Source organism: Mesoplodon mirus (assembly GCF_964341445.2).
Source record: "Mesoplodon mirus genome assembly, chromosome: 14".
NCBI lineage: Eukaryota > Metazoa > Chordata > Mammalia > Artiodactyla > Ziphiidae > Mesoplodon > Mesoplodon mirus.
The window spans coordinates 49,741,138-49,873,527 of record NC_138990.1 but is presented as its reverse complement, the minus strand read 5'-3'; the positions used below and the strand labels follow the sequence as shown (position 1 = coordinate 49,873,527).

General features: G+C 39.4%; 1 protein-coding gene across 1 annotated transcript; it reads left to right on the top strand.

The window, feature by feature from the left end:
- Positions 1-30,627: 30,627 nt before the first annotated feature.
- Positions 30,628-90,366, top strand: SRD5A2 (steroid 5 alpha-reductase 2; the record flags this gene model as incomplete). Its single annotated transcript, XM_082642797.1, has 5 exons — positions 30,628-30,908; positions 80,302-80,465; positions 84,684-84,785; positions 87,167-87,317; positions 90,300-90,366. 5 exons carry the CDS (start codon positions 30,628-30,630, stop codon positions 90,364-90,366), a joined length of 765 nt encoding a protein of 254 aa, XP_082498923.1.
- Between the last annotated feature and the right edge of the window lie 42,024 nt (positions 90,367-132,390).

The window sequence follows — 132,390 nt, the reverse complement described above, 5'->3', positions numbered from 1 at the left end:
CTTCTTCCTCAGTTCTATCCTGCCCTGAGGCTTTGAGTTCTGTCTTACTTGGGGTCAAACTGTTGTGGACAGTCCTTTAAGCAGTGGAGCAGTCATTCAGAGGGACTTACTATGACCTTGTGGCCACCCCTATGACCCATTAGGGAGGTTCAGCTGGGCTCAATTATTTGTCTGTTACCTTCACGTCTGAGAATCATTTATCCACACATACTTGTGCCTCTGGCCCAGTAGAAACTTGGGGTTAAGGAGAAAGCATGAAGCTCCTCTCAGACCTAAGTCATTCTATCTTTTCCTGAAAACACCAGATTTCAGGGAAATAGAGACTTTGGTATTTAAATAGTTGATATTCTAGTTTTTTTTTTAATTTATTCATTCATTTTATTATTTATTTTTGGCTGCGTTGGGTCTCCGCTGCTGCACGGGCCTTCTCTAGTTGGGCGAGCGGGGCCACTCCTCGTTGCGGTGTGCGGTCTTCTCACTGTGGTGGCCTCCCCTGTTGCGGAGCACGGGCTCTAGGCACGCAGGCTCAGTAGTTGTGGCTCGCAGGCTCCAGGGCGCAGGCTCGGTAGCTGTGGCACACGGGCCTAGTTGCTCCGCAGCATGTGGGATCTTCCCAGACCAGGGCTTGAACCCATGTCCCCTGCACTGGCAGGCGGGCTCCCAATGACTGCGCCACCAGGGAAGTCCCGATATTCTAGTTTTTAACCTCAGTGGATTAAATACAGATTCACTGTAGTATATACCTAAAAATTCTAGGTGATTCTAATGAGGTTCAGGCAAAGTACTGAGTTTTCCTAACACCCTACAGTTTGTTAGTGGTAGAGCTGGGACTAGAGCCCAGGTTTCATCATTCCGAGCTCATATTCTTTTCTTTTTACTTTTGTTATTTAATTTAATTTATTTTTTAATTTGATAAATTTGACATGTTATATTTTGTACATTTAAGGTGTATAGTGTGTTACTTTGATATATTTAGATATTATAATATGATTGCCATTGAAGCAATATCACATCATTATAGAATAATGTTATTGTCTATATTCATTATACTGTGCTATGGTTTATTTACTATTTGTTACAAGTTTGTACCCTTAAACACCATCAGTCTTATCCCCCACACCCCCATCCCCAGGTAACCACCATTTTACTCAGTTTTTGTTTTTTGACAGGTTTGATAGTGATATCAAACAGTACTTGTCTCTCTCTGTCTGACTTATCTCACTTAGCATAATGTGCTCAAGTCCATGTATGTTGCTGCATATGGCAGAATATTCTCCTTTGAGATGGCTGAATAATATTTCATTACATATATAATCTATAATCTATTTTATCTGTTCATCCATTGATGGACATTTGGGTTGTTTCCATATCTTGGCTATTGTGAATAATGCTGCTATGAACATGGATGTGTATACGTATCTCGTCGAAATCCTGTTTTCATTTCCTTTGGATGTATACCCAGAAGTGGAATTGCTGGATTGTGTGTTACATCTATTTTTAATGTTTTGAGGAATCTCTGTATTGTTTTCCATAGTGGTTGAACTAATTTATATTCCCATCAACAGTGTATAAGTGTTCCCTTTTCACCACATCCTCACCAGCACTTGTTGTCTCTTATTTTCTTGCTGATAGCCATTCTAATAGGTGTGAGGTGATACCTCATTGTGGTTTCGATTTGCATTTTCATGACGATTAGTGATGTTGAGCATCTTTTCATGTGCCTGTTGGCCATTTTGATGTCCTCTTTGGAGAAATGTCTATTTAGTTCTTCTGCCCACTTTTTAATTGGATTGCTTGTTTTTTGTTGTTGTGTTCTTTGTATATGTTGGATATTAACCCTTTATCTAATATATGATTTGCAAAAATGTTCTTTCATTCTGCAGGCTGCCATTTTGTTTTGCTGATTGCTTCTTTTGCTATGCAGAGCTTTTGTGTTTGATATAGTTCCACTTGTTGATTTTTGCTTTTGTTGTTTGTGCTTTTAGCACCATGTCCAAAAAATCCTTGCCGAGACCGATATCAATGAGCTTCTTCCCTCTGTTTCTTTCTAGGAATTTTATGGTATCTGGTCTTATGTTTAAGTCTTTGATCTATTTCATAAACTCTATTTTAACTTATCATACTTCCTATTCAGTTGCTACAAATTCTTTGCCTCTATCCAGACCCTTCCCTGGTGCAACGATAAATTTTTTAGATGTCCCTACTCTATGCATACTCTATGCACTGTGCAACCTACTTCAATTAAAGGACCAGTTTGTTCTTTACTTGGAAAGTCAGGGTTGTTACAGCATTAAGCAGTAACACAGGGCAGCATATGCAGAGAGCAAATGGTCATGACTGCTGATATGAGAGGATGCTTCTGGAAAAAGACGAGGCTGGTTGAGCCTTCAGGTAGTTTTTTGGTGGGATCCTCAAATTGTAGTCAGTATTTTGGTGCAAGAAGCTGATTTTGTCTGTGTTTCCAGAGAGCACAAGACTTCCTAGGCCTAATCCACCCAAGTGAAATTCACAAGAGATTTCTATGTAAACCAGAAAGCCAATTTTTTTAGTTTTAGAGGAGGACATGCTTGTCCAGAGGCCTAAATATTTGTGTCTGTATTGAGGGCATGCTCTTCCTGAGGGACAGAGAATCAAAACCATCCCAGCATTTTGCCTGGTGAATTTTGAATCAGAGCAAAGGATGTTGGGTATGGGAGGGAAGATTACCTTAACGTGACCAAAGCATCAACCCATCCATTTCAGTGTCTTCACTCTATCTCCTTTGGACCAGGTGGGATTAACATTTGCCAAAGCTTGTTCTTTGATTCCTTTTGTTCACATATGTTATTACAATCAATTAGATAACAGGTTTTTCTCCCCCTTAAGTTTATTCATACCTTGATTTGATTCCTAGGTCATTCTTCCTACTTCGATCAAGCAATCATCATGCCCCTTTAGGTAAAGATATCATTCATTTCATGAGACTTTTCCTAGTTCAACTTCTAGATGGTAACTTTGTTCAAAGTCCCAAGGGCATTCCACTGTAGTTACCAGCTGGGAGCCAAACAAATGGGAAGGGCTCTAGGCCAGTGGTTCCTAGACAGGGAACACAACTGGAGCTATAACTGTAAGAAAGTTTTCCCTGGTCAGAAGTCACATAGGAAGCTCTGCTTAAGGCTATGTTTCTCCATAGCATTGCCAGTGCCTCTATCTCTGAAAGACCATTTTGAATAGGATTCCTATGTCACGCATCATCTTGGTGTTGTCTTCTTTCTAGGAAACTATGTGGAGTAAAACATCCATAAAAGGCACATATAATGGCACGCACACTTGGAGCAATGGCTACACCACAAGTGGGCTTCTAGGGTTATTACTCCTATCTCCCAGACAGCAAACTTGAGGCACATGATGTGAGGTGAGGTGAGATGATGGGAGGTGATAATACCCAAATATATCACAAATCAGTGGAAGAGCTTACACTAGAATTCAGAAACATATGCTAGCAGGTTTTCAGCTCCAAATCACATTCCCAGCAGCTGGAAATAGGTTAGAACTTCTTGTGGTTATGTTATATTCAGGACAACCAAGTTGAGGGCCAAAGGAGACCCATGTGAATTCAACTAAATAAACACCTGGGGAAGAGGTAAAACACCTTGACTGTGGCTCTACAATGGGTCCCCCTTGTCTTTCCCATCCTGGTACCCAGTACCATGGTCCACCTGGCCTTTCAGAGGTATGCTGAAACCTCTGTTGGCCTGACCAGCTCTCAAGCAGGTACAATGAGATGCCTAAGTGTGTTTGAAACCCAGCAACAGCTTGTGGCCTCCATAGATGCTCTCCCTGACTTGTCTCTCCCACCAGTCCACTGGCTACAGTTTGAAATCTTGTTTCCTGAGAGAAATACTCACACTATGAAACAGTAGCTGCCTTTGTGCTTTGTACATACATTTCCCCTGGGTCTAAGCCAGAATCTGTCTTTGGGGATAGGAGGAGAGTGTGAGTTACTTTCTAGGTAAGAACCATCTGATGTCAAGCCCTTCTCTGTCAGGTTCTGCTTGAGGTTTGAACTCACCTTGGCACCACAAGTTCTGATTAACATCAAAGGTAGGAGGGAGGTTTAAGGAAAGGTTTATTAGAGAAACAATGAGGCTCACTGTTGAGGTCCAAAATAGCCACAGGCTTTTGTTGAGGAGTCATAAAGACCTCATCTGATGAGAAAGCTCATCCAGATTTCCTATGTCTAACATGGCCCTGGGGCACTGAGCCCAGAGTTGAACTTGGTTCTGGAACAGAGGTTCCAGCCGTTTACTCCCAGGACTGTGCTGCCAGCCCATGGCAATGTTTTCACTGGGGTTCATGTGGTGTCAGTGTCAGGTCATCAACTGTTGTTTACAGAATGGAAAAGACTTGCTTTTATTCTGTAATTATATTTTTCTACTATTTTGATATCAAAATATTTTCTTGTATGAAATTAATATAATGGCACATACTAGTTTAAAACATTGTATTCAATCAGAAAAGTAAAAGGTTGGCAGTTCTTGGGTCCCAGTTTTTAGAAATTAAGTGTAGTCTGTGAAATTTCAAAGTGTAGGAACCACTGTTTTCGGTGTTCCAAGGAAAAATAGGTTTCCCAGAGGCATGGGACTGGGAAGGAGTATTTTTTTAGAATAGGTGTGTTTAAAGCTCCTTGCTTCTAGATTCATTCAGCTCCTACTCCCCACATGCACTGTTCCTTTTTAGACCTCATCTGCCCTTAGATTGACCCAGTTTTCTCCTTATGTGGACCTGCTTCTCCAAGAACACAGTGAACTTGGCCCAGCAGAGCTGTGGTCTGTGTCCATCCTCATAGCTTATGTCCTTTGATGTTTGCACTTCCTCCAGACTAATGGCCTGTCCATTCTCCTTCAAGACACAGAAGGGATATCTCCTGTTCTTCCTAATGATATTTTTGGCTGAGTAGTAGGGAAAAGGATCACATTAATACATAAAGTGTCCCGTGGAACAGATTCTAATTTGGTGATGTGATTCGACAACACTGCAACACTCAGATATCTTTCAGAAGGACCTACAACTATCCTTTAAAAATCCTCAGTAAGTCATTATTAAGGGGTTTTCCGGAAAAAAATTTAGTCAAGACTTGGTATCACCTGGGAATGGTAGCACACTGGCATAATTTAATAGAGCTGAATAGCCCACTATCATAAAAGAATTTATTTGCTCATATCTTTCTTATCTCATCAAGCATATCACAGGATCCTGAGGGAATGGGACAGGGGCAGGTAGTTTTTGATGTAGGAATGAGATGGAATGTGCATTACAGTGTTCTTTTCTAGCTAGCTTAGGTTTCCATTCTGGGTAGAGGAGGTTGCTGAAAAAAAACATGGTGTGTGTGTGTGTGTGTGTATGTCTAAGCACAGGAAGATAATGATGATTTATGAATAAAAGGACAGGAGCTAACGTAAGATATTATGCGTGCCAAAATGTATGTATTAAAGGCATTAGCTATAAAATCTGCCTGCTTCACAGTTCTGTCCAGGGCTAGCTCTTAGGATGTGGAAGCAGGTCTACCCCAAACAGTTATGGGGCTGGGTAAGAGTCAAATTGAAGCCCCAATTCCATATGTCTAAATATTTAAAAGTTATAAAATCAAGCCAATGAAGTATTAAATAAAATTTGTTCTGTCTTTCTAACCTGACTAATATACACTTGATCCTCATTATTTGTGGATTCTGTATTTTCAAATTTGCCTTTTCAGTAAAATTTATTTGTAACACCCAAATCTGTACTTGTAGCACTGTCATAGTTATTCACAAATATGTACATAGTGGTGAAAAATTCAAGTTGCCCAAAGTGCATGTTCCCAGCTGAGGTTGAATAAGGTAACACTCTACCTTCTTTTAAAAAAATTGAGGTATAATTGTTATGCAACGATTTATTTATATGAAACAATTTCAGATGTACAACATAAGGATTCAATATATTTATATGTATTGTGAAATGATCACCGCAGTAAGTCTAGTTAGTATTCATCACCACATATAGTTACAATTTTTTTCTTGAGATGAGAGATTTTGAGTTCTACTCTCTTAGCAACTTTCAAATATATAATATGGTATTAACTATAGTCACCATGCTGAACATCACATTCTCAGGATTTATTTATAACTGGAAGTTTGGGCCTTTTGACCCCTTCACCCATTTTGCCAACCCCACACCCCTAGCTTTTGGCAATCACCAGTCTATTCTCTGTATCCATGAATTCTTTTTTTTTTAATTCCATATATAGTGAGATTATATGGTATTTGTCTTTCTCTGTTTGACTTATTTCACTTAGCATTATGCTTTCAAGGTCCATCCATGTTATTGCAAGATTTCCTTCTTTTTATGGCTGAATAATATTCCATTGTATATGTATACCACATTTTCTTTACCCATTCATCCATCAGTGGGCCTTTAGGTTGTTTCCATATCTTGGCTGTTTTAAATAATACTGCAGTGAACATCTGGTGCTCATATCTTTTCAAGTTAGTGCTTTAGTTTTCTTCAGATAAATACCCAGAAGGAGAATTGCTGGATCATATGGTAGTTCTATTTTTGATTTTTTGAGGAACTTTTGTACTGTTTTCCATAGTGGCTGCACAGTTTACATTCCCACCAACAGTGCACAAGCGTTCCCTTTTTTCTACATCTCTCTAGCACTTGTTACTTCTTGTCTTTCTTTTTTTTAAAAATAATTGTTCTAACTGATGTGAGGTGATAATTTCATTGTGGTTTTAATTTGCATTTTCCGGATGATTAGTGATGTTGAGTACATTTTCACATAACTGCTGACCATCTGTATGTCTTCTTCAGAAATATCTCTGTTCAGATCCTCTGCCCATTTTTTGTTTTGTTTTGCTTTTTGCCCTTAAGTTGCATGAGTTCTTTATGTATTTTGGATATTAGCCCCTTATCAGTTATATGATTTGCAAATATTTTCTCCCACTTGGTTGGTTACCTTTTCATTTTGTTGATGATTTCCTTTGCTGTGCAGAAGCTTTTTAGTTTGATGTAGTCCCACTTGGTTATTTTTGCTTTTGTTGCCTTTGCTTTGGTGTCAAACCCAAAAAGTCATCACCAGCAAGACTGTCAAGGAGCTTATTGGCTATGTTTAATTCTAGGAGTTTAATGGTTTCAGATCTTACATCAAGTCTTAAACTCATTTTGAGTTAGTTTTGGGTATGGTGTGAGAGAGTGGACCAGTTTCATTCTTTTCCATGTGGCTGCCCAGTTTTCCCAACACCATTTATTGAAGAAACTGTCTTTTCCTCTACTGTATATTCTTTGCTCCTTTGTCATAAATTAACTGACCATATATGTGTGGGTTTACTTCTGGGCCTCCTTTTCTGTTCCACTGACCTGTGTGTCTGTTTTTATGCTGATACCATAGCTTTGTAACATAGTTTGAAATCAGGAAGTGTGATGCGTCTAGGTGCTTTACTGCATCTATCTACAAAATTTGATATGCTTAAATTTTCTTTTAATTAAAAATATTTTCTATTTTATCTTGTGATTTCCTCTTTGATCTATCAGTTTTTAGAACTGTGATTTTAATTTTAAATAGGAATTTTTCAATACCTTTTTATTATTGATTTTAATTTAATTCTGACTTGGTCAGGAAACATACTATGTATGATTTCAGTTCTTTTGATTTTCTTGAGATTTGGTGTAAGGTTCAGAATATGTTCTATTTTATTGAATGTTCCAGATACATTGAAAAGAAGGAGTACTCGTCTCCTGTTAGTGGGGTGTTCTATAAATGTCAATTAGGTCAAGTTGATTGATGATGTTCAGTCTTCTGTATCATTACTGACTTTCTGTCAAGTTATTCTACTGATTATTAAGAGAGAAATGTTGAATTACCCAACTATAGTTGTGGATTTGTCTATTTTTCCTTTCAGTTCTTTCAGTTTTTGCTTCATGTATTTTGAAGTGCTGTTGTTAGGTGAGTATACATTTTGGATTATTAAACTTTCTTTGTGGATTGAACTTTTTATAATTGTATTATATCCCTCTATATCAATGATAATATTCCTTGTTAAGATGTCTACTTTGTTGGATATCAATATAGTCAATCCAGCTTTTCTTTTGATTTGTGTTTCCATGGTATATCTTTTTCATCTTTTAATTTTTAACCTATTTGTATTTTAAATTCTTTTATTTTTATTTAAAAAAATTTAATTTTATATTGGAGCATAGTTGATTAACAATATTGTGCAAGTTTCAGGTGCACAGCAAAGTGATTCATTTATACATATATATGTATCTATTTTCTTTCAAATTCTTTTCCTGTTTAGGTTACTGCAGAATATTGAGCAGCATTCCCTGTGTTATACGATAGGTTCTTGTTGGTTATCTATTTTAAATATAGCATTGTGTACATAATCCCAAACTCCTAATCTATCCCTCCCCTCCACCTTTCCCCGTGCGAACCATTAGTTCCTTCTGTAAATCAGTGAGTCTGTTTCTGTTTTGTAAATATGTTCATTTGTACCAATTTTTTTAGATTCTGCATATAAGTGATATCATATGATATTTGTCTTTTTCTGACTTACTTCACTTAGTATGATAATCTCCAGATCCATCTCTGGTGCCACAAATGACATTATTTCATTCTTTTTAATGGCTGAGTAATATTCTTTTTTTTTTTTTTTTAAATTTAATTTTATTTTATTTTTTTGCTTTATAACAAATTTAATCAGTTATACATATACATATGTTTCCATATCCCCTCCCTTTTGCGTCTCCCTCCCACCCTCCCTATCCCACCCCTCCAGGCGGTCACAAAGTACCGAGCTGATCTCCCTGTGCTATGCGGCTGCTTCCCACTAGATATCTACCTCACGTTTGGTAGTGTATATATGTCCATGCCGCTCTTTCACTTTGTCACAGCTTACCCTTCCCCCTCCCCATATCCTCAAGTCCATTCTCTAGTAGGTCTGTGTCTTTATTCCTGTCTTACCCCTATGTTCTTCATGACATTTTTTTTCCTTAAATTCCATATATATGTGTTAGCATACAGTATTTGTCTTTCTCTTTCTGACTTACTTCACTCTGTATGACAGACTCTAGGTCGATCCACCTCATTACAAATAGCTCAATTTCATTTCTTTTTATGGCTGAGTAATATTCCATTGTATATATGTGCCACATCTTCTTTATCCATTCATCCGATGATGGACACTTAGGTTGTTTCCATCTCTGGGCTATTGTAAATAGGGCTGCTATGAACATTTTGGTACATGTCTCTTTTTGAATTATGGTTTTCTCAGGGTATATGCCCAGTAGTGGGATTGCTGGGTCATATGGTAGTTCTATTTGTAGTTTTTTAAGGAACCTCCATACCGTTCTCCATAGCGGCTGTACCAATTCACATTCCCACCAACAGTGCAAGAGTGTTCCCTTTTTTCCACACCCTCTCCAGCATTTATTGTTTCTAGATTTTTTGATGATGGCCATTCTGACTGGTGTGAGATGATATCTCATTGTAGTTTTGATTTGCATTTCTCTAATGAGTAAAGATGTTGAGCATCCTTTCATGTGTTTGTTGGCAGTCTGTATATCTTCTGTGGAGAAATGTCTATTTAGGTCTTCTGCCCATTTTTGGATTGGGTTGTTTGTTTTTTTGTTATTGAGCTGCATGAGCTGCTTATAAATTTTGGAGATTAATCCTTTGTCAGTTGCTTCATTTGCAAATATTTTCTCCCATTCTGAGGGTTGTCTTTTGGTCTTATTTATGGTTTCCTTTGCTCTGCAAAAGCTTTGAAGTTTCATTAGGTTGCATTTGTTTATTTTTGTTTTTATTTCCATTTCTCTAGGAGGTGGGTCAAAAAGGATCTTGCTGTGATTTATGTCATAGAGTGTTCTGCCTATGTTTTCCTCTAAGAGTTTGATAGTTTCTGGCCTTACATTTAGGTCTTTAATCCATTTTGAGCTTATTTTTGTGTATGGTGTTAGGGAGTGATCTAATCTCATACTTTTACATGTACCTGTCCAGTGTTCCCAGCACCACTTATTGAAGAGGCTGTCCTTTCTCCACTGTACATTCCTGCCTCCTTTATCAAAGATAAGTTGGCCATATGTGCGTGGGTTTATCTCTGGGCTTTCTATCCTGTTCCATTGATATATCTTTCTGTTTTTGTGCCAGTACCGTGCTGTCTTGATTACTGTAGCTTTGTAGTATAGTCTGAAGTCAGGGGGCCTGATTCCTCCAGCTCTGTTTTTCATTCTCAAGATTGCTTTGGCTATTTGGGGTCTTTTGTTTTTCCAAACAAATTGTGAAATTTTTTGTCTAGTTCTGTGAAAAATGCCAGTGGTAGTTTGATAGGGATTGCATTGAATCTGTAGATTGCTTTGGGTAGTAGAGTCATTTTCACAATATTGATTCTTCCAATCCAGGAACATGGTATATCTCTCCATCTATTTGTATCATCTTTAATTTCTTTCATCAGTGTCTTATAATTTTCTGCATACAGCTCTTTTGTCTCCTTAGGTAGGTTTATTCCTAGATATTTTATTCTGTTTGTTGCAGTGGTAAATGGGAGTGTTTTCTTGATTTCACTTTCAGATTTTTATCATTACTGTACAGGAATGCCAGAGATTTCTGTGCATTAATTTTGTATCCTGCTACTTTACCAAATTCATTGATTAGCTCTAGTAGTTTTCTGGTAGCATCTTTAGGATTCTCTATGTATAGTATCATGTCATCTGCAAACAGTGACAGCTTTACTTTTTCTTTTCCTATTTGGATTCCTTTTATTTTCTTTTCTTCTCTGATTGCTGTGGCTAAAACTTCCAAAACTATGTTGAATAAGAGTAGTGAGAGTGGGCAGCCTTGTCTTGTTCCTGATCTTAGTGGAAATGGTTTCAGTTTTTTACCATTGAGGGCGATGTTCGCTGTGGGTTTATCATATATGGCCTTTATTATGTTGCGGAAAGTTCCCTCTATGCCTACTTTCTGCAGGGTTTTTATCATAAATGGGTGTTGAATTTTGTTGAAAGCTTTCTCTGCATCTATTGAGATGATCATATGGTTTTTCTCCTTCAATTTGTTAATATGGTGTATCACGTTGATTGATTTGCATATATTGAAGAATCCTTACATTCTTGGAATAAACCCCACTTGATCATGGTGTATGATCCTTTTAATGTGCTGTTGGATTCTGTTTGCTAGTATTTTGTTGAGGATTTTTGCATCTATGTTCATCAGTGATTGGCCTGTCGTTTTCTTTCTTTGTGACATCCTTGTCTGGTTTTGGTATCAGGGTGATGGTGGCCTTGTAGAATGAGTTTGGGAGTGTTCCTCCCTCTGCTACATTTTGGAAGAGTTTGAGAAGGATGGGTGTTAGCTCTTCTCTAAATGTTTGATAGAATTCGCCTGTGAAGCCATCTGGTCCTGGGCTTTTGTCTGTTGGAAGATTTTTAATCACAGTTTCAATTTCTGTGCTTGTGATTGGTCTGTTCATATTTTCTATTTCTTCCTGCTTCAGTCTTGGAAGGTCATGCATTTCTAAGAGTTTGTCCGTTTCTTCCAGGTTGTCCATTTTATTGGCATAGAGTTGCTTGTAGTAATCTCTCATGATCTTTTGTATTTCTGCAGAGTCAGTTGTTACTTCTCCTTTTTTTTTTTTTTTTTTTTTTTGCGGTACGTGGGCCTCGCACTGCTGTGGCCTCTCCCGTTGCGGAGCACAGGCTCTGGACGCGCAGGCTCAGCGGCTATGGCTCATGGGCCCAGCCGCTCCGCGGCATGTGGGATCTTCCCGGACCGTGGCACGAACCCGTGTCCCCTGCATCGGCAGGCGGACTCTCAACCACTGAGCCACCAGGGAAGCCCTACTTCTCCTTTTTCATTTCTAATTCTATTGATTTGAGTCTTCTCCCTTTTTTTTCTTGATGAGTCTGGCTAATGGTTATCAATTTTGTTTATTTTCTCAAAGAACCAGCTTTTAGTTTTATTCATCTTTGCTATCGTTTCCTTCATTTCTTTTTCATTTATTTCTGATCTGATCTTTATGATTTCTTTCCTTCTGCTAACTTTGGGGGTTTTTTGTTCTTCTTTCTCTAATTGCTTTAGGTGCATGGTCAGGTTGTTTACTCAAGATGTTTCCTGTTTCTTAAGGTGGGATTGTATTGCTATAAACTTCCCTCTTAGAACTGCTTTTGCTGCATCCCATAGGTTTTGGGTCCTCGTGTCTCCATTGTCATTTGTTTCTAGGTATTTTTTTATTTCTTCAGTGATCACTTCGTTATTAAGTAGTGTATTGTTTAGCCTCCATGTGTTTGTATTTTTTACAGATCTTTTCCTGTAATTGATATCTAGTCTCATAGCATTGTGGTCGGAAAAGATACTTGATACAATTTCAATTTTCTTAAATTTACCAAGGCTTGATTTGTGACCCAAGATATGATCTATCCTGGAGAATGTTCCATGAGCACTTGAGAAAAATGTGTATTCTGTTGTTTTTGGATAGAATGTCCTATAAATATCAAGTAAGTCCATCTTGTTTAATGTATCAATTAAAGCTTGTTTTTCCTTATTTATTTTCATTTTGGATGATCTGTCCATTGGTGAAAGTGGGGTGTTGAAGTCCCCTACTATGAGTGTGTTACTGTCAATTTCCCCGTTTATGGCTGTTAGTATTTACCTTATGTATTGAGGTGCTCCTATGTTGGGTGCATAAATATTTATAATTGTTATATCTTCTTCTTGGATCGATCCCTTGATCATTATGTAGTGTCCTTCTTTGTCTCTTCTAATAGTCTTTATTTTAAAGTCTATTTTGTCAGATATGAGAATTGCTACTCCAGCTTTCTTTTGATTTCTATTTGCATGGAATATCTTTTTCCATCCCCTTACTTTCAATCTGTATGTGTCTCTAGGTCTGAAGTGGGTCTCTTGTAGACAGCATATATATATGTCTTGTTTTTGTATCCATTCAGCCAATCTGTGTCTTTTGGTGGGAGCATTTAGTCCATTTACATTTAAGGTAATTATCGATATGTATGTTCCTATTCCCATTTTCTTAATTGTTTTGGGTTTGTTATTATAGTTCTCTTCCTTCTCTTGTGTTTCTTGCCTAGAGAAGATCCTTTATCATTTGTTGTAAAGCTGGTTTGGTGGTGCTGAACTCTCTCAGCTTTTCCTTGTCTGTAAAGGTTTTAATTTCTCCATGAAATCTGAATGAGATCCTTGCTGGGTAATCTAGGTTGTAGGTTTTTCTTCTTCATCACTGTAAATATGTCCTGCCACTCCTTCCTGGCTTGTAGAGTTTCTGCTGAAAGATCAGCTGTTAACCTGATGGGGATTCCCTTGTGTGTTATTTGTTGTTTTTCCCTTGCTGCTTTTAATATGTTTTCTTTGTATTTAATTTTTGATAGTTTGATTAATATGTGTCTTGGTGTGTTTCTCCTTGGATTTATCCTGTATGGGACTCTCTGTGCTTCCTGGACTTGATTAACTATTTCCTTTCCCATATTAGGGGAGTTTTCAACTATAATCTCTTCAAATATTTTCTCAATCCCTTTCTTTTTCTCTTCTTCTTCTGGGACCCGTATAATTTGAATGTTGGTGCATTTAATGTGGTCCCAGAGGTCTCTGAGACTGTCCTCAGTTCTTTTCATTCTTTTTTCTTTATTCTGCTCTGCAGAATAAAGTAATTATTTCCACTATTTTATCTTCCTGGTCACTTATCCGTTCTTCTGCCTCAGTTATTCTGCTATTGATCCATTGTAGAGTATTTTAAATTTCATTTATTGTGTTGTTCATTGTTGCTTGTTTCCTCTTTATTTCTTCTAGGTCTTTGTTAAATGTTTCTTGCATTTTCTCTATTCTATTTCCAAGGTTTTGGATCATCTTTGCTATCATTATTCTGAATTCTTTTTCAGGTAGACTGCCTATTTCCTCTTCATTTGTTAGGTCTGGTGGGTTTTTATCTTGCTCCTTCTCCTGCTGTGTGTTTTTCTGTCTTCTCATTTTGCTTATCGAACTGTGTTTGGGGTCTCCTTTTTGCAGGCTGCAGGTTTGTAGTTCACGTTGTTTTTGGTGTCTGTCCCCAGTGGCTAAAGTTGGTTCAATTGCTTGTGTAGGCTTCCTGGTGGAGCAGACTAGTGCCTGTGTTCTGGTGGATGAGGCTGGATCTTGTCTTTCTGGTGGGCAGGTCCACGTGTGGTGGTGTGTTTTGGTGTGTCTGTGGCCTTATTATGATTTTAGGCAGCCTCTCTAATGGGGAGGGGTTGTGTTCCTGTTTTGCTAGTTGTTTGGCATAGGGTGTCCAGCACTGTAGGTTGCTGGTCGTTGAGTGAAGCTGGGTGTTGGTGTTGAGATGGAGATCTCTGGGTGATTTATGCCGTTTGATATTACATGGAGCTGGGAGGTCCCTTGTGGACCAGTGTCCTGAAGTTGGCTCTCCCACCTCAGAGGCACAGCACTTATTCCTGGCTGCAGCACCAAGAGCCTTTCATCCACACGGCTCAGAATAAAAGGGAGAAAAAATAGAAAGAAAGAAACAAAGAGGACAAAATAAAATAAAATAAAGTTATTAAAATAATAAATAATTATTAAGAAAAAAAATTTTTTAAGTGAAAAAAAAAACCAAAATAAAACCCCCCACCAACAAACAAACAAAATGGACCGACAGAACCCTAGGACAAATGGTGAAAGCAAAGCTATACAGACAATATCTCACACAGAAGCATACACATACACACTCACAAAAAGAGGAAAAGTTGAGAAAATAATATATCTTGCTCTCAAAGTCCACCTCCTCAATTTGGGATGATTCCTTGTCTATTCAGGTATTCCACCGATTCAGGATACATCAAGTTGATTGTGGAGATTTAATCCGCTGCTACTGAGGCTGCCGGGAGAAATTTCCCTTTCTCTTCTTTGTTCGCACATCTCCCAGGGTTCAGCTTTGGATTTGGCCCCGCCTCTGCGTGTAGTCACCGGAGGGTGGGTGTTCTTCGCTCAGCCAGGACGGGGTTAAAGGAGCCGCTGATTTGGCGGCTCTGGCTCACTCAGGCCAGGGGGAGGGAGGCGTACGGATGGGGGGTGAGCCTGCGTCGGCAGAGGCCGGCGTGACATTGCACCAGCCTGAGGCGCACCGCCTGTTCTCCCAGGGAAGTTGTCCCTGGATTCCGGGACCCTGGCAGTGGCGGGCTGCACAGGCTCCTGGGAGGGGAGGTGTGGATAGTGACCTGTGCTCGCACACAGGCTTCTTGGTGGCGGCAGCAGCAGCCTTAGCGTCCCATGCCCGTCTCTGGGGTCTGCACTGTTAGCCGCGGCTCGCGCCCATCTCTGGAGCTCCTTTAAGCAGCGCTCTTAATCCCCTCTCCTCATGCAGCAGTAAACAAAGAGGGAAGAAAAAGTGTCTTGCCTCTTCGGTAGGTCCAGACTTTTCCCTGGACTCCCTCCCGGCTAATTGTGGTGCACTAACCCCTTCAGGCTGTGTTCACGCTGCCAATCCCAGTCCTCTCCCTGCACTCCGACCAAAGCCTGAGCCTCAGCTCCCAGCCCCGCCCACCCCAGTGGGCGAGCAGACAAGCCTCTCGGGCTGGTGAGTACCGGTCAGCACGGATCCTCTGTGCGGGAACCTCTCCGCTTTGCCCTCCGCACCCCTGTTGCTGCGCTCTCCTCCGTGGCTCCGAAGCTTCTCCCCTCTGCCACCCGCAGACTCCGCCCGCGTAGGAGCTTCCTAGTGTGTGGAAACCTTTCCTCCTTCACAGCTCCCTCCCACTGGTGCAGGTCCCGTCCCTATTTTTTGTCTCTGTTTATTCTTTTTTCTTTTGCCCTACCCAGGGACGTGGGGAGTTTCTTGCCTTTTGGGAGGTCTGAGGTCTTCTGCCAGCGTTCAGTAGGTGTTCTGTAGGAGTTGTTCCACGTGTAGATGTATTTCTGATGTATCTGTGGGGAGGAAGGTGATCTCTGCGTCTTACTCTTTCTCCATCTTCCCCCTCTCCACCGCCTATTATCTTAATAGTTATTCTATACAGCTTTTAAGGAGCTCACATTATAACAGAAGAAATGGCTATGTGAAGAGAAACTTGTGAGAACTGTGGCAAGTGATATAGTACAGGGATGCAGAAAGTACCATGAACGCATGGAACATAGAGTAATCAATTCCTTATGGGAAAGATTCATAGGAGAGGTCAATGTGAGCCAAGTTTTAAAGAATGCTTAGGAGTTTTCCAAGCAGATAAGATGAATTTTGGTGTTATATAAATAAGAATCCCTGAATCTAAAAATTTAGATATTTATGCCATTCATCTATTGGTGTAATCTGCCTTTAAAAAATCCCTCTCTCATAAATACCCAAATAACAATAATAACAACAAAAAGTCAAAACATTAGTTTCATTGGTGAAGTTTCCTTGGAGAACACAACCTTGACCTATTAGACTAATACTTTTCTCTTGAATTGAATTGGCTTACACAAACTAAGATGGAGGAGCTAAAATACCTCAAGTCTTCCCCTCGTTCAACTACAGTGCCAGAGCCTATTTCTGTAAGCAACACTTAGAAGAGAGAAGACAGCTAGCATCACTGTGAGGGCTGCTCTGAAAACAAGAGAGGGGACCCCAGGCTGCATATGCATTTATCCTTCTCCAAATCTCCCCATCAGACATATCACCCCCCGACACACACACACTTTATGCACCTACCCTGTAGGGAGAATGAGTGAAGGCAGAGGAAAGAAGCTCTCTTCTCTCTTCTCTATACTTCCTAAAACTTTCTATTTTATGGATTAAAATAGAAATTTAGGGAGAGAAAGAAAATTTTTCTTCCTAGCCTGGAATGTTCAAAAATAGAGATTAGTTAATGAGGGGTATGAGTAATGTTTCTAAAGTTTCATGAGAAATGAAGTAGCAGGGAAGACCCAGAGAGAACAAAATCGAATCTGTGCTATATACATGTCTCTGTCTAGGAAACTTCTATAGAGCATGTCTTATGGGCCAGAAGTTATTCTAAATTTGAGAGTTTGAAAGGTGAATAAGATGTTGTTCTGAGGGGAACTCATGAACAGTTGTTTTCAATATGATACATTGTCATTTAGGGATCTTTGGATGCAAGCAACAGAAACTGACTAAAAATTTTATTGGTGATGCTACTAACATGAATAATTCCAGATTAATGTTTCTTTAGAAATTTCTAATTAAGGCTAAAGAAAGAAGGTTGTCATTATTGTAAGGGATTTGGGCACTGAAAAAACAAAACTGATTTTCCTGCTAAATTCAGAAGGAAAATTTTAAAAACTCAGATTTTATAATGATTCTCCTTTGAGAGACCTAGAGTTGCTTAAAATATGTTTTGTTTCTTTAACTGATTAATATTCTTTATAGATACTGCCCCTCTATTTCTACTTTAGACACTGCTGTTTTATCACAACTTGCTCTTCTGGTTTGCACAAGAGTTGATAAAATCTATCTATCGATCTACCTACATATTAGTCAATCATCTATCCATCCATCCATCCATCAGCAAATAAATTGGTGTAACTTATCTTTCACCAAAGGGGATCAAATATTCAGATTATAATATCTCCTTAATTAAATGGAGCAAGCTTATAGAGACAATATTAAGTGTTTATATATATATGTTAAGTACAAAAAACTCAAATATGTCTAAACTACTGATTCTCAACTGGGAGCAATTTTGTCTCCTCAGGGGACATCTGGTAATATCTGGGCATATTTTTGGTTGTCACAACTGGATGTGTGTATGCTACTGATATGTGTTACCTAATATTTTGTGCTTGACTTCTTATCATAATGTTTTTGAGATTCACCCATGTTATTTTATGTATTTTGTTTGTTTGTATTGATGAGTAGTGGTCCATGGTATAGTTATACCACAATATTTTTACCCACTCAGCTCTTGGTGAACATTTGGGTTGCTTCCAGTTTTGGGCTATTATGAATAATGTTGCTTTGAACATTCAATTTCCTGTTTTGTGTGGACACACGCTTCCTTTCTTCTTGGGTAAATACTCGGATGAGAAGAATTACTGGATCACATGGTAAATGTGGGTTTATAAGGTACTGCATACTGTTTTCCAAATTGGTTGTACTATTTTACATCTCAAGTTACAAAATTTCAAGTTGTTACACATCCTTGTCAACATCTAGAATTTTCACTCTTTTAAATTTTAACCACTCTTTTGGGTATGTAGTAGTATCACATTATGTTTTAGCTTACATTTTTTTGATGACTAATAATGCGGAGCATATTTTTATGTGCTTATTGGCTATTTGTAGATCTTCTTTGTGAAATGTCTATTAAAATATTTTGCCCATTTGGATTTGGTTGTAGGTCATCTAATTATTGAATTGTAAAAGTTATTTACATATTCTGGATACAATTCCTTTGTTGAATATATGTGTGGCAAAAATGTTTTCCAAATGTATGGATTGCCATTTAGTCTTTTTAAAAAATTTTTTATTTATTTAATTAATTTATTTTTGGCTGTGTTGGGTCTTCGTTGCTCTGCCTGGACTTTCTCTAGTTGCAGTGAGCAGGGGCTACTTGTCATTGCGGTGCGTGGTCTTCTCATTGTGATGTCTACTCTTGTTGCAGTTGCAGAGCACAGGCTGTAGTCACATGGGCTTTAGTAGTTGTGGTGCATGGGCTCAGTAGTTGTGGCTCATGGGCTCTAGAGTGCAGGCTCAGTAATTGTGGTGCACAGGCTTAGTTGCTCCATGCATGTGGGATTTTCCTGGACCAGGGCTCGAACCCATGTCCCCTGCATTGGCAGGCGGATTCTTAACCACTGCACCACCAGGGAAGCCCACCATTTAGTCTTCTTAAGTGTGTCTTTGGAAAAAGAAAAAAGTTTTTAATCTTGATGAAGTTGATATTTATCATTTTTTCTTTTATACTTTGTTCTTTAGAATGTCTTGTTTAAGAAATCTTTAACTCAATGTCACAAAGATTTTATGCTATGTTCTCTTCTATAATTTTAATAGTTTTAACTCATACATTTAGATCTATAATCTATTTTTAAAGTTGATTTTGTATGTAATGGAAGAGTTGGGGTTTATTTTTTTCCATAGAGAAATCTAATTTTTCCAGCACCATTTTTTTTTCTCCATTGGATAGCTTTGGCAACTTCTGTTGAAAATCAAACATACTACAAATCTACAGTAATTCAAAAAGTATGGTACTGGCATTAGAATAGACAAATAGACCAATCAAATGGAACAGAGAACCCAGAAATAATCCCCTGCATATACAGTCAACTAATATTTGACAAGTGTGCCAGAACACTCAATTGGGAAAGGACAGTCTCTTTAATAAACCTTGCTGGTAAAGCTGGGTATGCAGAAAAATAAAATTGGACCCCTACCTTATACTGCTCACAAAAATTAACTCGCAGTGGATTAAAGACTTTAACATAAGACCTGATACCATAATTCTTAAAAGAAAATAAGGAGGAAACTTCTTGATATCAGTATTGGCAATTATCTTTTTGGTATGACATCCAAAGCACAAGCAACAAAGGAAAAAATTAGCAAGTGAGATTACATCAAACTATAAAGCTTCTGCACAGCAAAAGGAACAATCAACAAAATGAATGCAATATATGGAATGGAGAAAATATTTGCAAATCATATATTGGATAAGAGATTAATATCAAAAATATATGAAGAACTCATACAACTTAACAACAACAACAACAACAAACAACCCAAATAAAGAATGGGCAGGGCCTCCCTGGTGGCGCAGTGGTTGAGAGTCCGCCTGCCGATGCAGGGGACGCGGGTTCGTGCCCCGGTCTGGGAGGATCCCATATGCCGCGGAGCGGCTGGGCCCGTGAGCCATGGCCGCTGGGCCTGCGCGTCCGGAGCCTGTGCTCCGCAACGGGAGAGGCCACAACAGTGAGAGGCCCGCATACCGCAAAAAGAAAAAAAAAAAAAAAAAAGGGAATGGGCAGAGGAACTGGATAGATATTTTTCCAAAGAAGAAATACAAACGGCCAATAGGTACATGAGAAAATGCTCAACATCACTAATCATCAGGGAAATGCAAATCAAAACCATGATGAGATATCACCTCACATCTGCTAGAATGGCTATCATCAAGAAAAGAAGAACCCTGAGAAAACCATAATTCAAAAAGAGTCATGTACCAAAATGTTCACTGCAGCTCTGTTTACAATAGCCAGGACATGGAAGCAACCTAAATGTCCATCAACAGATGAATGGATAAACAAGATGTGGCACATATATACAATGGAATATTACTCAGCCATAAAAAGGAACGAAACTGAGTTATTTGTAGTGAGGTGGATGGACCTAGAGTCTGTCATACAGAGTGAAGTAAGTCAGAAAGAGAAAAACAAATACCGTATATGGAATCTAAAAAAAAAAAAAAAAGGTCAGAAGAACCTAGGGGCAAGACAGGAATAAAGATGCAGACCTACTAGAGAATGGACTTGAGGATACGGGGAGGGGGAGGAGTAAGCTGGGACAAAGTGAGAGAGTGGCATGGACATATATATACTGCCAAATGTAAAATAGATAGCTAGTGGGAAGCAGCTGCATAGAAGAGGGAGATCAGCTCGGTGCTTTGTGACCACCTAGAGGAGTGGGATAGGGAGGGTGGGAGGTAGGGAGATGCAAGAGGGAAGAAATATGGGGACATATGTATGTGTATAACTGATTCACTTTGTTATAAAGCAGAAACTAACACACCATTGTAAAGCAATTATACTCTAATAAAGATGTTAAAAAAAAAGAAAGAAAAGAAGAGATAATAAGTGTTGGCAAAGATGTGGAGGAAAGGGAACACTTGTAAACTGTTGGTGGGAATGTAAATTAGTTTAGCCACTATAGAAAACTGTATAAAGGTTCTTCAAAATATTAAAAATAGAGCTACTATAAGATCCAGCTTTTGGATATATATCCAAAGAGTATGGAAACAGGATATCAAAAAGATATCTGCACTCCTGTGTTTATTGCAGCATTATTTTACAGTAGCCAAGATATGAAAACAACCTAACTTTCTATCAGTGGATGAATAGATTAGGAAGATGTAATATACATATACAATAGAATACTATTTTGCCACTTGTGACAACATGGATGGACCTTGAGGGTATTATGCTAAGATAACTGAGACAGAGAAAGACAAATGTTGCATGATATCACTTATATGTGAAATGTAAAAAGCTGAACTCATAGGAATGGAGAGTAGAATGGTGGTTACCAGGGTCTGGGGTGTGGGGGAATTGGGGAGAAGGTGTTAAAGGGTACAAATGTACAACTAGTAAATAAATAAGTTCTGGAGATCTAATGCACAACACAGTGACTTATCTTTTCCCTTTCTTGATGGTATTACTTACAGAAAAGGTTTTAGTCTCAATGAAGCCAGTTTATCTATTTTTCTTTTGTCACTTGTACTTTGTGTCATAGCTAAGAAATCATTGTCTAATATAAGGTCATGAAGATTTACACCTCTGTTTTCTTCTAAGAGTTTTATAGTTTTAACTCTCATTTTATGTGTTTGATCAATTTTGAGTTAAGTTTTGTATATGGTGTGAGGTAGGGGTCCAATTTCATTCTTTTGCACGTAGATATCCATTTGCACCAAGACCAGTTGAAAAGGCTACTCCTTTCCCATTGAATGATCTTGGCACTCTTGTTGAAAATCAATTGACCATAGAGGGTACGAACTGATATTTGGACTCTCAGTTCTATTCCATTGGTCTATATGTTATTATGCTGGTACCACATTGTCTTGATAATTGTTTCTTGGTAGTAAGTTTTGAAGTTGGGAAATACTAGTTCTTCCATTTTTTTCTTCTTTTTAAAGATTGTTTTGTCTATTCTGGGTCCCTTGCATTTCCACGTGGATTTTAGGCTTAACTTTACCATTTCTGAAAAAATCAGTTAAGATTTTGATAGGAATTGAGCCAAATATGTAGATCAGTTTAGAGAGTGTATTAGTCTGCTCAGGTTGCCATAACAAAATATCGTTGACTGGGTGTCTTAAACAGGAATTTGTTTTCACAGTCATGAAGATTATACAGCAAAGATGAAGGTACTAGCAGTGTTGGTGTCTGGCAAGACATCTCTCCCTGGGTTGCAGATGACTGCCTTCTCAATGTGTCCTCACATAGGGTTGTAGTGGGGAGAGAGAGAGAGGGAGAGACTGAGAGATCTTCTTCTTCTCAAAAGGTCACAGTTCTATATCTGATGAGAGCTCCATACTTATGACCTCATTTAACCTTATCACCTCCTAAAGACCCTATCTTCAGATACAATCACATCGGGGGTTAGGGTTTCAACATATGAATTTTGTGAAAGCACAGTTTACTCTATAGCAGAGAGCATGACATCTAAATAATGTTAAGTCTTTCAATCCATGAACTTGGAATATCTTTCCATTTATCTAAATATTCTTTAATATCTTTCAACAGTGTTTGTAGTTTTCAGTGTACAAGTCCTTTTGTTAAAATTTTACCTTAGAATTTTTTTTTTGGTGCTATTGTAAAAGAATTGTTTTAGTAATTTCATTTCAGGTTTTCATTGCTAGTTTATAGAAATATAATTGATTTTTGTATACTGATCCTGTATCCTGCAACCTTGCTGAACTCACTTATTTGTTCTAATAGTTTTTAGTAGATTGCTTATCATTTTTACATATAAGATCATGTCATTTGTGAATATAGTTTTACTTCTTTCTTTCCAAACTGTTCCCACCATCTAACTCTTCTCTGTTTTGTTCTTGTCATTCCTTTCCTGTTCCCTTCCTTTAGAATTATTTGATTTTTTAAAGATTTTATTTTAATTTTCCCATTGAATTTATAGCTTTTTAAAAATAGAGGCATAGTTGACATATAACATTATATTAGTCTCAGGTATACAACATAGTGATTTGATATTTGTATATATTGTGAAATGATCACCACAATAAGTCTAGTTAACATCCATGCCCATATATAGTAGTTAATCTTTATTGCATTTTTATAGGGTTGCCCTGTGGACCAATTACATTCATAATTTTCACAGTATAGTTATAGTTCTAGAACTACATATGGTTATATAGAACTATAGTTCAGTTATAGTTATATGCTTCACTTAAAAGATAGAAATATTATAGATAACTTATTGAATATAGTTCCCTGTGCTGCACAGGGAACTATATTTAATATCCTGTAATAAACCATAATGGAGAAGAATATGAAAAATAATATATATATATGTATATATATATATAACTGAATCACTTTGCTATACACCAGAAACTAACACAACATTGTAAATCAACTATATACTTCAATAAAAAAATTAAAAAAAGAAATCTTGCAAACGTATAAACTCATATCTCTTTACCCTTTATGTTATGATTGTTATATGTGGTATAACAACATACATTAAAACTTCATAAAATAGTGTAATACTTTTAGCTTTTAAACAGTTATATGGATTAAAGAATACTAAGAAGAAAAAGGCAAAAATAGTTTTTTTTTGTTACGTTTATCCAGATGTCCGTTTCTTTCTTTCTTTTTTTTTTCATCAGTGATGTGTTTATTGCTGTGGAAAAATAAAGCTCAGGTTGGGCAAAGAGAACAGGAATTTATCACCAGGGCAAGTATCAGTTCACATAAGAAAGGCACTTTTATTTGTCCAGAATGAATCTCTCTGGAATCCACAGCTAGAAATCAGGTTGTGTTAGTCAAGGAAGCAGTGATAAATGGTTCACTGGTTCAGACATTGGAGGAAATATGGTTTCCCAAACATGCATTTCAGAAAATTACATTTACCCTCCTGATTAACACACAATCATGTATTCATCACAGATGTCTTTGTTTTCATTCAGTTTCTTTTTTTAAATTAATTTTTATTGGAGTATAGTTGATTTACAGTGTTGTATAGATGTCCATTTCTGATGCTCTACATTTTTTTCTGAAGATCCATATTTTAATCAAGTATGTTTTCCCTTCAGCCAAAAGAACTTTCTTTACCATTTATTGTAGTGAAGTTATGAATCTTCATAGTTTTTGTTTATCTGAAAATATTTTACCCTCATTATTGAATAATATTTTTGCTGGATATAGTATTCTGGGCAGATATTATTTTCTTTCAGCATTTTAAAGATCTCTTCTGATTTACATGTTTTCTGATGAGAAGTTAGCTGTTAATCAGATTGTTGCTCTCCTCTCTATAATGTTGTTTTTATATTGCTGCTTTCATTATTTGTTCTTTATTTTTGACCTTAATAAGTTAAATATGATTTGCTTCAGCATGGGCTTCTTTGTGTTTTTCTGCTTGTTGCTTATTGAATACCTTGAATCTGTCAATTTCTGTCTTTTTATCAATTTTGGGAATATTTCAGCCATTATTTCTTTGCATACTTTTAATGCCTCAATCTGTGTCTCTTATTCTTGTCTGTTAAGTTGTATAGATTATGGGTTGTATTATTTTTCTCTCATGAATATTATTTCCTTTGTTTTAGATGGTAATTTCCCTGGCTGGTCTTGAACTTCAAACTTTCTTTTGTTTTGTTCAGAACTTTTGTCTTAAGCTGAATTGCTTTGAGTCTGTTCTGCATGTGTGCAGATGCGGGTAGACAGAATTTGGGGATTCCCTCTCTGGCTCTTTCCTTTCCAGGAATATGATAGGTTTTTTCCCATGTGTCTATGTTGCTGCTGTGTAGACGATTCAGACTGCACTTAGGCCAGACTAAGAGTCTCAGAAAAGAGGAACTTATGCCTATAGCTGTCCACATCCCCCTTCCATGTGAACATAAACTCCCCATCAGTATCTGTCTGCTGCTGCTTATTCTCCAGTACCTTTAGGTAGGTTTTCTTCCTCTTAGTTTTTTTTTCTTTTATTTACTTATTTATTTATTTTATTTATTTTTTGGCTGCGTTGGGTCTTCGTTGCTGCACGTGGGCTTTCTCTAGTTGCGGCGAGTGGGGGCTACTCTCTGTTGCCGTGCGTGGGCTTCTCATTGCAGTGGCTTCTCTTGTTGAGGAGCATGGGCTCTAGGTGTGTGGGCTTCAGTAGTTGTGGCTCTCAGGCTCTAGAGCGCAGGCTCAGTAATTGTGGCACACAGGCTTAGTTGCTCCATGGCATGTGGGATCTTCCCGGACCAGGGCTCGAACCCATGTCCCCTGCATTGGCAGGCAGATTCCCAACCACTGCGCCACCAGGGAAATCCTGCTCTTAGGTTTTATCATTGCTTTCTGGCGTGTGTGTGTGTTTGTGTGTCTGGCAGAATATTAGTCCATCATGTTACCTGGTAGCGAATCTCCTTACCTTCATAAAAATGAAGGATATTTTCAATGGATATGAAATTCTTGGTTGAAAAAACTTTTTCCTTCAGCATTTTAAATATTTCATCATCCTCTGGCTTACATATTTTCTGAGAAATCTGTTGTACTTATTGCCTTTGTTCCTCTACGTCTTTTTTTTCTGGCTACTTAAGATTTTCCCTTTTATCACTGGTTCTCAGCAATTTGGTTATGAAATACCTTGGTGTGATTTGAGTGTGTGTGTTTATCTTGCTTGAGGTTTATCAGGGTTCTTGAATTTGTAAGATGGGGTTCTCATCAAATCTGGAAAGTCTTCAAATATTTTTTCTCATTTTTTTTTCTGTCACTCTTCCTTTTTTTCTGGGATTCTATCTATTGTTAGACTTTCTGATATTGTCCAACAGGTCACTGAGTCTCCATTCATTTCCTCCTCCCCCTACAACCCCAATCTCATTTTTCTCTGTGAGAAATCTCATAATTCTTTTAGATTATTTTTATTATGATGTCTTCAAATTTACTAATCTTTTCTTGTGAAATGTCTAGCCTATTATTAATCACATCCAGGGAATTTTTCACTTCAAACTTTTTCATTGTTGTAAGTTCCATTCTTATATTTTCCATTTATCTCATTATGTTAATTTAAAAAAATCCTTAAGCATATTGAGTATACTTAAAATAGGTATTTTAGAGTATTTGTCTGTTAATCCAGCATCTCTGTCATTTCTAGGTCTGTTTCTATTGACTGATTTTCCTCTTGGTTATGTGACACATTTTTTTGCTTCTTGACGTGTGTAGTGCAGAATTAAATTTATCCAAAGAGAGGTCTGGTCTTTGTGCCAGTTCCTTGGGGATAGCCTCTAAACCCTTGGGATAAAGAATTTGGTTGGCCCTTTCCCCAGTTCTGGGAAGTAGCCCCTAAATCCTTGGAATTTCCTTAGTGATAGGAGTATCTTTGCTGTTCATGGGGGCCCTGATAATTTATACTAAGTAGATGGCTCAGAATGGGGGCTGGCCATGCCAGAATGACCAACTATGTGATTAGAGGGTTGGGATTTGAGCCACGTGATATCAGCCTGACCTCTGAGGAGCAGAGCAGGGCTGGAGATTGAGTTCAGTCACATAGCCGGTGATCAATCAATTGTGAATGAAACCTTAATAAAAAATATGGACACTGAAGCTTGGATGAGCTTTCCTGGTAGGCAGGCCATTGCAATTGTCACACATTGATGTGCTGAGAAGGTAGTGGATTCTGACTCCATGGGGAGAGGACAAGAAAACTTCATGTTTGGGACACACCCCCCCGACCTAATCTCTTCTTTTGGCTAGCTCTGATTTATGTCTTTTTGCTATAGTAAAGCTGTAATCATCAATATATTACTTTCCTGAGTTCTGTGAGTTGCTCTAGAGAATTATTGAACCTGAAGGTTTAGTGGGAACCCTCATATTTGTAGTGAGCTGTTCAGAAGTATGTGTGGCCTGGAGACCCCTGAAGTTACTTGTATCTGAAGTGAGGGCAGTCTTGTGGAGGACTGTGTCCTAAACCTCTGAAGTTTGGCTCAACTTGAGTAGTTGGTGTCAGAAGTCAACACAACATGTCTAGTAACTTGGGGGATGCTGGATATTGTGAAGGCTACATTGTTACTTGTCTGTATGTAATTGTCTTCCTTTAAAGAGGGTTGGACATTGTTAAATTACTTGTGAATCATTTTGATCTTTTGGGGAGATTGTTTGAACATTTTGTTAGGAAGGTAGTCTTCACTCTAAAAATAAATTCTTCCTACCACTAAAGCATGACCTTCTGGGATCACAACTGAATTTCCCAGGTGATCTCTTTCTCTCTCTGACACACACACACACACACATGCACACATGCACACACCAGCCATACCCCAATCATCTCTTACATCAAGCTCTTATACTCTGGACCACTATTCGCCTGACTTAATCACCCCAGTGCCAGGTACCAGCCAACTAGAAATAGCCCCTACAACCAACAGCCCACTGAAAATATTCAAACTAGCCAATCCTAAGTCTGCTTACCTTACCTTGTCCATTCCTTCCTGCAGAAACCACAATAAAGCTCTTGTCCATGATTTCCTGTCACTCCCTCTGCCTACTGACTGATTCTGATTCTTCCCTGTGTGGTCTTGTGTGGCTTGCTGTGTCTCCTGTTTCTGGGGTTCTGTGAGTGTAAACTTCCTTCATCATGGTCATTTCCATGTCTGCATGCCTCACCATACTGATTAAAATAAATTTCCAGTACCATTAAAACACACACAAAAAGTAAATACTGTATGATTATATTATGTAACGTCCAAAAGCTGGCATAACTAATTATGATGTCAGAAGTCAGGGTGGTGGTTATTCTGGGAGGGGATGTAAGGAGGCCTGAGGGGAGGATGTAAGGAGGCCTGAGGGGAGCTTCTGGTATGCTAGCAATCAGTTTCTTGACTTAGGTGCTGGTTGCAAGAATGTGTTCAGGTTGTGCAAATCAATCAAGTTGTATATTTCCAATCTGAGCACTTTCTTTATGCATGTAACTCAGAGCAGTTGCATTACTGGTTCCAATTCTCTACCTCTCCCTGTATCCCTGTCCTTTGCCATGTAACTTTGCAATACTTTCCTATTCTGACTCTGGAATCCATGATGTGACTTGATTTGGACAACGGAAAAAGTACAAAATAAGAGTGTACTAGTTCTTGGCCTGAGCCTCAAGAGGTCTTTTGTGTTTCTTGTCCTCTTGTACTTCTGTTATTGAGACTGTATAGATATGGTGGGGCTAGCTCACTTATGCTAGGACCAGAGCAATGTGGAACAGAGCTGTCTCAGCTAAGGTTCTCCATCCAAACCCAGCCTGGAGCAGGCCTCTCAGTTGCTCAACAGATGAATGAGTGAGCATAGGCAAGATCAGCCAAGCCTAGCCTAGGACAGCTGACCTCCAGCTGACTCACAGATGCATAATCTGAAGATAACTGACTTTTAGGGTAGTTTGTTATGCAGCAAAAGCTAACTGATACAATAGTGGAAAAAAGATGATGAGGACTAAAATTGGGCAAAGTTGTAAGATAAGAGAGGAGAGAATTGGGACAGGAGAAATTTCATTAAAAAAAAAGTATTCCATCAAGTTGGGTTTGAAATGTCACATTGCCTATTATCCTGATACTGTATGTTATCAAGAAATATAGGGACTTCCCTGGCAATCCAGTGGTTAAGACTTCACCTTCCAATACAGGGAGTGCGGGTTCGATCCCTGGTCTGGGAGCTAAGATCCCACATGCCTCATGGCCAAAAACCAAAACATAAAACAAAAGAAGCAATATTGTAACAAATTCAGTAAAAACTTCAGAAATGGTCCACATCAAAAAAATCTTAAAAAAAAAAAAAAGAAATCTAGAATTTCCTGAGTCTGCAAGCCAGCCTCCCAGGGAGGGTATGGCTATTTCGGACAGAGAAGAGGTAACCAAGAACACACAGGGAGGATCTGGGTGTGGGTGGAGGAGAGTGGAGGGGAAGATAAATGGGTTTAGTTTTGGGTAGGGTTGAATTTGAGGTCTCTGAAGGACATCCAAGTAGAGTTGTCCAGCAGGGAGGAAACACAGATGAGAAGCTCCAGTCTTTGCTGGAGGTCTAGATTTGGATGTTCTCAACTAGCAAGTAGTAAATAAGGAATCTGGGACTGGAGCTGGAAAGCCAGTGCAAATACAGCTCTAGGTAGCTGTGAGAGCTGAGCCTGGCCACTCCATGGAGAGTGCTTCAGCCAATATGGGTGGTTCCTACAGGGTGGTCAACTGAAAACTGAAGCCTATTTACAATTTAATTTTTAACCCAACAGGAAAGTGGTGAATACCTCTTCAGCAAGCAGAGGGTATCACCATACACCACGGTGTCCCAGGAATCAGGAAACAACCTCAAACTGGGCAGATGAAACACTATGTACCTTTCATTGGAATAGCAGGTAGGACAGGGCAGGAGTGGATGGAGTAATACTGAGTGGGGCTCCTGAGTGGCAGTTAGTGGGAGCAAAGGGCGAAGGATGAAGAAAGCGCCCAAGAAAGGGGAGGGAGAGCAAGGGAAAGATGGGTGGAGCCTGAAGTAGGGACAAGAGAAGAAAATTAACAGGGATGAAGCAATCAAGGGAGGTGGGACAAGAAGACGAGGAGGCGAACAGCAGGTGGGAAGAGGAGGCCAACCTGGGAGGAGGAAACTGGATTAAAGAAAGAAGAGGAAAAAAGGGGTACAAAATATATGAAGGAGGCAGTTAAGGAAGTCTGGATACTGAATCAGAGAAGGGAAGAGGAAACAGATAATGAACGAGGGGGTGAAGAATGACAGGAGGGCAGCAAATAGAAGGGAGAGAGAAAGAACCGCGTCTTAGGTCTTCTAGATCCCAGCTGCACTTCGAAGGGCAACATCATATGGAACTCGATTCATCCGCTCCAGGAGATGGGAGAGGGCGTCCCGCGGCTGAAGCCCTAGACATGAGCCTGAATCTGGACCAGCTCGGGAAGTCCCGGGGAAGAGGAGAGGCTAGGGCAGACACACAGGATCACTACTCAGGGTCGAAATCCGTGCTTCCACGCCCACGCTCAGTCGACTCGTCTCTTCAAAGCAGAGAGAAAGCAGAGGAAATAAGGATGGGGAAAGGCTGGTACCTGCCTGGGGGCGAGGTGGTGCTGAGGGGCCACTAATGCCGGAAGTGGCCAAGGAGAGCGGCGCCCCAGCGCAGAAGGCCTGGGGGACGCGGGAAGTGGCTGGAGGCTGGGCCCAGAGTCGAAGGAAGGATTCAGGGTTGAGTGGAAGCTGGCGGAGAGTGAAGGAGCACAGGGAACCGGAGGGGTTGGGGAGATTCTGGCTGCGGATGGTCAGAGGGTGGGGACCGCGTGGCGACCACACAGAGGGTGTGTGTTAGGGCGGGAGAACTACCCTGGCTAAGTCGTACCTGTAGTTTTCTATTTCCTAGTCCCAGAAATTGCAGCATGAGAGGTTGATGGGTGAAAAACAAATCTTCGAAGGGTAGTTAGAAGGAGAGAACAGTGGCAGGATGTGGAGAGGGCGGGCGCGCGGGCGAAGGCGCGAATATGGGCTAAAGGAAGGGCGCAGGACACGAAGTTGGCTCCGCGAAATCCTTCATCCACTCTCCGCCTGGCTGCTTTCCGAAGTGCCAGCCCTGCGAAAGGGGCATCGCTGCTGAGCCTAGCCAGGGCTGGCCGCTCTGAGATGGGAGGTAGGATGGAGGGGCGGGAGCCAAGGCCGAAGGGGCGGACACGGGGTGGCGTCTAGCTTTCCATAAAGGGGCGGCGGGGGCCGCGCTCTCTTCTGCGCTGGCAGCGGCCACCAGCGGGGAACAGGGCGCAATGTCCGTTCCATGCCAGGAGAGTCCGGTGCTGGCAGGCAGCGCCACTTTGGCCGTCCTGGGGGCACTGGTTCTGTGCCTTGCGGAGCCCGCCGGCTACGGGAAGTACACGGAGAGCCGGATGCCCGTGGCTACCCGCCTGTCCGCCCGCGCCGCCTGGTTCCTGCAGGAGCTGCCCTCCTTCGCGGTGCCCGCGGGGATCCTCGCCGGGCAGCCCCGCTCTCTCTTCGGCCAGCCTGCGACTGTGCTTCTGGGCCTCTTCTGCGCACATTACTTCCACAGGTAGCGTAGCGTTTTCCCTTGAGGGTGTGCAGCGCAGCGCACTGCCAGGCTCCCGGCGTCCAGGAGCGCAGCGCGCGGCGCGAGCCGCTGCAAGGAACGCGGAGTGCGGCGCGAGGGGAGCACCTGGCTGGGCCGGGGCTGCGGGCCAGACGCGGGCTAGTGGAGGAGCGATCGCGGGCAGACGCCGCCTTCACTCTCCACGGCCCCGCGCGCGTCTCGGGTCCGCACTGCTCCGGGGAAAGCGGTGGAGCGGGGCAGGAGGCAAGCTGGAAAGCTCAAGCTGGGCAGAGCTCTTGGCTCAGACAGTTACCTCTCCAACTCCGCGCCGTCCCGCGTCACCTGTGGCGTCTTGCCCACCACCCCTTCTCGTTCTTCCTTCACCTTTCCTTTGCAGGGTGGGGGCGGGCTGGTTCTGAGATCTTGAGGGAGTCTAAGTATTGGCATCTCCCGAAGGAAACTCGGCTCAGAGGGACTGGATCAACGTATCTCCGCAGGGAGATGTGCAGACCCAGACCCTGGACTTAACGGTGAGAAAGAGAACGTGATGGGAACCCACTAACCTGAGCAAGAGTCCCACTTCTCAGGACCCACCGAAAAGGGACTGCGCTCACCACCAACTCGTTTCAAGTTCCCCTGGCACTAAAGTGTGGATGGGTTGAAGTTAACTTAGAGCTCAAATGTTCTTCTGAATTAAAAATCCCAAATTCAGGAGAACTTTACCTTCTGCTCTGAGAAGGAAAGACAGGAAAGAAACCAAGGGCTTTCAGGATTCGGAGAATAGATGTTCAAAAGAGACTCATAGGGGAAGAGAAGAGCTCAAGATTCAGTTGCCTACCATGCCTAGTCATTTACCTTCTGTCGTCCCATGTAGCCCCATTGTAACCTTGTGAGATATGTATTTACTGTGCCCACTTTATAGACAAAGGAGCTGAGGCTGTGTAAGGTTAAGTGACTGAATGAAGATGATACAGCTAGTGCCCAGCCAAATTCAAATCTAAGCCTGTGAAACTCCATGGTTTAAGACCTTTTCACCATGTTAAGCAGGCGGATACTCTGCAGGGAGAAAACAGAATCCATGGACAGAGAAAAGTTGCCAAACCAAATCAAGAACTGGAACAGAAGCACAGCCTTATTTTGTGTAGAGAATTATGGGGTAAAAAAAATCAAGGAAATCTAGATTAGAAATTAGGGTAAAGAATTACTCTGGAAGCTGAAAGGCATGATCTTCTCTCATAAAGATCATAAGGGAAAAGTGATGCCTCATTTTGGGAAAAGGAGTGTAGAGAAACAAGTTTTAACCTCTCTTTCCATATAATCCCTTCTTATCCTCTGGATCTTTTTTATTGGTCAAGATTTAATATTTATGCAATTTTAACTGGATTCTCACTCTTTTAATAATTATTGCCAAGCAACCATTTCATAAATGGGTGTCCTTTCTGGAGATATTTACTAACCATTTTATTTTATCTAGATTTAGGTGGTTTAATTTGCACAGAAAGAAGGATGTTGGGTGTAGGAGATAAGAGACCAGCTTCTGATTTCACTGTTTTTGGAAAAGACATTTGACAGAAAAATGTGATTTTATCAGGCAATTACTTTTAACTTCTAATTAACTACTGTCTGTTAGCACCATAAACAATATTTTTATGAGTTCATTTCATCTTACAGTATTGATTAGTGCTTTCTGACAATCCTATTAACATAAGTTTTAGACTTGTTTTTAAAGCCAAAAGGTACTTTGCCTTAATAAATTATGACAAGTACATTTAAAAAACCAAGGAAGTTATTACTCATAAAATGAGTATCAACACACTGTTCACCTTCTTCAGGGGAAAATTTAAAATGTAAAATTTAGAGGATTTGGGGATTGATTCTGCCTGAGGGAAAATTCCCCACAGAAAACACAACTCAAGGGTGAGTGAGTTGTCCCTAAGGAATGAAGATGTTATGTTTGTCCACCATTCCCTTTGTGTGAACTGTTTCTTTGTGGCCACTGGACTGTTGAATCTTCTATCATTTTGAGTGCTTACAAGGGGTTACGCACTGTGCTAAACACTATGTGAGTTATCTACTAATCCTCATACCAGCCCATTGAGGAAGCACTGTTATCACCCCCGTTTTGCAGGTGGGAAACTGGGGCGAGAAAAGCTTAAATAACTTGCCCAAGGTCACAAAGTAACCAGGGAGCCAGGGTTCAGACCCAGGGAATCTGAATCCAGATCTCAGGCTCTTAGCTACCATGATAAACTGTTTTATATTTGTTCTTGCTGCCTTGTTCTTGCCTTTTAGAAACTATATTTAGGCTTAAAATTATTTTTTAATTATAAAAATAATGAATGTTTACTAAAGAAAAAAATGAAAAGTACAAAAGTAGAAAAATTCCCATAATTTCAACACTTAAGTCATTAATTGTTAATGTTTTGGAACATTTCCATCAAGGTTCTAATTTTTCTTGGTCAATTTTTATACATACTTGCTATATTGAATATATGTAGGTTTTAGTTCTGCTTGATTACTGTCTATAATAAATATTTTTCCACATTATCATAGAATCTTTGTAAATATCATCTTAGTGGCTGCTTGTTATTTCATCTAAAAACAATAATTTATCCATTAATCTATAGTTTTTTGATAATTTTAATATTTTAAAAATATAATTTAAATTGGACATTTAATTTGTCTTTTTATTTTGGCTAAATAAGGTTGTGATGTACATTTTTGCACCTACATTTTTTTCAGAAGTCATCACTATTCTCTTAGCCAGGATTCCCAGAAGTGGTTCAAAGTTATGAGCATTTTTGCCTTGAGGTTTTAGGAGTCATTAGGCTTGATAGTGAGGGCACATTAAGGAAAAAGCTCCAGGCTGCCTTGGCTTTACCCTGTGCTGTGCGTAGCTATGACACAGAGAATACGATGGAGGAACAGGGGTTCAGGAGAAAGCTGGTTCAGCTGTGGCTTAGACTCTTTTGCAAAATGTCCCTTGGGGGCTATTCAGAAAAGCAATATGTCCCATTGGATAGAAGGTGAAACTCTTTGCACTTTTCTCCATACAAGGGTGATATGCTAGAATGTGAGTCCCACAAGGGCAAGGATTTTTATCTCATTTGTTCATGAGTGTGTCCTCAGTGTATAGAAAAGTGCCAGTACATATTTGGTACTCACTAAAATTTGTTGAATGCATGAATGAACTCTACCTCTGACATCAGTACAGGCAGTCAGAATTGTGGGAGGGCTAGCAATTACTTAGGAATCATTGCTGAGATTGCATGGCTAGGTCAACTCAGATCATTCTCTTCCCTTCAGAATCTATTGTTGTGGATATTTGGTTGGTTTAGCTACATGAAAATGACTGCTGTGTAAGCATGTTGCCTAATCCCACATCTAGAGTTGTTTGGAGTCAGAGTCATCTCACCTCCTCTTGTTGACCTTGACAGCGGCCTGGAATAATCCTTTGCCCCCACTCTCTGATTCATCATTTTCTCAAGATGCCTTGGTGTCTCACGCAATGGTCATCACAACACCTATGCCTGTGGAAGCTTATGTTTTTTCAAGACTTGGGTGTGACCTTGGTATTTAGATGAAAAAGAAAGCTGTTTTCAAATAAAGGTGACTATTCTGTAAAAAGTTGCTGGCAGTGTGACCTTCCTTGATGCACATTGCAGAAGCAGAGGGCAGTGCACACATTAGAGTCTGTTTGAATTTGGAAAGAACTTTCCTGGGGTTTAGATGCTGAAAATAATGACATTTTCTATTCAGCCAAATAAAATGATGGCTTAAATGGAAGGCCTTTTTTTTCTTTCTTTGAATTTTGAATTTTATTTTATTTATTTTTTTATACAGCAGGTTATTATTAGTTATCCATTTTATACGTATCAGTGTATATATGTCAATCGCAATCTCCCAGTTCATCACACCACAACCTGCCCCCCACCACTTTCCCCCCTTTGAGTCCATACGTTTGTTCTCTACATCTGTGTCTCTCTTTCTGCCCTGGAAACAGGTTCATCTGTACCATTTTTCTAGGTTCCGCATATATGCGTTAATATACGATATTTGTTTTTCTCTTTCTGACATACTTCACTCTGTATGACAGTCTCTAGATCCATCCATGTCTCTACAAATGAGCCAATTTCGTTCCTTTTTATGGCTGAGTAATATTCCATTGTATATATGTACCACATCTTCTTTATCCATTTGTCTGTTGATGAACATTTAGGTTGCTTCCATGACCTGGCTATTGTACATGGTGCTGCAGTGAATATTGGTGTGCATGTGTCTTTTTGAATTATGGTTTTCTTTGAGTATATGCCCAGTAGTGGGTTTGCTGGGTGATATGGTACTTCTATTTTTAGTTATTTAAGGAACATCTATACTGTTCTACATACTGGCTGTATCAATTTTACATGCCTGCCAACAGTACAAGAGGGTTCCCTTTTCTCCACACCCTCTCCAGCATTTGTTGTTTGTAAACTTTCTGATGACGCCCATTCTAACTGGTGTGAGGTGAAAACTCGTAGTTTTGATTTGCATTTCTCTAATAATTAGTGATATTGAGCAGCGTTTCATGTGCTTCTTGACCATCTGTATGTCTTCTTTGGAGAAATGTCTATTTAGGTCTTCTGCCCATTTTTTGATTGGGTTGTTTATTTTCTTAATATTGAGCTGCATGAGCTGTTTATATATTTTGGAGATTAATCCTTTGTCCGAGGATTCATTTGCAAGTATTTTCTCCCTTTCTGAGGGTTGTCTTTTCGTCTTGTTTGTAGTTTCCTTTGCTTTACAAAAGCTTTTAAGTTTCATTAGGTCCCATTTGTTTATTTTTGTTTTTATTTCCATTACTCTAGGAGGCGGATCAAAAAAGATCTTGCTGTGATTTATGTCAAAGAGTGTTCTTCCTATATTTTCCTCTAAGAGTTTTATAGTGTCTGGTCTTACATTTAAGTCTCTAATCCATTTTGAGTTTATTTCTGTGTATGGTGTTAGGGAGTGTTCTAATTTCATTCTTTTACATGTAGCTGTCCAGTTTTCCCTGCACCACTTATTGAAGAGACTGTCTTTTGTCCATTGTATATCCTTGCCTCCTTTGTCATAGATTAGTTGACCATAGGTGCGTGGGTTTATCTCTGGGCTTTCTATCCTGTTCCATTGATCTATATTTCTGTTTTTTTGTGTTGTGTACCATATTGTCTTGATTACTGTAGCTTTGTAGTATAGTCAGAAGTCAGGGAGTCTGATTCCTCCAGCTCCGTTTTTCTTTCCCTCAAGACTGCATTGGCTATTCGGGGTCTTTTGTGTCTACATACAAATTTTAAGATTTTTTTGTTCTGGTTCTGTAAAAAATGCCATTGGTAATTTGATAGGGATTGCATTGACTCTGTAGATTGCTTTGGGTAGTATAGTCATTTTCACAATATTGATTCTTCCAATCCAAGAACATGGTATATTGCTCCATCTGTTTCTATTATCTTTAATTTCTTTCAACAGTGTCTTATAGTTTTCTGCATACAGGTATTCTGTCTCCCTAGGTAGGTTTGTTCCTAGGTATTTTATTCTTTTTGTTTCAGTGGTAAATGGGTGTGTTTCCTTAATATCTCTTTCAGATTTTTCATTATTAGTGTATAGGAATGCAAGGGATTTCTGTGCATTAATTTTGTATCCTGCAACTTTACCAAATTCATTGATTAGCTCTAGTAGTTTTCTGGTGGCATCTTTAGGATTCTCTATGTATAATATCATGTCATCTGCAAACAGTGACAGTTTTACTTCTTTTTCAATTTGTATTACTTTTATTTCTTTTTCTTCTCTGATTGCCATGGCTAGGACTTCCAAAACTATGTTGAATAATAGTGGCAAGAGTGCACATCCTTGTCTTGTTCCTGATCTTAGAGGAAATGCTTTCAGTTTTTCACCATTGAGAATGATTTTTGTTGTGGGTTTGTCGTATATGGCCTTTATTATGTTGAGGTAGGTTCCCTCTATGCCCACTCTCTGGAGAGTTTTTATCATAAATGGGTGTTGAATTTTGTCAAAAGCTTTTTCTGCATCTATTGAGGTGATCATATTTTTTTTTTTTTTTTGCGGTACGCGGGCCTCTCACTGTTGTGGCTTCTCCCGTCGCGGAGCACAGGCTCTGGATGCTCAGGCTCAGCAGCCATGGCTCATGGGCCCAGCCGCTCCGTGGCATGTGGGATCTTCCTGGACCGGGGCACGAACCCGTGTCCCCTGCATCGGCAGGCAGGCTCTCAACCACTGCACCACCAGGGAAGCCCGATCATATGGTTTTTATTTTTCAATTTGTTAATATGGTGTATCACATTGATTGATTTGAGTATATTGCAGAATCCTTGCATCCCCAGCATAAATCCCACTTAATCATGGTGTATGATCCTTTTAACGTGTTGTTGGATTCTGTTTGCTAGTATTTCGTTGAGGATTTTTGCATCTATATTCATCAGCCTGTGATATTGGTTTGTAATTTTCTTTTTTTGTAGTATCTTTGTCTGGTTTTGGTATCAGGGTGATGGTGGCCTCGTAGAATGAGTTTGGGAGTGTTCCTTCCTCTGCAGTTTTTTGGAAGAGTTTGAGAAGGATGGGTGTTAGCTCTCCTCTAAATGTTTGATAGAATTCACCTGTGAAGCCATCTGGTCCTGGACTTTTGTTTTTTGGCAGATTTTTAATCACAGTTTGAATTTCATTACTCGTGATTGGTCTGTTCATAAATTGTATTTCTTGCTGGTTCAGTCTTGGAAGGTTATACCTTTCTAAGAATTTGTCCATTTCTTCCAGGTTGTCCATTTTATTGGCATAGAGTTGCTTGTAGTAGTCTCTTAGGATGCTTTGTATTTCTGCAGTGTCTGTTATAACTTCTCCTTTTTCATTTCTAATTTTATTGATTTGCATCCTCTCCCTCTTTTTCTTGATGAGTCTGGCTAATGGTTTATCAATTTTGTTTATCTTCTCAATGAACCAGCTTTTAGTTTTATTGATCTTTGCTATTGTTTTCTTTGTTTCTATTTCATTTATTTCTGCTCTGATCTTTATGATTTCTTTCCTTCTGCTAACTTTGGGTTTTCTTTGTTCTTCTTTCTCTAGTTCCTTTAGGTGTAAGTTTAGATTATTTATTTGAGATTTTTCTTGTTTCTTGAGGTAGGCTTGTAGAGCTATAAACTTCCCTTTAGAACTGCTTTTGCTGCATCCCATAGGTTTTGGATTGTCATGTTTTCATGGTCATTTGTCTTTAGGTATTTTTTGATTTCCTCTTTGATTTCTGTAGTGATCTCTTGGTTATTTAGTAACGTAGTGTTTAGCCTCCGTGTGTTTGTGTTTTTTATGTTTTTTCCCCTGTCATTCATTTCTAATCTCATAGTATTGTGGTCAGAAAAGATACTTGATATGATTTCAATTTTCTTCAATTTACTGAGGCTTGATTTGTGAACCAAATGTGATCAATCCTGGAGAATGTTCCATGCACACTTGAGAAGAAGGTGTAATCTGTTGTTTTTGGATGGAATGTCCTATAAATATCAAATCTATCTGGTCTATTGTGTCATTTAAGGCTTCTGTTTCCTTATTTATTTTCATTTTGGATGATCTGTCCATTGGTGTAAGTGAGGTGTTAAAGTCCCCCACTATTATTGTGTTACTGTCAATTTCTTCTTTTATAGCTGTTAGCAGTTGCCTTATGTATTGATGTGCTCCTATGTTGGGTGCACATATATTTACAATTGTTATACCTTCTTCTTGGATTGATCCCTTGATCATTATGTAGTGTCCTTCCTTGTCTCTTGTAACATTCTTTATTTTAAAGTCTATTTTATCTGATATGAGTATTGCTACTCCAGCTTTCTTTTGATTTCCATTTGCATGGAATATCTTTTTCTGTCCACTCACTTTCAGTCTGTATGTGTCCCTAGATCTGAAGTGGGTCTCTTGCAGACAGCATATATATGGGTCTTGTTTTTGTATCCATTCAGCAAGCCTGTGTCACTGGGTTGGAGCATTGTTCCATTCATGTTTAAGGTAATTATCAATATGTATGTTCCTATGACCATTTTCTTTTTTTAAAAATTTATTTATTTTTGCTGTGTTGCGTCTTCGTTTCTGTGCGAGGGCTTTCTCTAGTTGTGGCAAGCGGGGGCCACTCTTCATCGCGGTGCGCGGGCCTCTCACTATCGCGGCCTCTTGTTGCGGAGCACAGGCTCCAGACGCGCAGGTTCAGTAGTCGTGGCTCACGGGCCTAGTTGCTCCGCGGCATGTGGGATCCTCCCAGACCAGGGCTCGAACCCGTGTCCCCTGCATTAGCAGGCAGATTCTCAACCACTGCGCCACCAGGGAAGCCCCCCTATGACCATTTTCTCAATTGTTTTGGGTTTGTTTTTGTAGGTCCTTTTCTCCCCTTGTGTTTCCCACTTAGAGAAGTTCCTTTAGCCTTTGTTGTAGAGCTGGTTTGGTGGTGGTGGTTTCTCTTAACTTTTGCTTGTCTGTAAAGCTTTTGATTTCTCCATCGAATCTGAATGAGATCCTTGCTGGGTAGAGTAATCTTGGTTGTAGGTTCTTCCCTTTCATCACTTTAAGTGTATCATGCCACTCCCTTCTGGCTTGTAGAGTTTCTGCTGAGAAATCAGCTTTTAACCTTATGGGAGTTCCCTTGTATGTTATTTTTCATTTTTCCCTTGCTGCTTTCAATAATTTTTCTTTGTCTTTAATTTTTGCCAATTTGGTTACTATGCGTCTTGGTGTGTTTCTCCTTGGGTTTATCCTGTATGGGACTCACTGCGCTTCCTGGACTTGGGTGGCTATTTCCTTTCCCATGTTAGGGAAGTTTTCGACTATAATCTCTTCATATTTTTTCTCGGGCCCTTTCTCTCTCTCTTCTCCTTCTGGGACCCCTATAATGCGAATGTTTTTGCATTTAATGTTGTCCCAGAGGTCTCTTAGGCTGTCTTCATTTCTTTTCATTCTTTTTTCATTATTCTGTTCTGCAGCAGTGAATTCCACCATTCTGTCTTCCAGGTCACTTATCCGTTCTTCTGCCTCAGTTATTCTGCTATTGATTCCTTCTAGTGTAGTTTTCATTTCAGTTATTGTATTGTTCATCTCTGTTTGTTTGTTCTTTAATTCTTCTTGGTCTTTGTTAAACATTTCTTGCATCTTCTCCATCTTTGCCTCTATTGTTTTTCCGAGGTCCTGGATCATCTTCACTATCATTATTCTGAATTCTTTTTCTGGAAGGTTGCCTATCTCTACTTCATTTCATTGTTTTTCTGGGGTTTTATCTTGTTCCTTCATGTGGTGCATAGCCCTCTGCCTTTTCATCTTGTCTGTCTTTCTGTGAATGTGGTTTTTGTTCCACAGGCTGCAGGATTGTAGTTCTTCTTGCTTCTGCTGTCTGTCCTCTGGTGGATGAGGCTATCTAAGAGGCTTGTGCAGGTTTCCTGATGGGAGGGACTGGTGGTGGGTAGAGCTGGGTGTTGCTCTGGTGGGCAGAGCTCAGGAAAACTTTAATCTTCTTGACTGCTGATGGGTGGGGCTGGCTTCCCTCCCTGTTGGTTGTTTGGCCTGAGGCAACCCAACACTGGAGCCTACCTGTGCTCTTTGGTGGGGCTAATGGCAGACTCTGCGAGGGCTCATGCCAAGGAGTACTTCCCAGAACTTCTGCTGCCAGTGTCGTTGTCCCCACGGTGAGCCACAGCCACCCCCCACCTCTGCAGGAGACCCTCCAACACTCGCAGGTAGGTCTGGTTCAGTCTCCTATGGGGTCACTGCTCCTTCCCCTGGGTCCCGGTGTACACACTACTTTGTGTGTGTCCTCCATGAGTGGAGTCTCTGTTTCCCCCAGTCCTGTCAAAGTCCTGCAATCAAATCCCACTAGCCTTCAAAGTCTGATTCTCTAGGAATTCCTCCTCCCATTGCTGGACCCCCAGGTTTCGACACCTGATGTGGGGCTCAGAACCTTTACTCCAGTGGGTGGACTTCTGTGGAATAAGTGTTCTTAAGTTTGTGAGTCACCCACTCAGCCGTTATGGGATTTGATTTTATTGTGATTGCACCCCTCCTACCGTCTCATTGTGGCTTCTCCTTTGTCGTTGGATGTGAGTTATCTTTTTTGGTGATTTCCAGTGTCTTCCTGTCGATGATTGTTCAGAAGTTAGTTGTGATTCCAGTGCTCTTCCAAGAGTGAGTGCATGTTCATCCTTCTACTCCGCCATCTTGAACCAGTCTCTCAATAAGAGGCCTTTTTGCTCGATTGCTCAGTTCATTCTCCAGCAGAATGAATTCTTCCCCATCCTTCAAGACTCAGATTGGGCATCACTTCCTCCAAGAAGGCTTCTCTGTGTCCTTTCTCCTTTTGTAAGTCAAGGTGTGGTTTTCATAGCAGCCAGTGTGGCCTTCCATGAGGCACTTCACACACTGGGTCATAATTCTCTATTTTAAGGAAACGTCACATCTGTCTAGTCTCCTCATTTTATAGAAGCAGAGCACCACAAAGTTAAGACAATTCGGGGCAAAGAGGGCACTGGAACCTGAGTCTCATCATGTGCCCTGTCAACGCTTCTCCAATCTCATAAGCCTGCAGATGTGTCAAATATTCAGAAGTAATCAAACCTCATGAAGGAAATTACTCATTGGCTGAGAATCAGGGTGATGATTAATACGGACATTGGAAACCACCTAGAAAAATCTCTCCTCCTACACACTGAGAAGGAAGTCCCAGGCAGAATAAACTGAATTCTTGTGGTCACTTATTCATGCGTTAAGGACATTCATGAGGCATAATTCGGATCAATTAAAATGGGGGTCAGCAAACTTTTTCTGTAGAAAAGCCAGATAGTAGCTGTTTTAGGCTTTGCAGTAATACAATCTCTGTCACAACTACTCAACTCTGCTCTTGTAGCATGAAAACAGCACAGACAATATGTAGACAAATGAGTGAGGTAATGTTCCAATAAAACTTTATTTACAAAAACAGGTAGTGGGCTGTATTTGGCCTGTGGGTCATAGTTTGCTAGCCTCTCCTTAAGAAAACCATGTGTGGCATAGCTTTACATTCAGTGCCCTGGTAATTCTATTATAAAATCTTGTTAAATCCTATAGCAAAGTATTGGGCATAGTCTAGAAAATTTCTGGTACATTTAAATAGGAATTTGGTAGTAAATCTCATTTTCTGTGAATTCCTGGGTTGCAAGTCCTTTATTTGAACCTTTGTGGGAAATAGTAGGACTCTTGTAGTTTACATTCTAAATGGGATGACATCATAAGCACATCTAAAACATGTACTGCTATGTTTGCCAAAAATGTAAACAAGATTTAGAGATCTTGACCACTTTTACCACACTGAAGAAAGGTCCAACTTCTTGCTCATTTTAAATATAATTTAATGTCACTTAACAAACAAGATAAGGAAACAGTGATCCAAGCTGGTTGAGTGACGTGTATGAAGTTACATGGCGAGGAAGGGGCAGAGTGGGGTTTGAACTTAGGAGTCCTAATTCTTTATCCGAGTTCCACATGCTCAGATCTGTGCTGGGCCCTAGGGGAGCACACAAAAGAAACACAAAGCTGGTGCTTGCCCTCCAGGAGAAAGGCAGGAAAACGCATCATAGTGTGTCTGACACTCTTTCTGGTGTGAAAGTTTGGTGGTGGTAATGTCAGTGTGAGAGGCTCAGGACAGGTGGGAAAATGCAAATTGAGGGACATGTGGACCATGGTCCACAAGGGGGACCATGGTCATGCCACTGAACATGCTGAGGTCTCTGGTGCCTGTCTGTGTTTGTGTGTGCATGGAATAGTGGGCAGATGGGTGGGTGGGTTTTGAGGGAACCCAATAAATGGCACCCTTCTTCCCCACCCAAGTTCATAATCAACTGAGAGACAGATCCAGGAATTAGGCAACTAGAGACAAATTACTACCCTTATTAGTGGTAAAGCTGGTTTGGGGCAACATGGCTTCCATTTTGTATCCTAACACTGTCCCTCAGAAAAACTCAGCAACAATGATGGCTGACTACCACGGGCCTTACCCAGTGGTGCCTGTTCTGGAAAGACAGCAGAACGGAAGAAGGGCTGAGCTGCACACACCCCTTGAGAGGTCCTGCTTTCAAATTTACCAATTGGGTAATTTACTTCTCCTTTCCTGAGGAGCAGTGAGTGAGGGAGAGTGGAAAGGCAAGGAGGTATACTCAAATGAAAGGTCCTCGGCCAGCAGGAGGGAGGACATTAATGTTTTCTGTTACAAGATAGAATATGAAAGTTGTCTACATGTTGATTTTTGCCAGAGCCTGGCAACTTGGTTCTGGAACCTGGGGCACTTCCCTTTCTGCTTTTTGACTCCTTGCCACATATGGCAATGGAGACATTAAAGGCTGGACTCAAGATGTTTAAAAAGTTGCTGTGCTCAACCCAGCAGCCTTTAAGGAGACTCATCATAGGAGCTCTAAATTTTAAAACCCTCTGAACCAGGGCCAACAGTGCAATTTGCCTTCCATTTGGTTATGGAGCTCCGGGTGTTCCAGGAATTATGTTACGTGTTTTACATCAGTTATCTCATTTTATCCTTGAGACAATCGCTGTTATTAATGCAATTTCACAAATAACTGCACTCTGATTGCAGTGATTGGTGGGAGTGATGAGTAAGCACTCAGCTGGTCCTCGAAAGATGGTCTGTGTGGGTGGGAATGAGATGTTCAGTCAGGAAAAGGGGTCTGTTTGGTGACCTATGACTTAAAATTGCCCTGTGCGCCATATGTACTCTGTCTTAGAATACCTTTTTAATACCAAATATCTTTTGTTTCTTTTAACATCTTTATTGGAGTAAAATTGCTTTACAATTGTGTGTTAGTTTCTGCTTTATAACAAAGTGAATCAGCTATACATATACATATGTCCCCATATCTCCTCCCTCTCACCCTCCCTATCCCACCCCTCTAGATGGTTACAAAGCACGGAGCTGATCTCCCTGTGCTATGCGGCTGCTTCCCACAATACCAATTATCTTTTGTATCTATGCCATAATATCGGATCCTACTATCCAAGCCTTAAATCAGGTCTGGGCCATTTTCAAAATTCTTCCATTTACTTGCTTCATGTTGTCAAGGCTGATCCTAAAAGTTACTGTGAAGAAAATAAGGCAATTTGCTTTTGACATTTTTCCTATTTGACCATGAAAAATCCCCAGCTCCCTTTCTGTGTACAGTCTCTGTTTCTCTCTTCTGCCTCTATCTGTCCTCTTTCAACAGCAGTACTTGGTCTCACTTCAGTCTCCCGGTGAATGTTCTTTACTTACCCAAAGTTACCTATCTGATAAACAAATCTAAATACTAGTGTTTTGGGTCCTTTGTTTTCTTATTATTGAGTTTTGAAAGTTCTTTGTATATTCTAGATACAAATTCTTTACCAGATATATACTTTGCAAATAATTTCTCCTACTCTGTATGGCTTGTCTTTTTTATTCTTTTAACCATATCTTTTGAAAAGCAGAGGTTTTTAATTTTGATGAAGTCCAATTTTTCTATTTGTTCTCATGCAATTAAATCTAAGAAATCTTTGCCTAGTCTAAAGTCACATGGGTTTTTTTCTTATGTTTTCTTATAAAAGGTTTATTATTTTAGGTTTTACATTTATGTCTATGATCTATTTTGAGTTAATTCTTATATAGGGTTAGAAATATGAATCAAAGTTCTTTCTTTTGCCTATAGATAGCCAATTTTTCCAGTACCATTTGTTGAAAATACTTTTCTTTCTCTAATGAAATTGCTCCTGCACCTCATGATATGAACAGATACTTTGCTAAAGGAAACATATGAATGGCAAATAAAAACGGGGAAAGATGCTCAACATCATTAGTCATTAGGGAAATGCTAATTAAACCACAGTGGGATACTACTATGCCTCCATTAGAATGACTAGAATAAAAAGACTGAACATACCAAGTGCTACTGAGGATGTGGAAGACTAGAATTCTTATACATTGTTGATAGGAATGTAAAATGATGACCACTTTGGAAAACATTTTGAAGTCTCTTAAAAAGTTAAACATAAACATACCATGTGAGCTACCCATTCCATTGCTAGCTCTTTTCCAAGCAAAATAAAAGCACATGTCGACACAAAGACTTCTATACAGATGTTTTTAGCAGGTTTATTGTAGCAGCCAAAAACCAGAAACAACCCAAATGTCCATCAAAAAGTGAATGAGTAAACAAATTGTGGTATAACCATATAATAGAATACTACTCAGCAATAAAAATGAGTGAACTACTGATGTGAACTACACTAAGATGAAAGTCAAAATAATTATTCTGGGTAAAGAAGCCAAGCAAAAAAAATAGTGCATGTGGTTTTTTTTTTAAATAAATTTATTTATTTTTGGCTGCATTGTGTCTTCATTGCTGCACACGGGCTTTCTCTAGTTGCAGCAAGCGGGGGCTACTCTTCATTGCAGTGTGTAGTCTTCTCATTGTGGTGGCTTCTCTTGTTGCAGAGCACAGGCTCTAGGCGTGTGGGCTTCAGTAGTTTTGGCACGCAGCCTCAGTTGCTGTGGCTTGTGGGCTCTAGAGCACAGGTTCAGTAGTTGTGGCACATGGGCTTAGTTGCTCTGCGGCATTTGGGATCTTCCTGGACCAAGGCTCGAACAGGTGTCCCCTGCATTGACAGGTGGATTCTTAACCACTGCACCACCAGGGAAGCCCAGTACATGCTTTATGACTCCATTTGTATAAAATTCTATGAAATTCAAACTAACCTATGGTACATGAAGTACATCAGTAGTTTCCTGGGGACAAAGGGAGAGACAGAAGGATGAGATCATGAAGAGTACGAGCAAAATTTTGGTGGAGATGGATATGTTCATTATTTTGATATGATGGTTTTAAAATTTATCAAATTGCATACTTTAAATACATGCAGTTGATTGTTAATTATACCTCAGTAAAGATTAAAAAAAAAAAACTATAGGTAGGCCTTTGAAAAAATTGTTGTATGTGTGGCCCTGTGTCACTGAGAATTGTTCAAACTTTCTGTGAAGCTAATCTGGCAATGTTTAACAATAGCTGAAAAGCAGTTCACTTTTTTCCCCCAGGAATTCACTTAGGGAGAATACTCAAGGGCAATAGTCCAAAAGAAAGAAATCAATTTACACAAAGTTATAGTGTTACTATTCACAACTGTAGAACACTGGTAGTTACTTAAATGCTCTACTATTAAGGGCTCATTGTAATCAGTATGATTGAATATTACATATAATTCAAAAATATTACCTTCTTGGATCTATATCTGTGATGGAAATAAGAATATAAAGTCATTTAGTGAAAAAATAACACACAATGAGTATGCTCTAAAAAAGTCCACATCAACGCATATGAATTAATATAGATAATTATTAGAATATAAAGTGATGTGAATAGCTGATACTTTTGGTTTATAGATTTTTAAAAATAAATTAAAAAATTTTTTTTTGTCTGCGTTTGGTCTTCATTGCTGCGAGCGAGCTTTCTCTTATTGCAGCAAGCGGGGACTACTCTTCGCTGTAGTGCACGTGCTGCTTCTCATTGCAGTGGCTTCTCTTGTTGCAGAGCACGGGCTCTAGGCATGCGGGCTTCAGTTGTTGCGGTTCGTGGGCTCAGTAGTGTGGCTCATGGGCTCTAGAGCGCAGGCTCAGTAGTTGTGGCGCACGGGCTTAGTTGCTCTGCAGCATGTGGGATCTTCCAGGACCAGGGCTCGAACCCGTGTCCCCTGCATTGGCAGGCGGATTCTTAACCACTGTGCCACCAGGGAAATCCCTGGTTTCTAGATTTTTATGTAATATTTTCAAAGTGTTTAATGGCATAACTCTCACTATACCTAATAGAAGAAATAATACTGACATTACAAGATTTTAAGAATTACCTCGCAAACTGAGCATGCAATTAAATGCCAATAGAGATCAAGACATTTCTACAAATAAGCATTGCCTTGAGGGGAAAGTCACCATTAATGTGTAAGATCTCTCCCACTAAGCCACTATGACATCACTAACTTCTGAAATTGTCATCTTTCATATTGATCCTTTGAGTTAGGATGTTGAAGATCCCTTAAAAGGCAGTCATGTTACCTGGTAAAGTATCAATACACAAATATCCTTTTAATATGTATAGAATACATGGGGATGTCACCTGTCTGATTCTTGATAGTGGTAATATATGTCTTCTCACTTTTTCCCCTACTCTGTCTAGCTAGAGTTTTATCAACTTTATTGATATTTTCAAGGAACCAGATTTTGGTTTCGTTGAGTTTCTCTATTGATTTTTATGTTTCCTATTTGTTTTCTGATTTGATCTTTATTATTTCCTTCCTTCTTCTGGGTTTAGTTTGCTCTCCTTTTTCTAGTTTTTTAAGGCAGAAGCTGAGGTTATACTTTGAGACCTCCTTTTTCTAATTTGGCATATATTGCTATGAAAATCACAAAATACTGCTTATGGCACCTCATAAATTCTAATATGTTGTTTTTGGTTTAATTCATTTCAAAATACTGATATTTCTCTTTTGATTTCTTCTCTGATCCATGGGTTATTTGGAATGGTACTATTTAGTTTCCAAATGTTTAGGGATTTTCCAGATATATTCTGTTATCAATTTCTAATATAATTTCATCATGGACAGAGAACATACTTTATATGACTTAAAGCCTTTTACTTGTTGAATTAAAACTTGTTTTATGGCCCAGAATTTGGTCTGTCTTGGTAAATGTGCTCTTTAAACTTGAAAAGAATAGGTATTCTGCTGTAAGGAGGAGTGTTCTAAAAATGTCCATAGGTTAATTTGATTGAAAGTGCTTTTCAGATCTTCTATATCCTGCTGATTTTCTGTCTACTTTTTCAATAAGTACTGAGAGAGGAGTATTGATTTATGTCTGATTAAAATAGGACTTCCCTATTTCTCAAAGTTCTATCAGTTTTTTTTTCATGTATTTTGAAGCTCTGTTATTAGATGCATGAGCATTTAGGATTGCTATGTCCTTGATGAATTGATCCTTTTTATCATTATTCCTTTATTATCACTACTTCATTATCATTACCCTTATTCCTGATAATATTCTTTGCTCTGAAATCTACTTTTATCTAATATTAATGTAGTCACTATGGCTTTCTTTTTATGAGGGTTGGCATGGCGTATTTTTTCAACATTTTACTTTTAATCTGTCTCTGTGTTTAAATTCACTGTATGTTTCTTGAAGGCAGTATATGGTCAAGTCTTGCTTTTTGCTCAATACTGACAATCTCTGCTTTTTAATTGGGACTTTTAGAATGTTTATAGCTAATGGGATTATTTATGTAGTTTGGTTTAAATCTATCACATTGCTGTTTGTGTCTTTTTGTCTCTCTGTTATTTGTTTTCATTTTCCCTTTATCTTCCATCATTTGAATTGTGTTATTTTATTACATTTTGTAGCTTTTGTTGGATTATTAGCTATAATTCTTTCTTTTGTTAGTTTGACTAAAGCTTTAAAGCACGTATCTTGAATTTATCACTATTTATTTTCAAGTGATATCATACCACTTCATGTGTAGTGTAAGAATGTTGAATAATATACTTCCCTTTCTTCCCTCTTGACCTTTATGCTATTGTTGTTATTTGTTTTACTTATACACATGCCATAAGAAGCTTCAACATACTGCTGTTATTTTTGTTTAAACAATTATCTTTTAAAGAGATTCAAATAATAAAAAACATGTATTTGCCCATGTATTTGCCATTTCTGATGCTCTTTACTTTTGGAGGTTGATCTATACTTCAGTCTGATATTATTTTTGCTTTTGTCTGAAGAATTTAATTTTTTTAGAACAGTTTTTTCGTATTTTGAATATCTGAAAATGTCTTTACGTCTCCTTTGTTTCTGAAGGTATATAATTCTAGATACAGCATTCAGATTGACAGTTATTTTCTTTCAGTACTTTAAAGGTGTCGCTCCACTGTTATCTAGCTTGCATTGTTTCCAAAAAGAAACCTGTCGTTCTCCTTATCTTTGTTCCTCTGTACATATGTCTTTGATCTCTGGCTGCTTTTAATACTTTCTTCTTGTCACTGGTTTTGAGCAATTTCATCATTATATTCCTTGGTGTAGTTTTCTTCATGTTTTTTATGCCAGGATTATTTAAACTTCTTGGATCTGTGGGCTTAAGGTTTTCATTAAACTTGGGCATCTTTTGTACATTATACTTAATTTTCCCCCTTTCTCTCCCCCATTATTCAGGATCTTCAATTACATACCTTTGAGGCCCATGTATATATGAAACTGTCTTGCAGATCACTGATGCTTTTTTCATTTTTTAAAATTCTCTTTTTTTCAGTGTGTTTCTTTTGGATAGTTTCTATTGCTGAGTCTTCAAGTTTACAGTCTTTTCTTCTGTGATGTCTAATGTATTGTTAATGCTATCTGGGGTGTTTTCATCTCAGACATTTTAGTTTTCATTTCTAGAAGTTTGATTTTGGTATTTCTGTGTCTCTACTTAATTTTACATATATACAAAATACAATTATAATAGCTGTTTTAATGTCATTGTCTGCTAATTCTAACATCTGTGTCATTTCTGTGTTATTTTGATTGATTATTCTTCTCATTATGGGCAATGTTTTCCTGCTTCTTTGCATGCCTGGTAATCTTTGATTGGATGGTCAGACATTGTACTTTGCTGGCTGTTGGATATTTTTGTATTCCTATAAATATTCTTGAGCTTTGTTCTGGGGTGCAGTTAAATTACTTGGAAGTAATTTGGCCCTTTCAGGTCTTAATGTGATTTATTAGGTGGTTCTAGAAGAGTGCTAGTGCAAGGGCTAATTAATCCCCTCCTCTGAGCTAAGCTTTCTGAGTACTCTACCCAATGTCCCATGTATTGTGAGTTTTTCAGTCCGGCTGGTGGGAATGGGTTCTATTCCTGGCCCATTCCAAATAACATCAGAATCCCTATAAAGCTTGGCTGCAGTATAAACCAAACAACTAGAATTAGAAAACCACAGCATCATTTTTGTAAATAATGAAAAATAAAGGAGACAAAATTACAGCTTAGAGAAATGATGTATTTGTGTCCAACAGTGAATGTGTCTTGTCCTTATCTTACCTTAGTAGCCTTGCTGAACTTTGTACTTCAAGCTGAAGACCACCCCGTGTCACAATTTATAAGTTATTAACTGGGTCATGACCAGTTCGCATGAGTGGCTGAGGAGATGTGTCTACACAATGCCAAAACCCACACCAAATCAATCAACTTAAAGAAAAAGAAAAGGTAAACTAGTTATTCAAATTAATTGATTAGTTACTCAGGCCAAGAGATTGATCTGGTTCTATTTGTACACTAAGATTTTTATCTTCTAGGGTATAAATAAATAAGGAAGCAAGCAAACAAACAAATAAATAAATAGGGTCAGTGGTCTGTAGCCTGTCCCTTGTAGGAGGTTGTAACCTCGATGATTACTCTCTCCATCATTCAGAAGATCCTCAAAATTTCTTAAAACCTTAGTAATTCATTGGATGTTCAGACTGAACTTCTGCTTTGATGTAGAGGTGGGAAGAAAGAGGAAAATTGAGTGAGTGAGCAGTCCCAGGGTCTCCCAATACTACCAGGACACAAATATTAAGAAATAATATAAACAGGAAACTTAAAAATGGTGTACTGTATTTTAGGTCTTCATGCGCTAATCATCTCAATGCTTTTCATAATTTTAATATATCTACTGGATCATGACCACCAGGTAATTCACACTGGATGACATCTGCAAGGGGTTGACAATGGGGCCTGTCTGTCCTCACTTCCAGGGCATCAGAGCAAGATAAGAAGATGTCTCAGGAGCTTTGGGGAAAACTTTGTATTGAATTTTTCCCATGGTATCACCCTTAGTAGAAAATGATCAACCACTCTATTGCAAGAAAAAGAAATGTAGTTTTATTGAATTAGGTCCCTTATAAAAAAAACTAGATTTGGCAGTCTAATTTCTCTGTGTGTACATAGTCTTTGGAGAAACCAAAACATCTGGTCACTTCCAATTTGAAAAAGTTAAATTTGCCATTGAAGTTTATGCTGTTAGTGGTTTTTAACCCTGTCTGCACATTAGAGTCATCTGGGGGGACTCGTAAGTGCTACTGATGCTCAGGATCCTATGCCTAAGATTCTGATTAATTTGTCCTCAGTGTGCCTCTTCCCCTTTAGCGTTGCTAAAGCCCCTTAGGTGATTTGAATATGGAACCAGAGGTGAGAACCTCTGATTTAAACAAATGCTCATGAAACTGATGTTTTTCACACAGTGACTGCAATAGAGCAAAGTGCTCAAGTGCATAAACTCTGGAAACAGCTCCACCTGGACTTGGATCCCAGCTGTGACATTTCATAGCTGTGTCAACTTGGGCCAATTTAATCTCTGTGCCTCAGTTTCCTTATCTGTATAATGGGGATAATAACAATATTACCTATCTCCTAGGGTTACTATAAAGATTAAATGAGTTAATACATGCAAAGTACTTAGAACATTACCTGGAGCATAGTAAGCAACGTGTAAATATTAGCTGTATGTGGTCCTTTGCTGGCAGTTCCCTTACTGGATGTCTGAACTGAAATTAATTTCAATGGCCTAATATTACTCTAACAAGGTGTATTAGTTCCCTGTAGCTGCTATAATAAATTACCACAAATGGGGTGGCTTACAACTACAGAAATTTTTTCTCTCATCATGCTGGAGACCAGAAGTCTGAAATTTTTTCTCTCGTCATTCTGGAGGCCAGAAGGTGCCAGCAGGGCTCCCTGTGGAAGCTCTAAAGGAAGATCTGTTCCTTGCCTCATCCAACTTCTGGTAGCTGTCTGCATTCCTTGGCTTGTGGTTACATCTCTATGCTCTGTCTTCACATTGCCTTTTTCTCTGTGTATCTTTCTTTTCTTCTGCGCCTTTCTTGTATAAAGATACGTGTGATTGCATTTAGGGTCTATCCAGATTATCCAGGATAACACCATCTTCTCAAGATCCTTCATTTAAACTCATCTTTTGCCATGTAAGAATATTCACTCTTTTGCTATAATGAAGTAGTATTCACAAGTTCTGGGGATTAGGGCATAAACATATTCTGGGGGCCACCATTCAAACAACAACACAAGGTCCATAGTAAAACATAAACTTGGATGGGATGCACCACTGACTCATTCTGTATTTAGTCACCTTTGCATTTGGCCTGCACTTCCCGCTTTCTAATATGTCCAAAACCGTTATTTACAATGACAGGTATCATCTGAGTATATAGACAAATGACTGTTCATTGTCACTGTGTGTTAGTTCTTGGGAAGGACTTGGGGAAGTGGGCCAAGGGCTCAGAGGACGGGTTGGCCTAATGCCCTTTGGCATACATAGAGGCTCCAACAGGGAAAGAACTCTTGGTGAGCTCTGCTCCAAGAAAATAATTTTGGGGAAACTCTGTTTTATGATTAAATGCAACTCAAAACCTTCACCAAATCTGGTTTCAAACTTGGAAAAGTTTGATGTGTATTTCAAAAGAGAACAGTGTGGTGGTGCATTAATCAGGACCCTTTCAGTTCCAAGTGACAGAAAGTTCAAGTAGGTTTAAGTAAAACCTGAATTTATTAACTCTCATGACTGGAAAATTCTAACTTAAGGTCCAGATTGATGTAGTGGTTCCAAAGATACCATAAGACCTAGTTTCTCTCTCCAGCTCTTGGCCCTACTTCTTTTACTGGCTCTGTTTTCAGAAAGGCTGTCCTTTGGTGGTGGCAAGACAACTGTAACATCTAAGAGTATATGTACTCTCAGATCCAAGGCATGTGGCAAAAAACAGTTCTAGATAAAAACATAAGGGGTTTGTTGGGTCATATGCCCATCTCTGAAACAACCAGTGTAATAGGGCTGTCACTGTTCCGATTGACTGAGGATGAACCCTCTCATGGGCTAAGATGGAAAGGGAGTGGAGAACCAGGGTAGTTACCATAAAAAGGAAGAAAGAATGCTGGGTAGCAAATACAACAAATGACTACCAGAAATGCAACAAGATCCTTAGACTAAAATGACTGAAAACCAAACATGGATTCTTTTGAAGGGCATGTGAGCTTTTTTTTTCCAATTGTATGTTTTGATGTGAATTTTCCTTTCCAACTGGAAATGAGTGAGTTGTTTTGAAGCAGGAGACCCTCATTTAAATCTCATCTCTGCTGCCCCTTTGTAGCTGTGTGGCCCTAGGAAAATTACCACACCTCTGTGAGTTTCATATTCTTCACTGGCCCAGTAGTAGTAACACACACGCACACGCACACACACACTCAGGATAGATGCCTTCTTAGCAGGACAGCAGGGTGCATAAACAGAATAAGCCTACCTGAACACAATCTGATCGGTACCAAAAAACCATCTGCCCCTACAACTCTTTTCTGTGGCCCTGAAACATGTCTGAAATTCCTACCACTCAAGTGTTTTCTTTGGTTTAAAGCAATGTGTCTCCAGGGAGCCAGGTAAAAAATGCAAAAAACCCCCAAGGAGAGGTAACGGGAAATCTTGCATCACTGACTACTCTTTATCTGCCGTCTTGGAGGGGATGAGCCAGAGAAAGTCACTTTGTGAGATGATTTTTATTGCCACATGCAAGGCAACAATTAAGACCTGGAGAAAAATGCTTTCTCTTCCTTCCTCATCTATTTTAGGATTCTTCTCTCACTGTTTCTCCTTTCACTCAGGCAGGGCCTTCATGTTCCCTAGCGATACCCAAAGCCATAGGGAACCTCCACAAGGAAGAACTCTGTCTAGTGTTCTCCTTTCCCCAAGTGTCTCTAGTTGTGAAATGACTCTCTTCTCCATAATCACAATTCTCATTTTCACACTGGAGCTGATGTTAGGTAGGGTGAGTGCCATCTGATTACTATTTGATTAAAGTATTTATGCAAAGCATGAATGAGGGACAGGCTCAACTTTCTTTCAGGGGATAAACAGTATCTTCAATCTTCTATTTTGGCATAAGAGGGTTTTTTTAAAATTAATTTATTTTATTTATTTTTGGCTGCATTGGGTCTTCGTTGTTGTGCACGGGCTTTTTCTAGTTGCGGTGAGCAGGGGCTACTCTTTGTTGCAGCGAGCGAGCTTCTCATTGTGCTGGCTTCTCTTGTTGCAGAGCATGGGCTCCAGGTGCGCGGGCTTCAGTAGTTGTGGCTCACAGGCTCTAGAGTGCAGGCTCAGTAGTACCACTCTAGAGTGCAGGCTCAGTAGCACCACAATGGTGCACGGGCTTAGTTGCTCCGCGGCATGTGGGATCTTCCCGGACCAGGGCTCGAACCCATGTCCCCTGCATTGGCAGGCAGATTCTTAACCACTGCACCACCAGGGAAGCCCTGGTGTAAGAGTTTTTGAGAAGGATACTTAGGTCTCTTTCCTAGTCACCAAAGGTCAGTTACAAATGTGCTTATAGCAGGTGCTAACTCCACTTCTGGGAGATTATTGCCCATAGGTTTTAGGTGTTGCTTAGAAGATAATAGGTAGTAGAGCATCCTAAGGGATTAGGACAAAGGAATGGTAGGTTTCAATAAAGGAACTGGAAAGAAAAGATTTGAAGATTGGGAAATTTCCAGGAAAAATAAACATTTTGGGGAACGGTCATGCATGTCTGTGTCAGGCATGTCTGGGATCCTGAGAACCTAGGAAAAAGAGGGAAGCAGTGGGAGAGAGCCCCACTGGGGATATGATCTGAGCAGACCCAAAGACTAGGGCACAAAGACCATTTTCACCATTGGTCTTAGGCTGACCCTCTGCTTTATACAGAGAAACTCTAATGATACATTTCCTTGGTTGGGGAAAGAAACACTTAGTCATTAAGTTTTAATATGTGCCAGTTACATTAATAATGCCATTTAATTCTTTCAACAACCTTCTGAGGTTATTATTCTCCTCCTTTACCAATGGAAAACTGAGGTTCAGAGGAGTTAAGTTGCCAAGGTCATTGTGATAGTTAAAAAAAATATTTTTTGATATGATTTCCTTGAAAAGATGGTACCTAAGAGAGAGTTAAGAGAGATCTTTATGCATTCTAAACTTCTAGTTCTTTGTAAGATATGTGGTTTCCAGATATTTTCCCCAATGTGTAGCTTGTCTCTTCATTCTCTTAACAGGGTCTTACAAAAAGCAAAAGTTTAAAAAATTTTGGTTAAGTCCAATTTATGAATTTTTCCTTTTATGGATGGTTCTTTGAGATTTTCTATAGAGATAATCATGTCGTTTTCAAACAGGAACAGTTTTATTTCTTATTTCTTATCTGTATGCTTTTAATTTTTTTCTTACCTTGTTGCACTGACTAGAATTTCCAGCACTTTGTTAAGTGAGAGTGGTGAGAAAAGACATCTTGTCTTGCTCATGATCTTAGAGGGAAAACATTCAGTCATTGACCATTAAGTATAATGTTAGCTGTAGATGTGCTTTATCAAGTTCAGAAAGTTTTCCTTTATTCCTGTTTTCTCAGAACTTTTATCATTAATAGGGTTGAATTTCATCATATTTTTTTACAATGATTGATATGATCATAATATTTCTTTTTTTATTCTGTTAAAATGTTGGGTTGCATTGATTTTTGAATATTTTTTTTTTTAATTTTATTTTATTTTATTTTTTTGCTTTATAACAAATTTAATCAGTTATACATATACATATGTTTCCATATCCCCTCCCTTTTGCGTCTCCCTCCCACCCTCCCTATCCCAACCCTCCAGGCGGTCACAAAGTACCAAGCTGATCTCCCTGTGGTATGCGGCTGCTTCCCACTAGCTATCTACCTCACGTTTGGTAGTGTATATATGTCCATGCCGCTCTTTCACTTTGTCACAGCTTACCCTTCCCCCTCCCCATATTCTCAAGTCCATTCTCTAGTAGGTCTGTGTCTTTATTCCTGTCTTACCCCTATGTTCTTCATGACATTTTTTTTTCTTAAATTCCATATATATGTGTTAGCATACAGTATTTGTCTTTCTCTTTCTGACTTACTTCACTCTGTATGACAGACTCTAGGTCTATCCACCTCATTACAAATAGCTCAATTTCATTTCTTTTTATGGCTGAGTAATATTCCATTGTATATATGTGCCACATCTTCTTTATCCATTCATCCGATGATGGACACTTAGGTTGTTTCCATCTCCGGGCTATTGTAAATAGGGCTGCTATGAACATTTTGGTACATGTCTCTTTTTGAATTATGGTTTTCTCAGGGTATATGCCCAGTACTGGGATTGCTGGGTCCTATGGTAGTTCTATTTGTAGTTTTTTAAGGAACCTCCATACCGTTCTCCATAGTGGCTGTACCAATTCACATTCCCACCAGCAGTGCAAGAGTGTTCCCTTTTTTCCACACCCTCTCCAGCATTTATTGTTTCTAGATTTTTTGATGATGGCCATTCTGACTGGTGTGAGATGATATCTCATTGTAGTTTTGATTTGCATTTCTCTAATGAGTAAAGATGTTGAGCATCCTTTCATGTGTTTGTTGGCAGTCTGTATATCTTCTGTGGAGAAATGTCTATTTAGGTCTTCTGCCCATTTTTGGATTGGGTTGTTTGTTTTTTTGATATTGAGCTGCATGAGCTGCTTATAAATTTTGGAGATTAATCCTTTGTCAGTTACTTCATTTGCAAATATTTTCTCCCATTCTGAGGGTTGTCTTTTGGTCTTGTTTATGGTTTCCTTTGCTGTGCAAAAGCTTTTAAGTTTCATTAGGTCCCATGTGTTTATTTTTGTCTTTATTTCCATTTCTCTAGGAGGTGGGTCAAAAAGGATCTTGCTGTGATTTATGTCATAGAGTGTTCTGCCTATGTTTTCCTCTAAGAGTTTGATAGTGTCTGGCCTTACATTTAGGTCTTTAATCCATTTTGAGCTTATTTTTGTGTATGGTGTTAGGGAATGATCTAATCTCATACTTTTACATGTCCCTATCCAGTTTTCCCAGCACCACTTATTGAAGAGACTGTCCTTTCTCCACTGTACATTCCTGCCTCCTTTATCAAAGATAAGGTGACCATATGTCCGTGGGTTTAACTCTGGGCTTTCTATCCTGTTCCATTGATCTATCTTTCTGTTTTTGTGCCAGTACCATACTGTCTTGATTACTGTAGCTTTGTAGTATAGTCTGAAGTCAGGGAGCCTGATTCCTCCAGCTCCATTTTTCGTTCTCAAGATTGCTTTGGCTATTCGGGGTCTTTTGTGTTTCCATACAAATTGTGAAATTTTTTGTTCTAGTTCTGTGAAAAATGCCATTGGTAGTTTGATAGGGATTGCATTGAATCTGTAGATTGCTTTGGGTAGTAGAGTCATTTTCACAATGTTGATTCTTCCAATCCAAGAACATGGTACATCTCTCCATCTATTTGTATCATCTTTAATTTCTTTCATCAGTGTCTTATAATTTTCTGCATACAGGTCTTTTGTCTCCTTAGGTAGGTTTATTCCTAGATATTTTATTCTTTTTGTTGCAATGGTAAATGGGAGTGTTTCCTTGATTTCACTTTCAGATTTTTCATCATCAGTATATAGGAATGCCAGAGATTTCTGTGCATTAATTTTGTATCCTGCAACTTTACCAAATTCATTGATTAACTCTAGTAGTTTTCTGGTAGCATCTTTAGGATTCTCTATGTATAGTATCATGTCATCTGCAAACAGTGACAGCTTTACTTCTTCTTTTCCAATTTGGATTCCTTTTATTTCCTTTTCTTCTCTGATTGCTGTGGCTAAAACTTCCAAAACTAGGTTGAATAAGAGTGGTGAAAGTGGGCAACCTTGTCTAGTTCCTGATCTTAGTGGAAATGGTTTCAGTTTTTCACCATTGAGGACGATGCTGGCTGTGGGTTTGTCATATATGGCCTTTATTATGTTGAGGAAAGTTCCCTCTATGCCTACTTTCTGCAGGGTTTTTATCATAAATGGGTGTTGAATTTTGTCGAAAGCTTTCTCTGCATCTATTGAGATGATCATATGGTTTTTCTCCTTCAGTTTGTTAATATGGTGTATCACGTTGATTGATTTGCGTATATTGAAGAATCCTTGCATTCCTGGAATAAACCCCACTTGATCATGGTGTATGATCCTTTTAATGTGCTGTTGGATTCTGTTTGCTAGTATTTTGTTGAGGATTTTTGCATCTATGTTCATCAGTGATATTGGCCTGTAGTTTTCTTTCTTTGTGACATCCTTGCCTGGTTTTGGTATCAAGGTGATGGTGGCCTCGTAGAATGAGTTTGGGAGTGTTCCTCCCTCTGCTATATTTTGGAAGAGTTTGAGAAGGATAGGTGTTAGCTCTTCTCTAAATGCTTGATAGAATTCGCCTGTGAAGCCATCTGGTCCTGGGCTTTTGTTTGTTGGAAGATTTTTTATCACAGTTTCAATTTCAGTGCTTGTGATTGGTCTGTTCATATTTTCTATTTCTTCCTGATTCAGTCTTGGCAGGTTGTGCATTTCTAAGAATTTGTCCATTTCTTCCAGGTTGTCCATTTTATTGGCATAGAGTTGCTTATAGTAATCTCTCATGATCTTTTGTATTTCTGTAGTGTCAGTTGTTACTTCTCCTTTTTCATTTCTAATTCTATTGATCTGAGTCTTCTCCCTTTTTTTCTTGATGAGTCTGGCTAATGGTTTATCAATTTTGTTTATCTTCTCAAAGAACCAGCTTTTAGTTTTATTGATCTTTGCTATCGTTTCCTTCATTTCTTTTTCATTTATTTCTGATCTGATTTTTATGATTTCTTTCCTTCTGCTAACTTTGGGATGTTTTTGTTCTTCTTTCTCTAATTGCTTTAGGTGCAAGGTTAGGTTGTTTATTCGAGATGTTTCCTGTTTCTTAAGGTGGGATTGTATTGCTATAAACTTCCCTCTTAGAACTGCTTTCGCTGCATCCCATAGGTTTTGGGTTGTCGTGTCTCCATTGTCATTTGTTTCTAGGTATTTTTTAATTTCCTCTTTGATTTCTTCAGTGATCACTTCGTTATTAAGTAGTGTATTGTTTAGCCTCCATGTGTTTGTATTTTTTACAGCTCTTTTCCTGTAATTGATATCTAGTCTCATAGCATTGTGGTCGGAAAAGATACTTGATACAATTTCAATTTTCTTAAATTTACCAAGGCTTGATTTGTGACCCAAGATATGATCTATCCTGGAGAATGTTCCATGAGCACTTGAGAAAAATGTGTATTCTGTTGTTTTTGGATGGAATGTCCTATAAATATCAATTAAGTCCATCTTGTTTAATGTATCATTTAAAGCTTGTGTTTCCTTATTTATTTTCATTTTGGATGATCTGTCCATTGGTGAAAGTGGGGTGTTAAAGTCCCCTACTATGAGTGTGTTACTGTCGATTTCCCCTTTTATGGCTGTTAGTATTTGCCTTATGTATTGAGGTGCTCCTATGTTGGGTGCATAAATATTTACAATTGTTATATCTTCTTCTTGGATCGATCCCTTGATCATTATGTAGTGTCCTTCTTTGTCTCTTCTAGTAGTCCTTATTTTAAAGTCTATTTTGTCTGATATGAGAATTGCTACTCCAGCTTTCTTTTGGTTTCCATTTGCATGGAATATCTTTTTCCATCCCCTTACTTTCAGTCTGTATGTGTCTCTAGGTCTGAAGTGGGTCTCTTGTAGACAGCATATAGATGGGTCTTGTTTTTGTATCCATTCAGCCACTCTGTGTCTTTTGGTGGGAGCATTTAGTCCATTTACATTTAAGGTAATTATCGATATGTATGTTCCTATTCCCATTTTCTTAATTGTTTTGGGTTCATTATTGTAGGTCTTTTACTTCTGTTGTGTTTCTTGCCTAGAGAAGTTCCTTTAGCATTTGTTGTAAAGCTGGTTTGGTGGTGCTGAACTCTCTCAGCTTTTGCTTGTCTGTAAACGTTTTAATTTCTCCATCAAATCTGAATGAGATCCTTGCTGGGTAGAGTAATCTTGGTTGCAGGTTTTTCTCCTTCATCACTTTAAGTATGTCCTGCCACTCCCTTCTGGCTTGTAGAGTTTCTGCTGAGAGATCAGCTGTTATCCTGATGGGGATTCCCTTGTGTGTGATTTGTTGTTTTTGCCTTGCTGCTTTTAATATGATTTCTTTGTGTTTAATTTTTGACAGTTTGATTAATATGTGTCTTGGCGTATTCCTCCTTGGATTTATTCTGTATGGGACTCTCTGTGCCTCCTGGACTTGATTAACTATTTCCTTTCCCATATTAGGGAAGTTTTCAACTATAATCTCTTCAAATATTTTCTCAGTCCCTTTCTTTTTCTCTTCTTCTTCTGGAACCCCTATAATTCGAATGTTGGTGCGTTTAATGTTGTCCCAGAGGTCTCTGAGACTGTCCTCTGTTCTTTTCATTCTTTTTTCTTTATTTTGCTCTGCAGCAGTTATTTCCACTATTTTATCTTCCACCTCACTTATCCGTTCTTCTGCCTCAGTTATTCTGCTATTGATCCCATCTAGAGTATTTTTTATTTCATGTATTGTGTTTTTAATCGATGCTTGATTCATCTTTAGTTCTTCTAGGTCCTTGTTAACTGTTTCTTGCATTTTGTCTATTCTATTTCCAAGATTTTGTATCTGGGAAATAGAATCTTGGATCATCTTTACCATCATTATTCTGAATTCTTTTTCAGGTAGAGTGCCTATTACCTCTTCATTTGTTAGGTCTGGTGGGTTTTTATCTTGCTCCTTCTCCTGCTGTGTGTTTTTCTGTCTTCTCATTTTGCTTATGTTACTGTGTTTGGGGTCTCCTTTTTGCAGGCTGCAGGTTCGTAGTTCCCGTTGTTTTTGGTGTCTGTCCCCAGTGGCTAAGGTTGGTTTAGTGGGTTGTGTAGGCTTCCTGGTGGAGGGGACTAGTGCCTGTGTTCTGGTGGATGAGGCTGGATCTTGTCTTTCTGGTGGGCAGGTCCACGTCTGGTGGTGTGTTTTGGGGTGTCTGTGGACTTTTTATGATTTTAGGCCACCTCTCTGCTAATGGGTGGCGTTGTGTTCCTGTCTTGCTAGTTGTTTGGCTTAGGGTGTCCAGCACTGTAGCCTGCTGGTCGTTGAGTGAAGCTGGGTGCTGGTGTTGAGATGGAGATCTCTGGAAGATTTTCGCCGTTTGATATTATGTGGAGCTGGGAGGTCTCTTGTGGACCAGTGTCCTGAAGTTGGCTCTCCCACCTCAGAGGCACAGCACTGACTCCTGGCTCCTCAATTTGGGATGATGTGTTGTCTATTCATGTATTCCACAGATGCAGGGTACATCAAGTTGATTGTGGAGCTTTAATCCGCTGCTTCTGAGGCTGCTGGGAGAGGTTTCCCTTTCTCTTCTTTGTTCTCACAGCTCCTGGGTCTCAGCTTTGGATTTGGCCCCGCCTCTCCGTGTAGGTCGCCGGAGGGCGTCTGTTCTTCGCTCAGACAGGACAGGGTTAAAGGAGCAGCCTCTTCGGGGACTCTGGCTCACTCAGGCCGGGCGGGAGGGAGGGGCACGGATTGCGGGGCGAGCCTGCAGCGGCAGAGGTCGGCGTGACGTTGCACCAGCCCGAGGCGCGCCGTGCGTTCTCCCAGGGAAGCCTTCCCTGGATCCCGGGACCCCGGCAGTGGCGGGCTGCACAGGCTCCCGGAAGGGCGGTGTGGGCAGTGACCTGCGCTCGCACACAGGCTTCTTGGCGGTGGCGGCAGCAGCAGCCCCAGCGTCCCACGCCCGTCACTGGGCTCCGCGCTTTCAGTCGCGACTCGCGCCCGTCCGTGGAGCCCCTTTAAGCAGCGCTCTTAATCCCCTCTCCTCGCGCACCAGGAAACCAAGAGGGAAGAAAAAGTCTCTTGCCTCTTCGGCAGCTCCAGAGTTTTCCCGGACTCCCTCCCGGCTAGCTGTGGCACATTAGCCCCCTTCAGGCTGAGTTCTCGCCACCAGCCCCAGTCCTCTCCCTGCGCTCTGACCGAAGCCCGAGCCTCAGCTTCCAGCGCCGCGTGCCCCGGCGGGCGAGCAGACAAGCCTCTCGGGCTGGTGAGTGCCGCTCGGCACCGATCCTCTGTGTGCGGATCTCTCCGCTTTGCCCTACCCAGGTATGTGGGGAGTTTCTTGCCTTTTGGGAGGTCTGGGGTCTTCTGCCAGCGTTCAGTAGGTGTTCTGTAGGAGTTGTTCCACGTGTAGCTGTATTTCTGGTGTATCCCTGATTTTTGAATATTGAACCAGTCTTGCAGCCCTGGAATAAACCTCACTTGGTCATGCTGTATAATTCTTTTTATATATTGCTGAATTCTATTTGTTAACAGTTTGTTAAAAATTTTTGTGTCTATAATCATTGGCGTTAGTGGCTTGTAGTTTTTTTTCTTTGTACTGTGTTTGTCTGGTTTTTGTGTCAGAGTAATATTAGCTTTATAAAGTGAAGAGATTGTGCAGAATTAGTGTTAATTCTTCTTTAAATGTTAGGTAGAATTCTCCAGTGAAACCATCTGGACCTGGAGATTTCATTTTTGAGTTTTAAAATTAGGAATTAAATTTCCTTAATAGTTATAAGGCTAGTCAAATGATCTGTTTCATTAGGATGAGTTATGATTGCTTGTGCTTTTCAAGGAATTAGTCCATGTCATCTAAACTGTCAAATTTATGCATGTATAGTTGTTCATAGTATTTCATTAATATCCTTGTTATTTGCAGGTTCTGTAATGTTATCCCCTGTTTCTTTCCTGATTATGTTTTCTCTTTTTTTCTTTATTAGTCTCATTAAAGGTAAATTTTATTAATCTTTTCAAAGAATTAGTTTTATTATTGTTTTACTATTTTGAATTTTATTGATTTTTTGCTCTTATCTTTTTTATTGCCTCCTTTGGATTTATTATTCTCTCTCTTTTTTTTTTCTAGGTTCTTAAGGTAAAGGTTTTGAGACCCTTCCTATTTTCTATTGTATGTATTTAGTGCTACAAAATTTTCTATGAGCACTGATTTAGCTGTGTCCCACGAATTTTGATATATTGTATTTTTCATTTTCATTGAGTTCAATATAGTTTTAAAATTTCCCTTGAGGCTTCCTCTTTGAAACGTAAATTATTTGGAAGTGTGATGTTAAGTTTCCAAGTTTTGCAGGTTTTCTTATCATCTTTCTGTCTGATTGATATAGTGAGAGGTGGCCAGATTCTGGAAATATTTTGAAGGTAGAGCTGACAGGATTTGCTAACAGATTCTATGTGGATTATGGGAGAGAGAGAGAGAGAGGGAGGGAGGGAGAGAGAGAGAGAGAGAAGGAGAATAAGGAGAAGGAGAAGGAGAAGAAGAAGAAGAGAAGAGAGGGAGAAGTCAGTGAGGGTTCAAGTCCTCAGTCTGAGCAAGCAGAAGAATGAACTGAGATGGGGCAGACTCAGGGAGGTGCAGGTTTTGGGAAGAGTAGGGAATCAGGGGTTTGGGTTTGGATGTATTAAGTCTGAGATGTCCGTTCAATTAGATGTCTAGTAGGAAGTTGGCTACATGAGTCTGAGTTCAAGGACAGCAGACATCCTGCCTGGAGGCATAAATTTGGGAGTTGTCATTCTACAGATGATATTAAAAGGTATGAGACTAGATGTGATCACATCTACAATGGCTGTAAATAAGAAAGAAAGAGTCCTGAGCCCTGGGGTACTCCCATATTTAGAGGTCAAGGAGATGAAGAGAAACCAGCAATCAAAAATGAAGAGAAATCAGTGAGGAAGGAGAAGAATCAAGAGAAAGTGGTGTGCTGGAAGCTGAGTAAAGACAGTGTTTCCAGAAGGATGGAGTGATTAACTTATCAAATAAGAGGGCTGAAAATTGGCTCTTGGATTTGGAAATGTGGAGGTCTGTGGTGGTCTCGCCAAGATCAGTGTCTATTGGTGGGGAGGGAGGAAATAAGGAGGAAAAGACACAGATGGAAAGTATAGACAACTCTTTGGAGGAGTTCTGCTGTAAAGGAAAGCAGAAAAATGAGGTAGTGGATGAAGGGGGAGATGGGGTTGAGGAAGGAGTTATTACTGTACATAACAAGTAAATGTATACATGGAAGCCTTGTATTTATATATAGAACTTGAATTTATTTTGATTGACAATGAAGTCTAAAATTTAATATAGTGAGAAGTCTTCAATAGGCTTGATAATCTCAGCAATAGCATTTATATTTGAAGAAGACTTAGTTAAATATGAGATAGTCTACACAAGATGTGTAATTTTAAAGGTTTTTCCTTTAGTTTAATTTGGATTTGCAATTTCAGTTAACCCTTTCCAATAAACATCCCCCCAAATGAATATTTACTTAGCTGTGATAGAAAACTTTATATTTACATAGTGCTTATCAGGCTCTGTATCAGAACAAACACAAAAGAATGAAAATGTACATTAGACGTGTAGGAGGGAATTAAAGGGAAGTGGTTCCAAACCCAAACCCCAGGGAAACTGAGTCTCAGGCCATATTGGGATCTGAAGGTGAAGCTCACCTGCAAAACCCCACAGCACTAATGGTTATTAGCCTCTTGGGTGGACTCTCCTCCCCTTCCTCTCCATTGTTTTTATCACTTTCTACACGGAAACACTTATTTTAAATGGCTCCCAGTTTTCCAATAGCAAAGTTTTTCCGAACAGAAGAATCTTATTTGTTCTCCAGGACTCCTGGATTTCCAGAGTCTTTTGCCTGTGCAGCTAGGCTGCATTTCCCAGTCGCTGTTGCAGTTGGGTGGCGCCAAAGGAATGAAAGTAGGAGTTATATGTGCTACTTCTAGTCCACAGCCTGGCCCTTAAGAAAACCTTTACACAATCCTCCACGCTGTCTTTGTCTGTTGGCCAGAGGAGGAAGATGCACTGAAAGAGCCTGGATCCTCAATGATTGTAGAGCAGAGCATCACCCCTGAACAGCATTGTGCTGTTCTTGACACAAGCAAGAAATGAGCTTTTATTACATGGAAACTCTCTGGAGTTGTTTATTATAGTAGCGAGCCTGTCTTGAATGAACATACTCTTTGGATGAGAAGTGATTGAGTACTGACTTTGCATTCAAACTTAGACAGTCTGGGGACTTTCCTCGTGATCCAGTGGCTAAGGCTCTGCGCTACAAATGCAGGGGGCCAGGGTTTGATCCCTGGTCAGAGAACTAGATTCCACATGCCGCAACTAAAGTTCTATTAAAATAATTAATTAATTAATTAAAAAGAATTACCAAAAAAAAAAAAAACCCCAAAACAACTTATAAGGTCCAGAAAGTAGAGGTTGGATGGATACATGATTTAATTTGGAAAATGACTACATGCACTATGTCCTGGGTTTTCAAAAGGCAAGGACTTTGCCTTTGGACTTGTTTTGAGGGCATTGTTGGCACTGACAGGGCCACATTGGGAGGCCAACAGCTATCTTTTAATAGGCTTTCTTTAGCCTTCTAAAACCCTTTCCGTCTAAGAACTTAAGCCACCCTCACACCCTCAAAGCTTCATAACCTATATAAATAGGAGGAGAAACAAATTGTTCAGCAATTATCCTGTGTCAGGCAATTTTTCTTACACCATCTTATTTAATTTTTATAAGAATCCAGTGAGGTAATAATGATTAACCTCCATTTACAGATGTTTATAATCAACTATGGTCATTATTCTTTTTGATACCCAGTTGGTCACAAATTTGGCCAGTGGAATTCCTTTCCAGTTGGCATCTATGTAATTTTGACAACTCCTGTCTCCCGTTTAATCTTCAATTGTTTCCTTATTTTCCAACACAAAGAAAATTTCTGACTCAACCTTGTACTTTTCCTGACTTTGATCTAGAATGAGCTACTTCTCCGTGGTGCCCTGCTTCCTTTAAGTAATGGTATTTACAAATGAAGACCCAGTTGCTTAGTGTGTTTTTGTTGCTGGTGTGCCATTTCTCCTAGATCTTTGAGTGGGCCAGTTTTAAAAGCCATGGATCCATACTGATATTTTCAATTCAAATTTAACATTACAACTTTTCATTTAATTTTATATTTGTGTCTTCTACACTGAAAATCTTAGTTCTTAGTTACATAGCATATTTCCTTTTTTTCTCTATCTGACAATATTCATAAAATAATTTATAAGCTACAATACCATTATTATTGGTAAAAATAGAATAAATTAGAATTTATTATATATTTGCCATTCTTTCCGTGCTTAGAATGAATATAGCCCACTAAGGCTATATGGTCAGAGCACTATGTTCAAATGTCACTTGAAATTATTCTTTTTTGTGTGTGTGTTACTGGTTTTATATACAATTGGGTTCATATCGATATTTTGGTTTGTTTTCAGTTTTACAATTTGCTTTCTTCACTTGTTGATATTTGATATCATTTTTTGTATTTAAAGGCATTTACATGGTCAAAAGTTCAAAACTATATGAAGAAGGTAAATTCAGCAATGTTTCACTTCATGTCAGTCCCTTCCACTCTTTATCCCCTCCCATCCTTCTGCCCTTTATAGGTAAGTATCTTTTAAAATTACTTTCTCATTTATCCTTTTAGGGTTTTTTTTGGGGGGGGAAGTAAGCAAATATGGTCACTTTGGTAAACATTCTGTCAATTCCTCAAAATGTTAACCATAAGACCCCAAAATTCCACTCCTAGGTATCTATCTGAGAAAAATGAAAACATACATACACATAAAACTTAGATGTGAATATTCATAGCAGCATTATTCATAGCAGTTAAAAAGTGGAAACAGGGAGGGACCTTCAAGATAGCGGAGGAGTAAGACATGGAGATCACCTTCCTCCACACAAATAAATCAAAAATACATTTACATGTGGAACAACTCCTACAGAACACCTACTGAACAATGGCAGAAGACCTCAGACTTCCCAAAAGGCAAGAAACGTCCCATGTACCTGGGTAGGGCAAAAGAAAAAAGAAAAAACAGAGACAAAAGAATAGGGAAGGGACCTGCACCTCGGGGAGGGAGCTGTGAAGGAGGAAAAGTTTCCACACACTAGGAAGCCCCTTCACGGGCAGAGATGGGGGGTGGGTGGGTGGGGGAAGCTTTGGAGCCACAGAAGAGAGCACAACAACAGGGGTGCAGAGGGCAAAGCGGAGAGATTCCCGCACAGAGGATCAGTGCCAACCAGCACTCACCAGCCCGAGAGGCTTGTCTGCTCACCCTTCGGGATGGGTGCAGGCTGGGAGCTGAGGCTTGGGCTTCGGAGATCAGACTCCAGGGAGAGGACTGGGGTTGGCTGTGTGAAGACAGCCTGAGGGGGCTAGTGCACCACAGCTAGCCAGGAGGGAGTCTGGACCTGCCAAAGAGGCAAGAGACCATGGTTTTGGGGTGCACGAGGAGAAAGGATTCCTTCTCCATGTGCCCACAGAAGGCAGAGCACTGCCTAAGCAAGCTCCAGAGATGGGCGTGAGCCGTGGCTATCAGCTTGGACCCCAGAGACGGGCATGAAATGCTAATGCTGCTGCTGCTGCCACCAAGAATCCTGTGTGCAAGCACAGGTCACTATCCACACCCCCCTGGAGCCCATGCAGCCCACCACTCCCAGGGTCCCATGATCTAGAGACAACTACCCTGGGAGAACACACGGCATGCCTCAGGCGGTTGCAATGTCATGCCAGCCTCTGATGCTGCAGGCTTGCCCCACATTCCAATTAAGACTACCATACCCCTCCCTCTCCATGGCCTGAGTGAGCAAGAGCACCATAATCAGCTGCTGCTTTAACCCCCTCCTGTCTGGGTGGGGAACAGATGCCTGAGGGAGACCTACACACAGAGGTGGGACCAAAACCAAAACTGAACACCAGGAGCTGTGCGAACAAAGCAGAGAAAGGGAAATTTCTCCGTGCAGCCTCAGGAGCAGGGATTAAATCCCCACAGTCAACTTGAGCCCTGCATCTGTGGAATACCTGAATAGACAAAGAATTGTCCCAAAATTGAGGTGGTGGACTTTGGGAGCAACTGCTACTGATTTGTTTCTGATTTTTATGCTTATCTTAGTTTACTCTTTTTTTTTTTTTTTTTTTTTTGCTGTACGCGGGCCTCTCTCTGTTGTGGCCTCTCCCGTTGTGGAGCACAGGCTCCGGACGCACAGGCTCAGCAGCCATGGCTCACGAGCCCAGCTGCTCCGTGGCATGTGGGATCTTCCCAGACTGGGGCACGAACCCGTGTTCCCTGCATCGGCAGGCGGACTCTCAACCACTGCGCCACCAGGGAAGCCCTCTTAGTTTACTTTTTAGAACTTGTTATCATTGGTGGATTTGTTTATTGGTTTGGTTCCCATTTTTTTAATTTAATTTTTTTATTTTAATAATTATTTAATTTTAATTTTATTTTTTTCCTTTTTTTTTTTTTTCCTCCCTTTCCTCTGAGCCATGTGGCTGACAGAGTCTTGGTGCTCTGGCCTGGTGTCAGGCCTGAGCCTCCAAGGTGGGAGATCTGAGTTCAGGACATTGGACGACCAGAGACCTCCCAGTCCCATGTAATATCAATTGGCAAGCGCTCTCCCAGAGATCTCCACCTAAACACTAAGACCCGGCTTCGCCCAACAGCCAGCAAGCTCCAGTGCTGGATGCCCCATGCCAAACAACTAACAAGACAGAAACACAACCTCACCCATTAGCAGAGAGGCTTCCTAAAATCATACTAAGTTCACAGACATCCCAAAACATACCACCGGATGTGGCCCTGCCCAACAGAAAGACAAGATCCAGCCCCACCCACCAGACCACAGGCACCAATCCCTTCCACCAGGAAGCCTACACAAGCCACTGAACCAACCTTACCCACTGGGGGTAGGCACAAAAAAAACAACAGGAACTATGAACCTGCAGCCTGCAAAAAGGAGACCCCAAACAGTAAGTTAAAGAAAATGAGAAGACAGAGAAATATGCAGCAGATGAAGGAGCAAAATAAAAACCCACCAGAGCAAACAAATGAAGAGGAAATAGGCAGTCTACCTGAAAAACAATTCAGCATAATGATAGTAAAGATGATCCAAAATCTCTGAAACGGAATGGAGAAAATAGAAGAAACATTTAACAAGGACCTAAAAGGACTAAAGAGCAAACAAACAATAATGAACAACAAAATAAATGAAATTAAAAATTATCTGAAAGGAATCAATAACAAAATAACTGAGGCAGAAGAATGGATAAGTGACCTTGAAGATAAAAGAGTGGAAATAACTACCATAGAGCAGAATAAAGAAAAAAGAAAGTAATTTAGGAAGGTCTCAGAGACTTCTGGGACAACATTAAATGCAGCAACATTCGAATTATAGGGGTCCCAGAAGAAGAGGAAAAGAAAGGGTCTGAGAAAATATTGGAAGAGATTATACTTGAAAACTCCCCTAACATGGGAAAGGAAATAGTCAAGTCCAGGAAGTTCAGAGACTCCCATACAGAATAAATTCAAGGAGAAACATGCCAAGACACATATTAATCAAACTATCAAAAATTAAATACAAAGAAAAAATACTAAAATCAGCAAGGGGAAAGCAACAAATAACATACAAAAGAACCCCATAAGATTAACAACTGATCTTTCAGCAGAAACTCTGCAAGCCAGAAGGGAGTGGCAGGACATATTTAAAGTGAGGAAAGGGAAAAACCTTCAACCAAGATTACCCAGCATGGATCTCATTCAGATTCAATGCAGAAATTAAAAACTTTACAGACAAGCAAAAGTTAAGAGAAATCAGCACCACCAAACTTGTTTTACAACAAATGCTAAAGGAACTTCTCTAGGCACGAAACACAAGAGACATACAGAAGACATACAGAAACGAACCCAAAACAATTAAGAAAATGATAATAGGAACATATATATCGATCGATAGTTACCTTAAATATAAATGGATTAAATGCTCCTGCCAAGAGACATAGACTGGCTGAATGGATACAAAAACAAGACTGTATGTATGCTGTCTCTGTCTACAAGAGACCCACTTCAGACTTAGGGACACATACAGACTGAAAGTGAGGGGATGGAAAAAAGATATTCCATGCAAATGGAAATTTAAAAAAGCTGGAGTAGTAATTCTCATATCAGATAAAATAGACTTTAAAATAAAGAATGTTACAAGAAACAAGAAAGGACACTACATAATGATAAAGGGACCAATCCAAGAAGATATAACAATTGTAAACATTTATGTACCCAACATAGAGCACCTCAATACATAAGGCAAATGCTAACAGCCATAAAAGGCAAATCGACAGTAACACAATAATAGTAGGGAGCTTTAATACCCCACTTTTACCAATGAACAGATCATCCACAGTGAAAATACATAAGGAAACACAAGCTTTAAATGACACATTAGACAAGATGGACTTAATTGATATTTATAGGACATTCCACCCAAAAACAACAGAATACACTTTCTTCTCAGGTGCTTATGGAACATTCTCCAGGATAGGTCATGTCTAGGGTCACAAATCAAGCCTTGGTAAATTTAAGAAAATTGAAATCATATCAAGTATCTTTTCCGACCACAACGCTTTGACACTAGATATCAATTACAGGAAAACTGTAAACACACACACACACACACACACACACACACATGAAGCCTAAACAATACACTACTAAATAACTAAGAAATCACTGAAAAAATCAAAGAGGAAATCAAAAAATACCTAGAAACAAATGACAATGAAAGCACAATGGCCCAAAACCAATGGGATGTAGCAAAAGGAATTCTAAGTGGGAACTTTATAGCAATACAATCCTACCTCAAAAAACAAGAAAGATCTCAAATAAACAACCTAATCTTACACCTAAAGAGATTAGAGAAGAAGAACAAAAAAACCCCAAAATAAGCAGAAGGAAAGAAATCATAAACATCAGATCAGAAATAAATGAAAAAGAAATGAAGGAAACAGTAACAAAGATCAATAAAACTAAAAGATGGTTCTTTGAGAAGATAAACAAAATTGATAAACCATTGACCAGACTCATCAAAAAAAAAAGAAGACTCAAATCAATAGAATTAGAAAGGAAAAAGGAGGAGTAACAACTGACACTGCAGAAATAAAAGGATCATGAGAGATGACTACAAGCAACTATATGCCAATAAAATGGAAAACCTGGAAGAAATGGACAAATTCTTAGAAAAGCACAACCTTCCAAGACTGAACCAGGAAGAAATACAAAATATAAACAGACCAATCACAAGCACTGAAATTGAAACTGTAATTAAAAATCTTTCAAAAAACAAAAGCCCAGGACGAGATGACTTCATGGGCGAATTCTATCAAACATTTAGAGAAGAGCTAACACCTATCCTTCTCAAACTCTTGCAAAATTAGCAGAGGGAGGAACACTCCCAAACTCACTCTACAAGGCCACCATCACCCTGATACCAAAACCAGACAAAGATGTCCCAAAAAGGAAAAGTACAGGCTAATATCACTGATGAACATAGATGCAACAATTCTCAACAAAATATTAGCAAACAGAATCCAACAGCATGTTAAAAGGATCATACACCATGATCAAGTGGGGTTTATCCCAGGAATGCAAGGATTCTTCAGTATACACAAATCATCAATGTGATACACCATATTGACATATTGAAGGATAAAAACCATATGATAATCTCAATAGATGCAGAAAAAGTTTTCGACAAAATTCAACACCCATTTATGATAAAAACTCTCTAGAAAGTAGGCATAGGGGGAACATACCTCAACATAATAAAGGCCATATATGACAAACTCACAGCCAATGTCATTCTCAGCAGTGAAAAACTGAAACCATTTCCTCTAAGAACAGGAACGAGACAAGGTTGCGCACTCTCACTACTGTTATTCAGCATAATTCTGGAAGTTTTAGCCACAGCAATCAGAGAAGAAAAAGAAATCAAAGGAATCCAAATCAGAAAAGAAGTAAAACTGGGCTTTCCTGGTGGCGCAGTGGTTGAGAGTCCGCCTGCCGATGCAGGGGACATGGGTTCGTACCCCGGTCCGGGAGGATCACGCATGCCGCGGAGCGGCTAGGCCCATGAGCCATGGCCACTGAGCCTGCGCGTCTGGAACCTGTGCTCCACAATGGGAGAGGCCACAACAGTGAGAGGCCCACGTACCGCAAAAAAAAAAAAAAAAAAAGAAAAGAAGTAAAACTGTCCCTGTTTGCAGATGACATGATACTATACATAGAGAATCCTAAAAATGCTACCAGTTAACTACTTGAGCTAATCAATGAATTTGGTAAAGTGGCAGGATACAAAATTAATGCACAGAAATCTCTTGCATTCCTATACACTAATGACGAAAAATCTGAAAGAGAAATTAAGGAAAGATTCCCATTTATCATTGCAACAAAAAGAATAAAATACCTAGGAATAAACCTACCTAAGGAGACAAAAGACATGTATGCAGAAAACTATAAGACACTGATGAAAGAAATTAAAAATGATACAAACTGATGGAGATATATACCATGTTCTTGGATTGGAAGAAGAATCAATATTTTGAAAATTACTACCCAAAGCAATCTACAGATACAATGCAATCCCTATCAAACTACCACTGGCATTTTTCACAGAAGTAGAACAAAAAATTTCACAATTCGTATGGAAACACAAAAGTCCCCAAATAGCCAAAGCAGTCTTGAGGGAAAAAAACGGAGCTGGAAGAATCAGGCTCCCTGACTTCAGAATATACTACAAAGCAACAGTATTCATGACAGTATGGTCCTGGCACAACAATAGAAATAGAGATCAATGGAACAGGATAGAAAGCCCAGAGATAAACCCATGCACATATGGTCACCTTATCTTTGATAAAGGAGGCAAGAATATACAATGGAGAAAAGACAGCCTCTTCAATAAGTGGTGCTGGGAAAAGTGGACGGCTACATGTAAAAGAATGAAATTAGAATGCTTCCTAACACCATAGACAAAAATAAACTCAAAATGGATTAAAGACCTTTAATGTAAGGCCAGACACTATAAAACTCTTAGAGGTAAACATAGGCATAACATTCTATGACATAAATGACAGCAAGATACTTTTTGACCCACCTCCTAGAGAAATGGAAATAAAAATAAACAAATGGGGCCTAATGAAACTTAAAAGCTTTTGCACAGCAAAGAAAACCATAAACAAGATGAAACGACAACGCTCAGAATGGGAGAAGATATTTCCAAATGGAGCAACTGACAGAGGATTAATCTCCAAAATATACAAGCAGCTCATGCAGGCTAATATCAAAAAAACAGACAACCGAATCCGAAAACGGGCAGAAGACCTAAAAAGTAATTTCTCCAAAGAAGATATACAGATTGCCAAGAAACACATGAAAGGATGCTCAACATCAGTAATCATCAGAGAAATGCAAATCAAAACTACAATGAGGGGCTTCCCTGGTGGCGCATTGGTTGAGAGTCTGCCTGCCGATGCAGCAGACATGGGTTCGTGCCCCGGTCTGGGAAGATCCCACATGCTGCAGAGCGGCTGGGCCCGTGAGCCATGGCCGCTGAGCCTGCACGTCCGGAGCCTGTGCTATGCAACGGGAGAGGCCACAACAGTGAGAGGCCCTTGTATCACAAAAATAAAAACCCCAAAAATAAATAAGCCCAACTACAATGAGGTATCACCTCACAGCAGTCAGAATGGCCATCATCAAAAATTTCCACTACTAGGCATATACCCTGAGAAAACCATAATTCAAAAAGAGACATGTACCACAATGTTCACTGCAGCTCTATTTACAATAGCCAGGACATGGAATCAACCTAAGTGTCCATTGACAAGTGAATGGATAAAGAAGATGTGACATATATATACAATGGAATATTACTCAACCATAAAAAGAAATGAAATTGAGTTATTTGTAGTGAGGTGGATGGACCTAGAGTGTGTCATACACAGTGAAGTAAGTCAGAAAGAGAAAACAAATACCGTATGCTAACACATATATATATGGAATCTAAAAAAAAAGAAAAAGATTCTGATGAACTTAGGGGCAGGACAGGAATAAAGAAGCAGATGTAGAGAATGCACTTGAGGACACCGGGAGGGCTAAAGGTAAGCTGGGACAAAGTGAGAGAGTGGCATGGACATATATACACTACCAAATGTAAAATAGATAGCTAGTGGGAAGCAGCTGCACAGCACAGGGAGATCAGCTCTGTGCTTTGTGACCACCTAGAGGGGTGGGATAAGGAGGGTGGGAGGGAGGTGCAAGAGGAAGGGGATATGGGGGTATATGTATACATATAGCTGATTCACTTTGTTATACAGCAGAAAGTAACACAACATTGTAAAGCAATTATACTCCGATAAAGATGTTAAAAAAAAAAAGTGGAAACAACCCAAATTTCTATCAGCTGACAAATGGGTAAACAAAATGTCATATATCCATACAATTAACTATTATTTGGGTATAAAAATGAAATTAAGTAGTGATACAACGTGGGTGACCCTTGAAAACATTATGCTAAATGAAAGAAGTCACAAAAGACCACATATTATATGATTCCATTTATATGAAATATTCAGAACAGGCTAATCCTTTCAGACAGATATTAGCAATAGATTGCTGGTTTCCAGGGGCTAGGGAGTGGGGGAAATTGGGATTGACTGCCACTAGGTATGGAGTCTCTTTTTGTGGTAATGAAGATGTTCTGGAATTAGATAGTGGTGATGGCTGCACACCTTTGTGAATATACTAAAAAACACTGAATTGTGCACTTTAAAAGGGTGAATTTTAGGTATGTTAATTTTATCTCAATAAAGCTTTTATAAAAATAAGCAAATATGTATATATATTCTTATTTCCCTTTCTTGATTATGAAAAGGTGGCAAATTTTAGATACTATTTTACAGCTTTCTTTTTTCACTAACAAATATGTCTTAGGGCTTGGATGAATCTTGAGAGAGATATCCTGAGTGAAGAAAACTGATTTCAAAGGTTACATATGTATGAGTCCATTTACATAATATTCTTGAAATGATAAAACTATGGAAAGGGATAACAGATTAGTGGTTACCAGGGGTTGGAAGAGGGTAGGCATACATCTGTGGCGATGAAAAGACAGTATGTAGAATCCTTGTGGTGATGGAGTAATAAGCAAATATACTGAAGTTTAAAAGTGTCATAAAATACTATCTTAGTTTTTTACAGATGCATTCAAAAACTTGAATAATATGCATGATTTTCCATGAAAATATAAATTTTCTAGAATTTATTAGGATGCCCCAGAAGGCATAGATAATCTAAACAAACCGATTACCATGAAAGAAATAGAAATGTGATCAATAATATTAACAACTCCTCCTCCCAATAATACAGTCCAAGGTAGATTTCACAAAGGGCTTCTGCCAAATATTTAAATATGGGTAATTCTGGTGCTATTTATGTCATTCCAGAGCATGGTCAAAGAACAGATGCTTCCAGATTCTTTTTAAAGAGAGGAGTGTAACATTATTTGCAAATGCTGATAGACCTGGAAAATATACTGAAAAACTATTATAAATAATAAGGGAGTTCAGGATGTGGCTGGGAACAAAATTAATGTTAAAAAAATCAAAGGCCTTCTTGTATATGTAAAACAATTACAGATGTAAATGGAAAATCCTATTTACAGTAACACAATTTAAAAAAGAATAAAACCTTTTTAAAACCCTGTTAAAAAACCCTTGGATTTAAACATTAAAAATATGCAAAATATATATGAAAAAACTGTAAAACCTACTGAGGGATGCACAAAAAAAGACCCAAATATGTGGAAAGGAACATCCTGTACCTGAATAGAAGAGTAATGTCAACAACAACCTAATAAAGATAATGTTTACAAAAACAACATATTTAATCAGCTTTTATTATTTATCCTGTTCTAAGCACTTTGAGTATATTAATTCACTTAATCTTTACAATGCTATGAAATGAGCAGAGGAAGAAACAGACATAGTGAAGTTAAGTGACAGGGTCATCCATCTGGTAAGTGGAAGAGGCCCTATAATTTAACCTCTGGGCTCCACTGCCAGAATTTTCTCTTACTTAACCTAAAAAATGGAGATGTAACTCACGTATCATAAAATGCACCATGTTAAATGTACAATTCACTGGTTTTTAGTATATCCAAAATATTGTGCAATAATTACCACTATCTAATTCCAGAATATTTTCATCACCCCAAAAGGAAGCCCTGTACCTGGTAACAGTCACTCCCTGTTCCTTAATTCCCCATCTCCTGCCAACCTTCAATCTACTTTCTGTCTCTAAGGACTTGCCTATTCTGGATATTTCATATAAATGGAATCATAAAATATGTTGCTTTTGTGCTAGCTTCTTTCACCTAAGATACTGTTTTCAAGGTTCATCCATGTGGTTTATAGTTTAATAATATGCCATCAGTATGGATTTATAACATTTTTGTTTATTCATCAGTTGATGGACATTGTTTCTATTTTTTGGCTACTATGAATAATGCTGCTATGAACATTTGTGTACAAGTTATGTGTTAACATACATTTTCATTTATTTAGGGTAGATACCTAGGAGTGGAAATTCTGGGTCATATGGTAACTCTGTTTAACTTTCTGAGGCACTGTCAGGCTGTTTTTTTTGAAGTGGCCACACCATTTTACATTCCCACCAACAATGTATAATAGTTCTAATTTCTCCTCACCAACACTTGTTCTTTTCTTTTTTGTTTAAATTGTAGCGCTCCTAGTTGCCTTAAAGTGGTATATCATTAGGGTTTTGGTTGACATTTTCCTAATCTCTAAAGGTGTTGAGCATCCTTTCATGTGCTTATTGAACATTTGTTTATCTTTTTCGGAGTAATGTCTATTCAAATCCGTTGCCCTTTTAATTGAGTTGTTTGTCTTTGTTGTTGTGTTGTAGTTCTTTATATATCTGGATATAAAAGTATAATCAGATATTGCTTTGGAAACATTTTCTCCCATTCTGTAGGTTGTCAATTTACTTTCTTAATAATGTTCTTTGCTGAACAAAAGCTCTTAATTTTGATGAAGCCCAATATATCTATTTTTTTCTCCTTAGCTTTTTTTGAATTTTATTTTATTTATTATTTTTTTTACACAGCAGGTTCTTATTAGTTATCTATTTTATCCATATTAGTATATATGTATCAATCCCAAACTTCCAATTCATCCCACACACACCCCACACACACCCGTTTTCCCCATTGGTGTCCATACATTTGTTCTCTGCATCTGTGTCTTTATTTCTGCCTTGCAAACGAGTTCAACTGTTCCACTTTTCTGGATTACACATATATGAGTTAGCATACGGTATTTGTTTTTCTCTTTCTGACTTACTTCACTCCGTATGACAGTCTCAGGTCCATCCATGTCTCTACAAATGACCCAATTTCGTTCCTGTTTATGGCTGAGTAATATTCCATTGTATATATTTACCACGTCTTCTTTATCTGTTTGTCGGTCGATGGGCATTTAGGTGGTTTCCATGACCTGGCTATTGAAAAGAGTGCTGCAATGAACATTGGGGTGCATGTGTCTTTTTGAATTATGGTTTTCTGTGGGTATATGCCGAGTAGTGGGATTGCTGGATCATATGTTAGTCCTATTTTTAGTTTTTTAAGGAACCTTCATACTGTTCTCCATAGTGGCTGTATCAATTTACATTCCCACCAACAGTGCAAGAGGGTTCCCTTTTCTCCACACCCTCTCTAGAATTGGGTGTTTTTAGATTTTCTGATGATGCCCATTCTAACTGGTGTGAGGTGATACCTCATAGTCATTTTGATTTACATTTCTCTAATAATTAGTGACGTTGAGCAGCTTTTCGTATACCTCTTGCCATCTGTATGTCTTCTTTGGAGAAATGTCTATTTAGGTCTTCGGACCATGTTTGGATTGGGTTGTTTGTTTTTGTAATACTGAGCTGCATGAGCTGTTTATAGTCTTCCTTAGCTTTTGTTTTTTAACATCTTTATTGTAGTATAATTGCTTTACAATGGTGTGTTAGTTTCTGCTTTATAACAAAGTGAAGCAGTTATACATATACATATGTCCCCGTATCTCTTCCCTCTTGTGCCTCCCCCCACCTCCCTATCCCACCCCTCTAGGTGTTCACAAAGCATGGAGCTGATCTCCCTGTGCTATGTGGCTGCTTCCCACTAGCTATCTATTTTACATTTGGTAGTGTATATATGTTCACTTTGTCCCAGCTTACCCTTCCCCCTCCCCATATCCTCAAGTCCATTCTCTAGTACGTCTGTGTCTTTATTCCCATCTTGCCCCTAGGTTCTCCATGACCTTTTTTTTTTTTTTTAGATTCCATATATGTGTGTTAGCATATGGTATTTATTTCTTTCTTTCTGACCTACTTCACTCTGTATGGCAGACTCTAGGTCCATCCACCTCATTACAAATAACTCAATTTCGTTCCTTTTTATGGCCCAGTAATATTCCATTGTATATATATGCCACATCTTCTTTATCCACTTATCTGTCGATGGACACTTAGGTTGCTTCCATGTCCTGGCTATTGTAAATAGTGCTGCAGTGAACATTGTGGTACATGACTCTTTTTGAATTATGGTTTTCTCAGGGTATATGCCGAGTAGTGGGATTGCTGGGTCGTATGGCAGTTCTATTTTTAGTTCTTTAAGGAACCTCCATACTGTTCTCCATAGTGGCTTTAGCAATTTACATTCCCACCAACAGTGCAAGAGGGTTCCCTTTTGTCCACACCCAGTCCAGCATTTGTTGTTTATAGATTTTCTGATCATGCCCATTCTAACTGGTGTGAGGTGATACCTCATTGTAGTTTTGACTTGCATTTCTCTAATGATTAGTGATGTTGAGCATCCTTTCATGTGTTTGTTGGCAATCTGTATATCTTCTTTGGAGAAATGTCTGTTTAGGTCTTCTGCCCATTTTTGGATTGGGTTGTTTGTTTTTTTGATATTGAGCTGCATGAGCTGCTTGTAAAATTTGGAGATGAATCCTTTGTCAGTTGCTTCATTTCCATTCTGAGTGTTGTCTTTTGGTCTTGTTTATGGTTTCCTTTGCTGTGCAAAAGCTTTGAAGTTTCATTAGGTCCCATTTGTTTATTTTTTATTTCCATTTCTCTAGGAGGTGGGTCAAAAAGGATCTTTCTGTGATTTATGTCATAGAATGTTCTGCCTATGTTTTCCTCTAAGAATTTGATAGTGTCTGGCCTTACATTTAGGTCTTTAATCCATTTTGAGTTTATTTTTGTGCGTGGTGTTAGAGAGTGTTCTAATTCCATTCTTTTACATGTAGCTGTCCAGTTTTCCCAGCACCACTTATTGAAGAGACTGTCTTTTCTCCATTGTATATTCTTGCCTCCTTTATCAAAAATAAGGCGACCATATGTGTGTGGGTTGGGAAAATTATCTTTGAGTAAGTAGAACACTATGGAAGGAACTCAAATATTCATCAAAGTAAAATACATAAGCACATGTGGTATATTCATACATGACAATAATATACAACAATGAAAATAAATGAACTATAGCCATCCACAACAACATGATTAAGTCTTAGAAACATAATGATGAGTTTCCTTTCATATAGAATTAAATATGAGCAAAATAAACTATATTTTTAGGGATGCATACAAATGAGGTAAAATTGTAAAGAAGCAAAAGGAAATGATTATTACAGGAATCAGAATGGTGGTTACCTCTGGGGTAATGGTGGTACTATGAACAGGAGGGACCCATAGGAGGCTTCCAGGTGATGGCAATATTCCATTTCTTGACTTGGGTTAGTGACTTTATGGGTGTTTATTTGATAGTAATTCATTAAACTATTCACATAGGTTTATGAACTTTCCTGTATGATGGTTATATTGCACCATAAAAGAAGAAAAATCAAAAACAGGACATAGTTTGCTGTCTAGTATTTAGCATATCTTGGGCAAATTTTAATTTTGACATTATATTTTTTAACATCTTCCTAGATTCCTCTAGATTCATAGTTCCTAGCATTTAAAGGAATCTCTCACTTTTCTCAAGGGGTTCTGCAGCCCACTTTCTAGGGAATGCTACAATATCAGTAATGAAATCATATTAGAGAGACATATGGAAAGCCACATATGTCTGAACGACTCCTATCACAATTCCATTCCACTGCTACGTGGGATAAGCCTGGCTTTATCTTTCTTCCAGTATAATCTGGATTTCACTTCTGGATCCATGTAAAGCTGATCTCCAGTCCTGTGTTTATAGGATTGAATTTATTAACTTAATTTATAAGGATGAAATTTACCTTTCAAGGCTGTTGTGGCTTGAAATGCATGGTGGCTACTATGCATTTTAATGAAACAAGACAAATAATAGCCTAAATGATTGCTCTAGAACCAGATAATAATGTTCTTTCATTGCATACATTTAAGGGAAATGGTTTTTAAAAATGGGTTTGATGTGATTGCCTGTTGCTTCACCTCATTGATTGATTTTTTTTTTTTTAACAATGGATCCTGACCTTTCTCCTCCATATGCCCTAGGACATTTGTTTACTCACTGCTCACTAGAGGGAGGCCGTTTCCAGTTGTATTCCTTTTCAGAGGCTTTGTCTTCTGCATGGGAAATGGACTCCTCCAAGGCTACTATCTGGTTTACTGTGCTGAATACCCTGCTGAGTGGTACACAGACATACGGTTTAGCTTGGGTAAGTGAATCTGACTGCTTCTCACCCATACCCCAGTTAACACCCCTTCCCACAGGCTAAATCACCATTACCTCTCCCTATCCTACTGCAATAACCTTCCAAGGATTCCATTCCCCCCACCCCCCACCCCACGACCACCTCCACCCTGGTCTTTTCTCTGTATAGCAGCGTGAGAGATCTTTGAAAAACATTGTGTCATTACGCATCTCAAAACCCTCCAATGCATTTCTGTTACTCTCAGGATAAAATACAAATTTCTTACCACTGCCTATGAAACAGAAATGTTCTTGGTCCTGCCCCATTTGCTGACTTCATTACCTATCTCCATCCATCTCACTGCGCTGTAGCCTCAGTGGCTTTCCTGCTGGACCTGGAATACTCAAGTTTGTCCTGCTCCAGAGCTGTCGTACAGACTCAGCCTCTGTGTAGAATGCTCAGTCCCTGTATACTCGGGGAGCTTGCCCCCTCCCTTTATTTAGGTCTCTATTAATTCACACCTCCTCAGAGAGACTTTTCCTGACCACCTATCCAGAATAGCAGAAAACACTGATCATTGAATTTTTTTCATTATCTGCAAGAGGAACTAAAGTTCTTTACTAAAGTAAAGGTTCAACTGTTTGTACATTCTTTTGGCTCAAAGGAAAAAGGCAGAGGTTATCCTTAATCCCTCTCTTTACATCACATATCACGTTCTCTCCATCAGCTTAGTACAGCTGCCTCTAGTTCTAAAACTTGTGCCGACTGAGCTCAGCTCTCCATGACTGCACTAACTTCATCCTGGTCTGAGCCAGGATGACCTCTTGCCTGGACTGCCATGGTGACCTTCAAGCTAAATGTCCTACTTCCAGTCCTGACCTTCAGTAGCTCCTTCTCCACACAGAGGTCAGAGGGAACATTTGAACACACGAATGGCCAGAGGATTAGTTGTACAAATGCTGATACATGCACCCAATGGAGTATTCTGGAGCCACAAAAGCAACCAAACAAAGCAAAACAAAAGCAAGAAATGTCTCTGTGCTCATTTGGAGACATCTCTAGAACATGTGGCTAAATAAAGTGTGCACAGTGTGTATAGTGTGCTGCTTTTTGTGTAAAAAATTGAAGGAGGAACTATTGGATTGATAAAAAAGGAACTGTTTTTAGAAAGGTTATCTGTAGAGTTTGGGGAAAAGAGAATGGGATGGTGGGCAGAAATTTTCTTTTAATACAGTTTTGTCCTTTGAGTCATGAAACTTCATAACTTAATTAAAAATCCAAATGAAAGTTGCTCAACACTGAGAAGAGATAAATAAATGTACCTAACTGTATAATTATTAAACTGATCCCATAACCACACAAGAAAATGATTTATGCCAGTTTACAGGAAATACAAAGAATAAAATAAGTTAGATGCCACCATGAGGAAGTAAGCCAGTCTTATCTAGAAAGGGGGGCTTTCTGAGGGACCACTGTCTGGTCTTTTTAAGAAGTCAGTGTCCTGAAAAAAAAAAAAAAGACAGGGGTCTGGGCTAGATGAAAATGTCCTTAAAGGATGTAATGACCAGATGTCAGGTGTGGTCCTATATTGGACTTTGGTTTACACGAACCAGCTAGAAGTGGTATTCTGGGGACATTTGAGGAAATTGGAATATGCCTAGATGTTACATAAGATGAAGATCTGGAAGGACATGCACCAAAGTGTTTAATGGTGGTAGTTCCTGGGTGGTAGGAACGAAGTGTCTTGGTTTTCTTATTTCTGCTAATTAGCATTTCATCTTCCACAAAACATATATACTTCTTTTATAATGATAATAAACTGACATCAGATCCTATTCTCCCCAGCTTAAAACCTGCCATCGGCTTCCTGTTGCAGTTAAAAATCCACACTCCTCACCATATCCTGTAGAGCTTGATGGGATTTTGAAAGTTCCATCCTCTTCTCATCTCCTCATTACCACCACCCCCCGCCCCCCAGCATCTATCTTAAAGCATTAACTGTAGCACCTTCCTTCTGTTTCTTAGACATGCTAAACCTATACTAGCCTCAGGACCTTTGCATCTGTTAGTCCCTCTACCAGAATGCTCTTCCTCAGATCTTTGTATTCTCATTATTCAAATCATAGGACAGATGCCAGATCTTCAGAAAAGCTTTTCCTATTGACCTCATCTAAAGTAGAAACACTTCCTCCCCACCCCAATTCACTCTTTATCTCCTTATCCTACTTTGATTTTCTGCTTTGTAGTGATATTATGTGATTTAAAATTTTTCATTATTTTAATTCATTTGTGTGTTTCTCCACTGAAATGTAAGCTCTATGAGAACAGACACCTTGACTGTTTTTCTCACTACTATGTCCCTGGTGTTTAGGACAGTGCTTGGTACATAGTAAGACCTCAACACATGTTATCTGAATAAATTAATGAAAGAATCAACACATGAATGAGTCTCATACCATCCTTGTAAGATAGGTACTGTTAGAATCTACATTTTACAGATAAGAACACTGAGGCTGAGAGAGGTTAAGTGACTTGTCCAAGGACACACAGAGATCGAATCTAAGGTGCCTGCTTTTCCACTGTTGTGCATGCTATCTCCCCTCCCTTTCCCACCCCCTTGTCCTCCCTCCACTGGTGTCCCTTCCCAGGTTTCCTTTCTTCCAGGCTAATAATCTTTTGACAAGACAACATTAACAATCATTGTTTCATATCATAGCAAATGAGGTGAGAGTAGATGTGACTGTTTTTAATTCAGCTGTTCTTGCTTTTTGCCTGATGTTTGTTCTTTTAAATTTATTTTATTATATTTTTAGTTTTGGCTGCGTTGGGTCTTTTTTGCTGCGTGTGTGCTTTCTCTAGTTGCAGCAAATGGGGGCTACTCTTTGTTGCGGTGCATGGGCTTCTCATTGTGGTGGCTTCTCTTGTTGCAGAGCACGGGCTCTAGGTGTGCAGGCTTCAGTAGTTGCAGCATGTGGGCTCAGTAGTTGCAGCGCATGGGCTCTGGGGCACACAGACTTCAGTAGTTGTGGTGAGCGGGCTCAGTAGTTGTGGCTTGCGGGCTTAGTTGCTCCACAGCATGTTGGATCTTCCCGGACCAGGGATCGAACCCATGTCCCCTGCACTAGCAGGCAGATTCTTAACCACTGCACCACCAGGGAAGTCCCCTGCCTGATGTATTTTGATCAGCACAAATACACTTGGCTGAGAGCTGGGGTTGGGCGTCTATGTGGCGCAGTGAGTGATTCTGGGCCCACTGGGATGTAATACATAGCATCCCTGACCCGAGCTCATCTCAGACCAGGGCCCTTTCTGTACCTGTGAATGGGGAAGGGGAGTGTGTGTGTGAACTGGCCATGGTGGAAACCAGTTTGCTAGGTGCCAAGCTCTCCGATTACTTCCATGAACGTGGGTATATCAATCAGTAGTGCTCTCAGCAATAAGTCACAGAAACCCAACTCTTAGTGACTTAAATAATTAAGAATTTATATTTCTTACATAACAAGATTGTCCAAAGGTAGGTGGCTTCTGCATTCCTCCAGCTGCTTGCTGGTGTCATTAAGACCCCAGGCACTTTCTGCTCCACTGTTGTGAGAATATTTACTTCTAGTCCTCATCACAGTCACTTCATGGTTGCAAGACATTTCCTGTAGCTCAAGGCATCGCATCTGGCAACAAAGGAAGAGGGAGGCCATAGAGGCACTGGTCCCATTTAGCCCCCTTTATCAGAAAAGCAAAAGATTTCCAAGGAAACCTCCAGAAGACTTCCCTTTACATCCTCTTGGCAGAACTAGGTCACAAGACCGTCTCTCAGCCTCTGTGGTGGGGGTGGCAAAGGAGAAGGAATTAGAGTTGGCTGTTGAGTTTGCCGACCATGGTTTGATTATCTGTGAATGGGCCGAAAGCTTGCTATTTATTCATTCATTTATTTGTTTATTTACTTATTTAAGTATTGCATGATGGTAGGGCCTCCCTCTCTCCTTTCCCACTTGTCTCTATCACGTGACACTGTGCATTTTCAGCCCTTTGGTTTATGAAAGAGCACAGCCCCTTCATTCAAGTTTAGGACCAGGGTTAGTTGCCCCCTCCCCCACTTTTTTGCCTTAGTTTCATTCTTAAAATTCGAAGTCAAATGCCCTTCCCTTCATTTTTAGAAAAACAACAGCAACAACAAAAACTTTAGATTGTGAGAAATACACCAAAAACAGGATATATTTTTAACTTCTCCCTCTCTTCTTTGCTAAGGTGTCTTCTTATTTATTTTGGGAATGGGAATCAACATTCACAGTGACTATATATTGCGCCAGCTCAGGAAGCCTGGAGAAATCATCTATAGGATTCCACAAGGTAATGTCTCCCCTGCCCTCCAGATTCCCACTCTTCCTTGAGAGCCTGTCTCAGGAATTACACTATGAGTAACAAAGGGACAGGGGGCAGAGAGGGCCCAGATGACACAATATATCCCAATATGTCCCTGACTTCTCCTCCACATCCCATCCTACCCCACAGCACATTTGCAGTCCTCATCTGAACCTGGAAGTTCAAGAGAAGAGCCCCCAGGAAGGTTCCTGATCACAATACCCTGCAGGTGGGGGGAGGGAGGGGTTTGGGGTAGGGTGAAAGTAGGCTGCCTCTTAGTTGCAGTAGGTAAGATTATTATGTGCTGTACTGGGGTTCTCCAGAGAAATAGAACCAATAGAATATAGATTTAGACATTGATAAATAAAGGAATTTATTATGAGGAATTGGCTCACATGACTATGGAGGCTGAGAAATCCCATGATCTTCCATCTACAGGGTGGAGCCCGCAGAGAGTAGGCAGTGTAATTTCCAGTCTGAGTCCCAAGGCCTGAGAACTGGGAGAGCTTCCGTGTAAGTTCCAGTCTGAATGCAGGAGAAGACCAATGTCCCAGCTCAAAAACAGAGAGTGAATTCTCCCTTACCGTGTTTTTTGTTCTATTCAGGCCTCCAGTGGATTGGATAACCATCAGCCCTGGGGAGGACAATCTGCTTTACTCAGTCTGTTGATTCAAATGTTAATCTTATCCAGAAACACCCTCACGGGCACACCCAGAAATAACGGCCAACCAAATATCTGGGCACCCCATGGCCAGTCAACTTGACACAAAAAATTAATCATATGTACGGAGTGTCGATCCTTCCTAGGTTAGCAAATGAAGCCTAATCATGCATGACCAACAAATGTGTCCTCTTCAGTAAGTCTCACTAGACTTACCTAGTGAGTAGTCAGGGGGTAGTATTTGTTTATTTCCTGCCACTCGTATGTTCTAAAAGGTGTAGAGAACCATATTTACTTAATCAAAAATTAGGATGGGAAGTCTAACAAGTACAAGTGCATTTTCAGAGATAAAGGTGCAGAATATTTGAAGTCGAAGTGTTCCCAAGTAACCAAGGTGTGAGGTTGACAAGTATAAGCAGGTGGGAGTGAATTCGTCCAAGTCACCCTTCAACATTTTTAGGTGGGTATTTGTGTAGGTCAATGGCTCTCACCCTTTTTGATGTAAATACAACTCTTTATTTACATTTAAAAATTACTGAATTATGACGTGATGTTAGCACAGGCTAATATCCACTGATTAAAAAAAATAATGACAAAGCTACTTTGAATTCGGTAACACTTAAATGAATTTGAATGTTGCTAACATCCTTTCGGTACCTACATCAAACAAAAATAATACTGTAGGTTGAGATACACCATTTGCTCTATTCACAGACTATTTATAGACCCTTTGCAGTAGGCCAGTGTTAACTCCTGGGGAGTTACAGGTCAGGAACTGCTGATGCAATATCATCCTTCAGGAAGATAGCTTTAAGGGGCTTTGATTTTTTAAGTCTTCATTCAGTAACTAGACAAATAGAGAAGAGCAGAGAAAGCTCTTAAAAGTGAAATTGCCAAGGTTAGTCTTCAACTATTAAGTTATGTTAGATAATGACTTAAAAACAAAATATTCTTTGTATAAGTATGGAAAGAAAAAATTGTTTGGGGTGAAACTTGCCCAGTTTAGTGTGGGGCAGAAATATTGAGTGTGGATATATTTCCTAACATTATAAATGTGTTGATTTCTAGATACAGTTTTGAGGTCAGAAATAGAGGTTGGGTAGAAAAGGAAATCTTTAAAATCAATAGAAACAGACTTCACCAGCCTCCAGTAGGTCAAAACCCTTGCAGCTCCCACTCTGTACTTTAAACTCGAACGGAGTGTACTGCTTTGCAGAGGTGGGAGGGCAAATGCCAAAGGAGAATCTGACTAATTCTCACATCAGTTCAGGTTTTTATTGTTTTCACGTGGTGTGTTGTTTTAACTTGTGTGTGGTGGACGTGCTGTGTGGGTGTCCAGGGAAGGAGTGAGAAGGTGAGTGGTAGCTGGAAATGTTACTTAATAGAACGAAACCATCCCCAACCTCCTGCACTGCATCCTTGTCCTGTCCAGAGCCAGTAGTCCAGCAGTTGTTGGAGATTTAGATGGAGCCCATCCAGCAGTTGGGGCCACTCCTCACAATTCCAGGATGTTCTGAGGGCTACAGGATGCTGATGCTGTTTTCCCTTCTCCCCAAGAGGATTCCACCAAACTCCCATTACTCTGAAGGCAGTCTCCAGCCCCACATTCATCCTAGGTTCCCTTATGTATTTTGGAACAAAACACAGGGGTTTTAATGCGGCAATGATCTAGCACTGATGGTTGACTTGTTGATTCTTCTGCACGCAGGTGGCTTGTTCACGTACGTTTCTGGAGCCAATTTCCTTGGCGAGATCATTGAATGGATCGGCTATGCCCTGGCCACTTGGTCCCTCCCAGCACTTGGATTTGCATTTTTCTCACTTTGTTTCCTTGGGCTGCGAGCTTTTCACCACCATAGGTAAACTTTTCAATCAAGGTGGCAGCATCCACATAGCTTTCTTCTCCAAATAGGCTTTTATTAACACACGGAGTCAGATATAGACACCGAAGAGATTTTTTTTTTTTTTACAAGGTAAGGTTGATAAAATTATCCAGACGGATAAATTCTGACTGTTTGGATTTTCACTGAAGTTAAAATTTAGCTGGATGACTGTAACAGTAACAATTTTTTTTCTTCCTATGAGCAAAAACAAACCCAGGTAGACAGGAGCACCAAAGTGACTTGGGAAGCCACATGCCTCCTTGTTGAAGAAGGCTTCCCAGAGAGAAGCACTCAGTGTCCACATGAGTTAGTTGACCCAGGCTCTGTGCCCTCCTATCAGGCTTATCTGGCAATGGCTGCTGTTTGGCAGTGGACAACAGGTAAGAGGAGGTACAAGACGTAGATTCCATTTCCGTGCTTCAATTCACTTCTGCCACATCTCTTCAAGTGTGTTCCATAGGTGGGAGCCCAGGTTGCACTTTCCAAAGCTTCACAGGTAATTCTGAGGTACAGCCAGGATGGATAACTACTGGGGAAAAGTACTAGCCCTGTACGTAGTGTGCCTACTATTTTTAATTCTGGGTTTGGTGCTAACTGTTCAGGTAATCACAGAGCCCTGGAAACTCTAGGATTATTTTCTTGGAATCTGTGTAATACCAGGGCTTATTTTGGTACTCTCCTCCTTCCTCTACCTCCACCCTCCATAAATCATTACCAAGGTCATTGCTGGCTTCCTGGGAAGATAGGGTCAACAATTATGTACTTGTGTGGTGCAGTTTCAGGACTGTGCCATCTGTTGGGGAATGCTGGGAATTGCAGGGGTTTAGACCCATTCCCCTGTAGGTCTAGCCTAAAGCTTTACTAACTCCTCCCTCCCTCCCAATCCCTGAGCCTGGGATGGGGTAGGGACAAAAGGGTTAAGGAAAAGTATCACTGGAAGGGAAAGGGTTACATACTAAGTTGCTATCAGGCTGTAAAGGCAAATGTCAGATCCCTTCACTGAAATGGGGCTGGAGGAAAGAGAAAGCCTGTGGTTACTGGTAACAGAGTGGATGGATGCCCAAAGAGAGAATGGGCTTGGAACCAGGACCCTGAAGGAACCCCTTATACTCCTGCATAGGTGTTTTAGTCCCGCTAATGATTAATTTCACAGTTTTGAAGGTTTAAATAAGAATGTGTTCTTTTCCTTGGAGTGGAATTTATGCAGAGACCTGTGAGAAATGAATGAAACAGCAACTCCTCATGACCTATTCTTACCCCCTCCTTTGCTTGGTGGGGAAGGGCGCCAGAGGGTCCCCAGCCTGGAAGGGGGTCAGTGTAATAGTTCTCCCCCATTCAGGTAGGCCTGTTGCCCACCAGAGTCAGAGGGGCGGGGGAGAGGACAGGGCATCAGCCAGCAGTTGGAGGGGCCCTGAGAAGGGTGGCCTGCGCTGGGCTTGGTCAGGGGAGGGATAGCAATCCCACCAGAGGGTTCAAGCTAGTACAACAGCAGAATCCAAACTGAGGCCCTGTCCTATTATGTCAGCCTGCTTCAGAGGGAAGGGCGGAGGGCATCTTTTCATAGGGCTCACTGGGGTTTGTGGGAGGCAGCTCAGCAGACCTCAAATCACAGCACGGAAAACGAGCCACCTCCTGTAACATATTAATACTATTTGTCCCTCAGTTCAAACTATGGGACTTGCACAGAGTGTATCATCTTAATTATAACTTGAGAGCTGCCAGCTTCAACTGGGTAAGAGAACAGCCTGGTCTGTAAAAAGGGAAAGCCTTTTTACAAGATGTATTAGTCTCCCTGGGCTGCCGAAACAGATGACCACAAACCGAGTGGCTTAAAGAACAGAAATTTATTCTCTCACAGTTCTGAAGGCAGAAGTCTGAAATCAAGGTGTGGGCAGGGCCAGGCTCTCTCTGAAGGCTCGAGGGAAGAATCCTTCCTTGTCTCTTCCTAGCTTCTGGCAGTGGCCGGCAGTCTTTGGTGTTCATGGTTTATAGCGGCGTCACTCTAATCCCTGCCTCTGTCTTCACATGGCCTTCTCCCATGTGTGTGTGTCTCTGTGTCTCTTCTCCCCCTTCTCATGAGGACACCAGTCATATTGGATTAAGGGCCCACCCTGCTCCAGTATGACCTCATCTTAATAAATTATATTTGCGGTGACCCTATTTCCAAAATAAGGTCACATTCTCAGGAACTGGGGGTTAGAACTTCAGCATATATTTGGGGGGAACACAATTCAACCCATAATACAAGGTAACATTTTCTTGGTGTTCCCAGGCCTCATGAACGGATATTTTTCCTGGGAACATGACCAGTTCTCTAGGGTTAACGTTGCCCATGCTCTTTGGGGTCTCTGGTTCCCTGTATTTCTCAGTTGAATCCACTGAGTACTTCTTTCTGGCTATGATGTATTTTTTATTGGGTAAACTATACGTAACATGAAATTTACCATTTTAACAATTTTAAGTGTATAATCCAGTGGCATCAGGTACACTCATCATATTGTGCAGCCACCACTGCTGTCCTCTGGCTATTACTTTTTTTTTTTTTTTTTTTTGCAGTATGCGGGCCTCTCACTGTTGTGGCCTCTCCTGTTGCGGAGCACAGGCTCCGGACGCGCAGGCTCAGCAGCCATGGCTCGCGGGCCCAGCCGCTCCGCGGCACGTGGGATCCTCCTGGACCGGGGCACGAACCCATGTCCCCTGCATCGGCAGGCGGACTCCCAATCACTGTGCCACCAGGGCAGCCCTGGCTATTACTTTTTATTTCTCAACATGAGAAGCTTCAACATCTACAAGAGATAGGATGCAGGAGGGAGGAAGAAGATAGATAGATGGCCATCTGAAAGAGTCAGGCCCTGAACAACTGCAGGTTGATTTGTAACAGGGATTCCAAACAGATCAAACCTCAGTCGTTGACCACTGCTTGGTTGTATTTATAATTATTCCTCTCTTGTCTTTTAGATTCTACCTCAAGATGTTTGAGGACTACCCCAAGTCTCGGAAAGCCCTCATTCCAGTCATCTTTTAAAGAAACCAAATAAAAAGGGAACAAAGCTCCCACAATCCTGTTGAAAACCATCAAGCTGCTGAACCTATAACTTTTTAAAGTCCCATCGTGTATATGTAATAGTAGGCCTCTGGTGTTCTGGCAGCTGGCCTGAGGATTCTGCATGGGCCCCCTTAGTGTTTCCTCCCATCCTCCCTGTCCTGATCTCCTACTGAAGCTTCAACAAGGCCCTTTTTTTTTAACGCAAAGACATCTACTTAGCTATTCCTCCTAGAAAGTGCAAGGTTCCCTATGTATTTTTTTCTTTGAAAGACCCAAGTACAGGTGGCTTTATACCTGCTCTGTATCAGTGTAAGACAGCTCGGTAGTTGAGAAAATTTTGAGTTGAGGGCAGTGCTTATAGAATTTATTAAAGGTGCACATTTGACACGTATACAGATCCGCAGCAATTTAAATTCTGAAGCTTCACGGACCCAGAGCAATTTTTCTTCCAAATGAAAACCCACTCAACGTGGGTTTTCCTTAGTTAACTGTGAAAAATGTGAAATGATTATGTAGACTTTTAATAGGGGAGCTCTGCCTTCATATTGCTGAAAATGCAACAATGCATTGACCCCATTTCAAATTTGTGCATTGTCTTAGTGCCTCTGTCTTCCTGAAGAGTCCACAATCCCTGTTAGAGATATCATAGACTAATCCAGAAAACTGGTGTGGGTTTTATTGAAGGTCAGATGTTAATGACCACAAAGAAGAAGAGATGACTCTGGTTGACTGCAAAGAGCAAAAAAGTGTTTTACAATAGACCGCAAATTCTTATATTCTTATAAACTGGTGGGAATATCCAAATAATGAGTGTCAGATAAGGAAGTCACCGAATAAGAGCACATGTTGTTTGCCAGGACAAGACGTACAATGATGGTAAAGCATCTCAGAAGCACCCAACAACTCTTCCCTTCTGGAGTTTCTGCATCACAGTCAGTAGGATCTGATCAAGAAGGCGTTCCCTAGGGGTGCCTTGAACATCAGTTCTCAACAGTCCTGGGAGCAGAGGCTGAAAATTGCAACCGGAAGGATGCCTCTAGGCAGAAAACCTGCTTTGTTTGGCTCCGACAGTGTTTCTCACATAGTCTGGTTTTCTTTTTTTGTTTACATTCAAAGTTCCCAAAATTTAAAAATTAGGAGGTTTCTGCATTCTCTAGTGTCCTTTAAAAAGTTGGAGGATCTGGACCCATGGAGCCAGCTAAGAGCTGGGACTGATCAACTGGTAGACATCAGAGTTTGCAACCTCGGTGGAGAGGTCACCCTTGCATTGGTGCTGAGACTTTGGGCTCTTTAAGGAAGGGGCTGAACATTCATAATTAGAATGTATGATGATATTTGTCTATGTAGGTCTAGGTTTGTAGTCAGCATTGGTAATATTTAGCAAACCCCTTTGAGCACCAGTTTTATCAGATGTAGTGCTAAGTGCAGAAATTCACTAGGATAAATCACACAGGACACTCAAAAGATCTGAAGATGATGTAGATTACTGAAAAATATAAATTGTAATCATATAGATACATGTTTTGCTGTTTAAATACCTCTCAAATCATGTAAAGTAACTTTTTTGAATTAAAAGATCCCCAGACTCATGAAGATTTTCCTAAAGTGTTGAGCTGTGTTTGTTCCCCCTTTATTCTTTTTTTTTTCCTCCAAGTGTTGCTTCCTTTTTTCTCTCTTCTCTCTTCATTTTGCCAACTTGAAATTCAGGGCTCTGAGCTGAAAATAAAAGAGAAATATGACTTATAGAGCTTGTCACACAGCTAAGAACTCCAAGCAGGTGCAATAAAGGCGCAGGAGAATGTGCTAAGGCTGGATGCCCCTCCTAGTGTTCAGGCATACACGGGGGAGTGGGAGAAACACAGTGAAATAAATCTTAAAGTGTAGCTTGGCCTCTGTGAAATAAAAGACTCCCTGTTCTCTCCGTGACATTGAAAACTGCCTTTATTAAATCCTTTATCTTATTACCATGTAAAGCATCCAGGCCAGTCCTTGAAATGTAATAAGTGCTCAACAAATGATAGCTACTATTTGCCCGGTGTGTGCAATCTCAGGACGAAACTGCTATTCAGCAATTGCATTTTTTGCCACTAGAGCGTGCTCTCTAGAATTTTATTTAGGCCAACCCTGATGTACTTAGGAAATGCATGTCTGGAAATTTAAGAAATTCTACTGTCATTTCAAGTTAACATGATTGTGGACCTCCTTAATTTAAAAATAGGGTAGAATAACTTTTATGTAATTTTAAATATTTTCTTGATAACTGAGGTATTCTCTGCTGTAGGGCTATTCAACTCGATTTCTCTGTTTAGGTCTAGAATATGTATGCAGAAGGAATACAGTAAAGGTCTGGAGCCTTGCTCATCCCTAAACGTATTTCCCCTTTCTCCTAAAACTGGAGTGCAACAAAAATATGGTTAATTTAGGCTTCTGTGGAGTGGTTTTGAAATTAGGGGCTAAAATATGACAGTGGCTTTTCCTGGTGGGAATGTTTTCCTACTGGCCTGTAGGAGGTGCTGTAATGTTTTGTTTTCAGAATTAAAGAGCCAAAGCACATTTAAGACATCAGCTAAGATTGGGATTGACATATACACACTACTACATATAAAATAGATAATTAATAAGGACCTACTGTATAGCACAGGGAACTCTACTCAATACTCTGTAATGGCCTATATGGGAAAAGAATCTAAAAAAGAGTGGATATATGTACATGTATAACTGACTGACTTTGCTGTACGCCTGAAACTAACACAACATTGTAAATCAACTACAATAAAAATTAAAAATACAAAGTAATAAAATTAAATAAAATAAAAGATAAAAACAAGCAAAAAATGTAAAATAAAACAATCTAAACAAAACAAAATAGTTAAACAAAAAGACATCAGCTAGGTCCACCCCTTTGTATCACAGATGCAGACACTAAGACCCAGTGTTAAATGCCTTCCAAGGTGTTGCATAGCTGGTCTTAACTTGTCCCTTTCAGGATCAGAAGTCCTTTTTTCTTTGTAAAGCACAGCAGACTTTTTTTTTTTTTACATCTTTATTGGAGTATAATTGCTTTACAATGGTGTGTTAGTTTCTGCTTTATAACAAAGTGAATCAGTTATACATATACATGTGTTCCCATATCTCTTCCCTCTTGCATCTCCCTCCCTCCCACCCTCCCTATCCCACACCTCTAGGTGGTCACAAAGCACCGAGCTGATCACCCTGTGCTATGTGGCTGCTTCCCACTAGCTATCTATTTTACGTTTGGCAGTGTATATATGTCCATGCCACTCGCTCACTTTGTCACAGCTTCCCCTTCCCCTTCCCCATATCCTCAAGTCCATTCTCTAGTAGGTCTGTGTCTTTATTCCTGTTTAACCCGTAGGTTCTTCTTGACATTTTTTTACATAAATTCCATATATATGTGTTAGCATACGGTATTTGTCTTTCTCTTTCTGACTTACTTCACTCTGTATGACAGACTCTAGGTCCATCCACCTCATTACAAATAGCTCAATTTCGTTTCTTTTTATGGCTGAGTAATATTCCACTGTATGTATGTGCCACATCTTCTTTATCCATTCATCCAATGATGGACACTTAGGTTGTTTCCATCTCCTGGCTATTGTAAATAGAGCTGCAATGAACATTTTGGTACATGACTCTTTTTGAATTATGGTTTTCTCAGGGTATATGCCCAGTAGTGGGATTGCTGGGTCCTATGGTAGTTCTATTTGTAGTTTTTTAAGGAACCTCCATACCGTTCTCCATAGTGGCTGTACCAATTCACATTCCCACCAGCAGTGCAAGAGTGTCCCCTTTTCTCCACACCCTCTCAGCATTTATTGTTTCTAGATTTTTTGATGGTGGCCATTCTGACTGGTGTGAGATGATATCTCATTGTAGTTTTGATTTGCATTTCTCTAATGATTAATGATGTTGAGCATTCTTTCATGTGTTTGTTGGCAGTCTGTATATCTTCTTTGGAGAAATGTCTATTTAGGTCTTCTGCCCATTTTTGGATTGGGTTGTTTGTTTTTTTGTTATTGAGCTGCATGAGCTGCTTGTAAATTTTGGAGATTAATCCTTTCAGTTGCTTCATTTGCAAAATTTTCTCCCATTCTGAGTGTTGTCTTTTGGTCTTGTTTTTGGTTTCCTTTGCTGTGCAAAAGCTTTGAAGTTTCATTAGGTTGCATTTGTTTATTTTTGTTTTTATTTCCATTTCTCTAGGAGGTGGGTCAAAAAGGATCTTGCTGTGATTTTTGTCATAGAGTGTTCTGCCTATGTTTTCCTCTAAGAGTTTGATAGTTTCTGGCCTTATATTTAGGTCTTTAATCCATTTTGAGCTTATTTTTTGTATGGTGTTAGGGAGTGATCTAATCTCATACTTTTACATGTACCTGTCCAGTTTTTCCAGCACCACTTATTGAAGAGACTGTCCTTTCTCCACTGTACATTCCTGCCTCTTTTATCAAAGGTAAGGTGACCATATGTGCGTGGGTTTATCTCTGGGCTTTCTATCCTGTTCCATTGATCTATATTTCTGTTTTTCTGCCAGTACCATACTGTCTTCATTACTGTAGCTTTGTAGTATAGTCTGAAGTCAGGGAGCTCCGTTTTTCGTTCTCAAGCTTGCTTTGGCTATTCGGGGTCTTTTGTGTTTCCATACAAATTGTGAAATTTTTTGTCTAGTTCTGTGAAAAATGCCAGTGGTAGTTTGATAGGGATTGCAGTGAATCTGTAGATTGCTTTGGGTAGTAGAGTCATTTTCACAATGTTGATTCTTCCAATCCAAGAACATGGTATATCTCTCCATGTGTCTGTATCATCCTCAATTTATTTCATCAGTGTCATAATTTTCTGCATACATGTCTTTTGTCTCCTTAGGTAGGCTTATTCCTAGATATTTTATTCATTTTGTTGAAATGGTAAATGGGAGTGTTTTCTTGATTTCACTTTCAGATTTTTCATCATTAGTGTATAAGAATACCAGAGGGCCTCCCTGGTGGCGCAGTGGTTGAGAGTCCGCCTGCCGATGCAGGGGATACGGGTTCGTGCCCCGGTCTGGGAGGATCCCATATGCCGCGGAGCGGCTGGGCCCGTGAGCCATGGCCGCTGGGCCTGCGCATCCGGAGCCTGTGCTCCGCAACGGGAGAGGCCACAACAGTGAGAGGCCCGCATACCGCAAAAAGAAAAAAAAAAAAAAAAAAAAAAAAAAAAAAAAAGAATACCAGAGATTTCTGTGCATTAATTTTGTATCCTGCTACTTTACCAAATTCATTGATTAGCTCTAGTAGTTTTCTGGTAGCATCTTTAGGATTCTCTATGTATAGTATCATGTCATCTGCAAACAGTGACAGCTTTACTTTTTCTTTTCGTATTTGGATTCCTTTTATTTTCTTTTCTTCTCTGATTGCTGTGGCTAAAACTTCCAAAACTATGTTGAATAAGAGTAGTGAGAGTGGGCAGCCTTGTCTTGTTCCTGATCTTAGTGGAAATGGTTTCAGTTTTTTACCATTGAGGGCGATGTTGGCTGTGGGTTTATCATATATGGCCTTTATTATGTTGAGGAAAGTTCCCTCTATGCCTACTTTCTGCAGGGTTTTTATCATAAATGGGTGTTGAATGTTATTGAAAGCTTTCTCTGCATCTATTGAGATGACCATATGGTTTTTCTCCTTCAATTTGTTAATGTGGTGTATCACATTGATTGATTTGCATATATTGAAGAATCCTTGCATTCCTGAGATAAACCCCACTTGATGGTGGTGTATGATCCTTTTAATGTGCTATTGGATTCTGTTTGCTAGTATTTTGTTGAGGATTTTTGCATCTATGTTCATCAGTGATATTGGCCTGTAGTTTTGTTTCTTTGTGACATCCTTGTCTTGTTTTGGTATCAGGGTGATGGTGGCCTCGTAGAATGAGTTTGGGAGTGTTCCTCCCTCTGCTATATTTTGCAAGAGTTTGAGAAGGATAGGTGTTAGCTCTTCTCTAAATGTTTGATAGAATTCGCCTGTGAAGCCATCTGGTCCTGGGCTTTTGTTTGTTGGAAGATTTTTAATCACAGTTTCAATTTCCGTGCTTGTGATTGGTCTGTTCATATTTTCTATTTCTTCCTGCTTCAGTCTTGGAAGGTCGTGCATTTCTAAGAATTTGTCCAGGGGCTTCCCTGGTGGCGCAGTGGTTGAGAGTCCGCCTGCCGATGCAGGGGACACGGGTTCGTGCCCCGATCCCGGAAGATCCCACATGCCGCGGAGCGGCTGGGCCCGCGAGCCATGGCCGCGGAGCCTGTGTGTCCGGAGCCTGTGCTCCGCAATGGGAGAGGCCACAGCAGTGAGAGGCCCGCGTACAGCAAAAAAAAAAAAAAAAAAAAAAAAAAAAAAAAAAAAAAAAGAATTTGTCCATTTCTTCCAGGTTTTCCATTTTATTGGCATAGAGTTGCTTGTAGTAATCTCTCATGACACTTTGTATTTCTGCAGTACCAGTTGTTACTTCTTCTTTTTCATTTCTAATTCTATTGATTTGAGTCTTCTCCCTTTTTTTCTTGATGAGTCTGGCTAATGGTTTATCAATTTTGTTTATCTTCTCAAAGAACCAGCTTTTAGTTTTATTGATCTTTTCTATCGATTCCTTCATTTCTTTTTTATTTATTTCTGATCTGATCTTTATGATTTCTTTCCTTCTGCTAACTTTGAGGTTTTTTTGTTCTTCTTTCTCTAATTGCTTTAGGTGCAAGGTTAAGTTGTTTATTCGAGATGTTTCCCATTTCTTAAGGTAGGATTGTATTGCTATAAACTTCCCTCTTAGAACTGCTTTTGCTGCATCCCATAGGTTTTGGGTCATCGTGTCTCCATTGTCATTTGTTTCTAGGTATTTTTTGATTTCCTCTTTGATTTCTACAGTGATGACTTCATTCTTAAGTAGTGTATTATTTAGCCTCCATGTGTTTGTATTTTTTACAGATCTTTTCCTGTAATTGATATCTAGTCTCATAGCATTGTTGTTGGAAAAGATACTTGATACAATTTCAATTTTCTTAAATACACCAAGGCTTTATTTGTGACCCAAGGTATGATCTATCCTGGAGAATGTTCCATGAGCACTTGAGAAAAATGTGTATTCTGTTGTTTTTGGATGGAATGTCCTATAAATATCCATTAAGTCCATCTTGTTTAATGTATCATTTAAAGCTTGTGTTTCCTTATTTATTTTCATTTTGGATGATCTGTCCATTGGTGAAAGTGGGGTGTTAAAGTCCCCTACTATGAATGTGTTGCTGTCGATTTCTCCTTTTATGGCTGTTAGTATTTGCCTTATGTATTGAGGTGCTCCTATGTTGGGTGCATAAATATTTACAATTGTTATATCTTCTTCTTGGATCGATCCCTTGATCATTATGTAGTGTCCTTCTTTGTCTCTTCTAATAGTCTTTATTTTAAAGTCTATTTTGTGTGGTATGAGAATTGCTACTCCAGCTTTGTTTTGATTTACATTTGCATGGAATATCTTTTTCCATCCCCCCACTTTTAGTCTTTATGTGTCTCTAGGTCTGAAGTGGGTCTCTTGTAGACAGCATATATATGGGTCTTGTTTTTGTATCCATTCAGCCAGTGTGTATCTTTTGGTGGGAGCATTTAATCCATTTACATTTAAGGTAATTATCGATATGTATGTTCCTATTCCCATTTTCTTAATTGTTTTGGGTTTGTTATTATAGTTCTTTTCCTTCTCTTGTGTTTCTTGCCTAGAGAAGATCCTTTATCATTTGTTGTAAAGCTGGTTTGGTGGTGCTGAACTCTCTCAGCTTTTCCTTGTCTGTAAAGGTTTTAATTTCTCCATGAAATCTGAATGAGATCCTTGCTGGGTAATCTAGGTTGTAGGTTTTTCTTCTTCATCACTGTAAATATGTCCTGCCACTCCTTCCTGGCTTGTAGAGTTTCTGCTGAAAGATCAGCTGTTAACCTGATGGGAATTCCCTTGTGTGTTATTTGTTGTTTTTCCCTTGCTGCTTTTAATATGTTTTCTTTGTATTTAATTTTTGACAGGTTGATTAATATGTGTCTTGGCGTGTTTCTCCTTGGATTTATCCTGTATCGTACTCTCTGTGCTTCCTGGACTTGATTAACTATTTCCTCTCCCATATTAGGGGAGTTTTCAACTATAATCTCTTCAAATATTTTCTCAGTCCCTTTCTTTTTCTCTTCTTCTTCTGGGACCCCTATAATTCGAATGTTGGTGCATTTAATGTTGTCCCAGAGGTCTCTTAGACTGTCCTCAGTTCTTTTCATTCTTTTTTCTTTATTCTGCTCTGCAGTAGTTATTTCCACTACTTTATCTTCCAGGTAACTTATCCGTTCTTCTGCCTCAGTTATTCTGCTATTGATCCCTTCTAGAGTATTTTTAATTTCATTTATTGTGTTGTTCATCATTGCTTGTTTTATCTTTAGTTCTTCTAGGTCCTTGTTAAATGTTTTTTGCATTTTCTCTATTCTATTTCCAGGATTTTGGATCATCTTTACTATCATTATTCTGAATTCTTTTTCAGGTAGACTGCCTATTTCCTCTTCATTTGTTAGGTCTGGTGGGTTTTTATCTTGCTCCTTCCTCTGCTGTGTGTTTTTCTGTCTTCTCATTTTGCTTATCTTACTGTGTTTGGGGTCTCCTTTTTGCAGGCTGCAGCTTCGTAGTTCCCGTTGTTTTCAGTGTCTGTCCCCAGTGGCTAAAGTTGGTTCAGTGGGTTGTGTAAGCTTCCTGGTGGAGGGGACTAGTGCCTGTGTTCTGGTGGATGAGGCTGAATCTTGTCTTTCTGGTGGGTAGGTCCACGTGTGGTGGTGTGTTTTGGTGTGTCTGTGGACTTATTATGATTTTAGGCAGCCTCTCTGCTAATGGATGGGGTTGTGTTCCTGTCTTGCTAGTTGTTTGGCATAGGGTGTCCAGCACTGTAGGTTGCTGGTCGTTGAGTGAAGCTGGGTGTTGGTGTTGAGATGGAGATCTCTGGGAAATTTTCGCCATTTGATATTACATGGAGCTGGGAGGTCCCTTGTGGACCAGTGTCCTGAAGTTGGCTCTCCCACCTCAGAGGCACAGCACTGACTCCTGGCTGCAGCACCAAGAGTCTTTCATCCACACGTCTCAGAATAAAAGGGAGAAAAAGTAGAAAGAAAGAAAGAGGATAAAAGAAAATAAAATAAAGTAAGGTAAAATAAAATAAAGTTATTAAAATAAAAAAAATTATTTAAAAAAATTTTTAAGTTAAAAAAAAAGGATGGATAGAACGCTAGGACAAATGGTGAAAGCAAAGCTATACAGACAAAATCTCCCACAGAAGCATACACATACACACTCACAAAAAGAGGAAAAGGGGAAAAAAATAATATATCTTGCTCTCAAAGTCCACATCCTCAATTTGGGATGATTTGTTGTCTATTCAGGTATTCCACAGATGCAGGGTATATCAAGTTGATTGTGGAGATTTACTCTGCTGCTCCTGAGGCTGCTGGGAGAGATTTCCCTTTCTCTCCTTTGTCCTCACAACTCCCGGGGTTCAGCTTTGGGTTTGGCCCCGCCTCTGCGTGTAGGTCGCTGGAGGGCATCTGTTCCCCACTCAGACAGGACGTGGTTAAAGGAGCCACTGATTCAGGGGCTGTGGCTCACTCAGCCCGGGGGGAGGGGCACGGAGGCGGGGCGAGCTTGCGGCGGCAGAGGCCGGCGTGACGTTGCACGAGCCTGAGACGCGCCGTGCGTTCTCCCGGGGAAGTTGTCCCTGGATCTCGGGACCCTGGCAGTGGCGGGCTGCACAGGCTCCCCGGAAGGGAGGTGTGGAGAGTGACTTGTGCTCGCACACAGGCTTCTTGGTGGCGGCAGCAGCAGCCTTAGCGTCTCATGCCCGTCTCTGGCGTCCGCGCTGTTAGCCGCAGCTCGCGCCCATCTCTGGAGCTCCTTTAAGCAGCGCTCTTCATCCCCTCTCCTCACGCACCGGGAAACAAAGAGGGAAGAAAAAGTCTCTTGCCTCTTCGGCAGCTCCAGATGTTTTCCCAGACTCCCTCCTGGCTAGCCCTGGCGCACTAGCCCCTTCAGGCTGTGTTCACGACGCCAGTCCTCTCCCTGCGCTCCAACCGAAGCCCAAGCCTCAGCTCCCAGCCCCGGCGCCTCTCGGGCTGGTGAGTGCTGGTCGGCACGGATCCTCTGTGCGGGAATCTCTCTGCTTTGCCCTCCAGACTCCTGTTACTGCGCTCTCCTCCGCGGCTCCGAAGCTCCCCCCTCCGTCACCCGCAGTCTCCGCCCGCGAAGGAGCTTCTAGTGTGTGGAAGCCTTTCCTCCTTCACGGCTCCCTCCCACTGGTGCAGGTACTGTCCCTATTCTTTTGTCTCTGTTTATTCTTTTTTCTTTTGTCCTACCCAGGTACGTGGGGAGTTTCTTGCCTTTTGGGAGGTCTGAGGTCTTTTGCCAGCGTTCAGTGGGTGTTCTGTAGGAGTTGTTCCACGTGTAGATGTATTTCTGATGTATCTGTGGGGAGGAAGGTGATCTCCGCGTCGTACTCTTCCGCCATCTTCCCCCTGTCTCACACAGCAGACTTTTACAAGAGAGACCCAGCAGAGCCTACCCAGATAGGTGTGAATTTAAGGCCTGCACATGATCATTCACTCAGCAATCATTTTTGAGTATTTATGATATGAAAAATGGTAAGGGGTGGGAGGATATTGTTGAATTAGACATGACTTTTGCCATTTAGAGGCTGCCATTTGGATTTCTGAAGAACTCATGCAGGAGAAAAATAGCCAGAGCTTAAGTGCTGTGTCACAATTCAGATGCACACTGATTATCCTGGGCATTGGGTGGAAACTTTTTTTTCACTCTGTGGGGGAGGATCTGGCTGATACCCTTATCTTGAACCTATTTGATAAAATGAAGGTGTAGTAGAGATGACATTTTTGTTCAGCATGGAAAAGATGTTAAGTCACGACTTCCCTTCATCCCAAACACTTATCTTCATACAGAGCAACGTTGGTTCTATCATGTTCAGAAGGAGGAAAGACTGTTAATGAGAAATTTGCAATTAAATAGTGACTTAGGTGCTTTAAACTCTTTCAAAAGCCAGTAAATAAACCTATGATTTTACTGTCCTATAGTTTTGCAATAGCCATCTTGACTTCTTGTGGTAACCTCATGGCAATCTCACCAAGAGAAAGCTCTTGGCATGTGAAAGAATGGACTTGTGAAGAGTCGTTTCCGTTCTTGCCTGCCTTTTTGATTCTCTAATAGGCTGTGGGCTGAGGTCCGGGCATGGCAAATAAGCAGGATAACAATAAATGTAAGGCAAAACCTTCTAGAGAAGGCTGCTGATTGTTTTATAGCATCTATACTATCTCATGATAAAAGAAAGAGGCATGGTGCCACCTGGTAATGTGGGTGCTTGGATGATTTAATAGCCATTGAATGGATTTAATTTCTAAATAAGAGATTTGCTTTTTCTCTCTATAAGTCCACTGAGGCTTGATCTTAAGAGGTTCTGTGTTACTTGTGTCTTATTTCTTCCCACTAACCATAGCTTGGGATTTGGATGAGTGAAATATGTTTTTGGGGAAGGTTAAAGTATGTACTAAGCTGTGTTAGTTCCTTTTGTTCTAACCTTTGTGGGTGCAGGGCTTGGCTTTGCTCACTGTAGTCAGAGTCTAAGTGAAGGATATACGGTATCCTCTCCCACGTGGCAGCCTGGCTGGGAGGAGGAGGGGAACAGAGAGAGAAAGTGGAGGAAGGTGGGGACTTACGTGGGAGGAATGGGCTGCGGTGGCGGAAGGTCTGCAGTGAAGTGAGGCAAAGGGCCTTGGGAGAGGGTGGCCTCTCGTGACAGAGTGGTTTCTTCTCTTTCCCTTGTGTCCAGGTCTGCATAAGCCAGATCCTTTCCTTATCCTCGCAGGGAAAAAAAATCCCTCTGAGAGAGAAAATAAGCTCTTCTTGGAGCTCTTTTTTTATAAGGGAAGAAGCTGAGTTTCTTTAAACACAAGCCATATGGCTGTGCCTCACGATAAATAATTTAATTGTATTTCTGTCCGCTCACCTCATAAAGATGGTTTTAAGTCTGTGCAGAAGTGACACTTGTGAAAAAGAGGTGAAGGAATTGTCCTGAGAAGCGTATGGCAGCATCCAAGTTCCGTGAGGCCAGTGGGGAGGGAGAGCAGCCGGAGGAGTCAGCATCCATCAGGGTTTTCCCTTGTCATGGTCTTTGTTTTCCGTTACTCCAGAGGCCTCAGAGAAGAGGATCCTTTTGGGGTGCATTTTTCAGCACTGACTAGAAAGCAAATACCATAAAAATCCATTAAATTTTGTTAATCAATTCATTAATGCATTAATTCATTTTCAATAATGTAAGATTCTTACACTATACAGAGAGAGTTATAAATATAAATGTAAATCGTGTTAAGGTAAAGATACATATTGTACAAACTCTAGGGCAACAATTTAAAAAAGAGATATAAATAATTAATAGTGGAAAAGAAAAACAATCACAAAAAACTACTCAATCCCAAAATAGTGCAGTAAAAGCAGAAGAAATTAAAAAAGAAACAAACCAAAAACCCAGAAGGGGAGAATAGAAAATAGTGAGATGGTATTTGTGAGGAGTCTGGGAAGGGTTCACAGGGGCAGCCACATAAACTGGGCCCTCATTATGTCCATTATGAAACTAGAGATGAATTTTAAATATGGACAAAACTCTCAATATATTTTATTGAAAATTTGAGATAGAAAAATTTAAGGGATGAAAATGAGCCCTGTAGCCTTCTATACAGTAGTCATTTGGACTCTGGGGGCTCTATCTAATCCTTATCTGGTCTTCTCAATCCAACTGAAGTCTACTCTTCCCTGACATATGAGGCATTACTCTTCCCAAATTTATAGGTGCTAGGAATGCTCTAACCCTCTCCATCCCCCACTTGGCCACTAGCAGAATTATAAGCAGAGCCTCATGTAGCTGAAACACCACCACACTTTATCAACAGTTCTAATGTACTCTCCCCCACCCTAAAAGCCATAGAAATATGTTAGGTAAAAGCAGATTTGTTCTGCCCTGTACTAGTTTGATAGATTCATCATTTTCCTTTAGCCTATAAGAACTGTAAGAAAAACCCAGATGTCTGGTGATTGCTGAAGAAACGTCATATCAAATTTTTCATTCGTTAAGCTAATTTATATTGAGATAATTGGATATCCAGGAGAATGGATTTGAGTCCCTATCTTACACAATAAACAAAAATTAACTCACAGTGAGTCATAAAGCTAAATGTAAGAGCTTAAATTATAAAACCCAATGAAGCAAACATAGGAATAAATCTTTATGATGTTGGATTAGGCAATGATTTCTTAGACATGATGCCAAAAGCACAAGCAATAGAAGAGAAGATTGGCAAGTTGAGCTTTATCAAAATTAAAACCTTTTTTTTTCTTTTTTTTTTTTGCAGTACGCAGGCCTCTCACGGTTGTGGCCTCTCCCGTTGCGGAGCATAGGCTCCAGACGCTCAGGCTCAGTGGCCATGGCTCATGGGCCCAGCCGCTCTGCGGCATGTGGGATCTTCCTGGACCGAGGCACGAACCCGTGTCCCCTGCATCGGCAGGCAGACTCTAAACCACTGCGCCAACAGGGAAGCCCCCAAATTAAAACCTTTTGTACCTCAAAGGGCACCACCAAGGAAGTAAAAAGGCAACCCACAGACTGGGATAAAATATTTGCCAATCATACCTGATAATGGACTTATATCCAGAATATATAAAGAACTCTTACAACTCAATGATAAAAAGACAGATAACCCAATTAAAAATGGACAAAGGATATGAATAAACATTTCTTTAAAAAAGATATACAAATGTCCAATAAGGATATAAAAAGATGCTCAACATTATTAGTCATTAGGGAAATGCAGATCAAAACCACAATTAGATGCCGTTTCGCACACACTAGAATGGCTATAATCAAAAAGACAGATAATAATGAGGGTTGATGAGGATGTGAAGAAATCAGAACCCTAATACATTGCTGGTAGGGATACAAAATGGTGCAGCATCTTTGGAAAACAGTTTGGCAGTTCCTGAAATGTTCCTGAAAATATTAAACTTAGGTTACCCTATAACCCAGCGAGTCTAGGTATTTACCTTCTTCTAGTTGGGTTAAAGCACCAAGTGACCTGAAATGACACTCGGTTAAATATCTCTTGGCAGGGGTTACTTTGGTTGACCCTTTGTCACAGGGTCGGCCTGCAGCAGGGCAAAGAATTGGAAGCAGAGGAGGAGCCGACAGAGGGGAGAGACTGGGCAGTGCTTGGAGTGCCCTCTGGTGGGGATTGTTTAGACGTGCAGCAGGGACTGTGGACAACTGGGGGTTGCGATGAGAATTATGGGCAGCCCATGGACTGGGGGAGAGAGGCCAGAAATGAAACAAGGGGTAAACCTCAAGGGAGAGAGATTTGATTAACTATAAGGAAGACAAAGAACCTGGCTGTGAATTACCCATCACTGGAACGTTAAAGAAGAGACTATGGAGAACAGTATGGAGGTTCCTTAGAAAACTAAAAATAGAGCTACCATACGACCAGCAATCCCACTACTGGGCATATTCCCTGAGAAAGCCATAATTCAAAAAGAGTCATGTACCACAATGTTCATTGCAGCTCTATTTACAATAGCCAGGACATGGAAGCAACCTAAGTGTCCATCGACAGATGAATGGATAAAGAAGATGTGGCACATATATACAATGGAATATTACTCAGCCATAAAAAGAAACGAAATTGAGTTATTTGTAATGAGGTGGATGGACCTAGAGACTGTCATACAGAGTGAAGTAAGTCAGAAAGAGAAAAATAAATACCGTATGCTAACACATATACATGGAATCTAAAAAAAATGGTTCTGAAGAACCTAGGGGCAGGACAGGAATAAAGATGCTGACATAGAGAATGGAGTTGAGGACACGGGGAAGGGGAAGGGTAAGCTGGGAAAGTGAGAGAGTGGCATGGACATATATACACTACCAAATGTAAATAGATAACTAGTGGGAAGCAGCTGCATAACACAGGGAGATCAGCTCGGTGCTTTGTGACCACCTAGAGGGATAGGATAGGGAAGGTGGGAGGGAGACACAAGAGGGAGGAGATATGGGGATATATGTATATGTATCGCTGATTCACTTCGTTATAAAGCAGAAACTAACACACCATTGTAAAGCAATTATACTCCAATAAAGTTGTTAAATAAATAAAAATTAAAAAAAGAAAAAGAAGAGGCTGGAAGGTGACTTGGGGAAGGTCAGGTTGAATGGAAGCCAGGGTTTAGACTCGTGTTCTCTAAGCCCTTCAAAGTTTCTGACTCTAAGTCCTAGGCATTGACAAAATTCCTGGTTGACAAGTTTTCCTGGGCCAACCTGGCCTACAGTTCCAATTGGTTTATGGAAATCAATCCAGCCCTGCCTAGGATCTCTCAAGGCATCAGTAATTCAGTTGCATTGGGTTCTGGGTCTGAGCCAGTAACACCTGGATGTGTGTGGATGGAAAAATGCAGGACTCAAGAAGTTTAGCTCAGTTCCAGGGAAAGTTGTACCTCCTGGAGCACCAGATTCTGGACAACAGCTACAGAACTTCTGTCTACAGAAGTGGGGTTAGTGCTCCAAAACACCTGTACTACTTGCATTCAAGGGAACTAGTGAAGGAAAAAAGATGGAGAAACTGTGATAGAAGAGAAGAGGCTCTAGAAAGATGATATATCAGTGACTTGATTATGTAAATCACTTTATTAGACAACCTCTTTTCTTTTTCATTCATTTTTAGGAGAAAGAAGAACATAAGAAAGCAAAATGATAGTAAAGATGTCTTTTCCTTATCAACTTGATAAGAAATAATTTATTTACAACAAATTGCATCTGTTTCAAGTGTATATCTGATGAGTTTGACAGTCATATACATCAGTGAAACTACAACTGTAATCAAGATACAGAATATTTCCTCATCCTCATAAAGGATTCCTTATGCTTCTTTGCAGTCCATTCTTCCCTTCACCGCTAGTCACAGACAACCAGTGATGTGATTTTCCTCACTACAGGTTAGTTTGTATTTTACCTAAATGGAATCATACAGTATATACTCTAGTATGTGTTGATTCCTTCACTGGGCATAACACAGCAGTCATGAGACTCATCTGTGTTACCATGCGGATTAGTAGTTCATTCCCTATTACTGCGAAGTAATATTGCATTAAGTTTGCCAAAATATATACATTTTATTTATCCTTTCACACGTTGATGGATATTTGAACGGTTGCTAGTTTTTGGTGATTATAAATAAAGCTGTTATAAACATTTATGTATAGATTTTTGTACAAACACAAATTTAATTTCTCTTGGGTAACTGCATAGGAGAGGGATTGTTGGATTATGATATGCATATGTTTACAGGAAACTGCCAAACTGAACGGTTTTTGTTTTTGTTTTTTTAGTTTAAACGGTTTTATTTTTTAGAAAAAGAAGAAACTGCCAAACTGTTTTTCCAAAGTGGCTGCATCATTACTTTTTTCTAGACATTTTGTAGTTTTATGTTTTTCATGTAGGTCTATAATCCATTTTGAGTTAATTTTTTGTAAGATGTGAGATATGAGTTGAGGTGAACTATTTCACATATTAATATCAAATTGCTCAGACACCATTTGTTGAAAAGGCTCTCTTCTCCATTGATTTGTTTTGTATATTTGCCAAGAACCTGTTGACTGTATTTGTGGGTTCTATTTCTGCACTTTCTATTCTGTTTCACTGTTCCGTGTGTCTATCTTTTTACTAATACCACACTGTCTTGATAACTTTAGATTTATAAGTTTCAATATCAAGCAGTGGGATACTCCAACTTTGTTTTCTTTTTCAAAATTATTCTGGCTATTGTAAATCACTTGCCTTTCCATATAAATTTTAGCATCAGCTTATTATTCTCTACAAAAAACCCTTTTTTATATTTTTATTTGTATTTCACTGTAACTAGAGCTCAATCTGGAGAGAATTGATATCTTAATAAGATTGAGGCTTTCAATCCATAAATATTTATTTAGATCTTAATTGATTTCTTTTATCAGTGTTTTGTAGTTTCCTGCATACAAATCCTGTACATATTTTGTAGAATTTATATCAAAGTAGTCCATTTTTGGATGCTATTATAAATGGCACTGTTTTATAACTTCTGGATTCTGTTTTGAACTCTAATTTACTTTTCCTAATTTTAAAAAGTAGAATTTTAGATTTCTTATTTTCTAAGTATTTAATGCTATAAATTTCCCTGTAAGCATTGCTTTACTGTATCCCCACAAATTTTGGTATGTTGTATATCCATTATCATTCAGTTCAAATATTTTATTTCCTTTATGTTTTCTTCTTTGGCCTTGGACTGCCTAGAAATGTTTTATTTAGTTATTGATTTCTAATTTGCTTCCATTGTGGTAAGAACATACTTTGTATGGATTGAATCCTTTTAAATTTATTAAAACTGTTGTTATGACCTAACATATGTTCTATGCTTGTAAATGATCATGTACACTTGAAAAGAATGTGTATTCTGCCATTGTTGGCTATAGTGTTTTACGAGTACAAATTAAACGAAAATGATCAATATCAGGTTCTACTTTTTAAAATGATTTTTTGGACTAGTTATTCCATAAATTACTGAGAGAATGTTGTTAAATTCTCCTTTTATAATTATGAGGTTGTTTATTTCTAAGTCCATCAGTTTCTGCTTCTTGTATTTTGAGGCACGTGTATGTCTGTGTGTGTATGTGTATACATATGTATGTTTTATTGTTATATCTTCTTAATTAATTAAGCTAAAAAGCTAATAGGTAACATTAACATTATGAAATGCATCTCTTTATATTTGACAATACTCTACTCTTTATCTGAGAGTCTGTTTATCTGATTTAAATATATCCATTCCAGCTTTCTTAAGCTGGCTTTTACATGCTATATCTTTTCCCATGTATTGCTTTCAGTCTTTCTGTGGCTTTATATTTAAAATATGCCTCTTGCGCAGTGGTTGAGAGTCCGCCTGCCAATGCAGGGGACATGGGTTCGTGCCCTGGTCCGGGAAGATCCCACGTGCTTTGGAGCGGCTGGGCCTGTGAGCCATGGCTGCTGAGCCTGCGCGTCTGGAGCCTGTGCTCCGCAACGGGAGAGGCCACAACAGTGAGAGGCCTGTGTACCGCAAAAAAAAAAAAAAAATATATATATATATATATATATATATATGCCTCTTGTAGGCAACATAGGTTTAATCTTGCCTTTAAAAAAATCTAGTCTGATAATTTTTGGTATGTTTAGTCCATTAGCATTTAATGAAATTATTATTATGATTGGATTTAGGTCTACCAATTTATTATTTATTTGATTTGTTCCCTCTGTTCACTGTTCCTCTATTATCCTTTTTTTGCCTTGTTTATATACATTTTAGAAATCCATTTTAATGTTATATATTGGATTTTTAGGTATATTTCTTTGTGTTATATTTTTAGTTAATGTTTTAGGGATTACATATCCCTCCTTAGCTTTTTATGGTCCTAGAATTAATCTTAGAATTAGTAACTTAGAGTTAACGTTATATCACTTCATCTGTCTATCTATATTCCTTGCAATTGTAAAGGTCCATTCATTTATGCCCCCACCATGCTTTATGTTGTAGTTGTCATATGTATTACATCTACATTCATAGTAAACTCTGTAAGGCAATGTTAAAATTTTTTCTTTAAATAGCCACCTGTATTATAAAGGACTTAAGAGAAGAAATAGTCTTGTACCTACATCTCTATATTTACTCTTTCCTGAGTTTTCTTGTGGTATTATTTTTCTTCAGCCTAAAGAACTCACTGCAACATTTCTTATAGTGCAAGTGTGGTAGTACCCTTAGTTTTCCACTATTTGAAAGTATCTTTATTTCACCTTCATTCTTGAAAAGTATTTTTTGTGGGACACAAAATTCATAGTCAACAGTTTTTTTTTAACCTGTCAGTGCTGTAAAGATGTTTCACTGTATGCTGGCCTCCTTGGTTTCCGATGAGAAGTTGTGATCATTCAAATAATTGTTGAATGTTATGTGTCATTTTTTTCGGAAATCATACTTCATGATTTTCTCTTTATCTTTGTTTTTCAACTGTTTGAACCTCATGTGCCTCTTCAAATTTATCCTGTTTGGGGTTCATGAAACTACAGAATTTGTAAATTTAAATCCTTTACCAAATTTTGGAAGTTTTTGCACATTATTTCTTCAAATATTTTTTCTGCTCCCTTTTCTCTCTCTTCTTTGTCTTTAATTACATTTACACATATGTTAGACCTTTTGAAATTGTTCCATATATCCAAGAGGTTGTGTTGACTTTTTTTCCTGTTGTTTAGACTGTATACTTTCTATTGATCCATCTTCAAGTTACTGCTTTCAGAAGAAAGCCACAAGAAGGGGATGTTATTGTTTTCCATACAGCAGATTTCAACTCTCCTCCAAAAACTGCCTGCTTTTGTTCCATCTCTAGAGTCTCGGGTACTTGTTTTTATATTTTGTCCAGATTTTATAACTCTTACTTGCAGCAAGATCAGGTTTTTAGGTGTTCATTTCCCAATACAGTAAGCAGAAACTAAAGGTAATATTTTACCTTGAAGTCAGCATGGGTTTAACCCAACCACTCACGATTTATACGGCCGTATTTCACAGATGGTTCTCAATGAATCAAGAGGTATAATGACTTAAAGTCTGTAAAAAATAATTAAAGAAAAATTAAAAACTGTTCATTATACCACACTTATTAATGAAGAAAAGAACTTATACATCTATAACATTTTTCATTGATTTACTCCTACTTAACTAGAAAGATCTTGCCGATTCTCAATGCCTCTGTTTCATTACCAGTTTTTAAAAAAGTTAGACTATACTGGCCTTCCCTGAAAAATATTCTACAGTGATAAGAGATGTTGCTTGCAAAAATGTTGTGTGGTTAAATATGTTCGGAATCTGTAGGATTAAGCAAAGTTTAATAGGGTTCTTTTCTGCAGTATTTTTCAAAGCCTTTAATATGCTAATACATGTTCTGAGTTTCCAAAAAGAGGACAAGATATTACTTATTTTTGCTTTTGTCTCAGGCTTTAATATGGCTCAGTGTGCCACTTTTACTGATTCTGCCTTTATTTAAAACCTTGAGGGCTTCCCTGGTGGCGCAGTGGTTGAGAATCTGCCTGCCAATGCAGGGGACATGGGTTCGAGCCCTGGTCTGGGAGGATCCCACATTGCCGCGGAGCACCTGGGCCTGTGAGCCACAATTACTGAGCCTGCGCGTCTGGAGCTTGTGCTCCTCAACAAGAGAGGCCGCGATAGTGAGAGGCCCGCACACCACGATGAAGAGTGGCCCCTGCTTGCCACAACTAGAGAAAGCCCTCGCACAGAAACGAAGACCCAACACAGCCATAAATAAATAAATAAACAAAACAAAACAAAAAAACCCTTGATATTTTGCTCATCATGGACTTTTTGTACATTGATTTGTCTTTTTTTTTTTTTTTTTTTTTTTTTTTTTTGCGGTACGCGGGCCTCTCACCGTTGGGGCCTCTCCCGTTGCGGCCTCTCCCGTTGCAGAGCACAGGCTCCGGACGCGCAGGCTCCGGACTGGCAGGCTCCGGACTGGCAGGCTCAGCGGCCATGGCTCACAGGCCCAGCCGCTTCGTGGCATGTGGGATCTTTCCGGACCGCGGCACGAACCCGTGTCCCCTGCATCGGCAGGCAGACTCTCAACCACTGCGCCACCAGGGAAGCCCTGATTTGTCTTTTAAATGCTGCATTAGAATATTATTTGATTACTGAGCTTTTTGTGCCTTCTTAAATTTTGCAGTAGAGGCAAATGCCTCTTTCACCTCACTTGCCTCATTCTAGTCCTGGCCCTTATAGCAGCTAAGTTGATAGATTTACTAATAAGGCTTTGTATTTCCCCAAACATGAAATCAAACAAGCCTATCAGCTTACAAGATCTTCTATGGCTTGACTCTTATGAACCCCTTATCCACTCTTTCTGTACTTTACTTCCTTCTTGTCACATGAACATTCTGCACTCAATTACCCCTTCAAGTTTTTGTTCCTTTTCTACCCAAACTAGGAATGTCTCCCCCACTGCATTTCTTCTCCTCAGCTAATTCAAATTCTTCTTCAGAATCCTGCTCAAGTGTCACTCTCTTCTTTCAAGTTCCCCAGACTCCCTCCCTCTGCTGATTTGTAGTTCATGAATTTCCCAGTGGTCCCACACAACTTGGTCATGATTTACATCCTGCCTAGGATGGTTTCTCGATCATTTTATGGATCCATGTCTAGTCCCCTCTGAGTTCTAGAGCACGTGTCTCACACTTCAATATACTTTTAGCACAAAGCATTGTGTGAAGGCATACAGGGCTCAGTAACTGCTGCTGATTTGATAGGTTGCTTCAGAATTCCCTCAACTCACTCTTCTTCCCTTGCCTCTTTGATCTTCTCTTTTTCTAAGTTTCAGGTGTTACAGCATTATAATTTGACATCTGTGTATGCTACAAAGTGGTCACCACCACAAGCCTAGCTGCCATCTATCACCATACAGTTGACCCCCTTCACTCATTTTGCCCACCCTCTAATCCCCTCACCCCCTGGTAACCACTAACCTGTTCTCTGTATCTTTGTTTTTATCTTATTTTGTTTGTTCACTTGTTTGTTTTAGATTCCACATATGAGCGAAGTCATACAGTATTGTCTTTGTCTGATTTATTTTGCTTAGCATTGTACTTTCAAGGTCTATTCATGTTGTTGCAAATGGCAGAATTTCATTCTTTTTTATGGCTGAGTGGTAGTCCATTGTATATGTATACCACATTTTCTTTATCCATTCATTCATTGGTGGACACTTAGGTTGTTTCCATATCTTGGCTACTGTAAATAATGCTGCAATGAACATAGAGGTTCATATATCTCTTCAAATTACTGGTTTCATGTTCTTCAGACAAATACCTGGAAGTGGAATAGCTGGTAACTCTATTCTTAATTTTTTGAGGAACGTCCATACTGTTTTCCATAGTGGCTACACCAATTTACAGTACAACCAACAGTTTATGAGGGTTCTCTTTTCTCCGTATCCTGTCCAACATTGTTATTTCTTGTGTTTTTGATAATAGCTACTCTGACAAGTGAGAGGTCACATATCATTGTGGTTTTGATTTGTATTTCCCTAATAATTAGTGATGTTGAACATAGTTTCATGTGCCTGTTGGCCATCTGTATGTCTTCTTTGCAAAAGTGTCTATTCAGATCCTCTGCTCATTTTTTAATCTGGTTGTTTGTTTTTATCTTGTTGAGTTGTATAAGTTCTTTATATATTTTGAATATTAACCCCTATTGGATATATGATTTGCAAATATCTTCTCCCATTCAGTAAGTTACTTTTTCTTTTTTTGACAATGGTTTCCTTCTCTGTGCAGAAATTTTTAGTTGGATGTAGTCCCATTTGTTTATTTGTGCTTTGTTTTCCTTGCCTTTAAAGTCAGATCCACAAAAGCATCACTGGGACCAATGTCACTGCTTATATTTTCTTTTGAGAATTTGTAGTTTCGGGTCTTAGATTCATTATCCATTTTGACTTAATTTTTGTGTATAGTGTAATATAGTTGTCTTCTTTCATTCTTTTGCATGTTGCTGTCCAGTTTTCTCAACACCATTTATTGAAGAGATTATCCTTTCCCCATTGTATGTTCTTTGCTCCTTTGTCATACATGAATTGTATATATGTATGGGTTTATTTATGGGCTCTCAGTTCTGTTCCACTGATCTCTGTATCTGTTTTTGTGCCAGTACAATATTGTTTTGATTACTATAGGTTTGTAGTATAGTTTGAAATCAGGGAATGATACCTCCAGATTTTTTCTTCTTTCTCAAGGTTGTTTTGGCTATTTGTGATCTTTTGTGATTCCATAAAATTTTAGAATTATTTGTTCTAGTTCTGTGAAATATGCCATTGGAATTTTGATAGGGGTTCCACTGAATCTGTAGGTTGCTTTGGGTAATACGGATATTTTAATAATATTAATTATTCCAATTGATGAACAGAGAATATCTTTCCATTTATTTGTATCTTCTATTTTTTTCATCAGTGTCTTATAGTTTTCAGTACACAGGTCTTTCACCACCTTGGTTAACTTTATCCATAGATATTTTATTCTTTTTGATGTGATTTTAAACAGGATTATTTTCTCTTTCTGATAGTTCATTATTAGTGTATAAAAACACCATAGATTTCTGTATATTGATTTTTTATCCTGGAATTTAATGAACTCATTTATTAGTTCTGAGAGTTTTTTGGTGGAATCTTTAGGGTTTTCTATATATAGTTTCATCTCATCTGCAAATAGTGACAGTTTTACCTCTTCATTTCCAGTTTGGATTCCTTTTATTATTTTTCCTGCTTAATTGCTCTAGCTAGGACTTCCAATACTATGTTGCATGAAAGTGGTGAGAGAGGGCTTCCTTGCCTTCTTCCTGATCTTAAGGAAAAACTTTCAGCTTTTCACCTTTGAGTATAATGTTAGCTGTGGATTTGTTATATATAGCCTTTATTATGTTGAGGTACCTGTAGACCCACTTTTTTGAGAAGTTTTATCATACATGGATGTTGAATTTTGTCAAAAGCCTTTTCTGCATCTATTGAGATGATCATATGATTTTTATCCTTCGTTTTGTTAATGTGATGTATTGTGTTGATTTATTTGTGGGGGTTGAACAATCCTTACATCCCTGAAATAAATCCAATGTGATTGTGATGCATAATCCTTTTAATTCATTGTTTTATTTGTTTCCTAATATTTTGTTGAAGATTTCGTACCTAAAGTGAAAGAGAGGCATGGACATATATACACTACCAAACGTGAGGTAGATAGCTAGTGGGAAGCAGCCGCATAGCACAGGGAGATCAGCTCGGTGCTTTGTGACCGCCTGGAGGGGTGGGATAGGGAGGGTGGGAGGGAGACGCAAGAGGGAGGGCATATGGGAACATATGTATATGTATAACTGATTCATTTTGTTATAAAGCAGAAACTAACACACCATTGTTAAGCAATTATACTCCAATAAAGATGTAAAAAAAAAAAAAGATTTTGTACCCATGTTCATCAAGGATATTGGCCTGTAACTTTCTTTTTTTGTGGTGTCCTTGTCTGGTTTTGGTACCAGGGTAATGTTGGCTTTGTAAAATGTGTTTGGAAGGATTCCCTCCTTTCAATTTTTTTGGAAAGTTTGAGAAGGATAAGTATTAAATCTTCTTTGAATGTTTTGTGGAATTTGCCAGTGAAGCCATTTGGTCCTGGGCTTTTGTTTATTGGGAGATTTTGGTAACTGTTTCAATGTCCTTACTAGTAATTGGTCTGTTCAGATTTTCAGTTTCTTCATGATTCAGTCTTGGAAGATTGTGTTTCTAGGAATTTATGCATTTCTTCCAGGTTGTCCATTTTTTTGACGTATAATTGTTCATAATAGTCTCTTATGATCCTTTGTATTTCTGTGTTATCAGTTGCTGCTTCTCCTCTTTCATCCCTGATTTTATTTATTTGAGTCCTTTCTTTTTTTTCTTGGTCAATCAAAGGTTTGTTGATTATGTTTATCTTTTCAAAGAACCAGCTCTTAGTTTCATTGATTTAAAAAGTTCTTTCAGTCTCTCATTTATTCTTGCTCTGATCTTTATTATTTCCTTCCTTCTACTAATTTAGGCTTCATTTGTTCTTCTTTTTCTAGTTCCTTTAGATGTAAAGTTAGATTGTTTATTGGGGATTTTTCTTGTTTCTTGAGGTAGGCCTGTATTGCTATAAACTGCCCTCTTAGAACCACTGTTGCTGCATCCTGTAGATTTTGATATGTCATATTTCATATGGTTTTTTATGTAGTTCCTCTCTGTTCCTTTCTTATTCTCTTTCTCTCATTCCTTGTGTTATGGTGGTTTTCTTCATTGTTATATTTAGATTCCTCTCTGCTTTTGTTTTGTGTATTTACTATATTTTTTCCCTTGTGATTACCATGAGGTTCACCTATGACATCCTATGTATGTAGGAGTCTGTTTTAAGTTGGTAGGCACTTAAATTTGAATGCATTCCAATGCTTTATCATTTTATGCCACCCCCACCTTTTATTCTTTTGATGACACATTTATATCTTTTTACTTTGTGCATCCCTTAACTAATCATTGTAATTTTAATTATTTTTTTACTACTTTTGTCTTTTAACCTTCATGCTTGTTTTATAAGTGATTGGATCTACTACCTTTATTATATATTTACCTTTTCCCTCTGTGTTTGTTCCTATGCATTAGGTAATCAGCTCTCTCTCCCAGCCTTGAAGGAGTGGCCTTATTTAGGAGATGTCCTCTGGGGCTCAGATATCCTCTGGGGCTCCCTCGTCACCAAACCCAAGTGTTTAAGGCATGTCCCCTATGTGGGCTGTGTGTGCCCTTCTGTTGTGGTGGGTCCATGGCTGCCACTGAGACATTGGTGGGTGGGGCTGGCTCCTGGAATGGCTGCAGGGCCCAGTGGCAACTGCCATGGTGTGTTGGTGGGTGAGGCTATTGCTCAGTTGGCTGTGAGGCCTGGCCAATGTGCAGGAGTAGATGGGGCTCTTGATGGGGCAGACCCATTGGTGCTAACAGGTTAGATAGAGAATTCCAAAATGGTGTCCACCAGTGCTGGTATTATCAAGGTAGCCTGAGATCATATAAATGGCTCCCAGGAGAGACTCAGTCCCTGGGAAATGTCCTAACTGGTTCCTGCCTTTTTGGCAGATGCTTCAAGATTAGTAAATGGGTTCCCTTCACTTATAGTTCATGTGCTTTTCAATCTGGTATTTTTGCACTGGTTTTTGTTGAGTGAGCCTATGTGCAAGCCCTTTAGGGGTAATTTATTTGTTGCCTGGAATTCTTTAGATGTGTTGTACTCTTGGAGTTTGAAGGAGTTTCCTGAAGGGATTTGCAAGTTTATGAACACTTTCCTGCAAACAATTCTCAGCTCACCAGATGTAGATCTAATGCCTGTGGTAGAGCAAGTCCCAATCTTCCTCCCACCAGCATGAATAGTAGAACTTTTCCTTCCTTGGAAATTTAGGTATCTGACCAAAGATATACCTGATGGAGTAGTGGGGAGGGTGGTGTGTGTTCTCTTAACACGTTGTCTCTATTTTAAACTATCAGTTGTTTTATTTCTCCTTCAAGGAGAACCTAAAATCTTGTTGGGTCTCCTGCCCCTCAAGCTTATGTCTGTACCAAGTAACTTGCCTGCTGCATCTGCTTAGAACATTGCAACAAAGAGGGAATTGATGTTTAAAGGCCTCTTCATGGCTCACTGAAGCTTTTCTCTAGTAAACAAACATCTGAAGCTTAAACGCAGAGCAAAGTGCTCTGGAACCAAGAGATCTGGTAAAAGGAAATCTGATGTAATCCCTCTCAACCTTCTTTCTATTAAGTGAGTCTTCATTATCAGAAACAGAGTCCACAGTTTGTGCAAAAAAATTATAATCAATATGACAGCTAATTTATTCTATGGGTCTTTCCTTTTACTTTATTAATGGATATTAAATGTGACTCTTTTATTAATGAGTGCCTTATACTGCTGCAGCCTGGAATAAAGGAGAATAGTCTAATGCTGGTTTGCTAATTGATCCTCTTCTAAAAGGGCCAATTCAGGGCCTTTTGAATGACAAAAGGCTGCCTAAGCTGATGTCTCCTGGGATGGGCAAAAGAAAGAAAGTGCTTTGGAAAAGAAGATTGGATTGCAGAAAGATGCTTGCCATGCTGTTTTTGTCCACATGGTGACTTTGTTGTAAAAGTGAACATGAGTTTGGGGAATGAGAATTCTTATGTAGCTGTTTGTTCAACTGAGCTGACCATTTGCCAACTCCCAGGATCCCCCAAGATTAGCCACAATGGCCAGCACAGGTTCTGCAGGGAGCTATACAGAGGAAAAGCTCCAGGCAATAACACTGTATTATTGCAGTTTTTCCCTCAAATACGTGGTGAGCTGGCTGAGTACATAGCTTCAGAGTGGGTTAACACTGACATCAAAAGCAGGTAAGGGGGTCTTTTGATCCCTTGTCCTGGGCCATTCCCTATTCTCAGCCTCCCCAGTGAGGAAAGTTTAAGACATGTAAAGTCAAGGAAAAGCCCATTAAAGGCTAAAGGAGGAAGGGGTTTTCCTGCTAAGGTCTGGTTCAGAGGTCACCTAAGTCAATTTATTTGTGCCTTCTTACTTAGTGTCCAAATTTCCCAGCAGGTCAGAGGACAGAGTAAGGGGTTTCCAAACAAGAGGAAACAACAGAGTGATCTTACCAGCCCAAACCACTCACAAGACAATGAATAGTAAAACCCAAGAGAGATGGGTAGAAATAGAGGGATGATATCCAAGGCTGGTGAACATGTGACCTACCATTTACACCCTGCTGACACAGATTCGCATAGGATACAGCTATATATGCAGATTCACCTATAGTTTTGTGTGTATCATTAATTTATTATTTTTTAATGACTATTATTTTATGGTATGAATATACTGCAATTTATTTTTCTTATTTCACTTGTTGATGGACATGGGGGTTGTTTCCATTTTTGGCTATTGTGAAAAAAGCTGCTATTAGGAAAAGACCTTTTGTGGACATATATTTGCATTTCTCCTAGCTATATACATAGAAGTGGAATGTTTGGAAAGGTGGGTGTATGTTTATCTTTATTAGAAACTGCCAAAGAGTTTGGACCATTTTACACTCACACAATGAGTTTTTAGCACTACTTTCTCAAATCTTTTTAATAGTAGCCATTCCAGTGGGTTAGAAGTGGTATCTCCTAGTATTTAAAAAAAAAAAAAAAAGCTTATGACAGTATATTTACACACAATAATATATAGTTTTAAGTATACAGCCAATGAGTTTTGAAAATTTATGCACCTATATAACTATCACCACAACCAAGATATATATGTGTGTGTGTATATATATTGATATACATATACATGTATATGTATGTTTCCATCACTCTCGTACGCCTTTCTAGTCAATAATGATCCCACTCTTACCTCAACTTCAGACAACCACAGAAGTGTTTTTGTCACTATTGATTAGTTTGTTTTTTCTAAAATTTCATATGAATAGAATCATGTATTTACTCTTTTTCAATCAGCATGATGTTCTTGAGTTATAGCCATACTGCTGTGTATATCAATAGTGTTTTCTTAATTGAGTAATATTTTATTGAATGAATGAACCGTAGTGCATTTACTTGTTGATGGACAATTGGATTATTTCCAGATTTTGGCTACTACAGATAAAGCTGATACTATTATTTGTGTATGAGTCCTTGTGTGGACATAGAAGCAAGGAAATTACAAAGATAAAAAGTAATGAATTATGAAAACAAAATTTAGATAGGCTCAACAGACTAAAAATTAGTTCTTTGAAGAGAAAAACTAGACAAACCTTAAGCAAGACTGTGGGGAAGAAAAGAAGACATATACAATTCAAGAGAGGCATAATTACAGATAGAAAATCAGTATGACGAATGATAACAAAATCTATATGCCAGTAAGTATAACAATTGATCTTTTCTAAAAATATTACAAACTTGAATTGTCTTAAGAAGAAGGAAGATTAAATAAATGAATAATAACTAGCTTTAGGAGTAGGTACAGATGGTAAAATTGAGACTCAGTGATTAAAAAGGTATATTGCTTGTAATAGCCAGGGTCCACACACTAGCAGTGACCATTATTAAAATGAATTGTTAGTTGAAAATTGCCATAATCAAAATGTACCCAGAGAGAATTATAGTCAGGTTTTTGAACTTTCAAGGGACAGGTGATTTCTATCTTATGCAAATTGTATCAAATGGAAAGCTACACAGCTCATTTTATGAAGCTGGAGTAACCTTGCTATCAAAATTATAAATCATATCTATAAGTATAGATACAAAAATCTCAAATAAACTATTTGCATATCATATATTTATATATGTCGTACATCACAATAAAAGGGATTTTTCCACATATACAAGGATGGTTCACCATCAAAAAATCTATTAGTTTAATTCTTCACATTAACAGATAAAAGGAAATGCTATATGATTCAAATAAGTGCATAAAAGGCATTTGAGAAATCAATACTCATTCATGATTAAAAAGAAACTCTTAACAAACTAATAATAAAAGAAACCCCTCTCTTAATTTGACAAACAATGCCTTACAAATACTACAGAAAACATCACATTTAAGAGCTAAAATTCAAGAAGTATGCTTACTTTTACAATTCAATATAGTATTAGAGGTTATAGACAATAACATAAGATAGGAAAAAAATAAGGTATAAATTGAAATGGAAAGCACAAACCATCTTTATTTACAGATATATTATTGTTTACATAGAATTTAAAAGAATTTAAATACAGTTAGTAGAAATAAAGAGAATTAGGCAAATTTGTTGGTTAAAAGATTTACATACAGAAATTAATAGCCTTCCTTTACACTAGGAATAATCAATATTTAATAGAAAAAAATGCCATTCATAGTAGTAACAAAACCCAAAAGGCATTTAGGGATAACTCTCATTAAAAATGAAAGATGTATTAGCCCTTTATAGAGAATATTAAAAAACATATTGAAGGCCAAATTATACCTGAATAGACAGAAAGATATACTGTGTTCCTAGATGAGAAGACTAAAAAGTATGAACATGTCAAATGTCCACATATCACTTCATAAATTCAGTTCATTTTTGGTAAAAAACACGGGGTGTTTCATGGAACTTGATGGGATGATTCTAAAATTCATAGGAAACAAAGGCCAATATGAGCAAAGACAATTTTGAAGAACAAGTTTAGGAGCCTTTTCTAAGCAGAAATAAAACTTATTTTGAAGGTACAGGTATTAAGGTAAGCATGCAGTAGAGTTGGGGAGAACCAACTAGGCTACTGGAATAGAATATGGACCTTGAAACAAATAAATTCACAATGATGATGATGATGATGGTGATGATGATGAAGATGAATGTGGTGGTGATGAGTGTTTTTATATATTTATATATATAAATAAAATCAGAAATGGCAGTTCCTATAAATGGGGGAAAGATGAGCTCTTTAAAATATATACTTTTCTGGGATAATTGACTAATTGTTCATTTGGGAGAATAATTAGATTCCTAACTCACTTCATACAAAAAAAATTACAGATAGATTAAAGGTCTAAATGTGTGAAAGGTACTTCTTAAAAAAATTATAGAAGGATATATTTATGAATTTGAAATAGAAAAAAAATTATTTAAAAAAATCACCAAAAAAAGTGCAAGAAAGAAAACAATTGATAACATCTTAACTTTTTTTTTTTTTTTTTTTTTTTGCTGTACACGGGCCTCTCACTGTTGTGGCCTCTCCCGTTGCGGAGCACAGGCTCCGGACGCACAGGCTCAGCGGCCATGGCTCACGGGCCCAGCTGCTCCGCGGCATATGGGATTCTCCCAGATCGGGGCACGAACCCGTATCCCCTGCATCGGCAGGCGGACTCTCAACCACTGCGCCACCAGGGAGGCCCAACATCTTAACTTTTTAAAAAGCTCCTCAACTTCTGTGGAATAAAGATACCATAGAGAAGGTAAAAAGATAAGCCATAGCCTGAAAAAACATATTAACAATAAATATATCCAATAAGGAACAGTAATCAAGAATGTATACAAAACTTCCACAAATTAATAATCCTCCAATGGCAAAGAACTTGAATAGGCAATTCATGGAGGAAGAAATCTGAATTAACAACATATGATTAGAAGTTCAACTTCATGACTGATCAGGGAAAAACAAACAGAAATGAGATATTTTGCACCCATCAAATTTCCCAAAATTAAAAAATCTTTCAATACTAAATTGTTGGCAGGGATGTGGAGAAACGGAAACTTCCGTGCATTCCTGTTGAGAGTGAAACTGGGACAATCGCTTTGAAGAGCAATTTGCAATACTTGGTAAGGTCACTTTGCTTACATTACAATTCGACAATTCTACTTTTAGGCATGTGCCCTATAGCTGCACTCTCTGTTACAGTAATCTCTAGCCACATGTAGCTATTTGAGCACTTGAAAAATTAAGATGTAATATAAGTGTAAAATAAGCATCAGACTGAAAAGACTTAGTATAAGAAAAAGAATGTGTAGTATCTGATTCATAATTTTATATTGATTATTTATTGGAATGATAATACTTTGGATATATTGGTTAAATAAAATATAGTATTAGAATTAAAATTCAAACTATTAGTTTTAATTTTTAAAATGTGGCTACTGGAATATTTTAAATTACATGTGTGTCTTGCATTATATTTCTACTAGACAGCGCTGGTATAGGGAAACTCTCACACATCTACTCAAGAAGACACGTACAAGAACGGTTATAGCAGCATCGTTTGCAGTCACAAATTTAGAAACAACCTCTATGTTAATCAATAGGGCTATGAATAATTTGTCCCCATGAAATGAAATTCTATACAAAATTAAAATAAATAAATTAGAGTTACATATGTAAGCAAGGAGAAAACTCAGAAACATGGGTTATGGAATATTATGCAGAGTACATTAAGCAAAAAATACAGGTTATAGAATATTATGTAAAGTGTGATACCATTCATTTAATGTTTTAAGAACTCCACAGAAAAATAACAAATGCTGTTTATGAATATACATATACAGTGAAAGTACAAAAACACAGGAATGATACAAACCAATTTCAGAATAATTATTGCCTCTGGGAATGGAAGGAGGAAAATGAGCTTAGGAAGAGTTATATTAGAGACTTCAACTGTATTATTAACGTTTTATTTTCTTAAACAGATTGGGAGGAAAAGTGGCAAATTGTTAGAATTTGTTAAAGTTGTCACTGGGTACATAGATTAATCTTGTGTGTTATTCTCTATGGTTTTCTCTGTGTTAAAAATCGTTAATCATAAAAAGTAAATGAGAAAACTATATTGTGTGAGACAGTTTTTGAAAAGACTAAATTTCAAAGACTTGGTGAAGATATTGCAAAGTAATAAAAGTACAGGGAATGGGGTTCTATTTACACCCATGAACTGGAAATACAGTAGCTTGATGTAGTGGCAAATGGTAAACCTTTGCAGAAAGACCACCCGGTTCAAATCCTAACTGGGCTGCTTTTAAACTATGTAACCTTGAGCAATGTGGTTAAATTTTCATGTTTGTAAAGCAAGGACCACAATATTTGCCCTTCAGGGTTGTTATGAGGGTCCAAGTGACATATGCATTAAGTGTCTGGCATGGTAGACATTCTATAAACTGTAGGCTCATGTACATTAGTGCAGATTTTCATTCCCTTCCTTTTTGTCTGAGACCTTCCATGTACCTTCTGCTTCCCCCCCCCAACTTTAAAGCAGGGAGAAGTGGAACTCTGCTCAAATAAGAATAACACCATAAGCACATGTGACTGTGTCCCTGAAAAAAGTGAAAGGCTACTAACATAATGAATATACCTACAGTAAGTCCCATGCATACGGACGAGTTCCATTTGGAGAGCATGTTCGTAAGTCCAGTTTGTTCTTAAGTCCAACAAAGTTAGCCTAGGTACCCAACTAACACAATCGGCTATATAGTACTGTACTGTAATATATTTATAATACTTTTCACACAAATAATACATAAAAACAAACAAAAACAAAACATTTTTAATCTTACAGTACAGTACCTTGAAAAGTATAGTGGTACAGTACAACAGCTAGCATACAAGGGCATGTTCGCATCTTCGAAAGCTGGCAACTTGAAGGTTCATATGTAGAGGACTTACTGTATTTTTGGCAGAAAGGAATTTAGTCAAAGCTTTGTTGTGTAATGGGATTAACGCTTGCCTAACTGATCTCACACAGTAGCTATGAAAACGAATTGTGATGACTAGGAAAGCCTCTGAATGCTGACAGATTCTTGCCTCTTCTGCAGCAGTCGATTTGTGGGACTTGTTCTCATTTTGGCAGGTTTGAAGTGGAAAACACACAGCCATGGGGGCCTCTGAAACCAAGAACTGGAACTGCAGAGATATTAGATGCTTATTATCAGGATGACCTTCACCTAATTCCCAATGAGTGACAGCTAGCTGTCAGAACTGAAAATGATCTTTAATGCCATTGTCTCATGTGTTCCCCACAGGTATGCAAAAATGAAGATAATCCTAAGGAATACATTCTGCTTATGGGGGTGCTCCAAGGTTAGACAAAATTGCCAGAGTTCCTTTCTGTCAGTCAGTCCAAACATACATTTATCTATTCAGAAATTCATCCTTCCATCTGATGCACAGACCAACCTGACACAATGTGAGAGGGACCACACAGGGTGTGAATACCAGCAGGTGGAATCAGTGGGTCCATCTTTCAGTCTGTTCACCACCCTCACTAAGGTCACCACTAAGGACCTCTTACTGGCCCCAAACAGCAGACATTTAACTGTCCTTTTCAAGTACTATGGACTGCATGTTTGCGTCCTTCCAAAATTCATATGTTGAAGCCCTAATCCCCATTGTGATAATATTAGGAGGTGGGACCTTTGGGAGGTAAATATATCGTGAGGATGGAGCCCTCATGATGGAATTAGTGCCCTCATAAGAAGAGACGAGAGAGAGCTTGCTTCCTCTCTCTCTCTCTGCCGTATGAGGACATAACCAGGAAGAGTGTTCTCACAAGGAACTAAGTTGGTTGGCATTTTAATCTTGGACTTCCTAGTCTCCAGAACTGTGAGAAATACATTTCTGTTGTTTAAGCCACCAAGACTATGACATTTTTGTTACAGAAGCTCAAACTGAGTAAGATACCAAATAAGGGATTCTACCCCATGTATGATTTCTCTCACCTGACCATTCCCTCCTTAACCCCCTCTTCTCTCTTGATGTTTGTCCCCTGCCGTGGTTTTCTTTCCACTTCTTGGGTGGTTAATTCTCAGTCTCCATGCCTCCTCCTCCTGCTTCCTAAGTCTTGGTGGGCTCCCAGGAAAATGCCCTCAGGTCCCTGATTTCCTCTCCCAAACTCGCTGGCCCCAAGCTGAACTCCTAATCTTCCTTTCATACCTTGTCTTCCTGTGGTCACCATCAGTGACTGGTCTGGGACCTCAACTGCTCCCCAACATCAGGGGTCTCTGCAAAGTCAGAGTGATTGGCTGAATCAGAGGTTGCAAATTATGGAGCCTCAGGAATATTTTGTTTGTTTAAACTAAATAGTGTTTACAATAAATGAAAAATCACAAAAATCCAGATTTTCATTTACCCTTTAAACCTGAATTTCCACATGACAACAGTAAGTGGGAGCTGATTGGCAGCTACCCCCTTTATTCTAAGTACACACCGTCCAATATGCTGTACAGTTTGTCATGGTCCCCACTACTGCCTATTGATCTCCAGCAAGATACCTGACATGTTTTGCTTTTTAAAAATTATTATTACTGGCACAGAACTTGTAGTAAGTTGTGTCATAGATTTGTGTGGAAACATGATGGTGCTTTTGCGGAATTATTCACTGCATGTGCAAAGAATATAGATACTATTGCACTAGTATAGGAAATGTGGGATTTACCATTGCTCCAGCTCAACCTCTAAATGACGGAAAATGAATCCAGGTTTCCTATGAATGAAGACTTGTTCCTTTTAGTATCTGTGGTAGCTGCTCTCTGCCCCTGCTGTTTTTAATTATGTTGTTCATTAAACATGGCAAATAAGCTGTGTGATAGAGCATACTTAGTCCAAAGACTGTAGTTAAGATCCCACCTGAGCTCAATGAATGAGCCACTCAAGTTTGCTCAGTGATTTCTGCTGTCTTAGTTGGACCCACTTATTTGAGTTGCTTGGGTTGTTGCTGAATACAGCTCTCCAGGTCATCTGTTTTGATAGGAGCTGTGTCATTTTTTTACACCACAGATTTATTCCAGTGGGTGTGGAGTCAAGTGCCCAGGAAGTGGGGCAGTTGCTCACACTTTTTGGAGATTTAGCTCCTTCCTGAGCTGTGCTTTCAGGTAAGAGATTGTGCCAGGCTTTGGAAACACTGGGTTATGGGTTAGTACCTCAGCTCCATGTAACAGGGTTTTCCAGGGCCCACACCTGAGCCCGAACAACTGCTTTTTTATAAATGAAACAGAAAATGATGCTTTTGAAAACTCCAAACAATAATTTATTATATTATTAAATCAGGGATAAATAACATGTAGGAATAGATTATAAACAAAAGAAAACTGCTACTAAGTGATAGATGGTCTGTTTAATCTGTTTCAGTCCCCTGATAACATTTTGCAGGTGTAATCAGGGTTCTGCTCTGCTAAATTGAGCCACAAATCACCTTGTCTGCCTTCAGTTTGCTGGTTGTATTTACAATCATATTTTTTCCACATATAAAGATCTTCAGGAACCTAATTTTTTCAGGGCCCTGCAGCAGTATATATACTGCTCCCCCATTTCCTGTCATAAAACGGGGGAAACATTTTAAGAATAGGTTTCTTTGAGAGGGTGTGCATATAATAGCTTTTTCTCTTTTTCACTATACTAAGCTATATTATATAAATAAAAATATGGTGTGAGCCAAATACACTCATATTTCAACAAAATAGAGTTTCTCGGCAGGCATTGAGATTTAAGTATCCTATCAAATGAAATCAACTCCACATTGACTTCCCCTCTCTGAGCCACCATATTTCTGAGATCTTACTACTTTTGGCAACAGAAGAAACTGGTTATTTTTACAGTAATTCAGGTTGAACAGGTTGGGGAGTAAAACCTGGTCTCCTCAAATCAAGTGAAGCTAAAGAATTAAGTTAGTCTCAAATGGCACCATTTGCTGCTTTAACCTGGGAGTCTTACTTCCCATCATTAAAAGTAGGGTTTGAGAATGTCAAAGCAACTTGGCCATCTGCTTCAATTTCCTTTTTATCTTGGCAGATCTCCTTTGGCTGAGTGTATACAAAGTTGACTCGATTCAAGAAGAAAGCAGGATAAAAAAAAGAAGAAAGGGAGAGTAAGTAGATATTGGGGGAAGGGAGTGGGAAAGGAAACCTTTATTGAGAACTGACTATAGCCAGGCATTTTGTATATTTTATCCTATTTAATGTCATAAAACCCTGATAAGTAGGTATTATGTCCATAATATTGATGAAAGCTATGAGGTTTGAAAGACTGGCTAACTACCAAACCTGTATTCTTTCTGTTACTACCTGGAGAATAATAAAAGGTGAGAAGGATTATGACCCTTCTCAACAAATCTTAAGGGATTTGTTGAGAAGATGGTGCAAGAGAGGTGTGGAGCTCAAAAGGCTAATGTGAAGATGAAAGACTAAGAAGTATCATTTTATTTAAAAGGCTGAGAATCAAATACAGGGAGATTTGGCAAACCTCCTGATGCCTAGGCTTACATTTTGATGGTTAGGGAGTGTTTGGAAGAATTTTGTGGTTCCTTGACTTAGCCTTAGGTGAATGGTGAGCAATGGAGAACACAGTATGTTCTATCCATTAAGGCGCTCAAGTGGACAGGTGCCAGACATGAGCAAACTTAAGTGTTAAAAGAATGACTCTGATTGCTTTTTGGAGAATAGACAATAAGGACTCAAATATAAAGCAAAGCAAACCAGCCAGGGGTTAGGGCAGTTGTCTAGGTGAGATAGGGTGGTGGCAAGAACCAGAGTGGTAGTGATGGAGAGAGTGAGGAGTGCTTGGATTTACATTATATTTTAAAGGTAGAGCCAATATCATGGCTGATGGGTTGGATGTAATGTGTGAGACAAATAGAGAAGTTAAGGATAATGCTAAGATTTTTGGGTTTTTTGACCTGAGCAATTGATTGAAACTGTGATGGGGGACTATCTGAGGAGAAACATTTTTAAAAAAGTAGAAGAGGAATTGAGTCCAGTTTAGGGTAGAATAACTTTGATATATCTAGTAGTTATTCAAGTGAAATTATTGGGAAGACAGTTGGATGCACACGTCTGAAGATACTGTATATGAGTTGGATATCAGGGCTGGAGGTATATACAGAAATATATGGCATTTAAATCCATGAGATTGGGTGTGATCACTATGGACGTGAGTGTAGAGGGGTCAGAGAAGAGGTCTGTGGATCAAGGGCACTCTGGCTTTTGTTGTAAAAATTGCCACTGAGCCATCTTGGAGCTATCGAGAACTTTTCTCTCTTATACACTCCACATCCAATTCATCAACAAATCCATGTTCTAACCACTGCCACAGCTATCACCCCAATCACAGCTGCCATGATCACTCCCCTTGATCATTACAGTAGCTTTCTAACTTTATTATGGCAGCCAGAGCAGACTAATACAGATGGTAGTGACTTTTGTAGTGCCTGATCTCTGGGTGACAGTACCTCTCCCCACCTCTCCCCACTTTGGTTCTCTAGTCCTTTTTAACACTTTTAAGCAACATCTCCTGCCTTAAATCACTTTAAGCTGAAAATACCTAAGGTGATTTCCATTTTTTCTGAATAAATCATGATGGACACAGTATTTGCTACCAAGGATGATGGCATTCATATTGGATCAAACTGCATCTAGTGTTATAGGCACAATTGCCAGAGATTTTGAAAACTCTGTGTTATCATGAGCAGCTGGAGTGATTGCTATCAGCTTGCTTGTTTAGTTGACTGAAACCTGGACTCAACAGTGGCCTAATTCAATGAATCTGAGGTGCTATAACTTCTTTGGTGAAACAGAAAGGAAGAAATCCTAAAGCTTAGGGAGAAGAAAGTTGGAATACATTTTTCAGGTGTGACCCTCCTATATTACACTGTGTCTCGAGGAAGACCCAAAGCATTGAGAAACGCACTGATGAGGGAAACACCATAATTTTGTAAAGCTCTGTACTGTCTGTCTCTTGCTACCTGGGCATGAAAGTGATAGATGCCACTTTACAATACACCCCCAGAGTGGCTGAGACCAAGTGCCAGCACTTAACTGTCTGAGACAACATGGGCCCATGTCCTGAAATGGTCAATAGGGATGGGACAGCAATGTGAATATTGTGACCCATTGTGACAATTTGATCTGTGTCCTTAGGACTGATAGATGGGCATTCAATGAAAGTAATAAATTTAATCAAAAACATTTGAGACCTGGACACAGGTCTTGTAGAACTGTGTGCTCTCACCCTGATCCCAGACTCAAGCCAGTTCAGTGACTTGTAGCCTCTTGAATGAAGAAGGGACTGAGTCTCCTTGAGGAAGTAGGCCGTGACACGACCAGAGTTATAGAGTGTAAATATTCCTCCAAGATTTCCCCCAAAGGACCTGCATCCATATAGCATGATGATAGTGAATTGAGGAAAGAAAAATAACAATATCTTTAGGAATTGTAGACAATAAGTTGGAATGAATGTTAATCCCTGGGGACCTGAAATGCATCTGTAGTCTGCCAGAGTGGGGGCCTGTGGAGGTTGGGTGATAAGCAGAGTTTTAGTCTAAATTGACCTCACAGTGGGCCTAGAAAGTCTGAATTTACCTCGGGTTATTTCCTAAGTTCCCAAATGCATGATTGGAATAAACACACTGGTAACTGGCAGAATCACCAAGTTCGTTCCTTCACTTATGGGCTGAGGGTTATTAAAGTAGGGAGATCCAAGCAGAAGATGCTGGGGCTTCCTATCCCTACTAATCCCTGGGTGAACTGCAATTGTTGGTACTACCATTAAAGGCTGGAGAGATGCAGAAATGGTGATTCCTTCCATATGCTTACTTAATTTGCATGTTGGTCTGGCCATAAGGCAGATGCGTCTTGGAGAATGACTGTACATTTTTGGAAAGTTAATCAGATGTAATTCCAGTTGTAGCAGCGATATAGCTGGAGTAGGTGCCATGAAAGACTGAGCCACCCATCATCAAACTTGCTTATGTTTTAGAACCATTTCTACTCAGTTACAGCTTGGTGTCATGCATGCCCAATGCTATAAACTGGGATTCAGATAATACCCAGCTCACATGTAAAAGAATGAAATTAGAACACTCCCTAAAACCATACACAAAAATAAACTCAAAATGGATTAAAGACCTAAATGTAAGGCCAGAAACTATAAAACTCTTAGAGGAAAACATAGGCAGAACACTCTTTGACATAAATAACAGCAAGATCCTTTTTGACCCACCTCCTAGAGAAATGGAAATAAGAGCAAAAAATAAACAAATGAGACCTAATGAGACTTAAAAGCTTTTGCACATGAAAGGAAATCACAAACAAGATGAAAAGACAATTCTTGAGAGGTTGAACCAAGATGGCGGAGTAGAAGGATGTGATTTCACTCCCTCTGTGAGAACACCAGAGTCACAACTCGCTGCTGGACAGTCATCGACAGAAAGACACTGGAACTCACCAAAAAAGATACCCCACATCAAAAGACAAAGGAGAAGCCACAATGAGATGGTAGGAGGGGTTCAATCACAGCAAAATCAAATCCCGTAACTGCTGGGTGGGTGACTCACAGACTGGAGAACATTTATACTACAGACTATACTATACTAGTCCACCCACTAGAGTGAAGGTTCTGAGCCCCACGTCAGGCTTCCCAACCTGGGGGTCTGGCAACAGGAGAAGGAATTCCTAGAGAATCAGACTTTGAAGCCTACTGAGATTTGATTGGAGGACTTTGACAGGACTGGGGGGAACAGAGACTCCACTCTTGGAGGGCACAACAAAGTAGTGTGCACATCGGGACCCAATGGAAGGAGCAGTGACCCCAGGGGAGACTGAACCAGACCTACCTGCTAGTGTTGGAGGGTCTCCTGCAGAGGCAGGGGGGTGGCTGTGGCTCACCGTGGGGACAAGGACACTGGCAGCAGAAGTTCTGGGAAGTACTCCTTGGCATGAGCCCCCCCAGAGTCTGCCATTAGCCCCACCAAAGAGAGCAGGTAGGCTCCAGTGTTGGGTTGCCTCAGGCCAAACAACCAACAGGGAGGGAACCCAGCCCAACCCATCAGCAGTCAAGCGAATTAAAGTTTTCCTGAGCTCTGCCCACCAGAGCAACACCCAGCTCTACTCACCACCAGTCCCACCCATCAGGAAACCTGTACAAGCCTCTTAGATAGCCTCATCCCCCAGAGGACAGACAGAAGAAGCAAGAAGAACTGCAATCCTGCAGCCTGTGGAACAAAAACAACATCCACAGACAGACAAGATGAAAAGGCAGAGGGCTACATACCAGATGAAGGAACAAGGTAAAACCTCAGAAAAACAACAAAATGAAGCAGAGATAGGCAACATTCCAGAAAAAGAAATCAGAATAATGATAGTGAAGATGATCCAAGACCTCGGAGAAACAATAGAAGCAAAGATGGAGAAGATGCAAGAAATGTTTAACAAAGACCTAGAAGAATTAAAAAACAAACAAACAGAGATGAACAATACAATAACTGAAATGAAAACTACACTAGAAGGAATCAATAGCAGAATAACTGAGGCAGAAGAACAGATAAGTGACCTGGAAGACAGAATGGTGGCATTCACTGCTGCAGAACAGAATAAAGAAAAAAGAATGAAAAGAAATGAAGACAGCCTAAGAGACCGCTGGGACAACATTAAATGCAAAAACATTTACATTAAAGGGTCCCAGAAGGAGAAGAGAGAGAGAAAGGACCAGAGGAAATATTTGAGGAGATTATAGTTGAAAACTTCCCTAACATGGGAAGGGAAATAGCCATCCAAGTCCAGGAAGCACAGCGAGCCCCATACAGGGTAAACCCGAGAAGAAACATGCCGCGACACATAGTAATCAAATTGGCAAAAAGTAAAGACAAAGAAAAACTATTGAAAGCAGCAAGGGAAAAATGATAACTAACATACAAGGGAACTTCCATAAGGTTAACAGCTGATTTCTCAGCAGAAACTCTACAAGCCAGAGGGAGTGGCATGATACACTTAAAGTGATGAAAAGGAAGAACCTACAACCAAGATTACTCTACCGGGCAAGGATCTCATTCAGATTCGATGGAGAAATCAAAAGCTTTACAGACAAGCAAAAGCTAAGAGAATTCACCACCACCACACCTGCTCTACAACAAATGCTAAAGGAACTTCTGTAAGTGGGAAACACAAGAGAAGAAAAGGACCTACAAAAACAAACCCAAAACAATTAAGAAAATGGTCATAGGAACATACATATTGATAATTACCTTAAACGTGAATGGAATAGTGCTCCAACCAAATGACATAGGCTTGCTGAATAGATACAAAAACAAGACCCATATATATGCTGTCTACAAAAGACCCACTTCAGACCTAGGAACATGTATAGATTGAAAGTGAGGAGATGGAAAAAGATATTCCATGCAAATGCAAATCAAAATAAAGCTGGGGTAGCAATACTCATATCAGATAAAATAGACTTTAAAATAAAGAATGTTACAAGAGACAAGGAAGGACACAACATAATGATCAAGGGATCAATCCAAGGAGAAGATATAACAATTATAGATGCACCCAACATAGGAGCAACTCAATACATAAGGCAACTGCTAACAGCTGTAAAAGAGGAAATCTACAGTAACACAATAATAGTGGGGAACTTTAACACCTCACTTACACCAATGGACAGATCATCCAAAATGAAAATAAATAAGGAAACAGAAGCTTTGAATGACACAATAGACCAGATAGATTTAATTGATATTTATAGGACATTCTATCCAAAAACAGCAGATTACACTTCCTTCTAAGTGCACATGGAACATTCTCCAGGGTAGATCACATCTTGGGTCACAAATCAAACCTCAGTAAATTTAAGAAAATTGAAATCATATCAAGCATCTTTTCTGACCACAACACTATGAGATTAGAAATGAATTACAGGGGAAAAAACGTAAAAAACACAAACACATGGAGGGTAAACACTACGTTACTAAATAACCAAGAGATCACTACAGAAATCAAAGAGGAAATCAAAAAATACCTAGAGACAAACGACAATGAAAACACGACA